Consider the following 144,179-nt stretch of genomic DNA (forward strand, 5'->3'; position numbering starts at 1 on the left):
AGAAATTGAAGAACTAATGGAATGTATACCTAAGTTTAAAATGCAGAATGTTTAGTGAGATTGCAATAGGACATTTTTCTGGAGGCCACACTTGTACTCAAATGTAGACAAGGCCAAGTCTCATTCTTCAGAGGTATTTTGAAAGTGAATCTCAGAAAACAGAAGGGGAAGGGAGCAAAATGAAGCAGAAATAAATTGTAACTCTAAATGTCTATACGATGGCTGGTTCACACTACTGATTAGTTATAATGGAATAGACCACTAATTTGCATAATAGTTCTGCTAGCAAAAGATGTTCACCCTTGTTGTTTTGTCAGTGTAGCTCAGTCCTACTCAATACAAGAACTTTAGATGCTTGTTAGGTCAGACTCACAACAAATAGTGAAAGTTCCAACCCAGATTTTTCAAGCAAAGTGATATTCCATTGTTAGCAGAAAGTAAATTAGCAACTACTATAAATAGAGTTTGTAATAGCTGAAATTGCTACACATTGAGAATCAGAACTGACTCCTTGGTTGTATTCATCATTCTGGTTAGGATATAGATTTACCATTAGATTTTTGAAATCTTAATGGAAGCTCAAATTTGTATAACTGATTAACAAGAATAAGTGGCATTTTGAGTTACAGTGATTAGATGGTAATTTGTCTTTCTATGCCATTTTTAATTACTTTAAGCTAATTTCCTCCTTCTTAAATTTGACAAAGGAGAAAATAACTCAGGTAAAGTGCAATCTTATAACTCTTACGCTAACCAAATAACTTGCTGATAAGAGCAGTCTAGTTTTAAGATAAATTGCTGGTGTGACTAGTCTCTGATCAATTGACTTCTTGACAGAATCCAAGAAAGCAAGCTATTTCTCAAACTTCCATAGTATTTTCTGGAACTTTCATTTTATGAATGTTTTATAAATTTTGTGTGATTGCTGAAATCAATGTCAGTTTTCTTTTCTTTTGTCCCTTTCTTCTTTTTACTGCTTATCAATCTTGACAATTCCCATTTATGGTGTAATCCCTTTAATTAACCAGGAAACTTTTGAGTATGTCATTTAAAATCAGAGCTCTGTCCCTTTTAGATGAATCCAATGAACATGGAGTGAGTAGCTAATGTGTGATAACCACAATGCTAGTGCTTGATGATACAAATATAAGACAGTGAGATAAGAAGTAAGGCAATTCCACAAGCAGTAATGAAATCTAAACGCAGAGTACAGATGAATCATAAAGGGGGATGATTTTGATTCATTCTGATTGTTAATCAGGGAGACCTTCAGAAAAGAGATGGCTTTTATGTGTGGGTGAAGAACAAACTTGATTCAGACAATGAAAGTATAAATATCCTCCAGCTGAAAAGTAGCAGTACATTGTTTTCACAGAGCACATTAAATCTTTCACATTTCAAAACATCACCAGAAATAGGTATCCTGAGATTTTTTTACTTTGTAACATATTTTTTGCAATTCTTACTCTTAGTAATTGACAATAATTCATAATGTGTTATAATTTACTTGATTATTTCTCTAAATTTAAGAGTTTAGAATATTTTCATCTTTGAAAAGCTATTATGTATAACCTTCTTGAAGTTCTACTTACAATTATCTTACTTTGGAAAGTGAGAAAGAAAACAGGTGTTTGTGCAAGGGAAATCGCTTATAGAATGTTGTGTACTATCACCACACATTGGAAAATAGGTAATATACAGATTATGTGTTTTTAGAAAACATACAGCAACATAGTGTTAATTTCTATGCACCACATAGTTTTATAGCTCAGTAAGGCTATCTATAACGAGTCTAAATATATTTGTTTTTCTACAACTAATTTACTTTTGCTTTGTATATATTCTGTTTTAAGATGATCAGGAAGGCTATAACTTTGGATATCAAAAGAGGATTAGCTGTTAGGTTTAAAACTAAATTGATCTTTATTTTAAGTTACTATTTCACCCGATAGAAAAAATTTAAGTTTGGTCAAGTCTTGCTAGTAATCAGTAAATTTGGTTTTGTTTTTAGTCACTTCATTGTTACTCCATCAGGTTGATAATTTTTTATCCTCACTTATTACTATAATTCTCAATATTAGAGAAATTTAGGGGATGGGGAGAGGAAGCTACACAGCATTAAGATACCAAGAGAAGAAAAGGACACAGGCAAGTATCCACTGAAATTCAGTGTCCCGACTACTCTTTAGTCATTATCATCTGTTCATGTAGTGCCTGCTGAAGTGTCTGTGTGTATATCTGCTGTGCTCTTGGGCTGTCTATTTGCTTGTAGGAGACCCTTTAAGGCTGTGACTCTCTATCCCCAGTTACTTCCTCATCTCTCTCAGAGACCTAGAGGAAGAAAGAGTCTTCCCCAGTGACATGGAGAATAGTGAAGTTGCCTCAGGCACACAGGCACCTGAAGTCCCAGACAATGATCTCAACTGTGCCTGCTTTATGGTGGTACCTAAAACTCATGCTGTGACCTCCCACAGTCCCAGATTTGTTGTCATTATTATTTTTAGGGATGATTAAATAAGTCTCCTCTATTATTGGATCACCACACATCTTATGGGTGTCCCATCACTCTCCCCCTTACCACTAACTCAAGCCTGGCTCAAGACCCTGTCTTAGAGACTTCCTCCAATGCATCTCTCTGGCTCCTTTGTCATATAACCCAGAGAGACTGTCATTTTAAGGAAATTGCTTCTGGAGTGAGAAATAACAGCTCAACAATCATCCCCCACATTTTTCTGTCCTTATAATTTGGCCCTTAGTTTTTGCATTGTTTTGTTTCCTAACACTAAGAATTTCACATTTTTTTCTGGGTCTTTCCTCTTGGAGGATCTTTAAGTCTCAGGTTCAAATCCTGAATGGCAAGTCAATTCCTTCCTGCTTTTCCCCACTAAACACAACTACAAACCTGACAATTGAAAGAGAAATCTGGAAGGTGACGAAAGGAGCACGGGACACAATCACACGTTCTCTTTCTTACAGCTGCCATCCAGCAGAAGAAGACAACTCAGAACTAAAGTTTCTGACCCCCAACTTAGATACAAGGATGGTCTCGTTAAGCTCATTCCTCACCCATATTAACTGAGTCCTGCAAACAGCACAAGCAAACCAACAGTAGCTCAAGGGATAAATCTATTAGGATTCTTGCTAAAAATTTGTGGCCAGGAGATATGCCTTCCTTCCCTGTTGGGCCTAAAATTCCATTTCTGTACCTGGAAATGCTTAGTAGCCTGGTGACACTGGACAAAGATTAATGATGTAAGTAGCGGGCAGGACAGGCAAGCCTCTCATTACAGGGCTCAGGCTCCCCTTATTCACTGGGAGACATGGAGAAAACTGGGGTCACTGGCCATGGGATTCTACCACCAGTCTCTGGGCTATGAAGTGTTTTATATTCCTATGAACCTTAGACTTCCTTCTTCAAACCTGGAGGTACCAGGAAAAACTTCTCCAGTGACACCAAATCAACCAAGCCAATCAAACTTACATTCCAAAGGCAGTGTGACTGTATTGTTATTGGACTCACAGCCACAAAAATAAGCTAGGACCTCTGTGATAAATATAAATAGAGCTACTGCTTGCTAAAATAAAAGACTTAACTAGGTCTGAGAATCTCCTAAAGCAATGGAAAAATATCTAGCAAACAATAGGAAATCACTTGCTACACTAAAAGCCTAAATGTAGAGAATTAGGAATAAAGAAAGTGTGTATGTATGATTAAGATTTAGCCCTGCCTCAGTCCAACCTGTTGTTTGCTGGTCACCTCAATTCCACTGTTACTGACAGCTATTACACAATCTATAGATAATCCTTTCTTACTAGTAATTGCTCTTTTACTGGTAAGAGGTCAAGGTTTTTTTTTTTAATAAATATTGTCTAAGTATAAACATAGACCCTTCCCATCTTCCATAGCACAGCTAAAACCAAGTTGTCACACACAACAAAATGTAACAATGATTATGTTAGTTTTCTAAGGCTGCCATAACAAATTACTACAAACTCGGTGACTTAAAACAACAGACATTCACTTCTACAATCGTTTCAGAAGCCAGAGTTCAAAATCAAAGTACCAGCAAGGCTACACATTCCTTCTAAAGGCTCTAATGGAGAATCCTTCCAGCTTCTGACATTTCATGCACCACTCAAATCCCTACCTCCAAAGACTGTTGCTGCATTTTATTCTCTATGTGTCTCTGCATTCTTTTTATCTGTAATAAGGACTTTGTCACTGGATTTAGGGTCACTTGAATGCAGCATACTCTCATCTCATCCCTACCTTGATCACAATTACAAAGACCTTATTTTGAAATAAGGTTAAATTCTGAGGCTTTGCTGGATGAACATGAAGTTTTGTAAGACACTATTCAACCCACTGTATTTGCTGTTTATAGAAGAGAATTACAATGCATAGAAGACAAACTAAAAATGGAAAACAAATATCATATAGTTCAGAACCCAACTGTGTGCATTGCTGTACAATAGCACAGAATCCTTTTCCTCCAAAATATATATAGGCTCAATGAAGATATGGATTTAATTTATTGATTATTGTCAAGAGCAACAAATGTATGGAAGAGATGTAATAGGGCATAAATGGGATCACTAGGCATCACATTTATTCATATATTCATAGTGAGAATGTGTTCTGTTTAGATAATTGGTATTTGTGATTTATGTTGTTTCCTTTCATATTTATATGCTCCTGTTTCCTTTCATATTTATATGCTCCTGTAGGGAAAAGATCATGCATCATTCATCTTTGTCTTGTACAAAATTTTTCACTCTTTAAGCTCTTTAAGTGCTCAAAAGTATGACTTTGAATTTGTATTAGCAAGCCTAGAATATACTAAAACACATGTAATACAGTTCTATCCATGCCAAAGATAAAAGCTAGAAATCTGAATGGTTTCATCTGCAAGTAGAGAAGTTCTACTTCAGCTTAATAATTTATGATTTTGTTAATATTCTAAAATTATCATTACTAATAGCAGAGAGATAGAATAAGCTTTGAAACTGATAGAAAGACTCCATGGTTTCATGGAAGGGTTGTATTCTTTCTTCTTTCAACTGTTATCTACATGGCAACTGTGACTTGAGTCTGAGTCCCCCTTGTGGTTGGCAGGTAACTGCTAAGAACACTTTATAAAGGCCTCTGAGAAACTGCTCTTAGTCTTTCTTACAGGAGTGGGAACTTGTTTCTAAAGAAATAAATTATTTGGCCAGACATAGTGGAGTACACCTATAAGCCTAGGTACTGGAGAGGTTGAGACTGGAGAATAACAAATTTGAGGCCAGTCTGGCTAAATAGGAAGACTCTCTTTCAAGAACAGGGAGGAAGATGAGGAGGAGCAGGAGATACACAAGGAAGAGGAGGAGGAGAAAAAATGAATTTGAGAGGAATATTAACTAACTATTTAAGTCAAAAGTATTTATTTTGTGCCAATATGTGTAAGGTGTTGTTCTGAGTGCTGAGGGTGGACTGATGAAATCAAATAAGTAAAAACTCTTGTCCTTGTGAATATTACATGTAGCCAATGCTCTAGTTTGATCAAATTTATAGTTTATAAAAAATTGTTAATGATGCTATTTAAAAAATTTTGCTATAAAATAAGTTCTATGGAAAATTCAGGCAATTTTAAGAAAATGTTTTAACTGATGTCAAAATTATTGGGCCTTTTTGGACAACTTTTGTTTTGTAAAACTTCATATTAACTGACCTAAAATTATACTTATTCCTTCTTTTTGGCATATTTAAATAAATGATACAATAAGTTTCTGAGCCTTTATAGCTCAGTAACAAATTTTCTTCTGAATAATAATGATATAACCAAGCATGTAATCATTCTACCCGTAATGATTAACTTGACAAGGAAATGAAGCTTACTCTCCAATGCTTCATCACCTGATTAACCTAAGTCCATAAGTCCTCCATCAAACTAAATTAAGCCAAAAAAAATTTAACAAACATGTTTTCAGGTAACAAATAAGAAGGAGTAGTGTGCTTTTTTTGTTGTTTTGTTTGTTCTCATAGCAATATCTGTTAACCTATACACCTGTATGATTCTATGTGAGCACCTCACTTTTCTCTTTAGTGAAGAAATTATTGAAAAGTATTATTAAACTAATTATGGCTGCTCTAATTTTTCATGGTGTGATGTAGAATAGTTAGAATTGATGTTGGGGTCAGTTTCCGATTTGTGGCTCCACAATTTTCTACTTATGTGATTTTAGGAAAGACACTTGAGTTTCCAGAAGTTTAATTTCTTCATTTAGAAAGTAGGAATTGGTTGGAATTAAGAGTAGATATGATTAATACACAGAGAAAGCAAAAAGCTGAGTACATAGGAGGCATTGATTCAATAGTGTCTTAGTGTAATTAAAATTTTAATAGAATGAATGCAGAGAGCCCAGTAATGAAACATCAGTGCATACAAAAATTAGTAGTGATAATTTGCTATTCTTTTTTTTTTAAAGAACATCTTCTAAATACGTAAATTCAAAATAAGGCACTGTCTTTGCTAACCCATTTGTAAGAGGACAGTGTAGTGGTAGAGTAGAAAAGCCAGTAGAATAGAAATGGAGACAACTCTAGTCTTAGGAAGTCAGTTTTCTATTTGTATGGCATGGGGGCAGGTCGGGTAGATCTTGAATGTGACCGCTTACATTTCTCCTATTTTCCTGCTTAGGTTTACCTCATGCAACCTTTCCCTTGGTTTACCTTTTCACAGGTTCACTAACTAGTCTCCCATCTCTTCCTGGAAAGAGTTAGCCTCTTTTACAACCAAAACCTTCCTAGAGTTCTGCTTAGCACTTTCTCTTCCACTTTACCCAGATTACTCCCGAGCATCCTATAGTTTTAGTTTTAATGTTCTTTCTTCAGAGAAGCTTCTTACCTTCCATTCTAAATTAAACTGAACTGTTATAACCCATGATCACATCCTTTTTTTTTAATTCATAGCATTTGTCAGAGCTAATAGTACATTTAATCTTCATCTCTTCTACTAGATTTAAGTCTCAGGAAGGTAAATCCATGTCCATGGTTCTATTATCACTATATCCTTGGTGCTCCTCTTGTCCAGCATTTGGAAAATTCTCAGTAAGAACTGATAAATAAATTACACTCCCAGTACCTGGATTTCCTCCTCTGCAAATAGTAGATAATGATCACTGGAATATTGCAATCAATATGAGTTAATGTATATTTTACAAATAACCTAGTATAGGATGTTAAGTAAAACCAGTTTCTGTTACTAAAAAACTAGTGTGTCTCAATGTGTAAAGTCAGTGAGCACATTTTATAAATGTATTTTTTACATAATTATAAGAGCACATAAAATTATACTTGACAATGTGCAATACAAAATCTTTGGATGTGAAGTGGGCCTATCAAAATATACAAATTTCCTATGGGACTGTTATCAGTCTTCCAAGTATGGTCCTGACTGATTATGCTGCAGTTGGACAAGTGATTTACAATGACGAGGGGATACGAGTTGAACTGTGAGGGGTAGACTTAGGTGTGGTATCATTTAAGTCTATCTGCATCCAGGAAACAGATGGCACTCTAATTCAACAATGCAAACTCATCGGCTGCATATGAAAGAAATGAATTCAGGAGATTATAAAGTCAGACCATTTACTTTTGAGGGGAAATTACTGGCATGGTTTTCAGCAATTTGGCTTGTTATTCCCAACATCTGTTGCCTTTGCTGTTATAGCACTTAACTCCTGATGACAAATTGACCAGGTTTAGAGTTAGTGCATTATAACTAATAAACACGTTCTTAAATAAAATCAGGTAACCCCAAAAGCAGGGCATCTTAGTATGTAGTTCCCTGGTAGTAGTCTCTCCATGTTTCTCTGATCTTACATAATTTTTCTGCTCTTCAAGGATTCCAAATCTTATCAATCCCTTCAAAAAAAGACTTTAATGGTAATATCTGTTTATAAAAGTAGCTTTGAAATAAGTTATAATTATATTACACTTTGAATAAGTGTAATACAATTGTAAGAATGTCTGATGCATGTTTTCTGGTTTATGATTATCTATCTCAGTCATATCTGTAATGGAACTGAAAAAACTACATTGAAAAGAATACAAAATGATTTGGTTCTGCCTTCTGCTTAGCCCATCTGCTGTTATTTTTTTTCCCTACTGGCAAAATGTTAGACAATATTTCAACTTAGCATCTCATAGGCAGTTATACGACAGAAAAGATACACTACATCAATGTCCCATTTATTTATTTATTTTTACTCTGTATTCTCCTTTTTTTCCCCTCAGTTAACATCAAGGCTAAGTAGACCATCATGCTTTATTTGATAGAGATTCTTTATCTCTAAGTAAAAAATATTTTACATGTCTAGCTATCCTCTATGTAGTAGACAAATTGGAGTTCTGCTCTATGGACAAAGAAACTGATATATGGTACAATAAAAAGCTTGTGTTTGATTTTAGGTAGAATAGTGGGTTTAGGGATCAGACTAGAGTAAGTGCCAACCACCAAATTAAGTTTTTTAAATAATTAAGTTCTATCTGATAAATGATGCATGTTCATAGTATACTAATAAGGGTAAACCTAGATATTGAAAGTAAAACATACATTTTGGTAAAATTTAAAAACATGCATTCTATCATGCATTTTTTTATTTGATCATTCATTAAATCTTTTTATTTAACCTGAACGACTTCAGACCTGACCAGCTTTGGGTAAATAAGAGGTTTCAAGGACTTCAACACTCAGTTTCCCCTGACTCATCTCTAATCTGCCTGACTGTAGAACCTCAGCTTGCTTAATACTTTCAGAGAATACACAATAATTTCTGGGAATCTGTATGAAGGAGTTTATATAAGCTCTGCATAAATTCCTTATATTCTTCTGTTATGATATTTTGCTAAAAATCTGATGCCCAAAGTCATTTGACAGAGAATTTCTACACTTGCCACAAGTAAGAATTTCCATAAGAATGAGACTTTGCTGGCTGACAAATTCTCCCCTGACACTTGGCCAGAGATCCTCCATGGCTCACCACTTCAAACCCTGTCATCCCACAGACTGTAGGGGGATGATTACTTGCACCTACCTCAGTGAAATTTGGCTACGAAAATCTTTTGAATTAGCATTTCTTTCCTTAAGTCCCTAAGATTCCTCGTAATGATGAATCCTTTTAGTTTCTTCCATTTGTTGCTTTATATAGGATTGAGTTTCCAAACTGAATCAGAACAGGCATATCTTGTTTCATACTTCCTTGTTTTATCTCTCTAGATACCAGCAGTGCACAACTATGAATTAGGCCTACATTAAATGCCAAGTCAGACATTTTTTCAAAATATGAGACTCAGCTTCTGCCTTTAATGAGCTCTTAGTTTAAGAAACTGTACACACACATGATAAAAATAATAAAGTAATAATAAAATCCTTTGAGAAATTGTACCCAATGATAAAAAACATCAAGTAATAGGAAAAGCCATAGATTCAATAATAAAGAGAACTAGGGGTGGCTGTGGACATTCACGTAAATGGCTAATTTGTTATGGCAAAACATTTGATATCTTGGTGGGTACATGAAAAGGTTGGCTTGAATCTCAAGGTAGAGGAAGAAATTAAGGGTATCCAGAAACACAATGAATAAAATCAATTATTTGGGGGCATCTTTGGGAACCAGTAAATAAGTTGTGTTGCTAAGATGTTAAGTATATGAAATGGCTTTGAAAGAAGAGGTAGTTTGGGGTAAGATTGTGAAGAGATTTTGATTGCTAAACTGAGGTATTTGGACTTTATCCTGTCAGTTTATAAGTAGCCAAAAGAGACCTTAAATAAGGAGATCATTACTTTCAGGTTGTGGATGTACTAAGAATTCTTAAGTGAGCAAACTGAAACTTAAAGGCATTTCTTATACCTGACTTAAAAGAGAAAGAAGGAAAGAAAGAACAAACGAAAGAAAGAAAAACAAAACTGAACTTCAGTCAATCACAGTCAAGCATCTGATTGGTTATTCAACCTTCCATAGGATCATGCCAAAATAGAGAGAATGCCTAGCTACAGTCAATCAGATAACTTCTTTGCTTTGTTTCTATGTTCAATCTATAAACTGTGGGAGTGGAGCCCATAATCTCTTTGTGGTTGCTACCTCTCCATTCATGAATTGTTCTTTGCTCAAATAAACTCTATCAAACGTGCTTTTGCAAAATGTATTAGAGCAGGGAGAAACTCATCTTCAATGAAGATGAGTTTGAATGCCCTTGAAATAGTTCAGACAATAGGTAGTATGGGCCTAAATTAAAGATGGAAAAGGGCTTGAGAGGAGGAAACCTTGAGATTAGAGTTTGAATGAGAGAAGGAATGAGAGAGAGGAGTCTCTGTGGTTTTAACATTTACAGCATAGGATATTATGTGAAATATACTCTACCGAAGGATAGGGTTTACTCAGTTTTAAAAACTTTACATAAACAATTTTAGATCTGTTTGGTAGAGAGAATAATTGTGTTTGGAATATGATAATATCCTAATCCACAGAACCTAGGCATATGTTACCTTATATGGTAAAAGTGTCAAAAATGGCCAGCTGAAGGTCCTTTTCTGTACTCAGATGATAACCATGAACTGGCAAGGAGCATGTCCCTTAGTGTTGGAAGTCCTAAGCTTTTGAGTACCAGAGGCTTATTGCCTGGGCTTAAAAACCAAGAGGTTTATAACTCTGGGCCCTGATAAAGAGAGGCTTGTGGCTCCATGCTTCACTTGTCTAGGCTTTTAGCTCTGAGTGCTCAGGACAGAGGAAGCTCTGGGTTCAAAACCAGAGGATATGACTTTAGGCCCTGAGAAAGAGAGGTGTGCTACTCCAAACTCTTAGAGCCAGGGAGTTAGAGATCTAGGAACTCAGGCAAGAGGCTTTTGCCCTGGGCTTTCTGTGTCAATAGCTAGTGTGCATGAGTTCCTGAGTTTCAGATGTAAGAACTCTCAGCTTTTAGTCCTTGGTGATTTTCAGGAACTCTGAAAGCTTGCAGCTCTCACTGTTGGTTCACTTTCTGTAGACTCAGCTTCTGTAGTCTCAGCTCTTTGCAGTTTCTGTTTCTGACTGCTCTGTGGAAACCTGTAGCGGCCTGTTTGTTGGTGCTAGGAGGGTGTAGGGTTAAAGCCCTAAATTCTCTTATGTTCTCTGTACAACCATCTCATCCTACTTTACCTGTGATAAAGACTTCAAGTAGCCAATAATAGACACTTAGGAAAAGCCTTTATCGGGATCTAATGTGGCAACATGAAGGGAGGGGAGTAGTACACATGAGAGAAAAGTTTCCTAGACTGACCCACTAAGACAGAAATATCCTACTTATATAATTAAAAAAGGGGTATGACACACTTTTGCTCAGATTTTTATTCCATCAATTATAGCTTTACTTGTAGGTGTCTCCCAGTTCTACCAATCACAAGTCTCACATTCCACCAGTCACAGGACTTCTGCTGAGTCACTATGGAGGTGGCTCCCTCCTGTCCTGGGTGATGAGAGCTACAGGGTGAGCAGAGTCATCTAGAGTTTACTGTCTTGCTGGTAGTGGAGTCTTCCAAAACCAGCCCAAGTTGCCTGGAGCAGTTGTGACTGGGACAAGGCCTCCTGAAGGAAGAAGACATTTGGCTTCTTGGTGCACAGCAGTGACCAAGAAGGCACCTCAACCTTAGCATACCCATATTAAAGACCAATTTCACCTAACAACCCTGCCAGTCCACATGGTTTCCTATCACTCTTTTTCCTACCCCAGAGTGTCATTTCTAATTTGAGGATGAGACCCATATTCTCTCTAGATATATGAGTGGGAGGAAAAGTGGTGGATGAAATAAGTTTCTGTTGAAAGGCTCTGGGTATAGTTGCTGTTTGAAACAAATGACAACTAATTGAAATAGCATTAGAATTCAAAGCCTACATATTTATGTTTCAATTAACCTGTGGATGGGCGAAAATTAATTGGATATGCCATTTAAATTTTGCTGTTTACTATCTTTTCCTATTCTAGATCCCACCACTGACTTGAAAATGTAAATAAATGTCTGATGAAGTTTGCATGGAATAGAAGGACTTCATTTCGTCTCTTCACTTCAAGTTAATGATACACTGGCAACATGTATCCTAAAGAATCTGAACCTGTTGATGTGGACATAGAGGAAAACTGCTCCCACTACCATTTATGGAGTATTTGGTATGTGCTGGGCACTCTGTGAGATATTTTACATATATCCTTATTTGAAAATTATGTCAACTTCACCATGTTGGGGTTAATGTCTCCATTTTATAGATTATTAACTGATATTCTGAGGCTTAATGAGACATATATTACCAAGAGGCACACAGCTAGCAAGTGACAGGATTGAGATTAGAGTTAAGTTCATTTAATTTTAAAGTCAATGCTCATTTTTCCATCCCATACTTTCCCCTATAGGAAAGTATTTTACAAACTATAACTCAGGAATTCTTTTACAAGCTGTCATGTGGAATATAGTACAAAAATAAGAATCTCAGGCAAGATTTATGAATGTATACAGAATTTTTTTATGGATTAGCTGTGTAACTTTGGACAAGTTATTTTTTTTTAATTCTCATTGAGAGATTTATTATCATTGGTGGCATCACAGAGGTAATGGTGAGGGGGAAGTACCAATTGACAAAAATGCAGGTGTTTCAAGTTTGTGTTCCAGGTTGTGATTAATTAGCTGTGTGGTTTGGGGGAAACCATTTAACCTGTCTAGCCCTTATTTTTGTTTTGTTTATCTGTAAAATGAGACAATATGGAAGCTTACTTCTTTAAAGTCAGAAATTGTATTATACTAATGTAATACTAAGGGCTTCAATTTCAGTAATAGTGATTCTATCCAAGCAGCTAGCTGGAGCAATTCTTACAGTTCACTAACACAGACACAATCTTTTCTGAACAATGAAATACTAGCTTGAGCTTGAGCTTCAGCCAGATATATTTGTAGCACATCCTTTAGTTTCAAATAGAAATTTATTGCTCAACCATCTGTTACAATTAAGAGAAGGTTCGAAAATGTCTTCAATGTGTTTGACTAATCATGTTTTAGGGCCCTGTGGGTAGTTTACAAATTACACGCTTTCCCTTCTTCTTGGCATCACTAAAAATTTGGCTCTATTTCTAAAATGTTTCTCTCTCTCACTTTCTGTCTCACACCACACACACACACACACACACACACACACACACACACACACACACATTATTATTGTTATTTTTTGTTCTCTTCTTCCAAAGAAACTTACTCAGGGTCTTACATGGAATACACTAAGCAAATATGCTTGAAGACAGACAATGAGGTGTCTCTGGTGAGTGAGTGGTTTGGACTCGAATGAGTGCTTGAGTGTTGCAACCTAAGTATTTGTAACTTGCATTCAGTAGAGAATGACTGAGTTGGTATCAGCCATAAGGAGATAAGCCATTAAGATTCAGCTACTGAATGTGGTCCCTGGTTCCTTTCCTAATAATGATATAACAAGATGTTGTTTGTGCTTTTACAAATGACCCACCCATGTGTTGAATATGTAGTAAGAAAGTTTTGCAAGGGGATGCTCTGAAAATGTCCCACCTCATTCTCTCTTTCTGTATCTCATTTCTCCTATTTTTCTTCTGTATTTCATCCTATACTTGACTTAAGAAGGTAAGAGGGAGGCTTTTGTAACGTAATTTTTTTCTGCAAAAATTCCATTTCCTTTTAAGTCCAAGAGCCTTTCATTTGTGTTTGGCTAGTTCACATGAAGAAAAATATTTAAGTAAGCTAGTTTCTGTAGCATTCTTTTTTAAAGTGCTCAGCAATATCTAGTCTCTCTCTCTGTTTGAAGTACTTCTTGTTTTGAAGGTAAATTTTTTGGACGTATTTTCTTGAAAGTAATTTTATTTTGAGAGTACTTTTAAAAGTCAGTCTCCATATTGAGAACTTTTCTCTACTCAGCCACAGGATTTCTGCATGGAGAGGAAATTTATCTGCTCTTTGCCCAGGTTTTTGCAGTTTTTCCAACATTTAAGAGTAACCTGGCATTCACTTAATAAAGCTAACATTTTTGTAGCATCAACCAGAGTGTAATTTATTTTCTCTTTACTTTTCTGTGAAGAAAGTAGTGTGTGGGGTCCATGTTAGGACAATTTTTTTTTATATTTAAAGAAGAAAACTGTTTCATGAAGCCAACCATTCATGGGGCACCATTAGGATAGGTGCCAATCCAGTTTCTCCATGACACAGTTTTTTTTTTAGTAGAGGCCCATATTTTGACTTCTATTGCTTTCAGCAATTGATTTCAGCAGTAATTTTTTTTCTTGAGTTTCTCCATCATTTAAAAATCTTATAAATGTGATAGCATAATATTGGTGAAATCTGTTTACTAATCAGCCTGGAAAACAAGCTGTTACTTTTCAATTCATTACACAGAAAGTATTCAGTATTATGTGACATGTCGTGAATATGTTAACGTTTTCTTTCAAGAGTTGAAAATTTCAATTTTTGCCTGGTGCAACTTATTTTATTCACTATATACATATTAACACTTTAGCTTCTCATCAATGGTGTAACATTTTTCTTCAAGGCAATATATTTTGTTATGAAGTACCTCAATTTTGAGACTTTTGATGGTATGTGACTATCTTGACAAAATCTTCACTCTGTTTTGAATTCCAATGGCTATTTAAAATGATGAGCAATCTTCTTTGTCAAGTGGGTATGATTTGTAATTAACTGTATTTTCAAGATATCTGGAGGCATTGCAACATTTTAACTTTCTGACACAAACAAGGGCCATGGCAACTGGGATTGTTATTACATGTGAAGCCATTTACAAAGCTTTCTTTGTAAATACAGTTTTTATTTTTTTTCTCAATGTTCTAGGGAAGTAACCCAGAAGATTGCAATTCTTTATCACTAACTGTATAAGTATTCTTCACAGATCTAATTCTATACTCTTTATCTTTCATGGTACATCCTATCTTTAAAAATTGCCATCAGACTTGCTTGTAAAATATAGACATTAATAAAATATAAAACAAAGGGATAAAATAAATAAATGAGAATATTGCAAAGAAAAAAATGCAATCATAATGCAATTTACTTTTAACCCACAAAATCTGTATTTTGTAATAGTTATAACTTCAAAGTAATATTACAGAAACTGAATTATGACATAGAAATTCCTTTTTTTTCTGGGGGGTAGTGAGTTCTGGGCTTTGAACTCAAGGCCTTGTACTTGTTCAGCAGGCATACCACTTAAGCCATACCCCAGCCATTTTTGCTTTAGTTATTTTTCAAATAGGGTCTTGCATTTTTGCTCATGGAGGCTTGAACTAGCATAACTGGGGTGACAGACATGCACCACCATGACCAGCTTATTGGTTGAGGTGGGAGTCTCTCTAACTTTTTTCTCTGACTGGCCTTGAACTGTGATTTTCCCTGACTGCACCTGTTGGGTAGCTGGTATTATAGATATGAGTTACTGCATCCAGTCTAGGAATTCATTTTTATGAAAACTCTGTGATTTTTCTATACAATCATGGAAATTGTTCTTCCCTAGGAAGTCATTTAGAGGTATATATGACCAAGAATATAGAAAGGCCATATTAAAAGGTTATACTATGTAAGACCAGACAAGTCATTAAAAACTTAATGAGAAACTTTGGGAAGCACCGTTTACCAAGTACTTCAGGAAGGCACTGTAAAGATGGAGGCATCATCACTAAAAAATGTGGTAGGAGCTCTCCTCTACAGGTGGCCGTGCTGATGGTAGGGGAGGTGATGATGATATTAGCTTCTTAATAATAATTAAGATGACACAACAGACATAGAAATTATTGTGATGATTTACAAGTTCAGAGGGGCACTAACAAGACTTGGAGGTGATTAACAAAATACGATAGTTTTAATGGTAGTAAAGATTAACAGCCAGCTATAGTGTTATTTAGTGTATACATCAGAAGAAGGCAAGAATACATGCACAAGAGACTGGATGAGTCATCTTAATTGGAAGTGATGATCTTTTGCCCAGACTCTCAACTTGGGACAGTTTTCATATTCAGGAACCTTTGGCTAAAGAGATGATAAGACCAATGGTTGGAAGAAGTATGCAGTATCATGAAAGGTGAGAGTTTTAATGGTTTCCCCATCTTTTCTCATAAGTACTTGTAGCTATTTACTTGCCTATGTTTCATGGATCACAAAATGTCCATTTTTAAGGTTATTAGATACAAGGTTTGCATTTACATTGATAATTGGAGTCCCAAAGATGGTCCCTGTTAGAGTGGAGGTCTCTGGGGAAAGGTAATGAATGGAATTCTGGTCAAAGTTGGGTTTACAGTAGGACAATGGCTTCTGTGAGTCCACCTAGTGGTCACCTCCCAGGTCCTTCAATTTATAGATGGAATTGACACATTTGAAGGTTGATGTAAACCTCACCATAGATTCTGTGGAAGCAGTTATTTTTGTGGAAGCCTATAAAACAGTTCCCTCTCCCACTGAAATATAGACAATTAAAAATGGTTTGGCATGACATTGGTCCTACTCATAAGGATCTTATCCTTGCAAAGACTTCTGGAGTCTGCAAATTCATTCAAATAGCAGTCTTTATTTTAGCTGCTGTGGCGTACGTGGCATATGCTGGGGTAGACTATGAACATAATATATGACCAACAATATGGCACATGTCTTATTTCCTACTACAACCAGTTTGTGTTCATGTGGGATGGACAAGAAAATGCTGTTATAGTTTTCTTCCATAACTATATTTGCTCTCCTGCTCTCCGTCATACTTAGGAGAGTTCTAGATTGTCTGAACATGTGATAAAATATCACATTGATCTACTACGTTGATGACATCATGTTGAGCCAGCAGGATTAGCAATAAATGGCTGGTATGCTAGAGACCTTCAACACTTAGGTGCTCTGTATAAAGGGAGATAAAAGCTGCAAAGATTCAGGGATGTGCTACTGTAATATTTTTAAGAGTCCAGTGGTTCAGGTTGTGTGAGAACATATCCTCCAAAGTTGAAAGACACATTTCTGCCTCTTGTATTCCCTAATACTAAAAATGAAGTGCAATGCAAAACAGGCCTCTTTGAATTCTAGAGGCAACACGTGAGGAATAATACTTCAGATCACGTCTTAGCCCATTTCAGGTGCTATGAAAATACCATAAGGTGGCATAAACAAGAGAATTCATTTCTCACTTTTTTGAATATTGAGAAGTACAATATCATGCTACTGGCAGGCTTGATAGCTGGTGAGGGCCTGTTTTGTGGCTCAAAATGGCTTTTTCTCTGCGTTTTTACAAGGTAGAAAGACACCTAGATCTCTGTGGTCTCTTTGATAAGGACACTGATCCTCTTTATAAGGGCATCACTTCCCTAAAAGTCCCATATCCTAATATCACTAACTCAGTGGTTAAAATGTCAACATATGAGTTTTTGGGGAGATGCAAACATTAATGCTATAGCAGTCTATATATGAAGTGTCACAGACAACTTCTATCTCTGAATGGGACTGAATCAGAAAAGGACTCTGTTGTAGGTCTATGTTGTGGTATAAGGAACCCTATCACTTGGTCCAGAAGAACCTATGGTAATAGAAATATCAGTAGTATGAATAGAGTTTTTGGTAAGACTAAGTGAGAGAATCATAAGCCAGGACTTTGAGAGTCTGAAATAAGAACATGGACTTTTCAGTACAGAATCATATACATTTTAAGAAATAACTAGTATGTTATCAGTCCTGTAGAAATCAAACATTTGCATCAAATGTCTGTGCTTCCATAACTTTCTTTTCTGAGATGGATTCTTTCAGAAATAGCAGACCAATAGAGTCAGATAGGCCTAGTAGCAGTCCATCATAAGATTGAAATGATATATATGTGTTTAATGCCAAGCAGTAGGCTGTGTTGTGAGCAGTTAGTCCAAGAACTTAGGTTTCCCAAGTCAGTTGCATCAGTGACCCTTCCTCAGCTTATACCTATGACCTTACAGAAGGAGGAGGAGAAATTCAAGCTTGGTTAACAGATAGATCAGCTTGATTCATGAGTATAAACCCCAAATGGGCAGTAGTGGCTTCAATACAATCATATTCAAGGGAGGCCTTGAAATATAGTTTAACATTCCAGGCTAAAGGATTTGACTGCTACTTCAATGGGCAGTCAAGTGGTTCATTTGATCATTCACTTTCCATAGAAGGAAAAATCCCTATAGAATTCAGATTATCTGCTTGAGTGCCTTGAAAAACTCCCCTTCCTGATTATGTTTGTGAATGGACAAACACAGCAACTCTTAGTTTAGAAAGATTTAGTTACTTCAGAAATGTGTCTTTATGTCACGACATCAATTAAGCCACTGAGATAAGCAGAGAATGGATATTTAGACTGGATGATGGATGAGGGAACCCAACTGCTTGTACTTTGTTCCAATAATCTCCTTCTTCTAGTTTCTCCCCAGGGAGAGAGGACAACTAGAACCTAAAGGGTCTGCAGCCCAAATATTTATGGAAAAATGGATTCATTCTGCAGCCTGAGGTGTGAGGTATGCTGCTCAGCAGTCACTTCAAGAAAAATAATTCTTGGGCTGGCACAGTGGCTGATGTTATAGTGTACCTACATAGCAAGCATGAGGACCTAAGTTCAATCCCCCGTACCACTTAAAAAAATAAAATGAAAAAACCTGACTCTACTGCAGTGTTTAAACCAAGGCCATGTTCTTTCTGGGGAATCCCAAAAGAATAACTATGGCAGGATACTAGGGTCTGACAATTTATGCCCAGAGACTCCTTTATGGGCTATCTTTGTGATAAAGTTCTATTTGACTACCTGATTCTTTCTCCAAACTGCTTAAATTCTTTTCTGTCTGATTCTTCTTTCATACCTTATCCTTTTACAAGTGTCAGATCAGCATTTCAGGCTAAAGGATTTCCTTGTTTGTTTCTGATCTTTCTTATCTTCTTACCCCCTAGTCAATCGCTCTCACATCTGATTTTCCCATTCTTTGAAGGATTAAACTAACACAGCATCAAAGAAAGTTAATGAAGGTGTTCTGGCATTGTACTAGCTTTTCATTACTGTGACAAAATACTTAAGAAAATCAACTTAAAGGAGGACAGATTTATTTTGGTTCACAATTTCAATGGTTTCGGTCCATGGTTAGTTAACTCCATTACTATGAGCCTGTGGCAAGGCAGACCATTATGGTGGTGGGAGCATGTGGCAGAGGAGGTTTCTTGTCTCATGACAGCCAGGATGCAAAGAGACAGAGAAAAAGGGTGGTGAGACAAGATATACACTTCAAAGTCACACCCCTCAGTGACCTACTTCCTTCAACAAGGCCCTACCTCTTAATATCCCTTTCAGTCATGAATACATCAAAGGATCAATCCATTGATGAAGTTAGCAACCTCATAATCCAATTATGTTTCAATAGTGCCCCTAGTTAGGGACCAAGTCTTCAACACACAAGGGTTTGGGGAGATGCTTCACATCAAACCATTTGGCGGCCTAAAGACCGATGTCATAGCCTGTCATATTCTCCTTGATGCAATACTATACTTATCAACATCATTGGCCTCTCCTATCATGACAAAAACTAGAATATTCTCACCTAAGTGAACACAATCCTGCACAGTGCAGTTTAGGGTTAAAAGACAACTAATGAAGTCATAAACAATGCCACTGAGTGATTTGCCACCACTGTAAATGCTGGCACTCCACAGAGCAGAAAGTTTAAAAAAATAAGGTTTAATTTCTTTTCTTTGTTCACAATCTCTTGAGAAACACTTAGTGACATTTTGTGGAATCTTGTTTCCAGAGAACCCTGCTTGAGAAACTCTGTTTCCTTATCTTCTCCTTCATGTTCTTCCTCATTCTTCCTATGACTCTATTCTCTTGTAAAGTTGCCTCTTTTCCTTCCCCTCTTCTGTCTTTCAGGCCTAACAATAAATAGTTTCTGAGAGGGGATAAAAAGTGAATCGTGTCTGAATCTTTATTTCTGTTTTAGTGTGGGCTGGAGGAGAGAAAATGACACTCAGTGTTCTTGTAAGAAAGAAGAAGATAAAAAAGGACACTCACATGAGCTTAACACTATGGGATATGACTCAATCACAGGTCATTTTACTAATGAACTTTAAAGGCTTAGCAACATCAATGTGTTCCTAAATTAAAACATTGAATTTTAAAGTAATCTTATAACCTTAGCAATCTCCCATCAATGCCACCTCCCTCCCTACATTCACATGACTCATTGTTTTTATATTTTCTTTCACTGTCTTGTATTTTTTCCTGACATCTAGGTGCTATTTTATCCTACAGAAAAAAGACCATGACTATTTATTTGATTGATTTCTTCACAGTCCCTGGTTATAAGTTCAATTGCTGATTTAATATAAACCATGACTCTAATTTGTAGTTTTCCATTTTCTACCAATTTTTTTATTTTTAAACACTTTTTCTTGAAATAACTTACAAGCATCACTATCAGTGGGTTGAAAGAAAGCAAACAAGCACCCTTGCAAGTAGATGGGTGCATATTTGATCACAAGGCTAGATTCTACTGGGTAGGTTAGAAGCCTGACACTTCACAATTGTTTTTAACAAGTCTATGTGTTGCTCAAGTATTTCAAAGTTCTTTTATGTCAAAATGATGACCACAATGATGATCTTACCATCAAAGGCTTGAGGTGGAAAGAATTAAGGAATATTTCCCATTATTTTTACATCTGTTGATCTAGTATATCAGGATTAAAGATGTTTCATAAAACATATTTCCCATGAAATGTAATGATCCCTTTCAAGTGACAGTTAAAATGTTTTACTCATGTTTGGTGAAAATATATCAAAACAACTTTACACATTTCATTGACTTCCCAAACTGTTCACACTTGAATTTCTCAACTTTTATAAGATGACTTAGGGGTTTTTGTCAACTGTGAAAAAATCTTATCATCATTTACTCAAGTTCCTATAACCAAGTACAGGGATGATCTCAGCATATATATGAACAAATACCATCAGATCCTACTTTTACCTCTCTTCTGAGGTCAAATACTAAGGTTGGCAAAAGTGGAAAACTTTCTTCTCCTTGAACCTTGAACTTGTTAGAACTTACTTTTTTCTCAGGATGATATTCCCTAGAGAACTCTCCCTCTCTAGGAAAATAAGATTTTTCTCTTCTGAGATTTTCCTAATGAAATCTCAGTTCTTCTTGCAAATCATTTTAGACCCAACCTTTTATTCTTATTGGTAGGCAGGACTTTATATCTTACCTTGAAACAACTAAGTTATAATGGAATTTTTGACACATATAAATAAAAGCACATATAAATAAAGCAACTTAAGAGGTTATTTGTTTTGCTTATATTCTTTTTGACCTATGCTATATGTACTAAATATAAGTGGAGTTTTCAAAATAGAGGTGTAACTGAGTTCTTTGGGCAGATTGGAGCAGGATATCCCAGGTGGGCTCAAGAGTGGCCACAGGGAAAGACACATGGATTTTGAGGACATTGCAGATATATTTCTGACATATTTAGTCTTTCTTTCACCCCAGTTTGGAATCCTTTATGTATGGGCATTTGAAACATGCTCTGTTGCAAATTGTTTAGTTGGAAATAACATAGTTTTACATTCAGAAGGCCTGGCTTTAGTGCTTCTACTGCTCATTAGTTTTATGACCATTGCTAATTATTTTATCAGTTTCTTATAGAAAATAGAACATTAATGCTTACCAATTGAGTTTTGTTAAATAATGTATGTGAAATTTTGAATATTGTAAATTGTTGTACAATGTAGGAATTTGTAGGACAGGAATAAGTAAGAAACACACATTATCGCTTTTTCTTTGTGTAAAATTGTGATACTGGAGACTGGACTCAGAGCCTCACACTTGCTAGGCAAGTGCTCTACCACTTGAGCCACTCCCCCAAGTTCTTTTGCTGTTTTATTTTTTCAGCTAGGGTCTTGTGATTTTTTTTCCCCAGGCTGATCTCAGAACATGATCCTCCTATCTCAACCTCCTGAGTAGCTGTGACCAAGGCATACATCAACTTGCCATGACCAACTGGGTTTTAAGATAGGGTCTAACTTTTGACCAGGCTAATCTTAAATTCTGATCCTCTTTTCTCTTCTTCCTGAGCTAGTTTGGATTGAAAGCATATGCCACCATGCTTGGCTCTGTCTTTCAAGATCCTTCTTAAGGGATAAGAAATTGATAAACTGGTTAAAACCTAAGATCTTCACTGGGACTTATTTTCCTGAAGGGTGGAGTTACTATACATAACATATAGGACTGCACATTTCACCCCTCTCTTTTAGTCCTTAGGTCTATTTGGAAGATGCATCTGACAGGGCCTACTTCTCAGGTTGTTTGTTGATTTTTTTGTCTGGATGATCTGTCTGTGAGGAGTGGATTAAAGCCTATGAGAACTGGACAAAGCAAGGCCAGATGCAGTTAATTGCTTTTACCTGTAGGCTGAGATAGGCACAGCCCTAGGCCATGAAACAGGGAAAGGCAGAACAGCTGCATCTCCTAAATTGTGTTCAGGGGGCACAGGTTTCTCCTGTTACAATGTCACACCCCTTACTGTGGCTCCACCCTGTTTGCTGCTGTAAAAGACCCCTGAAAGAGGAAGAGGGGATTTTGCTTTTGGAGCTTTACTTTGGGCTTTTTGGTGTGGGAAGCTTTTGGAAGGGAAAAGAATTATTGAAGGGAAAAATTGCTGAAGGGAAAAGAATTGTTGAAGGGAAGTGCTAAAGGAAAAAGGGAAAAAGTACTAAAGGGAAAATGCTAAAGAAGGGTTGATAGAAAGTCTTCACTGAGAACTTTAACAGGCTTCAGAAAGTAAAGCTGAGAAAGAACTTCATACATAGGCCTTAGGAAAGCTAAAGCTAAAAGCCAAAGAGAACTTGGGAGAGTGCACAGTGCAAGTCTAAGGACCAAGACGTTAAGAGTTATGCATATGCAGGTTGTAGGGACTGCTGTTTGCAAGTTTGTAGCACCAGGGCTTTAAGAGAGCAAAAGAGAGATGAGACAGTGCAAGCCTGGGGGCAAAAGACTTTAAGAGCAATTAAGCTAAAAGATAAGCTGAGAGCAAACATGGGACAGTGCATGAGCCTAAGGAAAGAGGTTTTAAAAAACTTCAAGGAGCAAGGCCTTAAATAATCAAGATAGAGAAGAGAAGCAATGAGGGTTATGAGTCTCCAGCCCAGTGTACAACACACCTGACCCCAAATTTCTGTCTCTCTATCCTATATCTTCTCTAAAATCTCTAGTCGCCCCCAGTTAAACCCAGTTGGTGCAGTAATAACCAAGGAGCAAGAGAGAAAACCTCACTCCAGAAAGGGAGGGAGCACGGGAAACAGCGTCCCCTTCATCTGTCTATTGGTAAAAGTGGAGTATTGAAGTCTCCATTATCATTGTGCTGAAATCTATTGTGCTTTTAAATTCAGCAGTGTTTCTAATGATATTTGGTGCATATATGTTAAGAATTGTTATTTCCTCTTGATGAATTGTTCCCTTTATTAATATGAAGTGACCTCCATTGTCTCAAATCTGCTTTGCCAGATACAAGTATAGCTACTCCAGCCTGTTTTTGTGAACTGTTTGCTTGGATGACTTTTTTCTACCCTTTTACTCTAAGCCAATTTTTTTTTTTTTTGTCAGTGAGATGCATTTCTTGGAAGCAATAAATGGTCAGGTCTTGCAGTTTAATGCAATTTACGATACTATGTCTTTTGATTGGGGAATTGAGGCCATTATCATTCAGTGTTAATACTGAGAGGTATGTAGTATTTCCAGTCATCTTGTTTTTTTTTCTGGTGTTTATTTTCCCCCTATTCCTTGTTTACTAATCTACTTGGTTAGTAGGGTTTATTCTTTGTTGTGTTTTCATGGCTGAGTTAAACTTCATGTGTGGATAGGATTCCTTTAAGTATTTTCTGCAGTGCTGATTTTGTGGTCATGAATTCCTTTAGTTTTTGTTTATCATGAAAGGTTTTCATTTCTCCTTCAATTAGGAAGGATAGTTTTGCTGGATAGACTAATGTAAGTTGATACCTGTTTTCTTTTAAGACCTGAAATATATCTTTCTATGACCTCCTTGTGTTTAGAGTTTGTGTTGAGAAATCTGGCTTTTATATGTATTTGGAGATCTAAATATGACCTCTATCAAAGGCTTTTGGAGTTTAGGCCCTCAACTAGCCAGTCTCTTAGCATCCCCTGTTAAGTTATAGCTTTCCCTTCTCTCCAGCCCCCCACTACTTACAGTCTGTTTCTGTGTTCAGGATGCAGGCTTTTGTCAGATGTCTTCTCTGATGGCAGCTTCTGTAGTGGGATTAGAAACACAGCAAGGCAGCTTCTGGTTTCTCTACCACCTTAGAGACTTTGCATTGGACCCAGTGCTAAGGCCACTGCCATCACTGCCACCACCTCTATTCTCTGTGTCTCCGTGGCTTTTCTGCCTCACGTCACACTCTGAGTAGCTTCTTTGTTCTGGGACCTATGCTGTGCTCTGCAGATTTTCTGTCCACTGCTACTTCTACTCCATGCCCCAGAGGCTTTTCTGCTGCATGTTGCTCACTGGGCAACTTGGCGACTCCTGGTGGGGACTGAATACTCCAGCTTCTCTTCCACTCACTCACTGTGTACTTTTAACAATGAATGAATCTCTGTTATTGTGATTACTAAATGGGTAGTGTTCATTAGCATTATCTGCAGCACTATACTAACAAATCCCTCTTGGAAAAGCTGTGTGATCAAGGGTTTTAGATCTAGACTGGAGTTCTGGAATGCAGGCATAGGGAAGGGTATGATTGGCTATGTCATCTGGAGGTCAAAGATGCCTGAAATATAGCCTTCATGGGTGAAGTTTGGGTTAAGTCAAGTGGACTATAAAGCCAAAGACAGGCCAGGCAAAGAGTTATGTTTATGTTCTCTTGGATCACTGTTTTGGAAGAAGCCATGCGCATGTCATAAGAATACTCAAAAATGTTCCATGGAGAGGTCCATGTGACGAGGAACATGGGTGTTCTGCCAATACTCACATGAGTGAGCCAACTTGGACTCAGATCCTCTAGCTCCAAACAAACCTTCAAATGACTGTAGGCCTAAACCATATCTCCACTGTAATCTCACAAGAACCCTGAGCCAGAACCAATCAGCTGAGCCATGACTGTACTCCTAAATGACAGAAAATGAGAAATAATTAATATGTTATTTTGTGCTGCTATATTAGGTTTCAGGATAATTTTCTGTATAACAGTAGATATCTATTTCACTTTATCATTTTCCATAGCTCTTAGTTACATCATACTAAATAATTTATTTTGATTACTATATATTGTATCAAGCATACTTCAAGTGTCCATTTCTAGAACATAAATACATGGAGGGGAATTCTCTTTGTTTTTCCTACTTATATATCTTTGACATCTACAATTACTATAGGTACCTAATAAGCATTTACTTAATAAACAAAATACCAAGTAGGTCCAAATAGTAATTTTAAATAGGCAATTGGATAAACAAATTCATAATTTCTGAAGAAAGCCATTTGCATTGGACAGTCTTAAGTGCACTTAGGATGCTCTTGGAAATGAATGAAGCCACCTAACTTATATAGAGAAAATTAAAGGTATCTCAAGTCAGACTTCTGCAATGCTCCAACATTTAGCAAGAAAGAAAAGACAAAGAAAATTGGGAAAGAGCAGTAAGTAGTGGAGAGAAGAAAGAAATCAGTGATTAGAAAGTAACAGCAAAGAATAACAATTTAAAAAACTATAGAAAACCTGTTACTTGTCACACTAGCCAGTTTAAGAACTTTGAATAATTTAACTGTGGTAGATTATATGACCTACAGTTCACAGGTGGAAGCCTCCTTAGAGGCTATGTAAATGCCTTAGGCACCATTGTGAATAAGTTGATTCTAGTTCAGAGAGCATTATGTCTTTCCAGTAGATCATCTGAGAGTTAGTGTTTATTGTCCATCTCATCTGAAGATGTGAAGTTAGTGTTTTCTTTTGAAAAATCAATCTCAAATATTTTTTCAGTTAATGATATAACCACACATGGAAAAGTATCAAGGCATCTTAAAGTCACCATTTTCAAGCAAAATATTAAGTGTTACACCTCAAGCAATATCAGGTTAGGGGCTGGGGATATGGTTCAAGTGGTACAGCACCTGTCTAGCAAGTGTAAGTCTCTGAATTCAATCCCCAGTACTACAAAAAAAATTAGATTGCTCTAGAAGGACACTTTTGAAGATAGTAACTGCTTGACTTTCTCATTTTCCTTGGCATAGTCTGTGACTGTACGTAAATAGTAGAATATACCTGAGTAAACATCATAAATTATATTTGATGAAAGAGAAAGCTGTAATGATTATGTCATGCTAAAAGTGTAATCAAGCTTGATGCTCCTGGATGTCTATCAATTGAAAGTATTAATTATTTAATTGAATGATTCAATTCTGAGAAACTTACACCAGAGCTCATTCCAATATTATCCTGAAGATTTCAATTCATTTGCTCTAATAGAAGAAAACCAAACCACTATTTAACATAATAAATACTTCTAAGGTGTCCATAAAAGTGAAATAGGATTTTTGTCTAAAATGCTATGATGTTTTCAACTTAGCAATCTGCAACTGAGTATACTTCAAGTACCTAGGCATAAGTGATTTTCAAGTGGGCAACTGAATGGCTAAATACATTAGAAGTACTTCTGCAGTGTTTGCAAAAATTGTATGACTATCTCTACAGCCAGTCTTGAACCCACCTGGATATCCTCATCCAGTACCCAAGGAACTCCATGTATATGAAGTAAATATATAAGTTAGGAAAAAGTGAGTCTTTGCTTAAAATTACATATACATATATAATTGTACATTCTCAAATTCTATTTCTGATCTAAATGATTTTGCAAGAGCCTTTTGTCTGGTTCCCAGTCAAATTCTCCTCAAATTTATTAAAGCATTGCTGCCAAAATTTGTCTTCAAAAACCCAAATGCACAGTATCTACTCAAAACCATCCAACAGTTCCTCTATGCCTACAGGATAGAATTCAAGTTCCTAATGTGGTATAAACCCTTCATTATGCATCTCCTGCCTTGCATTCCTGCTGCATCTCTCATTACTCCCTGTGTTTCGCTGTATGCTCCAACAATTTCAAACTACTAACAATTTTCTATTCATGCAGCACTATGCATCTCCTCATGCTGCCCCCTGCCCCAGAACAACTTCTAATGATCTTCTCCTAGAGATCTGTTGCTTATCTTTTAAGACTCAACTTAGACATCACACTACGCTGGAATCTTTCCTGTGGTTTCCAGACCTCCTTGCAGCAAAAACAGATTGCATATCTTTACCACTGTATTTTAGTAATGTTGTAGTTATTTGTTTAGGCATATATCATGTACCAGAAGCTGATTTCCTGGAGCACAAGAGAAATCAACTTTCTTCCCCCCTTCCATGCCTACTATTAGAAGTTCGAGATGTGGTTTTGGTGCTGAAATGCTAACATTCATTTTTTCTCCCTTCAGGTATTCTCTGATGGAAAGACTAAATGTAAAAATAACAATAGCAGAGTCAGTAATAAAGACTATGTTTGTAAACACTGTATAATTTTTTATTCTTTTACATGCAGGAATTTTTTGTGAGTTGTGAGTATGTGAAAGGGGTAGGTGTTGAAAAATGCATGGACCTTTCTTCCTTGATCCATTCCTCTGTATCTGAAATGGCCATCACTATGGGTGAGGATGGACCCATTTTACCTACTTAGATAGGCCTACTTCAGGCACCATTGTTATCTGACTCTGTCTGTTGCTTTGGTACTTTTTAAAGGAGACAATTTCATTGTCCTGATACTTCCTTCCATATGGAAGGACATCAATTAGTGTGTCAATTCTACATGTATTAAACTATACTTCATTATCTTCCTCTTTGGTAGTTAGGGGAGTAGTGAGGAAAATGACATTCCTTACTGATAAAATTTGGAGAAGAACTGGGCCATTCAATAACATAAGAAACAGAAGCAAAGCTAATTCAAGGATGTGTGCATAGGAAAAATAATGGAGGAGTGGAGGATAATAACATAGAAGACATGGGAAAATGCTACAAAACAAGAAGCTGGAAAGTCAACTTCTAATAAACATCTTCTTCCTGATATACCTTTACCATATGAAACAAAATAAGATGAGTCCAAGATGTTTTTAATTTCAGTGAACCAAAAAGCATATTGTAACTATTATATAAGTATCGGCAGGATAAAGAAAACATGCATAGCACAATGAAAACTAAAATAACCCAGTAAAATAGTTATTGTTTATAATAAAATGCTATTAAGAGTAGTATTTGTAAGTGCTCTATGAATTGGTTGCTAATATTTGTAGTTATTAAGAACACTGATAGTGCCAAGAACCAAAGTGAAAAACAGAGGAGGATCATGAAACCACAAAGAAAAAGCTAGTATCCATTTGTTCCCATGTAACTTTTTGCTCTGTTTCATCCTCTTTCTAAGTTACTTACCTCTTTTTCTTGTCTTCTTAGCTACTGAAGAAATTTGTGGTCTGCAGGGACAATAAAGACTATTTCCTTATAGTTGTATGTATAATATTACTCTACAGACATTTGTAGTAAAAATAAATATAGAAAAGTCTTTGTATATCTGTAAAACAGAGAAGCACGTGAGGCTTAGTGATGGATCTAAGCTTTCATTAGAGATCAACATTACATTCCAAATCAAATCGAAGAGAACTGTAACTAGTGTGGAGCTCAGGATGTCACTAGAAAAAGATGACTTAGCTGTCTTTCACAAGGCTTCACAAGGCACCATTTGTCTTGGTGAAGTTGTCAAGGTCCAGGGTATGATCATCAATTTTGCAATCTCAGAAACCTAGATTTTTTTTTTTAGTACAAGGAGAATCACAGTAACTAACTTTACCAAATGATATATGTAATCATTGTGCTTTAATTTAAAAAGTAGAGTGAAACTTTTACATAAATTCGCATTCTTGTATTTGCATTTCTAGAATGTAGTCTTTAAGTAAGCAGACAAGTCAAAAGTGAGGAATTCTTGGTAAGCGCAGAAACAAAACAAATTCACCATTTTCTCTCATTTCCACTTTTTGAGTGAACTTTACATCCATGCTTATACAGATCCACTCTTCCCTCTTAGCCTATTTTCAGAATGAAGCCCGAGTGTTTTTTTCTTTTCCTACTGGAGCTTGAACTCAGAGCTTCATGCTTGCTAGGCAAGTCCTGTTCTGCTTGCTCAATGCCTCCAGCCCTTTTTGCTCTGGTTATTTTGGAGATAGGTGGTTGTTTTTTGCCCAGGCCAGCCTGGACCATGCTCCTCTTGTTTTATGCTTCTTACCATAGCTGAGATGATAGGTGCACACCACTGCCACGCACCACTGTGGCCAGCCATTGGTTGAGATGGAGTCTTGCAAACATTTGCCTGTTCTGGCCTTGAACCATGGTCCTTCTCATCTCAGCCTCCCAACTAGCTAGGATTATGGCGTGAGCCACTAATGCCCAGATAGAGTGATCTTTTTTTTTTTTTCTTTTAATGAAAAACTGTTGGTCTGCCTCTATGCAAAATTCTTCAATTACCTGCTTTTGGAGGCAGAAAACCTAAACCCTTTATACTGTCCAAAAGGCTCTGTATATGCCAGGAATGGTGTCAACCTCCTGTAATCAGGAGGTTGAGGCAGGAGGATCATGAGTTCAAGTCAGGTTGGACTACATAGTGATATTGTCTCAAAAAATCTTTGTATTACCCAGAGAGAATTTTTTTATTATTGTTGTACTGAGTGGGGGTACACAGAGAATATTTAATCTGAGATGCTTAAGTTTTACATCAATACTTTCAGGTCTAAGAAGACTATTATTGAAAGTCCTGTCAGAAATATATTTTTATTGTGGCTCTGAAGCTGTCTAGCTGACATTACCCTTTTCTTCATAGAAAAGATTGTTTATGTAATTTCTTTTTATTTAATGCAGTTTTTAAAGCAGAACCCCTTACTTGAAAAATCACTTAGCACCAAAATAGACATGATGACTATCTATTACTGACAAATTACAACAGCTGACCCTTAATGACAAGGATTTAGGAAGAGTCAGAGGAACTACATATACTTATTCATTTAGTGTTTATTAAACTCTTTCCAAGTAGCAAGCATTGTTTTAGATGTGAAGTAAAGAACAGCAAGAAGAGGAACAGATTTCCTATTTTTCTTCACAGAGTTTAATTTTAGGTGGAGGTGAAGCGGAAAATAAGAAAAAATATCACACAGACTCAAGCTGCACAAAGTTACAAAAAAGTGAGGGGACACAAAATGATAGTATGGTGAGGAATGGGAGAGAAACCTTACACACTATGACTGTACAAATACAATCCGAAAGGAAGTTGTATGCTAAGCACTGGAAAATTCTCTGTACTTTAGTGTAGGACTTAATAATTTATGTGTAAAAGCATTACAGAATGTGGTGGCTCCATTTATCTAAACACTGATAGATTTAGGGTGGGATATCTGATTCTGTGCTGCCTGATAAGTCTCCAGTGGATTCTATGTATTGAAGAGACTTGCAAAGGACATCTCCCTGGTGCAGCTAAGTATGCATATTTTAAGGCATGTTTACATTCTTGAGAACTCTAAAGATTGTTTGAGTATGGTTCATAGGTGCCAACTACTTGCTATTTAATACTTTAGAGGATCTTAACTATTTTCTTAGCAAATAGTTTTGCTAGTTTCAGCCAACTGCTTCACCAGATAAACTCTGAGGATTGCTAAAAGACTTCAGGGGTACTTGTGAAGGTGTAGTTAACTGGAAGACATTTCTTTTATGAAGGATACATTAAAACCTGTCCCTAATCTACTAAGAAATGCCAAGTTACCTTGGGTGATGGAATAAAACATGAGAAGAGATCATTTCAGTTTAGTCTTTTTTGAAACTTGATTTGGGAAGGGTAAGGTGAGCCAGAACCCTGTGTGGTGATTACTTCATGGGGAAGTGAAGTATGACAGTGTATACTGACCATAAAAAACATTGTTGAACAGCTCCATTCTCCAGTCTTGCTTTTCAGGAAATCTATCCACAATGACTTCATTTTATCTTCTAAAGCAATTAGAAAGAGAAACCACCAAGACAAATTCTCATCATTTGAATGAAGGGAGTAAAAAAGAGGATTGCCTTTGGAAATTTGGATGGTAACAAGATTTAACTCAGTAGTTAAATTGGAAAAAAAGATAATAATAGGATCTTAAAAGAAAATTCAGAGAATTATAAATATCAAACAATGGCAGTGTTTAGGTGTCTTATTTCCATTTATTTAGATGGAGTCATTTTAAAGGTTTTTGGACAGAGAATTAGCTCTAGGGCCAAAAGTCCAAGTTTACATTTTTTCTTTCAATTTTCTACCTCTATATCCTTAATGTATATGTATGTGTACATATACATGTGTAATTTGCATAGATATATCCTTAGCTAATGGATATTGGATATATTGAAATTTACTCTGTGCTATCTTATGTTCATAGCGATAAACTAATGGAGATACTGGCAGTATTCATATTTTGCAGACTAAGAAACTAATTTATAGATGTTATATATCTTCCCTCAGAGTGTGTGCTAGCAAATGACAGAGCCAGTATTTGAAATTTGGTCTGTCTGAGATCAAACCCTGAGTTTCTAACCCTATGCAATACAGACTTAATGGGTCAAAATGAGAGTAAATGGAATTATTCATGGAACAATGCCACACATATCTCAACACTCAATATAAATATAGCAGTTACAAATATTAATAAGAATATTCAATTGTGCAAGAAAAATAATGTTTATTTTTTTTTTATTTAAATAACTGCAATTCAAATTCTCATGCTGCCTTGCCAGCCAGAAATTCAGCCTCATTCATTATTTGGTCTCAACCCTTCTGAAATTTCATTAAAGTGTCTTAGTTCTATGTTACGCCAAAGAATTGAAGCAAGCGCTTTGGTTTTGAGGACTTGGTGTATCCTAGTTACTGCTGAGAAGCCCCGTGTTCCTCCCAGACTTTTGCTTCAACTCCAGCAGTTCTTACATGCTTGAGGCATAGAAGTCTTTGATTTGGAAGGATTCTACTGCCCTTATCCATACATTTCACTTTTAAAAATACCTTTAAGTACAAAGCATCATCCTAAATATCAAGGAAAAATCATTAACAAGACAAATCTGCTCTCTGCTTTGAGTCTAGCCAATATTGGTATTCCGAGTGACCATGTCCTCTGGAATCTTACTGTCCCTTCCAGGGATGCTGCAGAATGGCACATATACTCCAGCCAGAGTCAGTTTACTGTGAGGCTTAAGAAACCCATCACCTTCAGGACTTCTCTCTGAACTCTAAGATGGGTCTCAAGAGTATGTGTACAAGGTGTTCTATGTTTTGTTTGTTTTTTATAAAGGTAAGATATTTTAACCAGCGATCAGGAGTAGTAGCTCTATTACTATAATATTAAAGGCCAAGGGTTGTCTTTATAAGTTAAGGTTTTTAAAAACATTTTTTATCATAACCCCAAGGAAGAAGAAAACGAATCCTATTTTGCCAAAATGTTTTGAAACCTTTTAATATTTAGGAAAGTGAATGGTGGTTTTAATTTAGAGAAAAACTTATTTGCGTTTAATGCTAAACTTCTTTAAGATTTACTGAGAGTATTTTAATATTAGAAAAAACTTTTGGTTCATTAAATGTTTTAAGAGGTTCTAAACTTTAATCAGTGAGAACTCACTCAAGCTTGTAACTGCAAAAGCAGGCTATTTTTAAGTACTGTGACAACTTTAAAATTTTATAATTTTAAAGCTCTTCACACAATTTCTCATGAGTGCTTCTGAAGTTTTGCATTCCTCTAATGAGATAATGCTTATAAATAGAAGTCTGTAAACTCTATAGGATATAAACAATCTGATATAAATGAGTTTTATAAGTCTAATTTTGGTTTGTACTTAGTATTTTAAAGATTGTTTTGAAAAGTAATATAAAGCTAATGATTGTTAAAAGCTTTATGGTTCAGTGTTCTCTTCTGTTTTCTACTTAGTAATCATTCTTACATTAGTATCTCCAACAAAGAAATGATTAAAAATTACAATATCACGCTAGTATCCTTTATATGTGATGGGATATTACACAATTGACAAGGAAATGCTGAATGGTCCTATGGTAAAAAACGAAAAAGTACAGAAACAGAGGCAATAAATAAGTCGGCAATACATAAGTAAACCAGTGAAAAGTTGAATCTCATCAGTAACAATACCACCAAAAGCAAATTTACTAATCCGTAAAAACAAAACAAAACTTCAAGCTGGCAAATCATTTTAAAAATCCTCACGTTGATGAGAGTAAAATACAAATTCTGCTACTGAATTTGAAAATTGGTGTAGCTTTTGTGGAAAAAGGAGAAGCAAAATGTATAGAAACTTCAAAAACATTTCCAGTATCTGATTCATTTATAACACTTCTGAAGGGCATGCTTCTTTGGAAAATGTACTCATGGAGTTTAAGCATATTGTTTTTTGTGTGACCTTCACTATAATTTGGTGGTATAAACACATTATTTCCATATTTCAGACAAAAAAGTAAAAGTCCAGATAGTTTGAATGACTTACAAAGCCCACAATTAGTTAAACACCTGGATCACGTCTTTTAGCTCTCAACTTCACAACTACTGGTTATGCTGAAAACTTGTGATTCAATGGTTTTTTTAATGTTATGCTCTAGATCTACAAGGACTGTGATAACAGCTAATGTTTACTGAGTACTTGCAATGCACAAAATTTTTCATATGTGGACTATGTGATCTTATGTGAACAGTTATGTGAACAGTCCTTTTATTTGTTTTTTCAACAAGAGTGCTAAGTAATTCTCCAAATGTCAGCTGAGTTAACAAATTAGTCTGAACAATCTCACTCCAGAGTCCTATTTCTTCACCATTACATTGAATTCTGTCCCTAAGATAAGCTCATTCATAGATACTACCCTCAAGAAGCTTGCAGTATAGTTGAAAAGAGAGAGTTATTATGGTTCATAAAACACTGTGGGCACACAGAGACTACCATAACTGTGATTGGTCCTCCCAGTGCTGATGGTAGTGGGTGGGAGGGTCCTTATCACCATTTGTAAGACCAAGTTATATTTGCATTTGTAATTTCAGCTAATTACATCCACTTTCTGAGAAGACTCTGGAACAAGCTGCATATATCTTTATTTGTTGATTGGTGGAAAATTCTATATGTGTTTTAGATCATAAATATTCATAGAAAAATTGTGGAATGAAATACATTAAATGTTAACAAGGCCTTTCTCCACCCTCATCAGCAAAAAGATTGTTTACTTTTCTTTCCTAAATATCTCTACAGTTGTTTTGCTTTAATAACCAAATGCAATTCATAACAGATTATTTTAATTTATATAATGATTTGAATATCAGTATGAAACACTTAATTAGCAACCTCCTGGAGGTTAGCACATAGTCCAGCAATATTTTGTATAGATGTTTAGGGGCAAAGGACAAACCTCGACGTGTGTACTTCTAGTGATTCTCCAAATTCAAGCTGAAATTCCAGCCTCTTGCATTGGTCCGTGTAGATGATCTCATGCTATTCTTTTCTGGGAGGACTTAATTAAAATTTAAGATTATAGTGACAAGATTGGCACCAGATACAGTACAGTCTTTAAGATATCTAATTGTTATGTAAATACAAAATGTATTTAACAAGGTAGGACAGCCTGCAAAGGAATCTCACTATTAAAAAATCATCAAAGAAATAACGCTATCCAGAGTGTTCCTGCCTATGATCCTAGTTACAGGATAGCCACTGCTCCTGTGTTGTTGGATGCCCTCTTGAAAATAAAGTTTTGGTAAATTTTAGGCTTTAATACAAAGAGCAAACATCAACAGAATCCTTCCTCATACTAAGTGCTTAAGGGCATTACTCATTTGAGTCTCCAAACAGGTTTTTGTTGTCATTATCACAAATGTAGGACATGTAACTTGATGAGGGTCAGACGCTTGTGAATTGTAAATCCAAGAATTAAACCCAAATATTTACTAGATGACCTGTTATGCTGTAGAAATAAAATATTAATCACTTAGAATTTGATAATCACTTACTTCTCCCATGTCTTCTGCTTCTGTTACTAGCCACCTAGTCTATAACAACTTGCCCAATGCTGTACATATTTTGAATTTGCTAATTAACATATTTTATAGTTATTGTTTAAATATTATGAGATAATTGGGTAGAATTAAACACACCCAGCAGTGCTGGAAAAGGAGAATTAGGATTCTCTGGTCTAAATAAAACACATGAACCAGCAGGTAATACATTCCTTTATACCTCCTTTTTAATATAATGTTATGAATAGCTCCATACGATTTTGCAGTTTTTTTTCAAATATACCACTCCAGATGTGGCTACTATAATTTTAAAGAAAATTGTCTTGCTCTATTACCTGTATAGAGTATCTCCCTATGCTAAGAGTAGGATTAGTTGACAAAAAAATTCACAAAAAAAGTGAATTGTCTAATTCTAAAATAGTTCATTAAATATTAATTTAAGTATGCAACTAATGAACAAGAGCTTTTATTCCATCTTTGGGAGTAAAGAGCTGCATAACAGTAGGAGAATCATCCTATGGAGCCATGGGTATCCTTCCTGGAAATGTACAAGATAAACTTTAAGAAATCACTGGTAGAAATTTTAAAAAGTAGAATTCAGTAAGAAAACAAGGCAACAGGGAATAGTGGAAATATTGGAGAATTTGTAGGTCAATGGTCAGATTGAAGTTTTATATTTGTCAGATATAAGCTATGATACTTGGAGAACTTAAATAGAAGTTGTTTTTCTCATCTATAAAACAAGAGCTAATAAAACCTAATGTCATTGGGTTATTATCAAGGTAAAGGAGCTTATGCAGAATGCTTGCACATGCACAGAACACAGTAAACACCAAATACCTGAGATCTGTGAAATATACTTTTATATTATTCATTTGGGTATAATATTTTACAGGATAATCATGAGAATTAGGTAAGTTTGATAGAATTCACAATCCATACAAATCAGACTCTTGAATGGATCACTTTGGTCTTGATTAACCTATTTTAACCCTTTGTAGAAGTATTAATTCATTTATAAAAAGTTGCAGAATGTACACATCACCACATGACATTCTACCTATCCACTCAAATGTAATGCCCATGTTTTTTGTAATGGACATGCTTTATTTTTATATTCTGACAAAACAATAGTAAATGTTATTTTGAAAAGGAGGAAAGACATAAAATATAAGATGAAATTAAACGAAACAAAACAAAACAAAACAAAAACAAAAACAAAATGAAAAGGAGGAAAAAAGTCTAAGTTCTAAGAAAATTTGGCCACAAGGGGGAAGTAGAAGAACTTGCTAAGGAAATCCAGTGGTGGTTGTCTTTGTTTAATTTCTCTCCATTTCTCCCACCTCAATTCCTCAGTTCTGTTTGGTGTCTTGTACTTGTCTTACAGGCTTCCTGATTCTAAAAACACCCTCATAGGCCCTATACTTGCAGATTTTATTGAAGTTAACCAGCATTGATATTAGACTGATGTCTGCAGGATGAGGTAAGTGCTGTGCTGACAATACTGCCTTCCATTTCAGACCTGTCCTTATGGATTATTAAGCAGCAATTTCTCACTGCTGCATAGTCCTAGTGCCCTTAATCACAGAGAAGGAATTATCTGTGGTCATAGTAAGAAGGCTGAGACTGAGAGCTGGAACATCTACCAGGTAAAGCGGCCCTTTGAGGTCTCTCAGGGACTTACTCATCTAGGCTGCTTGCTCTAAGCTTATAGGATTCTTCTGGAATCAACCTGCCACCCACCACCATCTCATTTCCCAATAGCTAGAGGGTCTTTTAGACTGCATCCTCTTTGTCTGCATTTGCTTAAATTTCAGCTTTAGGCTACAATGTTAATTGTTTCCAAGGCTGCTTATTATTTTATTTAACAAATATGTATTTTGGGCTATGCATATCAAGCCTGCTTCTAGCCACTGGTAATGACATCAAAAGAGGCAAGTACCCTGGTCCTAAGGAACTTCTAGTATAATAGGGCATTTTCTGTTGGCAATATTTTGAGCTGTATGGACATCTTGATGCTCTAAAAGCTTTTGATTCCCTTTTCCTATAGAATTAAGTCCACTGTCACAAAATGTAAGGAGTAAGGTCCATAGGAAGACAGATGGCACCCTCAAGAGTATGTCCAGAAAAGTGTGTATGGGAAGGGTAAAGGGAAATTCACAAGTGACAGCAATGCCTTAGCCTCTCTCCCAGAGTCTCCTGAGAGCTGCAGCTGTAAGAGAGTCACCCCATAGGAGATGAACACTTTGATAGTAAATGGCTGAGTCTGCAAAGTAGGAAGCCAATAAAACAAATGTCTTAGCTTCTCATTTGGCCTTCTTATCTTCATTTGTTACACTCACTGGCAGAACCCAAAAGGAAGCCAGAGGGAGAGGGAATATGGTATATGTATTTCCCTCTGTTACCAGGGTCATACAGAAAGATTTTCCAAATGTAATAATGGCTAAGCTTATTTGTGGAAAATGACAAAAGAAAAAAAAAGTAGTGTTAGAATGTTCCCAATAGAAATGAAAAATATAAGGAAAGGCTGCAGAAGGCTCATCTTGGCAATGTGGAGTTAAAGGGGAAGGGATCAGAGGTGAGAGGAGAGGTAAGAAAGGCAGAGCACAAAGGCTTAGAAGTCATATTGGAGAGCAGGCCTTTTGGGTAGTTTGGAGACACCGAACACACTCTGTTTCTGCAAAAATTCTGTCAGACATTTGAAAGTACTGTCTTAAGAAAGAAGCTGTTGGAGGAAAACCCAAAAATTTTCTAAAAGGCTCATAATTCTGAAGTTCTTTGATATATGTTTACTTCCTGTATGGTTTCACAAAATGTCCACCAGGACTAAACAACTGCAATTAAAAGTTGTCCAAATGCTCCTTTGTTTCTCTTTGGCAGAGTTAACCTCTAGCTTGGCATTATACAACCCTAACCCCTGGGACACAGAGTCACATGGCTCTGCCTCCGTCAGCAGGTGTCCCAGGAGTGCCATAAGGAGGCAGGCTCTCTGGTTCCTGTACTTTTCCCTTCATTGCCCCCTAGACTCACAGCTGAATCAGACTGTCCACATTTAATTTCAGGAATTAATCTAAATTAGTTTTTGTGACATAAGCATTCCTTATGATCTCTCTGAATCTTACTTTTCTTATCTATGAAATCTTGAGAATTAAAATTTTAGTGTTAAAATTTATAGGGTATTTGAGGAAGAAATGACATAATTACTTTTTTTTAAAAAAGGTTTTATAATTCATAAGCTACTATGGTGCCCAGGACTGTCATGTTGTTCCCTAACAGTAGGATTAAAAGAATCATTCTGTGCTGAAGTTCATAGTGTGTGGAAGAGGTTTGTGTGTGTGTGTGTGTGTGTGTGTGTGTGTGTGTGTGTGCATGTGGGGGTGGGGAGCAAGTAATACAATTCAAGGTGCTAGTTAAGTGGCAGAGGTGAAGCCCTGGGGGCAGACACTGAGCAAAGCTAGTTGTTGCAGGCACAATGATTCTGCCTCTGGACAAATGTGACTCCTTATGCTTTAGTGTTTTGTGGTTAGGGACCTGGGACGTGGGATAGTTAGTCCCTGTGTGTCCTGGTTTTCCATGTTGTAAGAGAGTAAAACCCTTATGACTTGTTTCTCTGACAGATACCAGTCCAACATCTTGAAGCCCAGGTTTCTATTTCTGTAGAGGGAAGGTGAGGAAAGTCACATCCTCTCATGATACTTTGAAGAGGTTTGAGCACAAGGGTGTCACTGACATCATTGGTTTCTATTTAGCTGCCTAAACTGAGAGAGCTGACAACTAGGTACAGTGACAGGATTTTGTCCTGAGGTCTTGTTCCTGTTCTCAATGACAGTCTGGGATGCCCATGTTTCAGGATAATTTCTGATTCTTTATCCCCATCGTAGAAAAGGGATTAGTATATTGGTAAAGGATTGGGATTGTGTTTGGAAGGAGGTATGGCAAAGACAGAGAAATGGGTATGCTCAAAGTGAGAAAATTGGGGCCCTAGTAATCCACAGGATTGGGAAGCCATGGAGAAATAAGTTGGATGAGCAGGCTGGAAGGAAGGAGGTCCCATATAGCTCTCATATGCTCCCTGAAAACTGGTGAGCAGAAATAGGCCTATGTCTGAATCTGGATCCTGTGTGGGTGAACAAGTGACTTAACTTTGTTGACACACATTTTTTCTGACCTGTTGAATACAAGAATATTTCAATTTTAGCTACCTCAAAAGTTTTATAAATCTCATCATTTTATTGTATTATGATATAATAATCACATATACCACTCTATATATACTTTAGATGTATGCTTGCTGGTATAAATATTTGAAAGATTATTTATTAATTGAAATGTGTTATGTAATTATAATATAAAACTTATTTTGGTCTTTTTTAAAAAAGGTTTGTATTTAGTCAAAACTTGTATTATTAGTTTCAGATAAGGTAGCCTAATTTTTTCCTCTTCATTTTATGATTTTAATTATTGCACAGAACTGGTCTGTTCATAGTATCTTGTGTAAGTCTTCAATTTTTTTCTTAGTTCCATGTGAAACAATTGGTTTGTCTTAAATTTGTCTATGGTAATAGAATAGAAGTCTCCATTTCCTTACTGATTGTTGGCTGTGATTCACTTTTAGCTTCTATAGGCCACCACATTCTTTGTCATGTGACTCCCTCCAACTTTAAGTCAGCAATCATGCTTCAAATCCTTCTTCTGCTTTGAATATCTATGAATTCTCTTCTGCTATCAGCTGGAGAAAGTTTTTTGGTTTTGAGGGCTATATTAAATGTGGTCTACCTGGTTAATCTAGGACAATCTCCCTATCTGAATTATATGGTCCCTACTGTACCATATAATGTAGCACGTTAGACAGATAGACAGTTTTCATTCTGATTAATTCCAATAGTTGTGCTACATCTGGCAGTGCATAAATTTGAAATTGTATCTTACAGATATTCCAGATCCATGTTTTGCTTCATAAATATTCACTGTCTTTACCCCTTAAGAGCAAGGCATTTATCTGTTTGCTGGTGATATAAAGACAGATCAGACATTGTTTCTAGACACAAAGAGCCCATAATCTTATAGAGGAGATACTGATAATTAAGAGGAGAATTGTGGTGTAGAATAACATCAGAGATGAGAGCTCAGGGGAATTTTGGAGAATGATATTTCATCTTCATAAATGTATATTTTTGACAGCAGAACCCTAACAATTTGACTAAATTTGAAGTCTTTAAGAACTCTATATCTTCTTGTTAGAGAAAGAAATGTCTAATATATTTAAGTTACCACATATATTGAAATATAAAGATTCTTAACATTTGACATTTTGTTTCAGGCATTCTACTGCAAACATTTTCCTGAGCCATAAATTGCTCTCTGTTTATTCTTTACATCTGTGAAGTTTCTTCCCTCCTACTATTAATGTCTATGTTATTTCAGTTTTTGAGTTATTTTAAAATAACAATAACAATTCATTTTTAAATATGATTTCATAGAAAGTAAGATTGTATTAACTACTAGAACAAAACTGAGTCCCTGTAACTTCTTGTAATGTGTCTTATAATAACTAATTTGCATATCAAACATTATCTCTTATATGTATCATTAAGTAAGTCATGCTTTGAGATATTTCCTTTATTAACTATTTCCTTATTTCATTTGTTGATTCAACAAAATTTATTGAAATTGCCACTCTGTGTGAGACCTTCTGCCAGGACCTTATATATATTTATGATATATGTGCATATATATTTAATATATGTACACATAAAATTACAATTCATTCTCTCTCTCTCTCTCCCAGTGATGTCTGTAGTACTTCCATATATGTGTAGAATTTCTTTATATATACACATATATATGTAAACTACTTAAAGATATATATAGATATACATACATATATTCTGCAATTTGCATTTTAGTGATATAAACAGACACATTAGCTAACAGTGACAATTATAGATTTATACTCTTGTTCTGGTATTCACTAGTCATGGATATTTGACAACCCTATAATATCAACTATTTTTTAGGATTCTTTTCCATATCAGGAGAAATATTCTTGCTTTGCTAGACTGGAAAGGAATTCAATGGTTTGTTTAGGGAAAAAAGTAGTAAGGAAAAATTCAGAACTTCAGAGATAGACAATAGGCAAATGAATTTGTCACAACTACATCAATGTGTCATAACACGATATCACATATAAGCAAAGAAGAATTTCTTCTGTTTTAGGAAAGGAAAATATTTTTTAAAGGAGTTTGTCTATAGTAAAGCTAGTTTACAGCTTTTCTTTTCTCAGCTGGGGCACTGAAAGTTAGGCTCCCACTAGTCTTTAGTAGAAATATTGCAGTAGAATTATGGTCTTCCGTGATCCTGATCTGTTTTGTTTGGTCTCCCTTTTTCTTCTGTTAAAAACATAAATATTGTCTTGAAACAGAACCTTTCCAAATCCTAATGCACCATCTTCTAGTTAAAATTTCATAGTGTAGCTTTACAACTGAGAAGGAGTGACATGTACCAAATGGCCAAAAAGTCACCAGGGTCTGCGTGGACCTTCCAAGTCCACTGACACATCACCTTAGAGAGGAAATAGGATTATGCTGAAAATGAAAGAAACTAATAGAAATGCCAGGTTTCTACAGTTCAATACAGGTGTCCACTCAACTCCAAAGAAACACTTCAGTGCTGAGGGAGGTCCTTTTACTTTCTTTAAACTTCTAGACATCATGTAAGTGAAAAATAACAAAACCCCACATCACTTAATATCTTTTGATATACACATCACTATGTTTATTATCCCCTTCAGAATTATACTAAGACTGTCTCCACTTGGGTGCAGCTTACCTTTATCCTTGTCTCAACTATCTATGTTGCTTACTTCTATCATAGCACTCTTTTTTTTTTTTAAAGTGGATTCTAGGGGAACCAGATGTTTGAAAAACAAACAAAAAAATTTATGTTTAAAATTACAGTCTAGATGTGTTGGTTTATTCCTGTAATCATAGCTACTTGGGAGGCTGAGATCAGAAGGATGGTGATTCAAGGTCAGCTTGGGTAAAAAGTTCTCAAGACAAATAAAAGATGGGTGTAGTATATCCCTGTCATTTCAGCTGTGGCAGGAAGTATATATAGGAGAGTCATGGTCCAGACCAGCCCAGTTATAAAGGGAGTCACTATCTAAAAAGTAACCAACACAAAAAGTGGTAGGGATGTGGCTTAAGTGGTACAGTGCCTGCTTAGCAAGCACAAGGCACTGAGTTCTAACCCCAGTACCACCAAAAAAAAAAAAAAAATTAAACCATTTGGAATACTAGGTTTTTGTGTATATATTTTATATATTTAAAGTTTAAGGTTCTTTTAAAACTTACTTTTAAGTGATACGTAAAAGTATAACAAGCCAGCTGTGGTGGGTGGCCCATGCTTATAATTCCAGCTACTAGGGAGGCAGAAATAGGGATAGTAGCTGTTTAAGGCAAGCCCAGGCAAAAAGTTAGTGAGACATCATCTCAGCAAATAATCTAGGCAGGCATGTGTGGTGACCCTGACCAGAAAACACAAAATCCTATTTGAAAAAATAAAGAGAGCAAAAAAAGGGCTGTGAGCTTGGCTGGCTCAAGTGGTAGAATGCCTACCTAAGAATGAGACCTTGAGTATGAACCCCAGAACCGAACAAAGCTATAACAGTTATACATAGCAATGGGATACTAGGAATGCTTGGATACATGTGTGAACTGTGTAATATTTAAATCAGATTAAACATTCAAATACTTATCATTTCTTTGTGGTAAAAACATTCAAAATCCTTTTTTCTAGCTTTTTGAAATGCAAAGTACATTACCTTTATTTGTAGGTACCCTACTGTGTAATAGAACACCAGAACTTCTTGTTCTTTTCTAACTCTATCTCATTACTCAGTGTTCTGGTGTTCCTGTGGGGGTGCTTTGGGATGAGAATAACATTTAAATCAATACACTGAATGAGCATAATTGCCCTTCAGAATGTGGGTGGGCCTTGTCTGATTGGTTGAAAGCCTGAATATAACAAAAAGTCTGATGCTTCCCAGAGCAGCGAAAATTTTTCCTTCTGAATTATCTTTAAACTGGAATTATCAGGTTTTTTTTCTGCCTTTGAACTAAAGCTGAAATATCAAGTCTTCTTGGGTTTTGAACCTGCCAGCCTTTGAACTGAAATTATAACTTCAACCCTCCTGGTTGTTAGGCTTTTAGTATTAGACTGAAACTAAACCATCAGCAATCTTCGGTCTCCAGCTTTCTGGCTCATACTGTACATCTTGAGACTTGCTGGGATCCATAATTGTGTGAGTCTATTCCTGATAATAAGTCATATATGCATATGTCTATATGTATATTTGTATATGTATATGCATATATATGTGTGTGTATAATCTTTTTTTCTGGAGAACTTTATCTAATGTACTTAGTGTTCCAGACTAATAACATAGCCAAATCATTACTTTCAACCAAGAGTAAAAAAAATTGGTTTATTCTAGTCTTTTAAATCATTCTTATCAACATAATATATTAAAATGTATTAGTTAGTGAGTTCTCTAAGGGAACTGTGTACTACCTTCTTTTTTTTTTTTTTTTTGATTCAAGCAGATTTGGCCATAACTGTAGCACAGCATTTTTCTAAATGTTCTTCTAATATGAGATTCTCTTCCCAGATGATGGTTTTGAAGCTGATCTGGAAGGCAGTATCAAACAATTTTTCATTTGCTTGTTTGAGTGTGCTTTTTTGTATTGTTTTGTTTCTAGTCAAGACATTTCTCTTTTTAGCTCCAAAACTTCTGATGATTTTCCTTCAAAATTTACATGATTGGCTTTTTTAATGTTGCTGGAAAAGAGACTGTCATGCAGTAATTGTTCCATTTCTTTTTTTCACACAACACAATTTCATATTGAAATTTAGGTGGATTTGCATCTCCCTAATAATAAAGCCCATACTTTAAATAAACATCTAAGTACATCCTGTATTGATGACTGTTGCTTAACACTGAGTCACTAATTGTAGCTGAGAAGTGCAATCATCTTTGCTTTCAAGATTTTATGTGCAAAGCCTTAGGCACTAGACAAAAGTGCCAAGTTTCCTGATCTCTTGCTACAAATAAAATGTTTCTACTGTCTCAGTTTCTGTGATAAATACATGAGATTGGCTGCCTGAGAAAAGCATGGTTCTGCTGGCTTTGTTTGCACAGGTATGTGATGAAATCTTTTAGGAATACAAAACACAAAACGTGTTTTATTCCAAATAGTAAGTAAAATGCTCGCTTCTAGAAAATATACCTTACATATCCTGTGCTTTCACTTGAGCCCAGCATACCATCCCCCAGGTGCTGCCCACACCCTGCTTAGAAGTCTGGCTTATTTCCCTGCCCCATCTGGTCCTCCCCACAGCAATTAAAGTGGTTTTTATCTTAAATGTAACTCTTATAAATGTCATGCCATTGCCTAAAGTACTTGAATGGGTTTTGATGTCTCTGTTTACTAGCAGAATATAAACCAAAACCCCAGAGCCCAGTTTGCAAAGCTTATGAGGTTCTGTCACACATTGGGTCCCTGTCCACCTCTTCAGTCTCAGCAGTTACCATTTATTTCCTCATTTTATTCTACAGTTTTCTCAGATCTCTGAACCTCTCACATTTTTTTCCTTTGCATCATTGCCTGTGCTGCTTCATCTGGCCAAATCACTGCTCTGGGACTTCTCATTCCTCTCCCTTCTTGGATAATTCCTTTTGACTCCCCTATTTATCAAGTTCAGGTCAGTTTCTTACCTTCTCTTTTCCTCAGATATAAATTATATTTCCTCTAAACACTGTTTTTTTCTTTCTGTGATCTGAAAGCAGAAGTTCTTTCTTTCTCTCTTTTCCCCTCCCTCTCTCTCTCTCTTTTCTGCTTTACTTTTAGTCCTTAATTTAGTTCCTCGCATATATGAATGGGATTCAGTACAGAACGGAATTAATGAATGCCGACTGTAATAGATAACCACTAGTCAAAAGTCAAACAAAAGCAATGGGGAAGGTATCACGATACCTGACTTCAAACCACATTACAGAGCCACAGTAATAAGAGCAGCATGGTACTGCCACGTGAAGACCAAAGGAATAGAACAGAAAATTCAAAAATAAGCCCAAGAATCTACAGCCATCTCATTCTTGACAAAGATTCCCAAACTATACATTGAACAAAAACACAGGCACTTTAACAAGTGGTTCTGGGAAGACTGAATATCTACATGTAGAAGACTAGGAGACTGAAACCAGATCCCTATCTCTCATCCTGTACAAAAACCAACTCAAAATGAGTCAAACACCTTAACATAAGACCTGAAACTTTGAAACTACTAGAAGAAAACAGAGGTATAGATATAGGTATAGGCAATGATTTTCTGAATTGGAAGGATTCCAATAGCTCAGGAAATAAGAGCAAGAATTGACAAATGAGATTTTATCAAATTAAAAAGCGGCACAACAAAACAAACAATCAAAAGTAGAGAGACAACCTACAGATGGGAGGAAATGTTTGCCAGATATTCTTTCAAAGGTGATTTATTTCTAGAATATATGAAGAAGACAAAAAATTCAAATAATAAAAGAGCAAATAATCAAGATAATAAATGGTACCTTGGGCTGAATGGACACTTTAAATTAAGAAATACAAATGGTCAATAAAAACATGAATTATTGTCCAATATCCTTTGCCATCAGAGAAATGCAAAACAAAACTATACTGAGTTTCTATGTCACCCCAGTCAGAATGGCTATCATTAAGAAAATAAAAGGAGAAGGTAAAAGAGGATTTGTTATATTTTGTTATATGATAGAAGTAATTCACACATACATATGAAAATAGAATAATGAAAACCATTAAAATTGTTCAAAAAAGGGGGAGAGAGGATAACAAATAGTAATAGAGGGGATCAATTTGATCGATGCAAATTGATCATTTATATGCATACATGGAAATGGTACAATTAAGCCCCTTTGCACAATCACTATATGCTAACAAAGAGAGAGAGAAAGAGAGAGGAAGAAAACAAAAAACAACAAATGTTGGTGAGGGTTGGGGGGGTACAGAAGAAGAAATCCTTATTCACTGTTGTAGAAATGTCATTTTTTTTCCTAGCCACTATGGCAATTAATATGGAGGTTCCTCAAAAAACTGAAAATACATAGAACTTCTGTATGACCCAGCCATACCACTTCTGGTATATACCCCCTAAATCAAAGTCTACTTATGATATAGGTACCTGCATATTGCACTAGTCACAATAGTCAATGTAGGGAATCAGCCTCAGTGTCCATCAATGAATGAATGGTTAAAGAAAATGTGGTATACATACAGAAAGGAGTTTTACTTGGACATAAAGAATTAAATTATGTTGTTTTCAGGAAAATTATAGAACTGGAAATCAACATATTAAGTGAAATAAAGTAGTTCCACAAAGACAAATATCAAGTTTTCTGTAATATGTGGAATGTAGGGAAAAGTTTTAAAAGAAGACAAGAAAGTAAAACATGGCCTGTTATGGATGTGCATAGGGAAAGAGGGTAAGAAAGAGTAATTGCAGTGGTAATTATGATCAAAGTACATTATATGCATGCATGGAAATATCACAATGAAATCCCTTCTTTGTACAATTATTACATGCTAATTTTAAAAAGTCAATCAAGAGTCAACTTTCTAAGAGGGGTATCATACCTTACAAAAAGCTTTATGTAATACACTCCATTTTATACTTTGCCTTACTTCCTTCTCTGCCAAACCCAGGTAGGACCAAATGATATTTATCTCATTAGAACTTCACAGGAGGACTCTGATAGAAGTTCATTGGTCAGGAGTTATTAATCTTTTCTGATACACATGTACTCTCCCCAGAAGCCTTTTATCATACTTATCACACTGTGTTGTAATCATCCTTCTCCACAATTGTCTGCAAGCATTTTAAGGGCAGTGAGCTTGTCTGATTTCCAGTGACATCCCTTAGTTTAGCATATAGTACATATAATGAATTAAAATCTATTGTGTGTTTTGGGAGCCTAGATGTCAAAAATAAGGAATATTTCAAGTCTGCAACTGCTGAATTTATGTGAAGATATAAAACACTAGAAATTTGATTCCTGACTTAGAATTTGATCAGAGTCAGAATTTTTGATTTTTTCTAATTATTTAATAGTAATCTGACTCTGCCTGTTTAAAAAGATATAGCAGACCATCAATTACTATTTCAGTGATTCCATTAATTTATTTTATAGAACTGACATGACAGAGAAACTTACATCTCACTTTCTGTAAAGGTGATGGTCCCTGAGAAGGTGATATTGTAAGAAGACAGACAGTTTATTTTCTGAGTTTGGATTTTGGAAGTATCTATTATGAGAGATAACTTTATTCTTTTATTCCTTTTTTAAACTTTTTATTGATGTAAAACAAACAAAAATAAATCATACAAATTATAAATGTATAACAATGAATTTTTGTGAAGTAAGTACATCTTTGTCTCTGCTGTGTAGGTCAAGAAACAGAAGAATATTACCAACATCCTAAATATAACCACTAGGCCCCTCTCAGTGCCCTTCTTTCTTTCATTTTAGCTGCCATACCTCTTTCAAATCCTTTGGTATTATATAAGGGATAAGGAAGAAAGTACCACCATCTCTGGAAAAAAGTTCTTTAAATCTAACAGAAGAGTTACTTTTTTTAAACCGGCACAAGACAATGCATTAAGAGGTTAACAATATAAACATAATTATGGAAGACTTTTATGGAAATTCAAAAGAGAGAAACTTCATACCTGTAAGCTCAGGTGGAGCAAACAGAAGTCTTCACAGAGCAAGTGACAGTGAAAGAGTGTTTTAAAAATATTTTCCTGGGTTTGAAAAGGGAGAAAAGTAGGGCATTCCAACCAGAAGGAAAAGCAGTAACAATATGATATTGAGAGGAAAGAGTCTGGCTGTATGAGAAAAGGCTGGTAATCTAGTGTAGTGTGATTAGGGCAACAGATTTCATACCCACTTGTATGTTAGAATCAAGAGTAGCTTATTTATAGGAAACACATAGGTCTACAGATTCATGCATTCCAGGAATGAGGCCAAGATATATGTTACTTAAGAAGATTTATTGTTAATTTTGATCTGCAAACAAAATTACAGACAACTGAACTAGAGGACAGAGTACCTTAAATAATGTGAAGTAGTATGTATATGGTAGGACAGGGTAGACTGTGGAAGATTTTGAATGCCAAACTACTTATTTTTGGCTGTACTCTATAGTTTAGTGTTTTCTAGACTTGCATGATCCTAGGGAACTAGGTAGAAAGTCAACTTCCTTGATCTCCTCCAGACTTACAAAATAAGAAATAAAGAGGATAAAGATTAACCTTCCTTCTTTTTTTCTCTCTCTCATTTCTACCTCCCTCCCTCCGTTTGTCCCCTCCTTTCTTTCCTTCCTTTCCTTTTCCCCTACTTCTTGATCCCTATTTCTCTGACTCTGTCTTAGCCTCTCCTTTCTTTTCAAAGAATCCAGATCATTTTCATGATTAGTTTCTTTTGGAAATAGTTTTTAGTCATTTTAATAGTCATTTAAACTATTTAGAGCCACGTCTGATATATAGGTCATCTAGATAGAAATTAACTGGTCGAGAAAAGGGTATTTAAATGAGGGAGTAGAGATGAATGAATGCTTATTCTGGAATTTGGGGGCTTACTCTTAAGCATAGGCTTTGGTTCACCTTTTGATCTTTATGAAAGACAGCATTCAACACATGATTGATACTCAGGAATGTGTTAAATGAGTAGATGAAAATAGGCTCAACACCATTAGACTGTAGAACATGTTCATAGGTAAGATGAGGAGGACACGGTAAAAAATTGGGAGCACAACTTTAAGATTTCTAGCATTAATGGCTGGTGGGTAGGGAAGCCCTTCATTGAGACAGATTCAATTGTAACTTCTTAGGTTCAAACTTGAGGAAAAGACTATTTATTTAAAAAATTGATACTAGCAAATGACTTTGCTTGAACATCACAGAACCTCATATATTTCATCTCCACATTTTGTATTTCTATCCATGCAGTACAGTACTGCCAATACAAATCTCAAATTCAAATAAGTGATTCACACCTGCATCAAGAAATGAGCCATGCATTGCAGGTCCAAGTCTTAGAGTGGCAAAGCCAATTTTTACTCTGGTCAAATCCCCTCTTCTGCTTTATTCTCCCTCCTTATGCAGAGCAACTATTTTTCCCTTCAAAACAACTTTAACATATGAAAAAGAGAGAGAGAACATGACTGGCTGAATGAAATTGTGGCTGTCTGATTTTGTTATACTATCTGCTAAAAAATCTTGAATGACTGGTGTAACTTGGTACTAGAGTTTGAAACAGAAGGGTAAAACTCAAATGGGATCTTATCTTCAAAGAACCAAAGACATAAAAGAGAAATAAAAGTGGAATTTCATAGCAGTTCAGTTTGAGAACCTTTACAGCCACTCAATTTGAGAACTCTACATAACAATTACCTATATATTAACAGATCATAGGTAAGTCCTGATTTTTCACCTCAGTGAACATTTTTCTGGCAATAAAACAAGTAATACTTTCTTTCCTTATTATGGTAGAACTGCCACTGGGCTTCATTTAATAAGAATTAACTGTGAATAAATTACAGCATCAAATTATGCACCATGGCATGACTTGGTGTGAAAAATCTAGGCAGCTGCAAGACTCCTTGAAGTTAATTCAAGCTGAGCTCAGTAGAAAAACCCTTAATTACTTCCCGGAAACTGTGAGCCTATTTCATGCTCTTAGTGCCATCGGGTTCACAGTTGATGTGAATTATCAGCAAATGCGCCTGAAAGGCAGGGCGGGAATGGACCACAGAAATGGAGGTCAACATCTTTATTCTTAGATTTGCTGCTGGCTTTTATTAGTAAGCATGTCTCTACAAATTGACTTGAGAAATCACAGCTGGATTTAGAAGATTCTACATTTTATGTTGGAAGGAAATATAGAGTCATCAAATTCTACCTCCCACTGAGAACAAACGTCCATTCTTTGTCATTTCTGACAGATGGTCAGCATCTACTTATAATAGCTCTACAATGAGGGGTGGGGCTCATTCCCTCCCAAACCAGCTTATTCTTCCCACCCAACAAAATTTTTGAAACTGTAGTAAAAAATCTAACTAATTTTAATAGCCCATCTAGATTAATTATGTGAATTGGAGCAGAGCATCCCAAACTTCCCTGATTAGTTTCACGTAGTGTTAGTGAGAAATCTCCAGATTACCTGTTTTCTTCCCCTGGAAAAATCTAAACCAGAAAGCCTGATGTCGGGCCTGGGTCTTGCACTTTATCTCATATTGTGGGTAATTCCTGCTTTCAGATATCTTTGTGAAACACTAACTACTCTCAGACAAAATGTTCATAAAGGAATTATCTGGTGATCTCACGAAAATGCAGATTCTCATTTAATGGGTTTGAAATGGGACCTGACCTGAGAGTCTTCATTTCTAATGAACTCCCAGGTGATAACAGTGCTGCTGATCTATGGACTATATTTTGGGTTGTAAGATTCTTGAATAAGATCAAGGTCTCTTTTTTTTTTTAAATGATCCTTAAAGTATCCTTGATGATAACAATCTCTCAGTTTTTATTTCTGTATAACTCCAAGCAGAATTCCCTTTGTTACTTTAGTAATTTATCATACAGAATGCACATGGCCTATTTCCATGCCCTTCATCATCTTGGTAAACTTCTCCCGAACTTATCTTGATTTACTATTTTGTCTCATAAAAATATAATGTATACAATCTACCATAACTATCCTAATGTGCTTTGAAATTTATATTCAACTCTTCTAATAACTTAATCCAATTTTGACCAATTATTAGATTATAAAGAATTTGTGATCTGCTAACTAATGTAAACATTACTGGCTTAAGCTATAGTCCAGCATCATCTTCTGGAAGCCAGTTTAATTTTATTTTGGTAGATATGCAGTAAATGGTATACCTTATCCTTGTTAAAGTTTTCATTTCATTCTAGTTTTGTTTTGAGGAAAAAAAATTAATTTTGATATGTCACTTAGAATACTAGTTACTCCTTCCAGCTTTATTTCATCCTTTCTAGGTCTTCAATCCTATCTTTTATGGAAAGGTGAAAATAAAATACAGAACTTTCTGTCACATTAACAGAAATGACTACCATAAAATAACAAATTTCTAATGTCTATTTTTCCAGTGTGGTCCTTACCTGAGACTCTACCTAAAATTATTATCATCTAGCCATGGTTTTTAATAGAGCCTCTGTTGGCATTTCTTTGTTGGGTGGAACTGTCTTGCATGCTAAAATTTATTTGGTATCTCTGGATACTATTCTTTAACACAAACAGCATGCTACTTATATTTTTTCAAATACCCTTGGAGTACAGTACCTTTCCTGGTAGAAAGCTGATATTGCCTAAATTTTACTGTCTTTATAGAGTACATCACAGGTAGCTTTATTCAATGTTTTTAATGAAAAGCACTGTCTTTGTGTTAAACTAAGGTCACTGCTTGATTAAGGACTAAGGCCACTTCTTTCACATTTCTTAACTATTGGGCCTGAGGGTTCATACTCTTTGTGCCAATATTATTTTGCTGATTTCTCAGGGATATATTAATGAGGAAGATAAACCTGCAAGCCAGTAAATAATTTCATTTTTTGCTTCAAGAAGTTTCTGCAAATAATTTATCAGAGTGAATGATTTGGATAACTTGGCTTGCTTATCAGAGCAATAGTTTAGTATCAAGATCTTTGACTTGCTGGCAAAATAATCCTTAGTGATATGTCATAAACTTCTCCAAATCTCACCTAGTTCCTCATTTTGAAGAGCCTGCCTTTAACCTCTTTATCCCAAACTCCAAAGCCTCAAGCTTTCCTTAACTTTTCCCTTTTGAGACCCTGTTGAGACCTCAAGGTGGGGATTGCCCTTGCTTCAGTAAGTTTAATGAACTCAGTGTTTTGGGGGAGTGGTTATAAGATTTCCCTGGTGGTCTTTATAAAGAAGTTGACACTGTTTATTCATAAAGGCTTAAAAATATTCCCAATGGAAAACTTTTCATATTTTGATCTCTGAATCCTTTGAAGATACTTGCTAAGAACTTATGTATTGACAGGTACTTTTGCAGTTACTCGGGAGGAGAAAAAGATAAATGGAAAGAGAGGGAAAAAAAAAGGTATTGATGAAGATGATAGAAAAATTGTCCAAGAAAATGAGGAAACATATGAAGGAGAAAGCAGGAAAGACAAAAGGAGATAAGAAGGAAGCAATATGGCAAATATAAAATAAAGAGAAATGAGTAAAAAGAGAAAATGCGTGTGATCCTTTATTTTCTATGATTCTTTTAATCATCTGTAGTGACTCCTTGTTGATTTCAGTCAGCATGATTTTAGCTTTACACATAGATAAGAAGAAGGACTGCTTTGGGAATAATCAGATGCAAGGGATGAGTACCAGGATATAGCTAGTAACCACTATTTTATTCAGCAGCGTGTATATTTTTCATGAACATGACTCTTTCCTCCCAAACCTCTGTTGAGCAACAGTTCTTCTGTAACTTTCCCTATAAAGGAAAGATCTTAAAAATATTGACAATTGTTTTAAAATAGTATTTCTCAAAAGTCTTAAACTCTGTAAGTGTAACCTGCCCAACTATGCACAACTTTAATGTTTCTGTTTAGGCAGATGAGAGGTGTCTGATCCAGAATGCTTTGTTAAGAAGTTTAAAAGATACTTGCAGACAATTTTGAAAATAAAGTTTGTTGGAGGAAGAGTTTAGTCTTTTCTATAAAGCTCTGTAATGTAGTGCCATATCTACTTCTGGGGTCTTTTGGTTTTCTGGACACTTGCTAGTGAAGCAATCCTAAATGATATGTCATAAACTTTTTCAAATCTCACTTAGTCCCCATCTCAATTCATTGGTTCAGAATGTGTCCTTTCATTCTTCCCAAAGCATTGTACTGTAGAGTACACTACTCTCTCTTACAGAATCCATGATGAATTTTGGTACCATCAATGGAGAAAACATTGTTATTCTCATTTAAAAATTTTTGTCATATATGGAGCATATGATAGAAATGAGGAACATAATCTCAGGAGAAAGACAGTTTATTAACCCAAGCAAACTGTCTAATAATTTCATAATAAACAGAAACCACAAATTAACTTTCCCTCATGGTAGGAGTTCTATACTAAACAAGCCTTTATAAAAGAACCAAGTGTCTTAATCTACAGGCCTGGGGAGAATTACTGATTCTAGGAGGTCTTTGAAGGATGAAAAGCCAATAGTTAGATGAATGTGAATTGAAACCAGTTTATATGGGTTTCAGCATGCAGCCAGGATGGAAGGTATAATCACAAGGTGTGTAAGGAATGAATGGTGAAGTTAGTCCATGTTATAAGCCATAGAGATATTGGCCAAACTCAAATTTATCTATTTCCAAAATACTATGTTCTATATGGGACAATGGAATATTTTTTGTGTGGCATGATGAATTTGAGAGCAACAGGGGGGACACTGGTTGAAGAGTGTGACTAATGACCAGAAGCTGAGGCCAGAAACCAAGTATTCTTAGCCTATCCGAGGGAGGTTAGTATGCAGCCAGCCCAGCAGAGCTACTGCACAGCATTAGTATAGGTCAAAAAGTTGCAGCAGGATGCTCTTACAGGCACCAGGAGTTTTGAGCACCTCTAGAAACTCATTCATCAGTTATGACAGGCATGAACTAGTTCCAATTTACTTGCTAAGAAGAGAACTATTAATACATTTTTGGCTAATTCTCATATTGGTTGGGATTTAGCCTGCAGGTGTACATAGATCATTCCTTGAATTGGATGAGATAGGTCATAAGAAATATGAAAAGGAGTGTGGGATTTGGGATAGAGGTGACAGAGCAACAGAGTGGCCTTATTCTTCCAGGGCATTCTGTGAAAAGTCTCTCCTCATGGTTTATAATTCTGAGTCTTAAGGAATCTAATATCAATAATCAAATATTCTCTGTAATGGTTGCTACATTTTTCTAAACCAAGCTATGATCAGAGCATACTTTTATTATGTCACATTAGATTATCCCCAAAACTATATGAACAAGGTATTATCAGTTTTCATACATTAAAAAAATAACTAAGTACACAGAGATAAACACCTTCCCTTTGTCTGGCTCCAAGTTCTGTGCTCCTCCTCTGCATATCTTATTTTAGAGATTTTTAAAATATCTCTCAGTATCACACAAAATATCTGCATAAGCTGACTTCAAAAATAAAATTTGGCAACACTGAATACTTCAATGGTAATTAGGCAAGTTAAACTCAAACAAGGATCCTATGTTCTTACATATTGATACCTTAAGGAAAGATCATTTCTGAAACTACTTCCATAAATGTAGCTGATGACAGTATACATCATTGCACAACACAATAGTGTCATTCCATGTAGATCATAAATAAGTTATATGTGGTATTTATACACAGTGGAATTTTACTCAGCCGTGAAGAAGAATGAAATCTTATCATTCTTAAGTAAATGGATGGAACTAGAGAACATTATCTTAAGCAAAGTTAGCCAGGCTCAGAGCACCAAAAATTGTATGTTCTCCCTCATATTGCGGACTTTAGATCTAAAACAAATGCAGTAATTTTATTAGACTTGGGTCATGTGCTAAGGGTAGAACACATGCAGGAGGAATAGGGAAAGGTAGGAAACACAAAACATGAAAGTGTTTAATGTCCCCACTGCAAAGGAGCTAATACAGTTACCTTATTTTTTTATTCATTTATTCATATATGCATACATTGTTTGGTCCATTTCTCCCTCCTGCCCCCTACCCCCGCCTCCCCTCTACCCCCCTTGCTTCCAGGCAGAACCTGTTCTGCCCTTTTCTCTAATTTTGTTCAAGAGAAGACATAAGCAATAATAAGAAAGACAAAGCATTTTTGCTAGTTGAGATAAGGATAGCTATACAGAGAGATTCCTAGCATTGCTTCCATGCACAAGTGTATTACTACCCAAATTGATTCATCTCTACCTGACATCTGCACTACTGCCCGGTCACCTTCCCAAACTGACCTCTGTCATTTTAAGGTTACTGTCTTAGCTCCTCTGCAGTGGGGACATAAAACACTTTCATGTTTTGGGTTTTCTACCTATCCCCATTCCTCCTGTATGTGCTCTCCCCTTAGCATGTGACCCAAGTCCAACAACATTGCTGCATTTGCCCTAAATCTAAAGTCCACATATGAGGAAGAACATAGGATTTTTGATCATCTGAGCCTGGCTAACCTCGCTCAGAATGATGTTCTCCAGTTCCATCCATTTACTTGCAAATGATAAGATTTCATTCTTATTTCTGAGTAAAACTTCTTATTTCTTCTTCATTCTGAGTAAAACTTCATTGTGTATAAATACCACATCTTAATCCATTCATCAGTAGTGGGGCATCTTAGCTGTTTTCATAACTTGGCTATTGTGAATAGTGCTGCAATAAATATGGGTGTGCAGGTGCCTCTGGAGTAACCTGTGTCACATTCCTTTGGATATATCCCCAGGAGTGGGATTGCTGAATCATATGGCAGATCTATGTTTAGATTTTTAAGAGGCCTCCATATTGTTTTCCAGAGTGCTTGCACTAGCTTGCATTCCCAACAGCAGTGTAGGAGGGTTCCTTTTTTGCACTGTTGTTGGTGGTGTTTTTTATGATAGCTATTATAACAGGGGTGAGGTGGAATCTTAGTGTAGTTTTGATTTGCATTTTTTTTTTTTTTTGGCCAGAGATGGTGAGCATTTTTGCATGTGTTTTTTGGCCATTTGAATTTCTTTTTTTGAGAAGGTTCTGTTTAGTTCAATTGCCCATTTCTTTATTGGTTCATTGATTTTGGGAGTTTAGTTTTTTTTTTTTTTTTTCATTTTTCTTTTATTATTCATATGTGCATACAAGGCTTGGTTTATTTCTCCCCCCTGCCCCCACCCCCTCCCTTACCACCCACTCCACCCCCTCCCGCTCCCCCCCTCAATACCCAGCAGAAACTATTTTGCCCTTATCTCTAATTTTGTTGTAGAGAGAGTATAAGCAATAATAGGAAGGAACAAGGGGTTTTGCTGGTTGAGATAAAGATAGCTATACAGGGCATTGACTCACATTGATTTCCTGTGCGTGGGTGTTACCTTCTAGGTTAATTCTTTTTGATCTAACCTTTTCTCTAGTACCTGGTCCCCTTTTCCTATTGGCCTCAGTTGCTTTAAGGTATCTGCTTTAGTTTCTCTGCATTAAGGGCAACAAATGCTAGCTAGTTTTTTAGGTGTCTTACCTATCCTCACCCCTCCCTTGTGTGCTCTCGCTTTTATCATGTGCTCATAGTCCAATCCCATTGTTGTGTTTGCCCTTGATCTAATGTCCACATATGAGGGAGAACATACGATTTTTGGTTTTTTGAGCCAGGCTAACCTCACTCAGAATGATGTTCTCCAATTCCATCCATTTACCAGCGAATGATAACATTTTGTTCTTCTTCATGGCTGCATAAAATTCCATTGTGTATAGATACCACATTTTCTTAATCCATTCGTCAGTGGTGGGGCATCTTGGCTGTTTCCATAACTTGGCTATTGTGAATAGTGCTGCAATAAACATGGATGTGCAGGTGCCTCTGGAGTAACAGTCTTTTGGGTATATCCCCAAGAGTGGTATTGCTGGATCAAATGGTAGATCGATGTCCAGCTTTTTAAGTAGCCTCCAAATTTTTTTCCAGAGTGGTTGTACTAGTCTACATTCCCACCAACAGTGTAAGAGGGTTCCTTTTTCCCCGCATCCTCGCCAACACCTGTTGTTGGTGGTGTTGCTGATGATGGCTGTTCTGACAGGGGTGAGGTGGAATCTTAGTGTGGTTTTAATTTGCATTTCCTTTATTGCTAGAGATGGTGAGCATTTTTTCATGTGTTTTCTGGCCATTTGAATTTCTTCTTTTGAGAAAGTTCTGTTTAGTTCACATGCCCATTTCTTTATTGGTTCATTAGTTTTGGGAGAATTTAGTTTTTTAAGTTCCCTGTATATTCTGGTTATCAGTCCTTTGTCTGATGTATAATTGGCAAATATTTTCTCCCACTCTGTGGGTGTTCTCTTCAGTTTAGAGACCATTTCTTTTGATGAACAGAAGCTTTTTAGTTTTATGAGGTCCCATTTATCTATGCTATCTCTTAGTTGCTGTGCTGCTGGGGTTTCATTGAGAAAGTTCTTACCTATACCTACTAACTCCAGAGTATTTCCTACTCTTTCTTGTATCAACTTAAGAGTTTGTGGTCTGATATTAAGATCCTTGATCCATTTTGAGTTAATCTTGGTATAGGGTGATATACATGGATCTAGTTTGGGAGTTTAGTTTTTTAAGTTTCCTGTATATTCTGGTTATCGGTTCCTTGAATGAGGTATAGCTGGCAAATATTTTCTTCCAGTCTGTGGGTGGTCTCTTCACTTTAGAGACCATTTCTTTTGTTGTGCAGAAGCTTTTTAATTTTATGATGTCCCACTTGTCAATCCTTTCTCTTAGTTGCTGATCTACTGTGGTTCTATTGAGGAAGTCCTTGCCTATACCTATTACTTCCAGAGTATTCCCTACTCTTTCCTGTACTAATTTTAGAGTTTTGGGTCTGATATTAAGATCCTTGATCCATTTTGAGTTGGTACTAGTATAGGGTGATAGACATAGATCTAGTTTCAGTTTTTTGCAGGTGGATAACCACTTTTCCTAGCAACATTTGTTGAAGAGGTTGCTTTTTCTTCATCGTATATTTTTGGCACCTTTGTCAAAAGTAAGGTGAGCGTAGCTGTGTGGGTTCATATCTGGGTCCTCTATTCTCTTCCACAGGTCTTCATATCTGTTTTTGTGCCAGTACCATGCTATTTTTATTGGTATTGCTTTGTAATATAGTTTGAAGTTAGGTATTGTGATACCTCCAGCACTGCTCTTTCTGCTGAGTATTGCCTTGGCTATTTGAGGTCTCGTGTGTTTCCAAATGAACTTTAGGGTAGATTTTTTTAATCTCTGTGATGAATATCATTGGGATTTTGATGGGAATTATATTAAACATGTAGATTGCTTTTGGTAGTTTGGCCATTTTTACTATGTTGATTCTGCCAATCCATAAGCACGGGAGATCTCTCTACCTTCTATAGTCTTTCTCAGTCTCTTTCTTCTCGGGTTTGTAGTTTGCCTTGAAGAGGTCATTCACATCCTTTGTTAAGTTACTCCTAGGTATTTGATTTTTTTGGAGGCTATTGTAAATGGAATTGTTTCCATATATTCTTTCTCAATTTGTTCATTATTGTTGTATAGAAAAGCTGATGAGTTTTGTAAGTTGATTTTGTATCCTGCTACCTTGTTTATGGTGTCTAGGAGTTTTGAGGTAGAATTTTTTGGGTCTTTAAGATATAGGGTCATGTTGTCTGCAAATAGGGATATTTTGACAGTTTCTTTACCTATTTGTATTCCTTATTCCTTTTATTTCTTCTTCTTGCCTAATTGCTCTGGCTAGGAATTCCAGTACTATGTTGAATAGGAATGGAGATAGTGGGCACCCTTGTCTTGTTTCTGTTTTAGGGGAAATGGTTTCAGTTTTTCTCCATTAAGTATGATGTTGGCTATAGGTTTGTCATATGTAGCCATTACAATGTTGAGGTACATTCCTTCTGTTCCTAGTTTTCTTAGAGCTTTTATCATGAAGTAGTGTTGGATCTTGTCAAAGGCTTTTTCTGCATCTATTGAGATGATCAAGTGGTTTTTGTCTTTGCTTCTATTAATGTGCTGTATTACATTTATAGATTTGCATGTGTTGAACCACCCCTGCATCCCTGGGATGAAGCTGACTTGGTCGTGGTGAATGATATTTTTATGTGCTGTTGGATTCAGTTTGCCATTATTTTATTAAGGATTTTTGCATCTATGTTCATTAAGAAGATTGGCCTATAGTTTTCCTTTTTGGCAGTATCTTTGTCTGGTTTTTGGATGAGAGTAATATTGGCTTCATAAAATGAGTTAGGCAGTGTTCCTCTCCTTTCTATTTTGTGGAATAGTTTAAGGAGGGTTGGTATTAGTTCTTCTTTAAAGGTTTGATAGAATTCAGCAGAGAATCCATAAGGTCCCGGTCTTTTCTTTTTTGGGAGACTCTATTGCTGCTTCAATTTCATTTTGTGTCATAGATCTAGTTAGGTGATTAATATCCTCTTGGTTCAATTTTTGATGGTCCTAAGTATCTAGATATTAGTCTATTTCTTCAAGATTTTCAAATTTATTAGAATATAGGTTCTCAAAGTAGTCTCAGATGATTTCCTAGATTTCTGTGGTATTTGTTGTTATCTCCCTTTTGCATTTCTGATATTTTTGATTTAAGTTTTTTTCTGTCCTCATTTTATTCAGGTTTGCTGGGGGTCTGTCAATCTTGTTTTTCAAAGAAGCAGCTTTCATTGATTCTTTGTATGGTTTTTTGTTTCTGTTTCATTAAGTTTGGCCCTTATTTTTTATTATTTCTCCCCTTCTGGTTGTTTTGGATTTTCTTGATCTTGTTTTTTTAGGCGTTTGAGACCTAGCATTAGGTCATTGATTTGAGATTTTTCTGTCCTTTTAATATATGCACTCATGGCTATAAACTTTTTTCTTAGGACTGCCTTTGCTGCGTCCCTTGGGTTCTGGTAACCTGTGTTTTCATTTACATCAACTTCCAGGAATCTCTTAATTTCCTTTTTTATTTCATCAGTGACCCATTGATCATTGAGCAAAGTGTTGTTCAGCTTCCAGTTGTTTGCATGCTTTCTACTGGTGATTTTGTTGTGGAGTTCTAGTTTTAATGCATTATGACCATATAGAATGTATGGTATTATTTCTGTTTTCTTATATTTATGAGACTTGCTATGTGCCCTAAGACATGATCAATTTTGGAGAAGGTTCCATGAGCTGCTGAGAAGAATGTATATTGTGCATAATTTGGATGAAATATTCTGTAGACATCAGCTAGGTCCATTTAATCTATGGTGTGATTTAATTCTAGAATTTCTTTATTGATTTTTTTGTTTAGATGACCTATTGGTGATAGGGAGGTATTAAAGTCTCTCACTGCCACTGTGTTGGAGTCTATATATATTTTTAGGTCCCTCAGAGTATGTTTGATGAAATTGGATGCCCTGACCTTGGGTGCATATTAGGTTGATAATTGTTATTTCCTTTTGGTGCATTTCCCCTTTTATTAGTATGGAGTGTCCTTCTTTATCTCATTTGACCAATGTAAGTTTGAAGTCTACTTTGTCTGAGATAAGTATTGCTACTCTGACCTGTTTTCAGGGGTCATTGGCTTGGTAAATCTTCTTCTAGCCTTTTATCCTAAGCCAGTGCTTGTTTCTGTCAATGAGATGGGTCTCCTGTAAACAACAGATTGTTGGATCTTCCTTCTTAATCCAGTTTAGCAAATTGTGTCTTTTGTTGGGGGAGTTAAGTCCATTAACATTCAGTGTTAGTATTGATAGGTATGTGGTGATTCCTGTCATTTAGGTTTTCTTGTTGTTTAAGGGTTTGATTGTGTGCAACTGAATGAAGGTTACTCTCTGATTCCTTGTCTTGTTTTCTCCTGTGATTCAGTATTGCCTGTATTCTCATGGTTTTGTTTACTTTCATTTTCTGTGTGCAGAATTCCTTGAAGAATGTTTTGTAGTGGTGGCTTTTGGTCACATATTGTGGTAATTTCTGCTTATCATGAAAGACTTTATTGCTCCATCTATTTTGAATGATAGTTTTGTTGGGTAGAGTATCCTAGGGTTGAAGTTATTTTCATTCAGTGCCTGGAATACCTCACTCCATGCCCTTCTTGCTTTTAAGGCTTCCACTGTGAAATCTGCTGTGATTTTGGTGGGTTTACCTTTGTATGTTGTTTTTTCTCTCTTACAGGCTTCAATATTCTTTCTCTGTTCTCTGTGTTTGTTGTTTTAATGATAATATGTCATGGGAAAGTTGTATTTTGGTAAAGTTTGTTTGGTGTCCTGGAGGCTTCCTATACATGAGTGGGCATAGCTCTCTCTAGATTTGGGACATTTTCTGTTATTTTTTGTTGAATATATTTTGAATTCCTTTTGCTTGCACCTCTTCTCCTTCTTCAATGCCCATGCTTCTCAGGTTTGGTCTTTTGATGGAGTCAGTGAGTTTTCCATATTTCTTTCACTGATCTTGAGTTGTTTTACTAATAGCTCTTCAGTTTGTCCTTTAATTTCCTTTTTATCATCAAGTTCTGAGATTCTGTCTTCTGCTTGTTTTAGTCTGCTTGAGTGTCCTTCCATTGTGCTTTGTATTTCTGTTTCATTCCTTTTTCTGAGGTTTTCCATATTATGGGTTGCTTCCTCTTTAATATTGTAAATTTTTGTTGTTAAATAATTTATCTTTCTATTTATAGTGTTCTCTGTTTCACTTTGGTGTTTATTTAGGGCTCCTATGAGTTCATTTATTTGTTTCTCTGTCTTCTTGTATTATTTATTTTTGGTGTTTTGGAATTTTTTGAGTGCCTTTTTAACGTTTTGGTTGACCATGTCTAATGACTTCTCCATGAAATTCTTAGTGATTAACTGCAGGATTTCTTTTTTGAGGTTGTTCTTGTGGGCATTGTTGGGTTCCTTGGCATCATTTATCTTTGTTTTGTTGGAGTCCGGAACTGGGTATCCATTTTCTTCATTTTTCTCTGAATCCTGTATTATATTATTTTTGGGGAGAGAATCATTTCCATCTCTTTTTTGTCTTCTCATCGCTCCACTTGGTACCGTGCAAGTATGTTCTTGACAGTCTCTTGGTGGTTTCAGTTACCTGTTTTCTTTCCCTTGGTAAAATTTTGTTTTGTGGGTGTATTGGACTTTAGCTTAGTGTATGTATGCTATTTCTGTCCCTTGTCTGGGTGTAATTTGACTAGTATTAACTAACTCACAATCGTAAAACTAACAAAACAAACCAAACAAACAAACAAACAAAACCAAAGAAATCAACAGGGAGAGATGAACAAACAAACAGAAACAAACAAACACACAAAAATACTCCAAGGTCAGGAACAATAGAATTTCAGTCTTAGTTCTGGTGTTACTCCTTCAGCATCCAATCCTGGTGTTGGTGTTTAAGCAGAAGCTCTGTCTTAGTCTCGCCAGGTGGTTGGGAGTCTCACCAGTTTTTCTTCTGTCTTTCAGTGGCAGCTCCTCCTTCAGTGAGATGTGGCTTGTCCTTAGGTTCTGGAGATCAGCTCTGTAGCCCACCAGCTGTCCTGCTTTGGAGTTAGGTTTTCCCTGTGTTGGTTTACTGGGAACTTGTTTCTTTGCCTTGACCCCTTTCTCTTTGGCAAAGGCAAAGTCAGTGATCCTTTACCCTGCCCCCTGCTGTCAGTGTGTTATGATGATTTGCTGATTGCTTTTCAATTTTGCAGTGTTGTTTGACTTTGGATGTTGCTCACTGGCTCAGGATATGAGCTTTGTGGACTGCTACTTGCTCTATTTAAGGCAGCAGCTTATCACCTGTCAGCTGTCAGCCCTTCTGCCTTTCCAGCCATTTGTTTACTGAAAGTTCATGTGGAGATCTCTTGCTCCTCCCCCCCTTCTCTGGTGTACTTACAGTACACCTCCCCTGCTGTGTGTTAGTTTTTAGTTCCTTGATTATTGTGCTGTTTTTTTTTTTTTGCAGGATGGGGAATCAGTCTGCCCAGGGGGCTATGGTGGCTTATCCCAGGGGTGGCTGGGGGAATACCATGTGACACTTAGTGCTCACCTGTTGGTCTGCCAAATGTCTCCCAACCAGGTTTGGAGCCAGCATCTGGCAGCACAGGAGCCCTCCTGTTTTCTCAGTGTATGGAGAAGGTTTGTATGGGCTAGGGGTTCAGGGTATTGAAATTTTGATTCTTTTGGTACTTTATTTCTGCCAAATGTGGCTCCAGCATCTCAGCAAATTTTTGATTTGCAGAGCTCATGCTGTCTGTTTCTGCACCTTAGTCACCAGCTTGGATCCTCTAATGCAGTAACCTTAAAACAAGAGGTCAATGTGGGAAGGTGATTGAGAAGTAGTGAAGAGATCTGGTAGAGATGAATCAATTCAGGTTGTAATACACTTGTTCATGGAAGCAATGCTAGGAATCTCTCTGTATAGCTATCCTTATCTCAACTAGCAAAAATGCTATGTCTTTCTTATAATTGCTTGTCTACTCTTCAAAAATATTGGAGAAAAGGGCAAAACAGGTTCTGCCTGGAAGCAAGAGGGTGGGAATGAAACGGAGGGGGCAGGGGGAAGAAATGGGCCAAACAATATATGCACATATGAATAAATGAATAAAAAAAAAGAAAGTGAAAAGAGGGCAGGTGCTACTTAGAAGGTGGCTATCAGGAGAATAGTAGTTCCAGGCCAGCCCAGGCAAAAAAGTTTGCAAGATTCCATCTGAAATAAAAAAAGTTATATGAAGCAATCTGTACATTTACCTGTTAGCTCTGTCTTCTTAGATGAAAGAGTGGCAGCAGTTTTGTTCTCTTAAATCATTATAGCTGTTTGTGCTGTTGTGTTTTCTATAACTCTAACAATACGTCTTTATCCAGCACTAACACTTAATAGACTATAGTAGCAATATCTCTTCTGTGTTCTGTTTAGTGTCGAAACATTAAAATTTTATGAATGACTGCAAATGGATAACAAGTGCCATGGCAGGCCCCAGTTGCTTTTGTTCAACAGTTTGCTTTGCAGCAGTTTTCTGAGCTCTGCAAATACATCTTCCATCTGGCAGATGGCTATGTTTTCAGATTTTTCTTTGTATAATGGAAGTCCTTAGCCAGTGCCATTTCATATACCTTATTATTCAGGTTAAATGAATAGCCTATCCAAACTTCTTTTGAAGGATTCCTAGTGATAAGTATTACTGATAATGAGTGAGTTGGAATACCACTCACTCATTAACATACTCTATGAAACATTCTTAAATGAGAAGGATATGTTTAGTTAGAAAATTATCTTTGTTTTTCTTCTCTTTGGTGATGGACTGGTATCTTCTGTTTTTCCTGATCTTGCAGTTTAGGCTTCACCTGTGAGCCTGCATCTCCAAACTCAAATGTAACCTGAGATCAAATTGGCAAAAGCATTCATGTCTCCTTTACCATTTATCCAGACCTGGACTTTATTTACTTCTTGTAAACTCAGTATATAGTATATTTCATCTACTAATGAAATATCAGTCCATTTGTGCTATTGAACTACACTATCTCCCTCCCTGGGTCATACACCAAGTGGACTTACTTCATAGATGTGCTTCTGCTTTAGATTTCCCATTTACATAAAATTCAGTCTATTTGTTTATGATATTTGCACTTTCCTATCTCATTCTAGATGACTTCACTATAATAAAAAGCAACCCATGTGCATATCTATTGTATTTGATTGAAATAGCTCTTCTGATAGGCAGTTCTCTAAAAAGAGTTGGTTTAGTTTACTAAGAATAGCATATATACTGATGTGTTTAGTCCTTGGCCCTTGATCCAGTTCTATCTTGAATTAATAAACTTATCTTTTCTTGAATGAAGAAACTATCTAGCTACCCTAGATCTGTTTCCACATTTGTAAACTGAGAAATGCTAGCTAGCCTTTACAGTTTCCTTGGAAGAGGCAGAGAAGTTTAGATACTCAGTTATTGCTTGGCAAAAAATGAAAGAGTGGCTTCCATCTAAGAATAGTAAGTATCCTTGCTTAACTTCTGCACTCAGATTCACAAAGGAAATATATCATACAATGAAAGGAAAAGGAAATATTGCCTAGTCAAATTAGTTCAATTTAGTGACATGACGCCCAAATTGTCATAAATTTTTTATTAGATGAGTCCTAAAATGTCCTTCCATTCTAAGTAAATCAATAATTCACTTGCTTTTTTTTCAGGAAAATATATAAAGTCAGCCAAAAAAATCAATTGATATAGTCTATGAATTTAACAGAGACTTTATTGGTTCATCACAATAGTATTAAGTAAGATAGGTTTTACAAAATGCAAGGCACTGTTCTCAGTGCTTATATTCCCGTGTAATGACTCATTATGCTTCTTTATAGTAAGCATATGCAGTAGATAATCTTATTTTTCTTATTTTATGTATAAGAGGAAGAAGAGAGCAAGAAGTTAAATAGGTTGAGAATAACACCAAACCCACTGATTGTATCATAAATATGGTAACAACATACCTAATGAAAAACCCATTGGTGGCACTTGCTAGAAGAGGAGACTTTATTATAGAATGCTTTTCAGGCCATTTTTTTCCCAGTGGGATTGAAGCACAAAATCAGGGGCTCACACTTTCTAGGCAGGTGTTCCACCACTTGAGGCATTCCATCAGCCCCACAGAATGCTTTTTAGTAGGATATACCTGTGGCTTACGGAAAACAAATGTGAGGAAGAGATCCATGGAATCTGACACCAATGCCACATAAACATCTGAGTAAAAAATTGGTCTTTGTAAGTGATATGAGCATACACTATTCTTAGAGATAAATCTGAGAAGAAAGGAGATGGAGAACTATATTGGTGGTCTCAAACCTCTTCCTACAATTACTTGCATACTTGAGAATGTCATATAGGTTTTGAGCAGAATCTTTGGGTCTGATTTAACGATGTCATTCTTTGTCTAATATCAGATATTTCTTAGACTTTTATACCTGAAGTCTATTGGGAGACAATTATCCAGGACTCACATTTATGTACATCTTATAAGCTAAGTCACTTATTGCCTTTGTTCCACATATTTTTTCACAGACTTGATAGCAAACAATCTTGCAAGATAGAGATACTGTCTTCCTCTTGAGTAATGGGGAGGAATTTTATTGCCTAGTATAAAATAATTAAATTCAGTTTCCTTTCTTATATTACAGTTCATTGCATATGCACATGTCTCCTAACTCTCTTCTTCATTCTGGAAATTAGGGCTTAAAGAGCTGGCACAAAATTGATGATACTGTGGCTACAGAAGTTTCATATCATCTAATCTCCATGAAACTATTGTAGGTTAATAGTTTAACTTGCAAGGAAGGTACAATCTCAGACACTACAGATATTGAAGGAATCAAATTTCCCTTCAGAAAGGTGACATCAATTTACAATATTATCAACAGTGGGTAGGAGTGTCTACATACTCACTTTTGATAATATTAACTATTATTATAAAACTAGTCAACACTGTTAGTTTCATTAATCTATGGCCATCTCTTTGAACATGTACTTTTCTAAAATTACTAAATATCACATAATGCTATAATTGCCTTTATTTACTCTCAAAACAGACTCTCAGCTTCCATATATGGGGACACTTCTATTGTATTCTTTCTTTCTTAGGTCTTAATTTAGTGCTCAGTAGCTGTTAGGTAATCAATTAATCAGTGAATTTAACAATAATATGGGATGATCTGGTCTCCAGATTAACTCTTCCTTTTTCATTTGATTTTCTTGAAGATTTAACTATTTCCTAAAAATGTGCTTGTTTTGAGAGTCTTTTCCTATTTCTAATCTGCTCTCCTTTTCACTAATCTTTCTTTTCTTTGGCTATCCATTTAAGTAATTCTTTGTTGCTAACTTTACAAAAGGAAAAATGGGTCACTTATAAGTCCTTTCACCCTGATAGCCCTGAAAACAATCTTGTTTTCTAGTCAAAAAATTTTAAAGCCTTTAATTCAATATACTCTTCTTTTTATCTAGCATGTCTCTTCCATTATCTTTGATGCTTTTTGTTTATTCTATTGAACCAATTTACTTTCCTAGTCTTTGTATGAAAAAATGTTATTTGCTTCAGTGATTTGTATCCCAAAAGATAGTTGAAAGCTTTTCTTCCTGTAGGGCAATGTTAACAATGATTTCTGAAGTTTGCATTCACATATACCAGATCATATTGTGTCTTTAAATCCTATTTTAAAAAATAAATATTATAAACATATTGACTTTTTTTTTAAAGACTCATTTTCAGTTCTTCGGGGTGTTTTTTTTTTTTCTTTTATTCATATGTGCATACAATGTTTGGGTTATTTCTCCCCCCTTCCCCCCATCCCCCTCATTTCCCCCCCACCTCCCCTTTCCCCCCCTACCCCCTTCGCTACCAGGCAGAAACTATTTTGCCCTTATCTCTGATTTTGTTGAAGAGAGAGTATAAGCAATAATAGGAAGGACCAAGGGTTTTTGCTAGTTGAGATAAGGATAGCTATACAGGGAGTTGACTTGCATTGCTTTCCTGTACATGTGTGTTACCTTCTAAATTAATTCTTCTCGAACTAACCGTTTCTCTAGTTCCTGGTTCCCTTCTCCTATTGGCCTCTGTCACTTTAAAGTATCTGCTTTAGTTTCTCTGCATTGAAGGCAACAAATGCTATCTAGTTTTTGGGTGTCTACCTATCCTCATACCTCCCTTGTGTGCTCTTGCTTATATTGACTTATTTAAAACTATATGTAAATACACATATCTATATAAATATTTATGTATATTCACATATATCTTTGTAATTATAACTTTCAAGACAAAAATTTGTCCATAAAAATTAGATCTTAAGAAATGAAATTATTTATGTCTTGTCATAAGTTATCCTAAGGGTATCATTTGAAATGTAGCAAAAGAAAAATAAAGATTTTTTGTTCAGAGATCACCATTACAATATTACTTCTAATAATTATGATTTTCAGAAATATTGAATACTAGCATAACAATAATTTACTATTAATTTTTAGAGAACACTTATTTAATATTGAAAATACCTACATGATAATATTTAGTGAAAAAGCATATGTTTCATAGAAATCACTTTGAAATTCTATTAGTGGGAAGATGAAACTACTTTGAATTTAAAAATTTTAACAATGTAGTTCTTGAAACTTAAATTCCATTTCTACAAAATGGGAATAGTAGAGGTAGTCTGGTAAAAGAGTTTTTCTAAGATTTAGTGATAGTAACACCTAGCATTGACAAAACACCAATATGTGCTTGTTTAAGAGAGGCTCAACTTACTTTTGCTGAAAAGCACCAACTTCTTACTGGGGCACATTAATTAACAAATAGTGGAGAAAATCATGTCATCTCTCTTGCACTTCCTTGCAGCATTCACAGGTGGGTGATTCAGTCAGGGACAGGGAAAGATCTTGTGGACAGAGGGTGAGTAAAGCATGGGTAAATTGTAATGGAAAGTATATCCTATGCCACCTGGGGGAGGAGAGAGCAGGTATCTTAAAAAGGGAAATCCTGAAGTACATCAGTGGACTACTGATTTTGGGGTCTCCTCTTTGAAGGAGTTCTCCCACTTTTACTTCACTTTTCTGTTTCCCCACTAAAAATCCTTTCACTTTCAGTTCCCCAATAAGCTCTGCTAAATTCTTTCACTTCTCCTGCTTCTTAATTCATCTGGAAAAAAAAAAAAAAAAACCTCATACTCCTAGATGGTAACAAAATGATCAGTAACCTCAGAGGATTAAGATAAACAGATAAATGAAGTTAGGAAACTAATCTGAGACCTAGATAAGTAAGTCAGTAATATGAAAGAGAAATTCAGCAAGAAAATAGAAATTATGAAAATAATCAAGTAGAAATGTTAGAAATCAAGTGTGTAATAAATCAAATAAAAACTACCGGGGTATTATCAACAGACAAGGTCAAGCAGAAGAAAGAATTCAAAGACAGGAAAATATTGAGAGGATATTGCCCACAGACAATCACACACACACAAAAAAATGAATATCTGTGGTTACAACATACAAGAATTCTGGCACATGATCAAAAGACCAAACCTAAGAATTCATGGTGTGGATGAAGGAGCTGAAATATAAACTAAAAAAATAAGAAACCCATTTAATGAAATCATAGCATATAATTCCCCCAATTTATGTAAAAACATAGACACTCATGTATACAAGCTATTTTAAACTTCAAACAGACATGACGAAAAAAAGACAACCACATGTCATATTATAATTAAAATGCTCAAACTAGAGAACAAAGAAAGGATGCTGAAGCTGTGAGAGAAACATACCAGCTTTCATACAAAGGTAAACACGTAAGAATCACTGCTTTCCTCTCAGTTCATACCCTAAAAGCCAGGAAAGCATGGAGCAATACATTGCAAACTCTAAGGCAGAATAACTGCTATACAAGAATACTATATCTAGAAAAGCTATCCTTTAGTTTTGATGGGGAAATAAAAACTTTTCAGGATAAAGATGAGCTAAAATGTTCATGTCCATCAAGCTTGCATTACAGAAGATACTTGAGGGAATATTTCACACAGAAGAGGAAGGAAAAATAATCATAAACATGACAGGTCAAGAAAGAATAAAACTTAAAAGGGGAAGTGATGAACCCATGAGAGCTAGGAAAGCATCAAACATGATCAACTGTAAATCAGAAAAACCTAAAGCTGAATAATCCCAAAAGTAAGGAAAAATAAACATGAGACTCAACCTGGAATAAAAGCAACGGAAACACAGGAATCAGTAAATATCTCTGGATCATAAATGGATTTAACACTCCAAATGAATGATTCAGATTGTCTGATTGGGTTAAAAAATATGACCCAACAATCTGTTGTCTATAAGAAACATACCTCACAACCCAAAAAACATACAAACTAAAAGTGACTGGCAAGAAAAAGATATACCAATCATGTGGAAATCCAAAGCAAGCAGGAGTAGCTGTTCTCACATCGTACAAAGCGTATTTTAAGTAAAAATCATTCAGAAGAGATAAAGAAGGTACACCCAAAATAATAAAGTAAGCACTTCTAAGTATTAAGGAACAGATATGTCCAGATAAAATAATAGTGAGAAATCTCAATACCCCACTTTCATCAAGAGGCAGAATATTTAAACAAATATTTAATATTTAAACAAAGATATCCTAGAACTAAATAATACCATGAAAAAAATGGACTTAACAGACATTTATAGAGTATTTAATCCTACAACAGAAGATTACACATTTTTCTCAGCTAACTTTCTCCAAGATAGATCACATCCTAGGTCATAAAGCTAATTTCAACAAATGCTAAAAAATTAGAATAATTGTTTGTATCCTAACAGTCCAAAATGGAATAAAATTATAAATCAATAGCAAGGAAAACTACAGAATCCATTCAAACTCACAGAGATTGAACTGTACACTTTTAAATGATCAATGGGCCACTGAAGAAATAGAAAATAAATTAAGAAACTCCAAGATTCAAATGAAAATGTGAACACAACTTACCAGAACCTGTAGGGCACAGCAAAGGCAGTCTTAAAAGGTGAGTTTGTAGCCATGAGCGCCCACATCAGAAAATTTGAGAGATCTAAAATAAACAACCTCTTGATGTACCTCAAACTCTTTCTTTAGCCAAATTAACCAAAAGAATAAAGAAGATCCAAATTAATAAAATCACAGATGAAAAAGGGGATATTATAACTGATACAAGTGAATTCAGAAAATCATATGGGAATATTTTGAAAATGTGTACTCTAGCAAACTGGGAAATTAAGAATAAGTTGATAAATTTCTTGCACATATGACCTATCAAAAGTGAAGCAAGAGGATACAAACAACCAAAATAGATCTATGATAAGTAATGAGATTGGGACAGTAATAAAGAATTTCTCAAAAAAAGAAAAGTAGGTCTGGATGGATTCATTACTATGTTCTACCAGACCTTTAAAGAAGGTCAAACTATTCCATAAAATACAAAGAGAAGGAATACTATCAAATTTGTTCTGTGATGCCAGTATTATTACCCTCTTACCAAAATCAGGTAAAGATCTATCAAAAAAGAAAGTTATAGGCCAATATACCTGATGAACACAGATGCAAAAATTCCCAATAAAATACTTTCTAACAGAATCTAAAAGCGCAGTAAAAAGATCATATGGGATGATCCTGTGTGTTTCATCCAAGAGATGCATGGCTTCTACAACATACACAAATCAATAAATGTAACAGGGCACATAATCAGAATAAAGAGCAAAAACCACACCATAATCTCAATAGATACAGAAAAGGCCTTCAGCATAACTCAGCATGGTAAAAGCTCTCTGAAGAAACTTGGAATAGAAGGAGCACACCTCAACATTGTAAAGGCCATACATGACAAACCTATAGTCAGCATCATACTAAAAGGGGAAAAACTGAAACTATTTCCTCTAAAGTCAGGAATGAGATGAGGTTTTTCACTCTCCCCACTTACTCAATGCAATTCCTAGGCAAAGCAGTAAGAAAGCAAAGAAATTAAAGAGATTCAAATAGGGAAGGATGGACTCAAATTATCCTTTTTTTGCAAATGATATGATCTCTAAAATCTCTACCAGAAACTCTTAGATTTCATAAATAAATTCAGCAAAATAACAAGATTCAAAATCAATTCACAAAAATCATTTGCATTCTATACTCCAATAATGAAACAGTCTGAGAAAAAAAATCAGGAAAACAATACTATTCATGTTAGGATAAAAAAAATTAAAATACCTAGGAATAAATTTAACAAAGGAAGTGAAAAGTCTGTATAATGAAAACTATTAGTCACTGAATACAAAAAGGGAAGACATTAGAAGATGGAAGGACATTCTGTGCTCATACATCAGCAGAATTGATATTGTGAGAATGGCTATACTACCAAAAACAATCTATATATTCAATACAATCCCCATGAAAATTCCAATGGCATTCTTTACAGAGAGAAAAATCAATCCTAAAGTTCATGTGAAAGCACAAAAAACTTTGAATAGCTAAAGCAACCCTGAGCAAAAAGAGCAATGCAGGAGGTGTTGTGATTTCAAACTATACTACAGAGCCATAACAATAAAAACAGCATACTACTGGCACAAAAACAGATATGAAGACCAATGGACCAGGAGACTCAGACAAAAACCCATGCAGCTACAGCCATTTGATTTTCGACAAAGGAGTGCAAAATATGCATTGGAGATAGTCTCTTCAACAAATAGTGCTGGGAAAAATCAGATATCCACCTCTAGATGGTTGGAATTGGATCTCAATGTTTCACCTTGAACTAGGATCAGTTCAAAGTGGAGCAAAGATTTTAATGTAAGGTCTGAAACTGTGAAACTACTACAGGAAAGAATAGGGAAAACACAATAGCCAAGCTTTAGAAATGGCCCAGATGGCCTACAATTGATGAATGAGTTGAGAAAATACAATATATACAAAATGGAGTATTACTCAGTCATAAAGAAGAATGAAATTATGTTGTTTGCAGGCAAATGAGTAGAACTTGAGATCATCATATTAAGCAAAGTAAGCCAAACTCAGGATACTTTCTCCTTCATATGTGGAAGCTAGACCTAAAAGATAAATATATACATAATACATATATGCTCTTATATATATATACATACATAAAGTTCCACATGTTTAGAATATCTTTTTCCAATCTTTCACTCCAGTGAACTTCTCTTAATAAAGTGATGTAACAGTAGAGTTTTGTTTTGGAATCCCACTGCTCCTACAGATGGGTGTGGTGGGGATGGGGTGGGGTGTGTGTGGGGTAAACTCATGTTGAATTGCTGAGAAATCTGAGTAGGCAGGGCTGTGGTCTGCAAGTGGGGTTGCACTCCATGGATGGCAGCAGCTCAGAAAGCATGAGTGACACACTTCTCACCTAAGATTGATGCTCTTAGTTGGGTCCCTTCGGTTGTGTAGAGTGCACAGCTCTCACTCTGCTCTCATGTAAATCACTGTCTCTGAAGGATCTCAGTCTCTCCCAGTTTGCTGTGATCACACTGAGTCTCAGTTGTTCTCTGACTCACCAAGACCCTGAGTGGATTTGAAGCTTGTGGGCAGTATGGAGTTTTCCAGCTGTGGTAATGTAAGCTTGCCCCTGGGCCTGATGCCTTACCTTCTGTTCCTATCTTTAGTTCCCCTCCGTCACCTGAGGGGTGTTGGGTCAGGTTTGGGACTTTATACTATTTTTCTCTGATGCATGTGATTCTTCTTACTTTTCTGATGTCCTGTCGTCTCTTTGTGGGCCTTGAAGCTCTTCCTGCCTTTCTCTCTTCTGAATATAGTCTGTCCTTAGTTATCTGACTTTTCTCATTTATGGAGTCAAAACAGTGGGTGCTTCAAATCTGCCATTTTACCTCTCCAAATGAAAGTATATCAAGCTTTAAGCCAAAAGTATCCAAGACCTATTCCAGTTTCATTGTTGGTAAGCACTCAACCATGGCCACCATCTTAGCATGTCATGTGTAAAACTGGGAAAAATTTAAAAACCAGTCTTTACAAATCATTTACTAACATGGAATCCCAAAAGTATTTCTTAGTAATTATAACTTTCATGGCATTTTTGAGTATGAGTGCTTACTGATTACTGAACCCATATATGTATATTTAGATAATATAGATCTATCTATCTATCTGGTATTCAGATATTAAACGATTTATGAAAGCTCACCAAGCTAAATTGGAGTTGGTATTATAATCACATCTATTAACTGAGAGATTAGGAGAACCCAATACTCCCTACTTATTTTTGGCTGGCAGTTGAGCATTGGTTAGTTAAAGTTCACTGAAGAACAAGGTGAATCTCATGTTAGGTCTTTCCTGCAAATACTCTTTAATTTTTTTTACTTTTTCCTTTAAACAACTGAAGCTGTCCAAAGTGAATGTTTCCTTTGCATGGTTGACAGCTGTCAGCCCCTTCTCCATATCCTCAGGAGCAGCAACCACCTAGGAGTGGAAATGTGTGACTACCACAGGTTGTGCAGGGACAAAGTCTGAATGGGACCTACTGTTGTTGCCTCCATGGTCCCCAAGTCAGGCTGGGCTGTAAGCAACACTGTTGCTGCTCTTGAAGATTATTGGAGAAGGTGGCAACTGCTGCTTTTGCTGAAACTAGACAACTGTCAATTAACCAGCAGCTTCTTTGATTCCTACTGCTGTCGTCATGAGCATTGGCTGCTTTAAATGACTGATGGCCACTTAAGGAGACTCCACTCCTGCTTCTTCCAGTTGTGGAATCTGCTGCAACTATCATGCTACGGGCAACTTTGCTTCAGTCACAGCAACTCCAGACACAAGCTCTGGGAGGGGTTACTTCAGCTGTGACAGCTTCAGATTATCAACATATGACTATCCATAGCACTGCAGACATTCTGCAGGTGTCTTCAGTCACTTGAGGGAGGAGTATCTCCCTTGGCCATGACACCTGGAGCAGACTGATGTGACTGAGCAGTTTGTGGTTTGTAGCAGTGGGCTGTGCAGTGTGACAGGCTATAAATCAGCCCTCCTCTGACTTTCCTCAGACAAGTCCTAGAGTCTTCTCTCCTGTGCACTGCCCATCCCTTTATCATGGGTGCTGCAGCTTAGGCCCCAGTAAAGTCTCATCCAAGTAGTTTTATTGCCTTCTGTGGACTGGTAGAGGAGGCTGAACATAACTGGTAATGAAAAGAACAGACAACTCTTAAGGCTGCTAACCCCAGGCATACCCAGCAGCTAGAAGGCAACTGGAGAGTATCAGAGAGCAGCTGGAGGAAGAGATTGCAAATAGCTGAAACTATGAAGGACTGTGGAAGTGTTGAGATGGCAAGAGATTGCAGAGAGCTGAAGGCAAGGGACTAGGGAGGGCTGAGAGTGTCAAAGATAAGAGGCTGCAAGATCGTAGAAGGTGAAAAGCTATGAAAACAGAAGGATGTGGAGGAGCTGTAGAGAGTGCCTGGCTCCTGCTGCTGAAACAGCTCTAGAGTGTAGTCATGAGTTGAGCAGCCACCAGAGGTGCTGAGAGAGCTGTTAACAGTAGATGCTGGGTGCTGGGTTGCAGGCATTCAAAGCACAGGGTTGTAACACTTAGTTGCTAAGGGCCAGGGCTACTCCAAGCTCTGAGTCGCTGACACTGTGGGAGTTGCACTTTGCCTGTGTGTTATTTCTGTCCAAGCAGAGGGAAGGAAAAGTCAGCCGACTGGTAACATAGCTGTTTTCTGTAGGCAATCAGTGTCAGGTAGTCAAAGACAATATATTGAGTGGTTAATCCACAGTATAGTATTTTAGCAAAGGCACATGCTTCCATCTGTCTCAAAAAGTTTTAAAGTAAAGGAATGTATGCTGGGCGCCAGTGGCTCACACCTGTAATCCTAGCGATTTGGGAAGCAGGTATCAGGAGGAGTTGGATTTGAAGCCATCCCAGGCAAATAGTTCAGAAGACCCAATCTTGAAAATGCCCAGCACAAAAAAGGGCTGGCAGAGTGGCTCAAGTGGTAGAGTACCCACGTAGAAAGTGTGAGACCCTGTGTTCAAACCCCAGTGCTGCCAAAAATAAATGAATGAACAAATAAATGCAAAATTTACAAAGAACTTTTAAAGTTAAATAGAACAATAAAAGATAAAAGTAAAAAGATCAATGTTTGTGGGTTTTTTTAAAATATAAAATTGTCCTCTGTATCTTTCTCATTTGGCTATTTCTGAGTCATATCCCTTATAATAAGCCAGTAAAGATTTTAAAAATTAATCAATAATTATCAGGGCTTAGGAGAGAGTGTGAGAGGGATGAACAGGCAGATGAAACAGGGTTTGGAGGACCAAGGAATTATTCTGTATAATGATGAAAACATGTCACTCACTACAGTTATCCAAAGTTGTAGAAAGGACAAAATCAGGAGTGATTCCTAATATAAACTATGTACTTGGGGTGATAGTGACATGTCACTGTAACAAATGTGCCGCTCTGATGATGTTGGTGGTAGCGGAGGCTATGTGAGAATTCTCTGCACTTAATGCTCAATTTTGCTGTGATTCTAAAGCAGCTCTAAAATAGTCCATTTAAAAATATTTAAATTTCTTCAGCTTCTCTGTGCTATGAGTTTTCACCTTTGATATATTACTGGTGTTTTTATCTTTATTGTCATGTTTAACATTTTTACTATAGTAAAATGCAAAGAAAAAATGAAAAGCAATTATCTATGACTCTTTCAATAGTAACATAGCAGGTGTTTTCATTTCTGCTTATTACTTTCATATTGTTTTTATAAATCATTTATTTTGCACAGTTTATGTAAAGTATAAATTACAACCTATGAGTTTTTCCACTTGAAATTGCATTCCAAGTAGCTGTCACCACTTAGTCTCACAATCCTCATTTTTTACAGCTGTGTAATATCCCATCGTGTTAATGCAGCATAAGTTAGGAAGCCCAGCCCTATTGTTGAATGTGGAATTCCATTACAGATAGTACTGCACTGAATACTTTTGGGGAACATGTATTCTTGCTTTTTTGGAATTATTTCTCTAGGAGAAATTTCCAAAAAATGACTGTAGCAAGGGAATGAAAAAACTCTTTGCTTTTGCCATATAATGTCCCAGTCTTTTCAGAAGTATTACATTACTCAGCACTGATATAAACAGGGCAAAAATGTGTTCATTTAACTATAACTTTTTCTTTGGTTTGATGGCTCTAATGACAATTTATTACTCACTATGGAACTTTGTTGTGGTATTGGGGATTGAACCCAGGGCTTTGCATATGCAAGCAAGTGCACTACCAATTGATCCATGCCCCCAGTCCTTTTGTTTTTTTGTACTTTGTTTCTGAGTTAGGGTATCACTAATTTAGTGCTGTTGTACTAGACCCTTGATCCTTCTGTCAACACCTCCTGAGTAGCTGGGATTATAGGCATGAACTATCATGCCCAGTTTAACATGGCAATTTTTAAACTTATTCAATCATCATATTAAGAATTTGGCTTTGAGACCAACTGGTTAGTAACTGACCAATACCATGCATGCAAAAGTATATAGTTTTGAATGCTTTAAATAGTCTTATTTCTGAAAGTAGTTTTACTGTGAAACTGTACAACTGTTAAAATAATTGATCTGTTTAGCATAACTTTCCATAAATATTGCAAACTTTAGAACAATTTCTGTTTATTAAGCTAAATTACCAATTAAGAAGTGTGAATTAACATTACTAAGTATGACAAAGAAGGGCAGTAGCAGCCCTTCAAATTTTCTGAATTGCAGATTTCACTTTTTCACTGTTACAATGTAGACAAGTCTTCAAGAATACAGGTTGAATAGGCTGGCTCTGCAAGGCAGCATAGATTTAGTATTTAAAGTTCAGTCAAATACCAAAAGGCCCAGAGGTTTTCTTCTGCACTAAAATAGCAAATCCTATTATTTTGAAAACCAGAAGAGAATGGAATACCTCATCATTTTATCCACACAATTTCTTGATGTTTTCACAAGCACAGCAATGGGTAACATTGCTTTTTACCGTGGTTTTACAGATTAGTTGAATCTACAGCAAATTTTTGATTATGCTTGACAACATTAAGTTGATAAAATTCTGTTGATCAAAACTAATATATTTCTACCAATTTGAGTGATGCCAAATGTATCCATGCTCCAAATAAACACTTATCAACATGGTCTGGCTCAAATTCATATCCTTTCTAACAAGGATATGAATTTCATAATAAATTAAGTTAGAGATTCTTTTAGCTTTCCAAGATTAAGTTGTTGGTTGCCTTAAGGGAATAGCAATTTGTATGTCATTTTAGAAAGTTTTGTTTTGAGTAAGCAGTATTAAGCTTCTGTCTAAATGTTGTTCTGAGGTTGGAACGTGAAACTGACTTGTGGCACACATACATGGGAAAATTCAACTGTTTTGTTTTTCTCAGCTTTACCAAAGTCGACAGTGAATATCTATAGGAAAGAATAAATACCTGAAATTGATTTTCCCAGAGAAATCAGCCCTTTGCATTGATAATCAATCTTTATGAATACAAAAACCTTGCTAAAATAAATCATCAGTTGGATAGACTGTTCTATTCCAAGTAATAAATGTATTTTATAACCTATATGTGACATATTTTATAAGCTATATGTGATGACTTAAAGAAAAAATAGTCAATTTTAATCTCAATTTCATGTACCAAATCACATAAATGCACACAGAATTACCCAGTATTAAAGTTTGGAAACAGTACTTTGGAGGCAATTTTATGCCAAAAATAAGTGATACCTTTTAAAAAGAGAGTTCCTTTACTCCCTTGATTATGTTAGCAATATAACATGTTAATTTTGCAAAATGCTTGAGAAAAATTGTTTAAAATGCTCATTAGGTGTTTATCACTAACTTATGGCTAAAAAAAAATCATGTTTTTTTCCCATTCTCACATCACTGAAGCACTATGGTAGTTTATTTTTTAATGGAAGCACAGAATGGAATGTTTTGGTTACACCCGCTCTCTCTCTCTCTGTCTCATCTCTCACATGCATGCACACTTAAAATGTTTAAATAAGAGTTGTAGTTATTTTGTGATATAAAATTTAGGTGTCTAGCATAAAAATTATACTTTTATAAATAGTCCTTAATGTCAGTATAGAAAGAAACTATCACATTCTTGAATTTGCTTAAGTTTGGATTCACTGTAAGTGCAGTGAGTTAGTGATTTCAGTGACTCAGAGTTTCTGTCTCTAGCATGGGGATTTATTTTTCAGGAGACGTACACACCATGCTCATGACTTTGCTGAGCTTGCTGTTAGCCCTCCCTGCATTTTGCTATGCGGGTAGCTTTTGCAGCTGTAGAAGCGTTTGGATACCATGAGACATGTAGAATACAGATCGGTACTCAACAGATAAGATGTAAGGCTAGAAATGCAAAGATTTGAGGATGAAATTTGGTATTCAGGGCACATCCTAGAAATTTGTCTCTAGCTCAATGTGCAAAGTGAACCCCTATTAACACTATAATTAATGGTTTCAGTAAGATGAAAAAAACATACCTTGCTTAGGATACATTTATTTTTTGGAAGAAAAACCATAGAAAAATTTCTCTTCTGGGTCCTCGTGAAAAAAATTCTATATAATTGGATGGAAGTATTCTCAGTATGACTGATCAGCACATGCTGTGACAGAAATAGTAGACTATTTTACAAAGTTCCTTCCATGTAAACTGACATCATAAGTTAGTAAGTTTAAATTAGAAATAAGGGCAAAATAGTTTCTGCTGGGTATTGAGGGGGGGGAGCGGGAGGGGGTGGAGTGGGTGGTAAGGGAGGGGGTGGGGGCAGGGGGGAGAAATGAACCAAGCCTTGTATGCACATATGAATAATAAAAGAAAAATGAAAAAAAAATAAAAAAAAAGAAGACTGAGCCATATCACCTTACTACAAAAAAAAAAAATAAGTTAGTAAGTTTAGCAGGGTGCTGAGAAGAGGTGCACATTCCAAATTTGCACGGGTAGAAATGGAAGAAATGGAGTGGGCTTTTGCAAAAGGAAGGATCTCAGTTGAGACTTAATAAAAAGCACATTTAGTTGCTATATTATATGATTTGTAAAAATTCTCAAGTTATCCATTACAATTACTCTTCCCATTTGATAAAATTTATAGTAGAGAGACGTCACTTTTTCATACCATCTAATTAATTGGTAAGAGATTCAATATTCAGACGGGTCTAGTGGAATTCAAAGTACAAATTCTTTACATTGTACCCATACATTAGGTAGATAAAGAGTCAGATACAATTATTCAGAGGCAGAATTTTAAAAATATTTTACTATTTAAACATAACTATTATTTGAATCCTCAAGGCTAAGATGTTAGTGATCATGCGATGTTTCACTATGCAAAGCTCTCAGTTATAAAGTATTACAAATATTAAGTCTAAAATTATTTATTTTCAGTTATAGCAAAAACTTGCAGAGTTTATATCTCTATCAGTTATATGTTCCTATAAATAATGTATTCAAATGATCAATTCTGGTCAGGAGAAAGATATTGTACCAAAGCTAATTATTATCTCCCTTACAGATGTTAATAACATTGCAGCCGAATGACATTAAAGATGAAGATCTTATAGCTTTAGGGTTTCAGAGGTGATGTAGGATATATTAGGATATTATTGCTTTTTAAAGTTTGGTATATAAAAAAAGCAAAGAATGTTCTGACATTTGAAAGCAACTAGGTCCTTATCCATTATTAACTCACATAAGAAAAACAGCTGTGATGGCAAAGGCTAGATACCTACACACAGGCTATAAATACAGATAAATAATTCATTTTTCTATTAATTTTGAATTTATAGCCTGACTGGTTGAACTCCATTTTTCCTTTTCTCTGAAGGGCAAAATACTTCATCACCAATAGTAAAGACATAAAGTACTCAGTAAGAGAAATAAAATTTACTGTCCACATATTTATCTTATTTGAGTAATCCCTTTTTTTGTAGATCCCATACCATGGCTTACCAGAAAGTACTCAAAAATCATGCCTTTTCTTGTGTGCTTTTTATTGTTTTTGGGTACTGAGCATGCCAGTCAAACAATCACTGTTCTTCATCCCCAGGCCCAAATCAAGCTTTTTCTAGAGATAACCTTAAGTACAGTTATTTTCCATTACATTAGGCAACTTGTGATTTGAAAACTGCCCAAAGATCCATACTTGGTGCCACCAAATATTGTCCTCCTTAACAAGTTTCCAACTCCCTAATTAAGCATATTGTCTGCTGAAATTTTCTTAGTGCGATTCAAATATATTTTTCTATAACTCACAGTTTATCAATCGAAGACTACAAAACTAAAGGTCAAAACTTGGTACGTAATTCAAGAATATCCTTTACCATATCTTCTAAGATATCTAAATTTGAGGCTCTGAAAGAGACCCATTCTGAAGAAAAGATTACTCACATAACAAATATTTATCAAAATGCTGCTTTAAACCAGAATGAAGATGCCAAACAATCTGGTGCTATCCTGTTGCTCATTGAGGGTAGGCATGTACCAATAATGGAAATGAATACATCTAAACACACTCAGCTTGCCTGAGGTGGAATATATATCATCTATGAAGAACCGTCTCACACCAAAAGAATGAACAACCAAAAACAAAACCAAAAAACCCAAAAGCATAAATTGATGTAATTTTGGGTTATTTTCCCATGGGGATTATCCCTGCCCCAAATTAGCATACATTTTTGCTATAGCTTAGTGTTCAGAGCACAACTGTGGCAGAGCCATGATAGAAGTGGCAAGGTTTAACCATGGCATGTAGCTGAAGACAAAAATCTTTGGCACATGTTTCTGACCATGCAGAAGAGAGGAGAGTATTCTCCCAAACCACATAGTTTATAAATGAAACAATGCAGAAAACTGCTGTTTGGGTGTGCTAAATCTTCTCCTCTATGCTTCAGAGTACAATGAGCTATCATGAAAACAAATGCTTCTTAAAACACTGAATATGTCTGTTTCTCCCAGTTAACTGTTGTTTTCTGGACAGTTGATGCTTTCAGAAGCTACAATCCTAATTATGGATAACTTTATTTATTGTGAGGTAAATAATAGATTATAAAGAGTAATTAAAGCCCTTTTTGAAAAAATTATTAACATAATGTGATAATCACATCTAATGGATTCATTTCAACATGTCCTTCTAACAAGAATTATTGCTGGGCAATTTTCAAGAACTTTCTTCCTATCCGCAGAAAGTGTGAATGAACTTCAAGAACCTCATGCAGTTGAAGTATAATAAATGATATACTTACATAATAATTTATTGTCTGTGTGGAGGTCTGTTTGTGTTTAGCTTATTAAAAAGGGAAAAACTGAACCTTTTGGAAAGGGTTTATTAAAACTAATTTCATTAAAAATTTTTTTCTCACCACCTGTGACTCTGTAGGAAAATAAAAGGAACAAATGGAAGAAACCACTCTACACACAAAAGAAGTCCATTTCTATTGAAATGGGTGTTGTTTTTACCAGAAGAATGCAGAAAGCTAGCAATCCACTGGAAAAGTAGAGCTGCCACTTTAACATAGCATCAGGTTGTCCATCCCTGAGGCTATTAACCTCAATTATTACAAACTCTACAAACAATGATGAAATTTGATAGAGTTGATATTTATAATCATTTTAGAAGTGCTTTTAATCTATTTTTAAAACCCCACTGAATATTTAATAGACAAAATAGGAAATTCACAAAAACTAGCAATTCATCTAAAAAGAAAGACAAATAGGAACACTGGGGAACACATTAGGAAAATGATCAACCTCAGGCATAGACAATCCAACAAACAACACAATAGGAATGAGATATAATGCTTCTATTAAACTGGTGAATTGGTAAAAAGTATACCAATTGTGGGAAAGAGAACACTTCCATACACATTCATTTACAGCTTCTGAGACTCTAAATTAGAGCAATCTTATATATGCTATTAATTCATAAACCATAATACAGGTGCTCCTTGACTAATGATGGGATTAAGTACCAGTATCAATAAATTTACGGTAAACTGAGTATGTTGTAAATTGAAAATGTATTTAATATGTCTAATGAAAATCATAGCTTAACAACATGGTAGATTATCAGTTGCTAATCCTTGTGTTTATGGGATGATTGGGAGCTGTGGCTTGGCTTACTGCCACCTCCTAGTATTCTGAGAGAGTATTATACCATATATTACTAGCCTGGGAAAAGACAAAATTCAAATTATGGCTTCTATTAAACACATATTGCTTTATGTCATCCTGATCTGCAAAAACTGTAAATTGAATCATTCAAAGTCTAAGACCATATATATGTATTTAAGATTTAGGATCTTAAAAAATTGACTAAGTAATTTCATTTTAAAAATTATTTTCCTCTCAGATGAGTGAGCAAGATGGTTACTGAGGAAATGCCTTTGATAATCATCTCCCCACAGTTCTTTCAAGCTGAACAGCCATTCATCATACTCCAAACTTACTTCACAAGAGCTAAGGAAATCAGGTGAGAGACCTTAGTGCTTGCTTTCAGTATTATAAAACAAAAATACATACTGAGGCGAGCAGGAGGTAAGAGAGAGAGAGAGAGAGAGAGAGAGAGAGAGAGAGAGAGAGAGAGAGAGAGAGAGAATTAAGTCCAGTTTTTCCACTTTAAACTCAGTACCAGGCCGCCATGGTTTAACTCAGTGTTGAACAAATACCTATAATCCCTACCATGTGATAAATACCCAAGGACTGTGTGGCTGAGACAGCTTTAGTACAGGTGGTTGACTGCAACTACCACCTCTTAGACTTAGGCTGCAGAGCGGGGAGCATTACTCTACCCTTTGGGTAGCAGGGCATGGAAGCTATTTGTTGTGGAACCTGGTGCCTGGCCTATTGCTGTGAAACCTAGTACCAAGTAGAACTGAAGGCTCCATATACAGGCCAAAGCTCAGATATAGTGAACCATGGAACCTTTGTGCAAGTAGAGAAGACTGGAGTTTTGTCCCTCATTAGTTTTACTCTTAGAAGGGGCCTGGGAAACCTGCTTTCCTCCTGAAATTGTGCAGGACCCTGAGGCTGTGAGACTAAGTGCACCCTACTAAAGTACATCTTACTGTCAGTGTTCATGGCCAATGCTTACAAACAAGCTCAAGAACTGCCTTGATGTTCAACAGGGACATGTGCCTCAGTGGAATGGAACCATGTTTCAACTGGTTTCTCCTTCAGCTGGCTGTAGTGTGCACCTTGGTGTATCACTGAGACTATGAAGTCCTTGTGGCACAAATTAGCATGGCATCAAACTCAGTGGCCAAGGGACTGCCTTCACCAATAGTACCCCGATACTGGGCAGTGTAGTGTGGGGAAAGACCCCATTCATTAGGGGAAGGACAGGGTAGTCAATGTTAAGACTTTGCCTGGAACTTAGTGCTGGACTGGTGAAACCTAACACTGATTAGATGTTCATGGCCCTCATCTCCTGGCCTGCCTACAGACAGAGCCTCTGGAATAGATCTGGTGCCAAGGGAAGACAAACAGTGCCAGTTGATATGAATTCTATTCCAGTCAGCAGTTAGAGCAATCAGAGGCCACAATCCACCTCAGCAATAGGCAGCCTATATCTGTTCTTATTTTTGCAATAATGTTAAGTAGCTATCATTTCAAAACAGCTTGTTATAACCCAAAGATGTTTTTTCTAAGCTTCCTGGTAACCACAAAGCCAAAATCTCTAATGGATAAACCAAAATAATAAGGAAGTAATCAAAATATATGGCTAAAGTAAATCAATTACACACAAAGGAAAACTATAAGAAAAGGAGAAAGAAATGAGTGGCAACAGAACTAGAAAATAAGTTATAAAATGGCTGCAGAAATACTTTATAGATAATTACCTCATTTGTGAATGAATTAAATTCTTTTAAAAGATATGCAGAGACTTATTGGATTAAAAAACAGAAACAAACAAGAAAACCCAATCCAACCCAACCAAACCAAAACAACAACAACACAATAATAACAAAAAACAATATCGGTACAACTATTTGCTGCTTATAAGAAACTCATCATTCCTCTGAGGACATACATAGACTGAAAATGAAGGGGTGAAATAAGATAGTCTAAGCAAATATAACCCAAAAGAAAACAGGAGTAGCCAATTTATAACAGGTAAAATCATCTTTAATTTAAAAGTGGCAAAAAGAGTCAAGGGAGGTCATTAGATAATGATATAAAAGGATCAATTTAACTTGAGGAAATAATTCTAAATCTATATACACCTACACTACCAAAGTGATCAACAGATTCAATGCAATATCTATCAAACTGCTCATAACATTCATCACAGAACTAGAACAAAATGTTTCTAAATTTTATACAGGACCACAAGAAGCCCTGAATAGCAAAGACATATGAGCAAAAACAACAAAGCAGGAGGCATTACATTATCTGTTTTCATAATATACTATGAAGCTGTAGTAATCAAAGCAGCATGGTACTGACAGAAACACACATGTACAGACTAACAGAACAAATTAGAGAGCCTAGAAATAACTCACATTATCTGTTGCCATAGTGAGTTTTGACAAAGATGCTAAGAAGATGCACTAGAGAAAGGACAGTCATTTCAATAAGTGGTTCTGGGATAATGGGATATCAAGATGTAGAAGAATGAAACTGACTCCTATCTCTCACCAGTTACAAAATTAAACACAAAATGAATTAAAGACTTAAATGTAAGATCTGAAATTTTGAAAATACTAGAATAAAACGTAAGGGAAAACCTTCAGGACATTGGAGTGGGTAAGGATTTTTTTCCAATAGCTGAGAAAACAAAACCAAAATACAAGAATGGAACTAGATGAAACTAAAAAGCTTCTTCTCAGCAAAGCAAACAATCAACAGGGTGCAGAGACAACCTACAGAGTGAGAGAAAATATTTGCGTTTGACAAGGGATTGATAGATAACATGGCCAGAACTAGGGAGCATGTTGAGTGAAACAAGCCAGGTACAGAAAGAAAAACAAAACAAAACAAAAAAATCACTGCTGATCTCTCTCACGTGTGGGATCTAAAAATGTTGATCTCATAGAAGTTGAGGCTCCAATGGTGGTTGCCAGAGTCTGGATGAGTAGGTGGGGAAGGATGAAAAAAGGTTAATCAGTTGATACTAAGTTATAGTAGATAGGAAGGAGAGGATCTGTTGTGATTTGGCACAGAAGAATGAGTATAGAGAGCAATATTGTACTGTACATTCTTAAAAGCTGAAAGGAAGGGTTTTGAAAGTTTTCACCATAAATGATAAATGTTTGAGGAGAAAGATATGGGTAACCTGTTTTCAGCATTATGCAATGTGTGTAAGTATCAAAACGTTGTATGATATCCCATTAATAAGTACATTTTAATGTTTTCATGTATTGATTAAAAGTGAAAAATATATTCCTCTCAATATTATAATTCGTGATTATAACATTGGAAAACATAAAATAGTGTTAAAAAAGGTCAATTAGACAAAAATTAATGTAGATTTTATGTTTACTATATAATTATGATTTAAAATTTTTTGATAGAAAATATTTACTTAACATTAAATAAGTAGCAGGTTACAAAATTATAAATGCAATAACTTAATTCTTTTAAAATATAGATACAAGAGTCAGAAAGGGGATTGGAAATCTAAAAGTTAGTTAGCACAAAATTGAACCTTTGGGATGAGATGGATCAAATAAATCTGCAACTTTATGTCCTTTCACTAAGGACTGTGGAGTTTGGTGTGGCACAGAGCGACTGTATACATATCTGCATGAAAGTCTTGTAGGTTCTTCAGGAGCTTATCCTTTCTTCTGCCATAGGAGCATCTTAAATTTAATGAGATATGTATAATTTTACTGGCATGGTGTGTTCTTTGGTCAAATAACAAGTGGGAAAATCTATGTCCCACTTGATTATAAATTTCTGAAGATAGGATTCCAAAAGTAAAGGAACAGAAATAGTGGCAAATGTTTTAAGTTCCAAAAGAAGAGGAGTCTCACTGGGTGGAGCCCTTATTTGAAGATGAAAAGAGGACTGGATTTAACAAAGAGAAAGTGCTTCTATTCTTTACTCTGTCCTTTTGGCAGATCAAGATTTGTGGGCTTGGCAACTTACAAAATTTTGAGTCCCCTTTTTTGGTAAAAGAATGAAAAGTTAGACAAGAAATTGATATTTATTTTGAATGAAAAATAAATACCTCTTTTACCTTTTTTGGTAAAAGAATGAAAAGTTAGACAAGAAATTGATATTTATTTTGAATGAAAAAAGACATCACTATGATTGACAAATTTTCAAGGGCTGAAAAATAATAAATCCATCACAAAATTTGAAAACCATAAATGGTTTTATTTAGCTGCCTCTACAATTTTATGCCTTTTTCTTAGTATTTTTGTCTACATCTTCTTTGATCTCAATTATTTTAACAAATTATTTTCTCTAGGGAAATGAGACAGATGATAAATATTAATAATGTTTGCTCAAAACATTATTGATAAAATTCAGAAAAGTTTTGGCTTCAAAACTCATCATTGGTAATGTAAAGTTGTCAAAGTTTGGATAACCTCTATTGAGTTTTTTTCAAGTACAAACTGGTATGAATTGTGCCTTATAAACATGGGAAGTCTAATAAATTGAATTTTGAATTATTCCCAATCATGAAGGAAAATGTGTTCATAATTGGATAAGCTGAATTCACAAAGTTATTCACAATTAGAGAGAACTTAGGTTTTGATAAGAACCTGAGCCTCTGTTTGTAATTTTGCATACATAGATTGTAAAATTTTCTATTTTAATCCATTTTCCCTCCCTCACTGTTAGATACTTGTTGAGGTGAGTAACTTAGGCTATATTCATATTGCAATGTTGTTCTGGTCCTGGATCTTCAAGATACAACACGAATCGGTTGGCACAATGGAAATTAGGCGTATTCCTAAAAGCTATTTCTATACCAGACAGCTAGCAATACCTTATCTCTAAGGAGATATGGCTCTGAATTATACATACATACCACCAAATCCAGTTAAATGTGGGGTTTTTTTTTTGCAATTTAATTTCCTATTAGTCAGACTCCAAAGTTGTTCTGTTTATTTCAGAGGCAGAAAGGTTGTCATGAAAATGGCACTTGAAAGAGAATGCTTGCCTCTATCTAAAAAAATCGTATTCTCTCAAATTTATAAAAATAAGTCTTGTGAAGCTAGCGTGAGGGATCCCATAAATGGTGTTGGAGTGGGACCCTTCAATGAGGGGATCAGACTAAACTTCACTAGTTTTTGGTAAATAAACTCTGTGTTCTATAATCACATTTGAGATAAAGGCAAGTTAAGAAAGCTCAATGCCATGTCCTTCAGATGAATAGTGCAGCAAGGACAAAGATATGTCTGTATATTTTAAATGTGAATCCCAAATTACTGTAAAGGGTGTCAGATAGTAAAGAGCCAATTAGTATGATGGCACTGATAATGAATACTCTCAATGAAATACACAGAATGGAGATCTACATGTCTTTTCTCAAAAATACAGTTATGTAAGATCATTAAATATTTCTTAAATCAATTTAGTTCATTTTCATTTCATTCATTTTCAAAAACATAAACCCTTTCAAGAAATGATTTATAATGTTATTAAATAATGGAGGTATCAGCTTAAGTTTTATATGACCACCTTTCTGACTACTTTTATAAGGAAGTTTAATCAATGCTTTCAAATTCCTTAGGAGAAAGTAATTTTTGAAATGATTTCACTTAATTGTTTAATAATAAAATGACTTAAATGCTTCTCAATGATACTGTCTTTTCTGTAGTTCCATTGTACTGATGTGTAACTCACTACTAAATGTATTTCTAATTCCAGGGTTACTGTGTTTTTATGGAGTTAAATTTTTGTCTAGAAGGACTGGTTAAAAAGTGAATCAGTGAATTAGGGGTAAAGGAGGAAATTGTAACATTCCTTAGTCATACTATTCTGGTTTTAACCACATTTTACTTGATATCAGATAAAATCCACATTAATTTTAACCACCTGGAAAGAAGACTTCATTTCTTTTCTTATTTTCTTTATTGCCTTTTATTATGCTCCTACTATGTGCTGATTACTCTGGTTATCAAAACTGAACAGAACCCTGCTAGGTCCTTGTGAGCAGGACCACGTTTTATTCACTGTTATATTTCTTTTGCCAAGCACAGTGTCTGAGGATGAGATACTCATACATGTGTTATTGGCATCCTGCAGCTGATTCATAGGAGAAGCTGGTTTCAGTTTTAACTTTGAGAGACTGTTTAGTAAAATATCTTAATGGGAAATAGAGACAGTGAGCTAGAGCCAGGAGGGAGTGAAAGAGCTACAGAGAGTATAGTGTTCTGTGTAAAATGTGAACAAAAAAATTGGGGATAAAGGGTGCTTAATCTAGGGAGGAGTAATAATAAAATCAAGCAAGAGAGGACAACCAACAATGAAACAGGAGGCTGACTCCAACCAAAAGAGATGATGAGTGGAATTAGCATTGAGGTGGTAGGAATGACACAAGGATGCTGAAGATTTATGTATATGAAACATGCATGTGTTGATATTTGAAGGAAGGGAATATAACATTTGCCTTCCCCAATCGTTTAAGAGAGACTACACAGTGATTTGTTAACTATGTATTTTGGTGTAAAAGCAGTGTCAACTAGTGTGTACAGGCTAAGCATTCCTTATTTTATTGTATTTTTTGTTATGTTTTGTTTTTTTCTAAAGTTCATCCATGGGCTGGGATGTAGCCCGGTGGTACAGCGCTTGCCTAGAATGCATGAGGCCCTGGGTTCGATTCCAGCACCATAAAAGAAAAGACAAAAAAAAAAGTTCATCCATCCATGTTTTTATTTATTTTTAAAATGTTTCTATTAGTGTATGATTGTATATGATATACAAGAGGTTTCATTGTCACATTTCCATATACACATATAATGTGCCCCAGTATGGGTCAGATCCTACAATAATCTCCCTTTTTTTCCACTACCCTTCTTGAAATGAAATTGACAGGTTTCAATGTTCCATATTCATATATGTATAGAAAGTACTTCAACCATATTTACTCTCCTTTGTGCTCATTTATCCACCCACTCACTGCTGCTATTACCCTCCTCTTAACATGACCTTTTACATTCTGTGCTTCATTATTTTAGTGTTTGTTTGCTTATTGTTCAGTGGGATTTTTGCCTTGGTATTTTACCTATAAATACATTGAGCTTTAGTCAGTTGAATCTCCTCTATTGCTCTTCCTTATCCTTTTCCCTCCATCCCGCATTGTCCCAAAGTTTTCAGTGTTCTTCATTGTGTCTTATTCCTACACAGATGTGATGTATTTCAATATTATTCATTCCCTATCATTCTTTTCTTCCTCCCATAGTCTCCTCTAACAGTTTCACTTTTGCACTTTTAGAAACATTCTCTCTCTCTCTCTCTCCCTCCCCCTCTTTTTCCTTCTCCCTCTCCCACTCTCTCTCTCTCTCTCCCTCATTTCTCTGCTTGTATTTGTATCAATCTTCCACATACAATAGAAAACAGAGTATAACTTTATTTTAAATGTTTGGGACCAGAGGTGTTTTGGATATCAGAATTTTTTCAGATTTTGGAATATTTGTATATACATAGTAAAATATCCTGTGAATGAAATTCAAGTCTAAATACAGAATTCATTTATAGTTTATATGCCCCTTATGCATATAGCTTGAAATTAATTTTCTATCGTATTTTTAGTGTGGCTGCATTTTGACTGTGACCCAACACATGAGGTTAGGTGCAAAATTTTCCATTTGTGGCATCATTTTGGTGCTCAAAAAGTTTCAGATTTTGGATCATTTGGATTTTTTTGTTGTTGTTGGTACTGAGGCTTGAACATAGGATATCACACTTGCTAGGCTTTCTAAGATTGCTAGGCTTTCTAGGCTTGCTAAACAGGTGCTCTATGACTTGAGCCACTCCATCAGTCTTGTTTTCAAGATAGGGTCTGGAAAACTATTTGCCTCTGGCTGGCTTCAAATTGCAATCTTTCTGATCTCTACCTCCTGAGTAACTGGCATGAACCACTGGGGGCTGCCATCATTTGGATTTTTTGATTAGGGAGGGATCCTCAACTTGCAGTGCTGTAAATGTGAGGCATGCATTAGAGAAAAAGGAGAACTCAAGGAGAGTGATAAATGAGAACAGGAGGTACTAACAAGACAGAGGATCCCATCCCTTATTCCCAAAATCCTTGTTGGGAACCAATTTTAATTTATCTAGGACATCTTGATTCCACAAACTGGAGGCTATGAGGCTATTTCATGTATTGAAGGAGGAGTTAGAAATGTTTGGAATTAAGTGAACTAAGGGTATTGTCTCTATCTTGAAAAAGTTTACAGGTTAGTGATTGAGAGATGCACACAGAGCGTTCAATAAATTCTACAATAAAAGTGTTTTCAACCTGCAGTGTGAATTCAATGGGAACACAGAAAGTGTATTACAATTCGCCTATTGGGGAAGAATGTTAGGGAGACTAAAACAAGAGTGGGAGTCTGGAAGGATTATCCAGGATTTCTTAGGAGGGACAATGAGAAAAGGCATTCTAGCAAAAACGAAGAGTGCAAACTTATGGAATTATGAGAGAACAGACTGAAAGTGACAAAATCTGGAAATGGAGACAGGGAGACAGCTTGAAAAGTGATGAGGCAGGAATTTGATCTTATCACAAGGAAATTCCACTATAGCATGTTTTTACCCATGGAAGTGACATATACTTCAATACATGTCTGTTTTGTTTTACTAGCATGTTTCTAAGACTTCCCTTGGGGGAGAGCAATCAGAATCTGAGATGGTACCAATTAAGAAGATGAAGACTTTAGAGAAATGACTTACTGTAATTGTCTGCACTCAGTGGAAAGGTGATGTTTCTGTTATTTCTGCTTCTTGATTCTTTTCTTGAAAAGGCTATGGATATATCTTTTGTAATATGTTTTGCAATTTGACCCAATTTGCACATTTCTTTTCCAGGCTTGCCTGTTTTATATCAATATTTTTTTCACAAAAAGACACAATGACAGATTATTTTCACTTGTCCATCCATCCACTCTTACAGGAAAATCCATATTCCACTTTCTGCTCTCACAAATGAAATAAAGACACCATGAGAATGGCATGACTGAAGAATGTTACAGGAAATCTATAATGTGGATAAAACCTCTAGGTTTAGCAGAAAGCAGCCAATCGAGAGTTTTAATTTTTTTTCTGTAGCAAAAGTTATTACAAAACTTGGATAAACTTCAAATAATGTGAGTGAAACAATGAAGGAAGTTTTATTAAATTTTGTCTAGGTAGCCAGGTTTATGATATCCTTTTTGTTGTTGTTCTAGGTGGTTCTGAGACACACCGAAGGAATGTACACATTCTTAACATTTTTTAAACTTTAAAGCCACAAATTTTATATGTCAGTTCAAAATCAAATTCTTAATAACTCATCTCTACTATCAACTCTTCTGTAAAGCTCTTCCTGATTGTATTCTATTCCATGTTCCTCTGAATGGCTGATTAGGAACAGCATATATGGGCAAGACAGAAACTCCAGGAATTTTGATGAGAAGCTGAAAAAGCTTTGGGACATAAATGATCCTAAGGCAAGAGAAAATGAAAGCACAGAAATTGGGACTGAGTCATTGGGCCAGTTTGGATAAGGGAAAAGAGAGTATGTGATTCTGAATATATCACAGCTTGCATGTATTCATAATTGACAACTAATGTGAGGAGGTATAAAAACACTCAAGTGAGAACATTTAAGGAGAATGTAGCTAGAAAGTAAGAGCCCTGTGTTTAACAGAATTGATACTAAAACTCTAATCATAAAAATATAAACAGGAGAAAAAGCCCATAGTCACAGATATTAGTGTGCACATCAGCAACAAGTGGCCCACGGCAAATAACAGGAGGCAGTGACATCTCCTTCTAATGAATGCACAGGAACACTTTGAATTAGCTTAGGAAGAAAAGGAATTTATAGGAAAGATACCAAGCCATCTCAATGCAGGTTTAAGTAACTGTAAGGAAGTCAGAATTGAAATTGCACTGGGTGCCAACTTTTACCAGGGAAGTTACTGTACTCAGGGGACTTTCTAGGTCTCTCCTGTCATTGAGTTTATCTACTCTGACTTCATTCTGTCATGCAAAAATCATGAGTTTCCCACATGATAGACAATATGGCTGTTGGAAACTCCAAGGTCTTATCACTTATTTCTGTAGAAAAATCTCAACCTTGCCTAATCTAGTGTAAAGTCACAAAAGTCAAGTAGAAGCCTAGTTTGAACTACATGCCCAGCACCAAGTGAATCATGTATATGGGGATTGGGAGGTAGAGATGCTTTAAAAAATATATAACCTTTTAGAATTCATGTTGAGTGCTTAAAAAGCTAGACATCGATCTACCATTTGATCCAGCAATACCACGCTTGGGGATATACCCAAAAGACTGTGACACAGGTTACTCCAGAGGCACCTGCACACCCATGTTTATTGCGGCACTATTCACAATAGCCAAGTTATGGAAACAGCCAAGATGCCCCACCACTGACGAATGGATTAAGAAAATGTGGTATCTATACACATGGAATTTTATGCAGCCATGAAGAAGAATGAAATGGTATCATTCGCTGGTAAATGGATGGAATTGGAGAACATCATTCTGAGTGAGGTTAGCCTGGCCCAAAAGACCAAAAATCGTATGTTCTCCCTCATATGTGGACATTAGATCAAGGGCAAACACAACAAGGGGATTGGACTATGAGCACATGATAAAAGCGAGAGCACACAAGGAAGGGGTGAGGATAGGTAAGACACCTAAAAAACTAGCTAGCATTTGTTGCCCTTAACGCAGAGAAACTAAAGCAGATACCTTAAAAGCAACTGAGGCCAATAGGAAAAGGGGAACAGGTACTAGAGAAAAGGTTAGATCAAAAAGAATTAACCTAGAAGGTAACACCCACGCACAGGAAATCAATATGAGTCAACTCCCTGTATAGCTATCCTTATCTCAACCAGCAAAAACCCTTGTTCCTTCCTATTATTGCTTATACTCTCCCTACAACAAAATTAGAAATAAGGGCAAAATAGTTTCTGCTGGGTATTGAGGAGGGGGAGAGGGAGGGGGCGGAGTGGGTGGTAAGGGAGGGGGTGGGGGCAGGGGGAAGAAATGAACCAAGCCTTGTATGTACATATGAATAATAAAAGAAAAAGGAAAAAATATATATATAACCTTTTAGAATTCATGTTGAGTGCTAGGATACGACCATTTAAATTTTTTTTTATTTATGCAGAAGAAAGGAAGTGTTTCCAAGGGAAGAAAACAGGATCAATGGGAAGATATAACAAAGGAGATCGATTAAAGCAAGCACATGACAAACTGTGCCATTCTTAGCATCAGCGCAGATTTTCTTAACCTCTGTCTTTGATTGCCTTAACACAAACATGTAGGACTTATTTTGACACTGGCATCAGTGGGTGCCAGCAGACATCAATAGTAAGACTCCAATCATTATTGACAGGGAGTAGCACCATAGCGAGCTATAGAAAAGAGAAAGAAAATAGTACATGCTATTGGAGTAAACAAGAAGATTACTAGGGACTGACTAAAGCACAGTGGAAGTATCTGAGTTTTGATTACATTCCTATACAGCAGATGGTGATGAATCCAAGTAGATTTGAAAAGACGTCCCTATTTGTGCTTTTGGTTGCTACAGAATAGGAAATATGAAGCTATGTTGCTATCTCCTCTATAAGATGTGGACCTAGTGCTGAGCGTGGATGGTAAATAAGAGGAATATAGTGCCGAATCGTGTTATGGGGTGCATCTGCCTAAAAATTGTGTATGTCTTACGTATTTATCTTCCGTACATGTCCTTTTTTTATTTTTTTGGTGGTACTCAGGTTTGAACTCGGGACATCATGCTTGCAAAGTGGGTGTCCTATTGCTTGACCCACGCCTCTAGTCCATTTTGCTTTTGTTATTTTGGAGATGGGGTCTAATGAAGTATTTGCCCTGAATGGCCTCTAATTGTGATTCTTCCAATCTCAGTCTTCCAAGTAGCTAGGACACAGTCATAAGCCACTGCTGCTCAGCTTCTGTATGTATCTTTTACAAGTTTAGTTACCCAGTTATACAGTGAAGTCATGAATTGAGTCCATTCAAAACAGGTGTGCATAGTAATAAAGGAATAGTAAGCAGAGGAATTGATTGAATGATTATGGGTGTTAAAAGCATCACAACATTCTCTTGCACAAATCCAGTACCAATGATTCTTGAGAGAGAAGGCATGATATAGAAGAGAAAAAAAGTAGAATCAACACTTACAATCAAAGAAGTTTGTGTCCTTGAGTCCAATTCACAATGACCACTTTGGAAGCTGGGCCACTGGACTGGGCAGTTCCTCGGGAAGGAATGTGTCTGGGCAAGGCAGAGAATCAAGTAGCCAAAAGGCAACAAGAGTATTAGACAATACTTAACCGTGGGTTAGAAGGTAGAACCTGTGTAGGACTTTGCTTTATGAATTAAAGCTACAAAAGGAAAGAAGAAGACAGGTTTGAACTAGAGGGCAAATAGGATCTCAGTGATTAAACCTAAATTTCTTTGTCAGTGAAGCAATTTCAGAACAAAGTTTTGGCTGGCACAATGGATTCTGACTCTCAGTGGGCATTAGATCTAAGCTGCATTAGATCAGATAGGGAAAGCATGGTAAGAGCTTAAGTGTACCATTCTCCTTCTTGCATATGTTAGGATTCTCCTAGAGATATAAAACTGAAAGGAGTCTATCTATATTCAGGTATGGGCACCAGTATATTGAGTTATAGTAGCCTAGCACAACTGCGGAAAAAAGGAAAACAAGATTGACAGATAACTTTTTTTTTCTCAGACGAAGTCTTGGTATGTAACCCAGGCTAGCCTCAAACTCATGATCCATGCCTGTCCTGCCAGATAACCTTTTGAGTGGAAAGAAATCTGTCATTGAATGCTGTGCTTTCAAATATTTAATTGCTAAGTGGAATGAATGAAAAACATTGCACAGTATATGTATGATGTCATCAGATCTCAGAGGTTGCACATTATCCAATTCTACAAGGATAGATGAACATGCCATTTGAAGAAATGAGTTTTGATGTATGACTTTTTTACACAGTGTGGTTCTACAGATAACTCTTTCTTTTCCTTTCCCCTTGGAGTAACAGGTTGCTGGTTTGAGCATTGCAGTGTTGTCCTGGAAAAATGCAACCAGAAGTGCTCAAAAATATGTGGTGCCCTTTGTGTGCAGCTCCCATTGATGTGGTGCAAGAGTTGTATTCAATCACTCTGCCAGAACAATGACAGCTGGGAGAAGGAGACCAGAAAGCTATTCATCAAGGTCTGAAACAGCTAGCACTTTACTTGTCTGGAGTTATTTACGAGTGGTTGATGATGACACAGTTGAGTGAGGCAAAGCTTATGAGGCTTCTTGACTGCTTTGGTGAGAAGGTCACTTTGAAAGAGAAAATTATAAGGTCTTAAGAACATCCAAATCTAGCCTCTTGCTAATACGGTAACACAGCACTAAAAATAGGAAAAAGTAAATTTTGGAAGATATGTGGGCTATGTTATAATAAAAATTTGGTTTCTGTATCAAAGGTTTCAAGCAGAAAAATGGGGCCACTATAATACGTAAATCATTGCAACACTGTGAGAACTAACAGAAGCACATCTTAAACTCTCTTTCCAAATAGATTTAAATTTTTGAGTAAAGAAAAATGTATCTCAGTCATCATCTGTAAATATGGATAATTGGCAATGTCTCTTATGCATATGTAGCTTTCCATTGCCATAACAAATACCTGAGATAATCAACTTATAAAGAGAAAAGGATTATTTTGATCTACAGTTTTGGAAGTTTTAATCTATAATTGGTTGAACATGTTGGTTTTGTGCCTATGGTAAGGCAGGACATCATGACTGGTATGTGACAAGGTAAAATTTCTCACCACAGGAAGCAAAAGTGAGCCAGGAAGGGATCAGGGTTCCACAATCTCCTTCAAAGTCATGCCTTCAAGTATCCAAAGACCTTCTACTAGTCCCCGCCTCTCAAAGGTGCTGCCTCCCTCAAAACACCACCCTGGAGACTAAACATTTAACACTTAGGCATTTGGGGGACAGTTAAGTTCCAAACTATAGCACTTATTGTTGATTTTGGTGGGGCGTTGTACTTGCAAGCAGGTGCTCTACCACATGAGCTACACGTTCAGCCTTTTCACTGCAGTTATTTTGGAGATAAGGTCTCACTTTTTGCCTAGGCTATCCTGGACTGGTAATCCTTCTATTTTAAGCTTCTAGCAATAGCTGGGACGACAGGCACACTTCATCATGCTCAGCTTTATTTCGTTGAGTTGACCTGGGCTTACCTGGAACCACAGTCCTCCTGCTGTCAGTCTGCTGTGTACTTTGGGGTTACAGATGTATGCCACTGCCCAGCTATTGGTTGAGGTGGGGTCTTGCAAACATTTTGTTGAGTTAGCCTCCAACTGCTATCCTCTTGATCTCAGCCTTCCATGAAATTAGGATTACAGATGTGAGCTACCAGTGCCCAGCTACAGCACTTAAAAATTTTTTTCTGTTAAGTGTATGGTTCTGTGTTCATATCAACTTTATTTTCCCACCAAAATTTGACCATTTCTTCCACATCTCTTAAAGAATGTGGAAGGCAGGACAAATTGGCTGTCTACAAAGAAAAGATTTCTGTAATAAAGATTTCTAGAAGAATAATTGCTAGAAAAACCAACTTTCAGATAGTTTACCATTGAATAGGTAGCTTTAAGAAGCTTACACCTGGTGATAGTCTTTTTCTTCTTTTTGTTCCTGTTTTTTTTTTTTTTATAGTGGTATCGGTGTTTGAACTCAGGTCCTCATGCTTGCTAGGCAGGTACTATACCATGTCAGCCATGCCTCCAGCCCTTTTTTGCTTTAGTTATTTTTTGTATAGGATCTCATATTTTTGCCTAGGGCTGACCTCAGATTGTGATCCTCCTATTTGTGGTTCTTGAGTGGCTGGGATTAAAGACCTGTGCCACCACACTTGGCTCCATGGTGGCTGTCTTGAAAATTACTAAAATGTTATTTTTGGAAACTTGAGTTTAAATCCAAATTATTTTAAATTTTCTCTCTTTTTAAAAAATTATGTGAAATGTACGACCCAAACTTCTAAGAGATTTAATTTTTTAAAAAATCAATTATGACATTCAAATTTGGTTTCAACTACTAAAAATAAAATATTGTGTACTTCTTTTAGCTGATAGCCATCTGCCTCAGAAACATTCAAATGTCAGCTCATCAGAATTTAAAAGGACTTCCTAAGCAGAAGTTCACTGAAATTTAAGAAACTTTAATGGAACTTCTGTTGTAGAATGGTGCTGTCTTGGCTTTAGGCTAATCCTCAAAACACACCTACAAATCCATCTTTCCAAACGTCTGCTACAGAGATGGAGCTGGGTTGGTTTTACAATTTTTATGGCAAAGGTTAAAATAAGTAATTTCTACAACAGCTGTCGACATACAGTCTGTCTTTGGAGGCTGTTTCCCCTAGAGAATTTTATTTCTTCAACTGTCATAATTAGAATTTCATCTCCAGTGACTACTCAAGGAAATCTGGCAGCAGGAGACAGCATGGGTCACATTTTAATTACAAATGCATCCTTCCTGTCTGAAGGACCAGAAGCTTGCTGCTAGTCCTGTCACAGCAATCCCTATGCACTGTGAATAATTAAGTACACTTTTCACTGGATAGCAGTCGTTTCCTTAAACTCAGAAAGATTTATCAGAGCACTAACAGACTTGTCTGTCCCACTGAAAACCAATGAGGGCAAAGAAGTAGATTTCCAGGCAATTAGAGCAGTGAGTTGTGTTTGTGTAATTTCATTATCTGTGACAGATTTGCATCAACAGGAGCCAGTTTCATGCATTCATCTATTTTCTTTCTTTTGTTAAACATACATTCATATATACTTTAGTGCTGAGAGATGAATCTACAGTTGGGGAAACAAAGTTGACTAGGACTGTCTTTTCCATAAGAGAGACGTACCTGATTTTAGATATAAATTATCATTAAATTAATAATATAGAGGAGTTAAATGCATGGTGCTTTAGGGTCACCAAGAAAGAGACAGGAAAGACATGACAGGGGGAGGTGGAATCTCTGCTGAGCTGTAAAGGATAATAAGCAGGAAGGGATCTGATGGATTGACAAAGAAGGTGTGAGAATTCCTGGTAAAGGGAACTGCATCTGTAGAACAAGGATTGGAGGTTCTGTAGTTGTTATATTGAAGATAAAATGAACAATGTTTTTGAACAAATAGCAGAAAATGGAAAATAGTATAGATACATATATATATAAACATTATATATATATAATACATGTTTATGAAAGCAGTGAAGGCAGAAATGTAAATGGGGAGAAGTTTTTTTTTTTTTTGTCTTTTCTTTTTTGGTGCTGGGATCGAACCCAGGGCCTCACGCATGCTAGGCAAGCACTGTACCACCGAGCTACAAAATGGTATAGGGGAGACATTTGTCTTTACATAAATTATGACATGACATTGATCTCCTCTGACCTCAAGACAGCTAGGCAGGATTTTTGAGTAGTTTTGTCTTTTTATCCCAAATTGCCTGAAAAAAATCTATGTTTTTCTTTTCTCCACTCATGAATTTAAAAAGATTAATTCAGGCTGGGTATAGTTTTACACTCCTGCTGTAATTCCAGTTTCTCAGGAGGAGAAGGGAGGAAGATCAAAGTTTGAGGCCAGCCCAGGCAAGTTAGTGTCAGACCCTATCTGAAAAACAAACTAAAAGCAAAAGGGTTCAAGTGGTTGAGCACTTGCCTAGCTAGCTGGAGGCCCTGAGTTCAATTCTCCTTCCAAAATGATATATATTTATATATATCAATCTCTCTTTGTATTATATAAATTAACCCACACAATGAACTATTACTTAGCGATAAAAAGAAATGGCTATTGAGACATGCAAGAAAAGGGATGAATTCCAAATATAGTTTACTAAGTGAAAGCAGCCAGAAAGAAAACACAATATAATGTATATTCCATTTATGTCACATTCCAGAAAACGCAAAGCTATAATTACAGAAAACAAATTGATATTTGCCAGGATCCAGGGTTTGGGCAGAGGATATTTGGATAAAATGGAAAATGAAGGAAGTTTGGGGAAGATAGAAATGTTCTATATCATGATTGTGGTGGTGGTTGCAACACTGTACAAACAGTTCTTAAAATATCAAATTAGGCCTTAAAAACTGGGAAATTTTATTGTTTGTAAGTTTTAGTTCAATTAAGTTGACGATAAAGTGAGGCTAGAATTAGATAACTTCAAATTTGCTAAAGAAACAATACTTTTCCATAAAACACCTGTTCTCCTAAAGCATCTAGAGACAGATAATCATATTAGCAGCTACTGAGAAGAAAAAGAAATTGAGGTAAGGCAGTATGGTTAAATATATATTTTTTGGATTTTAAAGATGTTTAAATTTAAATTGTAAGTACAATTATTAAAGTAATAACTTTACTAAACTATTCCTTATCTTCCATCCCTGTCTTTAAAAGCTTTACATATACTAATTCATTTAGTTCTCCTAACAGTTCTGTAAGTCTCATTGTTATTTTCATTTGTCAGATTAGGAAACTGAGGTACATTAACTTGTCCAGGCTCACAAACCTAGTAAGTGGAAGAACTGAGATCGGATAGCTTGATTCAAAGACTTAACTGCAATGGCATTCTATTTGAAATTTAAAATTTTTTCAGAATTTTAATAATATGAGGAATTTAATATTCGAACTTCGAGTGTCTTGATTTTGTTAGAATTTATTGCTGGTGTATATTAATATTATCATTTTATATCATTGTAGAGCCCCTGATAACCTATATAAGACAATGTGGCTGGATATAATTAGAATAAGGAATGTATTTTCAGCTCCAAATACAGTGTGGCATTGGAGTTAATTAACTAACTACACTGTTATTATCCATTTCCATGCCTTCTGGTGGACAAAATTGATACTGATCATCAGGGCACAAAGAACATACACAAGATATTCATTGATCTTGGAAGAGTGTCTCCATGAAATTGGAAATTAGATAATCTTATCCTTGCTAAGGAGAATAGCCATGGTCATGTATGATTATAGGTTTAGTGAATAAACCCAATGAACTAGATGGATAAAAATCTCTCCAGAGCATTGGAGAGATGTACTTATGTGTACTAAATATTGTCATACACAGGAACTGCCATTTAAAAGCCTTTCTGGAATAAGTTCTTAGATGCTTGAGTAACATCATTGGTCTACATTCCTGAAGTAAGTAAAGGTAATCTATTAAAACATTTGTAAGTACTAGATATCTGTCTTCCGAGTTTCTTTACTTTGTATCAGTACAAGAAAGAAATCCTAAGGAATAAACAACAACAACAACAACAACAACAAAAACAAAAAAGAAAGAAATCCTAAGTAGTTGTATCTGTCCTGAAAAAACCAAATGTTTCCTCAGAGTGTCAAAGTCTAGACTGGTAGAGAGTAAACAGAGCATTAGGAAGACAATCTGGTCATATGGTTTTGTCATAATCTGTAGACTTTATCAGTAATAAAACTCCTATTTTGATACTCACATGTCTTGCTTGTGGGTCTGCTTTTCTACTGACTCAGAACTTAGATGGCAAAGAGAAGGGTGCCACAGTGGACTTAAATAAGAACAACAATGCTGATTCCATTTTTTAAAAAATTATAATTCACTATGAAGTTGGAAGGCGGGGGTAATAAACGGATCAGGAGAATATGAGGAAGAAGACAGCAAAACTGAAGTCTATGTGTGAGTATGGCCCTTTCTTCATCAACAAATACCAACAATGCTGAGACCATCTGTCAGCAAATTTTTCATAATTTTTATGTTAGTCTTATTAAAGCCCGGTGCCCAAAGACCACCAAAAACATATTTGTAATTAAACAAATTTAGTTTTAACTTACTGTGGTGAGGAATTCTGTACCCTCCTGGAAAAATAATCTCAGTGATATGGAAGAAGTTTGATCTCCTTATTGGGTTTGAGTAAACACTAAAAGATTCGATTGCATGGTCAGAAAATGGGGGCTATTTGGTGACTGAATTGGATTAACAGTTTTAATTTAGAAGATGAGAGAATTAAAGCAAGGCTGTCATTTGTAAGGACTGATCACTCATTAGATTTAAGAGAGGAATGTGATTGCACAGAGTCCTTGTTTTTGTTATTTTTTGAATTTGTAAGTCTCATTTACAGCTCCTAAGAAGAGTAGGATAGTTTTATGACATAATTAAAGGGATCTCAGAGCTTGGAAGTGATTTTGCAAAAGTTCTCTAATAATTATGACTCTAATAATCATAAAATGCATATTTTAAAAATATTTTGGGGGAATAAAATTTATGGAATACAATATGCTAATTATATACATGTATACAGTGTATAATGATAAAATCAGAGTAACTAATTTTCTATGTTCTTAAACATTTAAAAATTTTTTAATACATAATAAATAGTACATATTTGTGAGGTGTGGTGTCACATTTCAACACATGTATATGATGTGTATTGATCATATCAGAGTATTTAACACTTCTCTTTATCACTACTTTGTATGTAAAAGGACCTTCAAACTCTTCTCTTCTAGTTTATTCATAAGATATATAATAGATTATTATGAATTATCATCACAATAAACAATTATGAATTATAGTCTAATGCTCAGAAGAACATTAGAACTTATTACTTCTACCTAATTGTGTCTGGGTACCCTTTATACAATCTCCCACCTTCCCTCCTTCCCCAGTTTCCAGATTCTAGTAATGAATATTATATATTCAATTGACTTTTATTAACATCCCTATGTGAAAGAGAACATGTGGTATTTGCTTTTCTGTGTCTGACTTATTTCACTTGACATAATATCCTCAAATTCAGTCTATTTTGCTGCAAATGATAGAATATCATTATTTTACTGTGGCCATTGAGGGGCATGTAGGTTGATTCCATCTCTTAGCTATTATGACTAGTGCAGCAACACACAATGGTGTGCAAGCATTTTTACTGATAGCATTTCCATTGAGTATATACCCAAAAGGATTGCTGAATCATAAGGTAGATGATTATACTAATTATAATTATACTAATACATATTCTCACCAAAGTTCTACTTTTCCCATATCCTCACCAGCATTTGTCAGTGTTGCTTTTTGATAATAACCATCTAATGAGATGTCATCTCATTGTGATTTTTAACTTGCATTTCCCTGATGAGTGATGAACACGTTTTTTTTATAAATTTGTTGCCATTTGATTTTCTTCTTTTGTGAAGTGTTTGTTTAAATCATTTACCTATTTTTAGTTAGATTATTTGCTCTTTTGTTTTGGTGAGTTTTAAAAATCTTTATGTGTTTTAGGTATTAAATATTCATCATCTTGTCATATAGTTTGAATTTTTTTCCTATTCTGTAGGTAGTTTCTTCACTTTGTTAAGTGTTCTCCTTACTGTTAAGATTTTCAGTTAAATATAATCCCATTTGTCTATTTTTACTCATTTCCTGTGATTTTTGGGTCTTATCAAAATTTTTGCCTATTACAATTTGTGTATGTGAGAAATATTGGCTAAATTTCAATCTTCTGTGTCTGAATATCCAGTTTCCCCAGCACTATTTACTGAAGAAGCTATCCTTTCTTTAATGTATTTTTGTCTTTTATTTGAGAATCAGTTGGCTGAAAATGAATGGGGTTATTTCAGGTCACTCTGTTTTGTTCTATTGTCCTCTGTGTCTAGTTTTATGCCAATACTATGCTATTTTGATTGTTATAGCTTTGAGATACAGTTGGATGACAAATGATGTGATACTGAGAGCTATGTTTTATTTATTTAAGATTTCTTTGTCTATTTGGGAGTCTTTTGTGCTTCCATATAAATTTTAGGATTCTTTGAAGAATGTTTTATGTGCTGATGAAAAGAATGTGGATTCAACGGATGTTGGATGGAATATTCTGTAAATGTATGCTATAGGTCCTTTGGATCTATAATATAGGTTAACTCCATGTTTGTTGATTGCTTTTTGAGTGATCATCCATTGATGAAAGTGCTGAAGTCTCCCATTATTATTGGGGCTAGTCTGTTACTTTAGATCTAATAATTTGTGTCTTTTTTAAGGTATAATATTTGCTTTGTGAAGCAGAGTTCTTTAGCATTAAATCCATGTACATTTACGATTATTATATCTTCTTGCTGAATTCTTTTAATCATCATATATTTTGTTGGTCTTCTTTCCATCATTATGACAAAGTACCTGAGATAGTGCTGATATAAGGTTTGAGTCTATCCTATTTTTCTTTTGTGTGTCTGTTCTTCCAGTGGATTTTACATTTCCATGTGTTTTCATGATGGCAGTTATCTTTCTTTTGTTTCTGGGGGTAGGATTCCCTTAATCATCTTTTGTAAAGCTGATTTGGTGATGATGAATTTCCTTAGTGTTTTGTTTGTCTTAAAGTATTTATTTTGCCTTCACTTCTAAAGGATACCTTTACTATGTATAGTATTTGCTATGGTTTAGAAATTAAGTATGTCCCCCAAAAGCTTCATGTATTTACCCCCACCCCAAAAGCCTTGTTTCCCAGCAGTGACACTATTAATAGGTGATTAGATCATGAAGGCACTAACTTCATCAATAAGTTAATACATTCATGACTTCATATTAAATGGATTATTAGGAGTTGGGGCCTGGTTGGAATAAGTAGGTCACTGGAGGTATAACTTTAAAGGATATATCTCATCCCAGGACCTTTCCTCTTCCTCTCTTTCTGTCTCTCTCTCTGTCTCTCTCTCTGTGTGTGTGTCTCTCTCTCTCCCTCTTCAGTTACTTATAAAGCGCTAATACTTGTTCATTTGATAGTGTCCTAAAGTTCTCAGAAACTACCTTTATTCCTTCTTTTTTTCTTTTATAACTTTTGCCTGACTGAAATATTTTAAAAAGACATCTATTCAACTATTATTTCATCTGTTTGATATAGTATATTGTTAGAGCTTTTACCTATAATTTAATTTGACTTATTAAGCTGTTCATTTCCAAGATTCTTTTGGTTCTTCTTCAAGATCTCATTGCTGAAATTCTCATTCATATTATGCATCTACTCCCTAATTTCATTCAACCATCTGCTTTTATTCTGTTGAATCTTAGTGAGAATCCTAATAATCACTCATTTAAATCATTAATGAAATATTTCATTAATATTAATTTCTTTGTGGTCTGTTGCTAGAGAGTTATTGTTTTCTTTTGGAGACATCATATCATCTTGTTTTTTTCATTTTTCTTATGACCCTACATTAAGATTTGCACATTTAGATGATCAGTATCTCTACCAGTTTTTATAAGGTGATTTCATAGTAAATAACTTTCTCTTGATGATGTATTTTAGGACTTGTTTTGGTATGCAATCTTGGCTTTTTTCTTTCAGCTAGGTATCATTGTGCAGAATCTTTGTCACTTTTTTGGCTATTCTTAATGAATTTGGTTACATTTGGTGATGTAGTGGGGTCAGAGAGACCCACAGTCTTGGGATTTAAATACTGGTGGTACCATGAAGGCAGGGTAGACAAAACAGTGGGTTTAGGGTGCCCACAGTGTGGCCACTCAGACAATAGGAGTGGGCGCCAGGAGCTTTGTCTATGTTTTCTTGGGCACTGATGGGCTGAGTTCTGCTGCTGTCAAGGTCCTCTGGCCTTGGAAGGTCCAGTAAAGGGGGCTCGGGTTCTGCAGTACTTTTCCTTAATTATTGTGCTGACATGGGCCCATATGTAGCTACTCATGGCAGGAATTGTGGTGAACTATGGCATCTGTTCTTCAGCACCATTCTCAGTCCTGGCAGTGGTGTGAACCCCCACACAGCTGGTGATGTTGCATGTGCCAGAGAACAAATACCCTTCTCTCTCAGTTCTTAAGAATAACATCTCCCATCCACCTCTGTGCTGAAATATCTGTCTTCTGTAGTGCAGGGTAGTATATGGGCATCGTTGCTGGGGTCATAATTACCCGGTTTGGTCAACTTGTAAGACTGCAGCCCTCTGTGAAAATGTGGTGGAATGTCTTTAGGTTCCAAGAGATGGGTATATGCAGAACTTTATGAATGTTGTGTGATAAAAATTTGTTCAACATCTCGCTTCTCAACAAGGCACCAAGCTACATCTGTTTAAATTCTGGGGAGGTTGTTGAGAAGACAATGTGAATTCCTTCCCTAACACAAAGTTACTGTGTGAACTCCAAATTGCTCTGTTTTGTGGGCTGTAGGCATCACTGTGAAGCTTTCCAGTAGTTAGGATTGCCAAAGGTCACACTGATGGAGTTTCCTGGGATCACAGTTGTTAGGGAACCTTGGTCCTTTTCTATGCTGCTGTCCAAGGTCTCCAGTCTTACAAGGCTCCAATCTTCCCCTCGCTTAGTCACAGAATTCTGTCATAGTCACTCACCTCAAAATGAAACTATTCACTTGCTGCTTTGTGTTTCTTTGCTGAGATGGAGGTGAGTACAGGGCACCTCTATTTAATATCTTGGAATATCTTGTTTTAGTCTTGTTTCATCAGGGTCACAGATTAATCTTTTCTGTTGATATTCTGAAAAATTGTTTATGTTCATCAAGAAACATAATCTAGCTTTTGGCTTCCAGGCTAGCTAACAGTTGTCATGTTTCAGAAATTGATGTTATTTCCACTTCCCCCTCCTTTTCTCAATTTTTTACATCTATCAACTCATCTCTTCACAGTGAAGCATGTTGAAAGTTTGTGTTCAGGGGAGAAAGAAAAGCAATCTGTTATCATCTTGTAAGTTGCAACTAAATTTAGAGCAGAAATACTGAAAGAGAAAAAATATTACCCTTAAGGACATTACTTGTATGTAAAAATGAAAGTGTGTTGTCTGTTTGTGCATGTGACTATAATTTATTGGCAGTACAAATCCATTTATACAAATGTTCATCACTGCATTATGGTTATAGTTACTAATGAGGCTGAGTTATTAAGGTAAGGAAATTAGTTACCAAATCAATATATTTCAGAGATAGTTTGGTTTATGTTAACATGGCTTTAATTATGCTTTTAAAGACATAAAAACAATTCAAGAAGAGGGTTGTATGAAAGATATTAGTAGATTGAAGTATTCTAATTTACTTCTTCATATATGGACTATTAATAGTTAAGGAAAACATTGTATTTCATGTATAATATGATGAAGCCTCAAATGAAAATTGCATCAAGTTTATTTTTAGTAATAGATTGGTAAAACCATAGAGTGCTTTTTTCACATAACATGAATTTAATGCAAAATTTTCAGTACTTCACAAATTATCTTTTAAAATAATTAAATTTCTTTAAAAATACAAACTTCTAAATGTTTTTCTGGTTTTGGCTTTTTATGCATTTTTTAAAAGTAAGTCATGTTATTTACTTTTCTCAAATGGTTATACGGTAATAGTTATAGTTGTGAACTGCTTCTTGAAAGTACGTTTTGGTCATTTTCAGGCTTTCTTGTGCATTAATTTATCTATACATGAAAATCCATTTTTCCATGAATAAATGTGCTATATAGTAGCCAATGCTAAAGAAACTGCTCAATTTTCACTGCATCTGTTTGGAACAAGTATTTTCTTTTATGTATTTTTACTTGGAAAGTCTAATGACCCTCTTGGTACAATTCTATCCTTATTTCCCCTTTTATCTCATATGGAGAAGTGATTCATGGAGACTACTAAGGAAGAATTGGTAAAAATGTGGAGAAAAGGAAGGTGATGAAAAGTGAAGGCTGAAAGTAGACTCTTTTTCTTGTTTTTGTCCATGAGCAAATATGACTAGGAAATAATTGATGAAATGTGGAGGATAAAGCCTCTGAACAGTTTTTTCTATTTTACATGGCCAAATTTGGTGCATTACTATTAAATGAACCATAGACTTCACTGGGATCTCACCAGATAGTTCATTAATATCAACTTTATGTTCCAGGATTGTATCCAGTATACCATGTCATATGTACTTCTAGTCTTCTATGATCTGTAATAGTTTCTCAGTCTCTTTGTTTTCATGACACCTTTGTCACCTTCAGGATTAGTAGTGTAAAGCTGAATGTTTTATGATCTATATTTGTCTACTATTTTTCTCATGATTAGGTTTAGGTGTTGAATGTATGGAAAAGTATTGAGGACATAAAGTATCCTTTTTTAGCACATAGTGTTGGGAAGTACGTAGTATCTACATGACATCACTATTGATATTAACCTTGATCACATGGTAAGGCAATGTTTGATAAGTTTCTCTATTGTAAAGTTGCTAATTTCCTCTTGTGCCTATTCTGTTCTGTGGATGAGAGTCACTAACTCTGTTAAGAATAACCTTTAGTGTAAGGAGGGATTAACTCCCCTCCTGGAGGTATCTATCTATCTGTCTATCTATCCATCATCTATAATTTTGAGTTATCCCGTGAGAAGACTAGTCCCTCTTTTTCATTCTGTCATAAGTTTATATGCGTATGGACTTATAGATTTTCTTGATATTTCAGTTTGCAATCCTATATTACATTATTACATTATTTATTTTAATGAAACTTAAATTGTTTCATTTTTAGCCTTTGGGAATTTTTTCCATTTTTGAATCCCATGTCTCTTTGACATGCCTCTATCCTTTTGTTTTTTGGGGGCACTCTTGGTACTCTGTGATGATCTACACTCATATTTTTTCTGGTCCAGTCTTAGACTCAGTAATTTCTTTAAACAAACATAGTTCCTTTCATTGGTAGATGGTATTTAGAAACCAAGATAAGGGCAATGGCTTTACTTTTTACTACGTGTGTGTTATCATTTCTAAGCCTTTTCAGTGTACAGAGTTAGATAATTAATGTTATTAATTTTATTTGTTAAAAATAAGAATTATTTATTTTTATAATTTAATTTTATTTATTTGTTTTAAAATATAATACATTCATATAGTTTAAAATTCAAATCTCTTTTCTCAACCCATGCATACAATTTTCTTTAGAAATACCAATACTATGAATATCCTTTATTTTCTCCCAGTGATTTTCTATGCATAAATAGCCAAACCGTAACAGTATTCAAAAGTTGCTTTTGCTGACAGACTTCTTACTTGGGCCCACAAATGAACTGAAAGTAGAAGATTGGCACTCCATTTTGTATCTGTATACTTTTCACTGAGCCATTCTCTCTTGCAGTCACTTTACAGCAACAAGGTCTCACCTGGCCATATCTGAGACAATAAGTGCCAGACCACTTATTATCACCTAGGAGCACAGGAACATGACTGGGACTGGGACTGCTTAGTTAATTATGCTTACATCTCCCATTGACCCCAGTTCTTCCTCTTATTTAAACCTACAACAAATGTCTATATGAAAAAGATGGGTTGAAATGCTGTGTTTGCTCTTCCTCTGGCTGTGGTAGTGCATAATTATCTTCCCTTCTCTGCCCTCTAGTATTGCTGGTCTTTTTTATTTGGCATGTTGGGCCAAGGGACTGGATTTGACCTATGAAACCTTGGATACATAGACATATTCTCTCCTTAACCTATGTGTGAAAGTTAGCATGCTACAGTAGTCTCCCCAATCCATGGTTTTGCTTTCTGTGATTTAAGTTACCCATGGTGGACAGCCATGGTCTGAAAATGTTAAATGGAAACGATTTTTAAGTTTCGAATTCTGCAGTGTTCTGAGCAGAATGATAAAATGTTGTGTCATCTTGCTACATTCTATCTGGGGCACAAATTATCTCTTCGTTTAGCATATCCACACTGTCCTGATACACTACTTGCCCATTAGTCACTTAGTACTTGTCTAGGTTATGTGATCTAATGCCATGGCATTACCATGTATATGTTGAAGTAATCCTTATTTTACTTAATAATGATTGCCAAACATAAAATTAGTGATGTTTGTAATTTGGTTATGACAAAGAGAAGCTGAGAAGGTTTCCTTTAAATGAAACAGTGAAGCACAAGTCACATGCAACAGTAGGTGCAGGGGTCCTTAGGCACCACATGGTGAAGAGAGGTGCACACAGAGTAGGTTGGGATGTCTCTCCATTCAGCCACTTGGGCCAGGCACAGAGATATGATAATGAATCGTCATGTTTCCACCATTAAACCATGAAGAATCCTAAACCAGAATGTCATTCACAGCTTAGAGAGCTGGATCAGCTCAGGCAAGGTAGATGTAGATTGCCACCAGGTCCAAGTGTTGTACCATAACATCTTCTCCAACTTCACAGTTGTCAACATGGAAAAGCCGCTGTGATTCTTATGTAAATTTTCACGTAATGGATGCTACATTTTTTGCTTATTCTTCTGACCAGTCATTTCTTGAAATTAGTGAGTACTAGGGTTGCCAGGTGGCAGAGGACCTATTGCAAGGATATGAGGGGAAGACCCTGCCCAATGGCAAACCAGAAATCAGTCAACATCTGAGACTAGGTCTTTGGACACCTTGTTTTGTTCTTTGGAACAAAACACCTTGTTTGGTACCAATGTATCAGCCAATGGTGAGCACCTGAACTGGGTGTGCGGCATCTTTGCTGATGACCGCCAGTGTGTCATGGTGGGCTTCCCCAGAAGATCCTCACCTTCCTTTCTATGAGATGTACTGAAACAGTAAGTCAGAGACCTCCAATCTATGGTTCCCCTCTAGGGGATTATTCCCTCTATATCATCAACCTCCATACTGACTATTTACATGTGATACACATGTTTACCAACATATGTTTTCAATTATTTTTGGGGAATCCTTCTTTTTGCATACTCTCACTATAGTGTGTTTCCAGACTTTTTATTTTTGCAATCTGAAAGGTAAGAAATTATATCTTAGTGTGGTTTCAATTTGCATTTGTATTAATATGAATAAAATAAACATTTTATCACATTTTTAAACTACATTTTTATTTTTGTTTCTTTGATGTCCACTGTCTTAATTGGTTCTTTGTATCTTGTTGATGTGAAGTGACTTTTTATATGAGGAATTATTCCTGGTACTAATGAAATTTGTACATATTTCTCACAGTTTGTAATTAAAGTTTTTGATATTTTAATGTTGGATTTTTCTAGAGAGTATTCTTATACAGCATATTGAATTTTTATGTAATGGAATTTAAGGCCTGTGAATTTTATGTAATATTTAGAATTGCCTTGACAAATAACTTACATAAAGAAAACTTACATTCTAACAATAAAAAGGCAACCCAATTAAAAGCTAGGCAAAGATTCAATAGTAATCTCCAATAAGAGATGAAATGACCAATTATAATATGATAAAATGGTGAACATCATTATTCATTAGGAAAATGGAAGTCAAAACCATAATGAAATATCATTTTACACCAACTAAAATAACTAAAGTTAAAAAATGGAAAAGTACAATATAACAAGTGTTGATGAAAATATGGCTAAATTGAAACTGCGGTATTGACTACTTTGCAAAACAGTTTGATAATTTCTCAAAATGTTGTATTTAAACTTACCATGACTGAACATTCCATCCTTCACTATCTGCCCAAGATAATTGCAAATGTATGCTCACACAAAAACTTGTGCACAAATCTTCATAGAAGCAATTATTTATAATTGTTTGAATGTGGAAACAGTCCAAATGCCTACTGATGAATGTATAAACAAATCCATGGAGACAGAAATAGATTAGTGATTAGGGCCAAATGTTGGGGGAAGGGAGGTATGGAGAGTTACTGCTAATGGGTGTGGTTTCTTCTTTTGGTCATGAAGTTTTACTCCTATATTTTCAACTGAGTTTAATAGTTTTAGTTCTTGAAAGCTTCAACTTGAACTGTCCATTGCATCTCCTCCTCTCTTTGTTGTATTCAACACCGCAGCAAGAAGTAACTATCTTGATTTTCTTATATTGATTTGTTTTTCTGGAGAACTGTGACTGTTACATTAATGTTTTAGAGTAAATGTAAGCATTCTCAGTTATTTAAAAATTATTTATACTTAAGTTACTTAAGAGCAATTGACTTTCTTCATTCTGGTAATTGTTTCCTTTTATGTGCAAAAGATTTTTTTTTTTTTTTTGTGGTACTGGGGTTTGAACTTGGCTGTTAGTCAGGAACTCTACCACTTGAGCCACAAACCTAGACCATGCAAGTGATTTTCTTAAGTGAGCTTTAATAGTCCTACAATGATTGTTACCATACATCGAGGTTGTCAAAAACAAGCCCATTGTCCTCAATCACTCCATAAGAAGGCATTCATTTATAAAATCTACTGTGATTTACAGTTTTCCTCAGTTTTATTTGTCCAGAAAACCCAGACTTATAGTGAAAGAGATTGAGAGAATTTAGAAGAAAGCATACTCTAAAACAACATCATCTCATTGTACAGTTCTGTATAAACCCAGCCTAGGGGCTTTAAGGAAAATGTGCTAATTAATTTTATGTCTTAAATTGACTGGTCTACAGGATATCCAGACTTCTGATCATACATTATTCCAGGAATGTCTGTGAGGGTATTTTTGGATGAAATTAACATTTGAAACTGAGGAAAGAAGATTGTGTTTACTAATATGAAAGACCTGAGTAGAACAAAAAGGCTGAGAATTAGGGAACTTCAGCTACCTGACCATTGACCTGGAACACTGGCTTTCTCTTGCCCTTAAACTAGAATTTACACTATTGCTTTTCTGGTTCTTGGACCTTCAAACTTTGGCTAGAACTTGTATCACCAAGATGGAGACTCTCTTGGGTCTCCATCTTGCCTACTGCAGTTCTTGATACTTTTCAGCCTCTATAGTTATTTGAGCTAATTCCCAATTCCTTATAATAATAAGACTCTCTCTCTGTGTCTACTTTTCTCTCTCAGGGTCATTTATTATTTCCTCTTTTCAATAAGAATCTTCAGAGATGGCTAAATCATAACTTATAAGTTTTGCTAACTTATAAGTTAGCAAAAAGAGCAAATTACTCATATATTTTACTTAGAATAGTGTAAAGGAATTATATTTAGGTGGCTAAGTGATCTCTCCATCTAAATAGATCTATCTATCTATCTATATATATATCTAACATCATCTATGCACTTTTCTGTCTCTCATCCACCTATATATACTATTCCTCTTCAGAGATGATTAATTCTTTTCTATCACAAATGTCTGGATTATGTGCCAGAAAATTTTAAATATGGTAAAAATCACCAATGTCTGCTTTACTGTAAATGATAGGTAACAAATAAACATGAGAAAGTAGATAACAAGAAAATAGTAGTTTGCCATTATTTTATTAAAGATTTTTGCATTGATGTTCATTAAAGAGATTGGCCTATAATTCTCCTTTTTGGAGGTGTCTTTGTCTGGTTTTGGGATGAGTGTAATACTGGCTTAATCAAAAAAAAATCAAATACCTAGGAGTAAATTTAACAAAGGATGTGAATGACCTCTATAAGGAGAACTACAAACACCTGAAGAAAGAGATTGAGGAATACTACAGAAAGTACAAAGATCTCCCACGCTCATGGATTGGTTGAATCAACATAGTAAAAATGGCTATACTACCAAAAGCAATCTGCATGTTTAATTCAATTCCCATCAAAATCCCAATGACATTCATTACAGAGATTGAAAAATCTACCCTAAATTTCATTTGGAAACACAAGAGACTGTGAATAACCAAGGCATTATTCAGCAAAAATAACAATGCTGGAGGTATCACAATACCCAACTTCAAACTATATTACAAAGCAATAACGATAAAAACAGCATGGTACTGGCACAAAAGCAGACATGAAGACCAGTGGAACAGAATAGAGGACCCGAATATGAATCCACACAGTTACACCCACCTTATTTTTGACAAAGGTGTCAAAAACATATGATGAAGAAGAGACAGCCTCATCAAGAAATGTTGCTGGGAAAAGTAGTTATCCATCTGCAAAAAACTGAAACTAGTTACATGGTAATCACCCTGTACTAGTATCAACTCAAAATTGATCAAGGACCTTAATATCAGACCTAAAACTCTAAAGTTAGTACAGGAAAGAGAAGGGAATACTCTGGAAGCAATAGGTACAGGCAAGGACTTCCTCAATAGAACCCCAGCAGCTCAGCAACTAAGGGAAAGTATGGACAAACAGGACTTCATAAAATTAAAAAGCTTCTGCACAACAAAAGAAATGGTCTCTAAAGTGAAGAGACCACCCACAGAGTGGGAGAAAATATTTGCCAGCTATACATCAGAGAAAGGACTGATAATCAGAATATACAGGGAATGTAAAAAACTAAACTCTCCCAAAATCAATGAACCAATAAAGAAATGGGCAATTGAACTAAACAGACCTTTCTCAAAAGAAGAAATTCAAATGGCCAAAAAATAAATGCAAAAATGCTCACCATCTCTGTCCATAAAGGAAATGCAAATCAAAACCACACTAAGATTCCACCTAATCCCTGTTAGCATAGCTATAATCAAAAACACCACCAACAACAGGTGTGGTGAGGATGTGGGGAAAAATGAACCCTCATACACTGCTGATGGGAATGCAAGCTAGTGCAACCACTCTGGAAAAAAATATGGAGGTTTCTTAAAAATCTAAACATAGACCTGCCATATATCCAGCAATCCCACTCCTGGGGATATACCCAAAGGAATGCGACACAGGTTACTCCAGAGGCACCTGCACACCCATGTTTATTGTAGAGCTATTCACAATAGCCAAGGTATGGAAACAGCCAAGATGCCCCACTACTGATGAATGAATTAAGAAAAGGTGGTACCTATGCACAATGCAATTTTACTCAGCCATGAAGAATGAAATCTTATCATTCTCAAATAAATAGATGGAACTGGAGAACATCATTCTGAGCAAGGTTAGCCAGGCTCAGAAGACCAAAAAAATCATATATTCTCCCTCATATGCGGACATTAGATCTAAGGCAAATACAGCAAGTGATTGGACTTGGGTCCCAAGCTAAGGGGAGAGCACATACGGGAGGTATGGGGATATGTAGTGTTAGGGTCCGAGTATCCTATTCCTCCGAGAGACACAGAGTCACGCGTGAATGCAATCAACAAAGCAGAATTTATCGAGCTGGCAAGCCAGGGTCAAGCTCCCACACAGACACACAGGTCCGATTGGGCAGACAAGACCCCGAGCCTCTTTAGGGAAGATCTTATATAGGCACCTACCGGCCGTTACAGCAAAAGCCCACACAGTACATAGCCAATGAGTTTGTAACACCACATACATTCCCAGCCTATCCATTTAAGAGTACATTACTTCTTAGCCTATAGATTCAAGGGTCAGTATTTGCGCACACGGTTACATTTAGCAAGCAGGCAGGGCACATCTTGCACATACTTCTAGTCATCTTTCGCAATCTGCTCACATTCCTCACATTCCTCACATTCCACTTGCCCCCATCCTGTTTATCTTATCCTGCACAGGGCATCCTGTGCTGGCTTTACTGGTTTCTGCTATGGGGATCTGCTGGGGTAAAGGGCACATCCTTTCAGTAGGAACCCCAAAACATGAAAGCATTTGGTGCCCCCACTGCAGAGGAGCTAATACAGAAACCTTAAATTGACAAAGGGAAGATGATCAGGAACTAGTGAAAAGGTCAGGTAGAGATGAATCAATTTGGGTTGTTAACACATTTGTGCATGGAAGCAATGCTAGGAATCTCTGTGTAGCTATCCTTATCTCAACTAGCAAAAATGCTTTGTCTTTCTTTTTATTGCTTATGCATTCTCTTCAACAAAATTGGAGAAAAGGGCAGAACAGGTTCTGCCTGGAAAGGAGGGGTGGGGGTGAGAGGGAGGGGATGGAGAGCAGGGGGGAGAAATGGCCCAAACAATGTATGCACATATGAATAAATGAATAAAAATGGTAGTAACCAATCAGGATGATATGATTCACTCACTAGAAAGCATTATTTTATTGGCCTTTTTATTTTTGTGGTACTAGTTTGGTAAATGTCCAGTATAGATATACCAACAGTGATATCAATGTACTTTAAGGCGATGGTGGCCAACTTCATTCTTTGACTGAACCACAAAGTGAACTTTGGAATATCACACTGGTAAGTAACATACAGAAAAGTCTTCAAATTTAAACTTACATTATTTATTCAATAATGTAAGTGTTTATCTAAATTTATTTATTTTATTTCAAGGTTTTGTCATTAGTAATTTTATGTAAGAATTGGTAAGAATACTGAAAACTTTTTTTTTAGTGGGACTGGGGTTTAAACTCAGGGTTTCGTGCTGCAAAGCAGGCACTCTACTGCTTGAGCCACAACTCCAGTTCAAGGTAAATGATTTTTTGTTAGAATTAGCAGATGATGCAGAAGAGTTTTATTCTTATTCAAGCCAATTATAAGTATTTCTTCCCCCCACTTACCCACCACTTAAGCTTACAGTAGCTCTCTGATGATTATGTAGCAGAGAGAGTAGTGACTGTGTGAAACTTTAAATAAATAAACCATTATTTCAATATTTATTTCTCTGGTTCCTGGTGTAGCTTCGGATGAAAGGATTTGTTACTGTTAAGGTCACCTAATCTCTGAAGAGCTGCTCTGCTGTGGGTAGGTTTTTTATATCAAAGGGTACAATGTCAGTACACAGTCAATTTTCCATAGTTCCAAGGCCCAATAAATACCCTTTGCTCAAAGTACAGGTAATATGTTCTGTCCTCCTAGGATGCCAGGATGCCTCTTGGGATTCCTGCAGAATGTGCTTAGAGGGAACCAGAAGACACCTTTTACCTGCAGCTCTCTTTCCAAGACAGAATGAGCATCAAAGTCTAGATCTGTTTCTTTATGTCTTTTCTTTGTGGTCTTTTTAATGGTAATGAAGGTTTTTTCTGTTTGTTTGTTTTTGGTCTCCTGTGCACAATAAGTTCCCTCAAATCTGGCCATTTGTGTGCCTGATCATCTAAATGAAGTAAATTATCAGCCATGCTGAAAAAATAATCAAAACAGAAGGTATTTTCTTATAAAGACTAGTGAACTATGACTTTAGGACTTTAGCAGCACAGAAGATTGAACAGCTGTTTTTATTTTTATAAGGATAAATTTTCCCAGATAACTCAAAACACCCTTTAACCCTCAATTGTGTAACATGACTGCAATAATATTTCTAGTATCTGAATTTATTATAGTGACTGGATTTACTATTAAAAACAACAATTGCAATTGCATTATGGAATGCTATCCATAGTGTTGTCATTTTAAATGCTGTATATAAACTCTTTAGCAAGGCAACCTATTTCTTGGAATTGAAAAGAATAAACTGTAAGTGATAATGTTTGAGGTTAATAGCCTGCAGTATAAGTGACTGTGTGAACAGGTAGAGGGTCTGAAATCTACCATTACCTCTAATTTGAGTGATGAAGACCAGGACATAGAGTAGAGCTACAGTCATTTGGGATATCAAAAGGATTCCTGAGGTAGGATGACAGATCCACTAACACCTTTTTGGTGATATTTTTATTAGTGTATATTAATTGTACATAATAAGGGGTTTCATTGTGACATTTCTATATATGCATCAATGTACTTCGGTCATATTCACCCCTGTATTATTCCCTTTTATCCCTCTTCCTCTTTTCTCTTGTAGTTCCTTTTTGTTTTTATGACTTTGCTTCCCCCCCTCCCATCTAGTTTCTACAAATGAGAGAAAACATGCATTACCTGTTTTTGTGGGACTGGCTTATTTCACTTAACATGATGAAATCCGGTTCACTTCATTTTCAAGCAAACAATATAATTTCATTCTTCTTAAGGGTCAAGTGTATAGGTTGTACATATATACCGCATTTTCTTTAACCATTATTTATATATACCACATGTCCTTTAACCGTTTATCTATTGATGGGTACCTAGGTTGATTCCATAATTTGGTTACTTTGAACAGTGGTACAATAAGTATGGGTATACTATAGTAAGCTGATTTGATTATTTTGTGTGTAAGCCTAGAAATGGTATGGATGGATTTTATGGAAGTACTATTCTTCATTTTTTTGATGACTCTCTATACTGATTTCCATAATGGTTCTACTGATTTCCAGTCCCATCAGCAAATGAATAAGAGTTCCTTCCCCCTTTCCAGCATTTGTTATTATTCTGACCAAGATGAGATAGAATCTCAATGTAGTTTTGATTTGCATTTGCCTGATGGTTAATGATGTTGAACTTTTTTTTCATGTATTTAATGACCATTTGTACTTCTTCATTTATATGTATTCCAAATTATACATCTGACTGGTACTATTCACTTGTGCAGAAAGATACAGTGGTTCAATGGGAAAAGTAAATTGAAATGAATTATGTTTTTTGATTGATACAGTCTTTCTTTATAAGTGTGAATATAATTCTCTACTCAGGTTTCAACAGAATGAAATTTGACCCAGAAAATCCTGATACTTTTAGTTGCCTATTTGTATATACCATAATGTCATGAATTTATTACATAGAACATTTAGTTTAGTCATCACATTGATTACTGTTTACTACAAAATGCAATCAATCACCTTTAGAGATTTAAAATTCCATTTTATGAATTTACTGAAGAATATACTGAACATTTCAATTAGGTAGGAAGTTACTAGTTACTAGTTACTAGTAACTAGTTACTAGTAGGAAGTTAGAGGCTGAGACATAGCATTACATTATTCTTTTCTTGACTGTTGTTAGAGGTCAGATGTTATTGTCATGAAAAAAGAAAACTGTCATTCTGAGCAAAGGAGAAATTAATGCTTGGTAGATTTTTTTCATGGATTATAAGTTATTTCTTTATTCTAAAGGTTAAACATTACCTAAATGCTTATGTTTTTAAAACATCAAAAGTAATTAAGCATGCTAAATAAATAAAAATAAAATATTCATATATAAAGTCTATTTTAACATATTCTTTTCCATTGGTTTGTTTATCTATTCTAATGCCAGTACTATACTGTTTTAGATTTCTGCAGCCTTATGCACAGTATAGAAATACATGGGTTTTTTTGAGTTCCTGCATACATTTTTTAATGAGCTTGTCAAATTCCTCAAAAAATTAGAAATTTTGATAGAGAGGGATTCACCCTATTTTTCATTTTGTAGGAATTTTTAATTTAACAATGCTACATCTTTCATTTCATGATCACGGAACATCTTTACATTCATTTTGTAAAGTTTTTCCAGAATTTTTGTAGTTTCAATGAATAGATTCTGTGCATCTTTTGTAAGAATTGTCATGTAACTCATGACTGGGATGCTGGTGTACATGTTGAATTTTAAATTTTCAATTTCTATTTGTTCCAAGTGTAGAAATACATTTAATTTGTATAGATTACTATTATACTGCTTGACATTTTTATGTTGACTTTTAATAAACTTTTATTGTATATTTCTTAGGATTGATTTTATAAATATTCATACCATCTTCTAAAAATTTTACATCTTCTTTTCTGGTTTTTAAGACTTTGATTTGTTTAAAGAAACAATTTTAAGCCTCGAGAATAAGGCCATTCTGGATAATTTTCTATTTCCTTCTTCTATAATATTATTTTTTTGAAAGTCAATTTCTTTTCAAATTACCAAAAAAAAGATATTAAGTATTAGTTAAGGACCCCTACCAAAACTCCTTGCATGAAGTTTAGATAGACATTTAAAATTTAGTATGATAAGAAAAAATAACAGAAGTTTGGTGTTATATTTACAAGTATAATTAAGCATCAGTTAGAAACTCAGTTTGGGTCAAAATACTATGAATCCTCTAATAAACTCCGTCATCATAGAAGAAAGTAACACCATTTTCTTTCGTCTGTAGTGTAAAATAACCTGAACTTCTTTAATATGGATTAGCTAAGCCTGTAAGGTAGCTTCAGGCATGAACCTCTACTACTATCACATCTAAAATCTAATTTGTACTTTCAGAGAAAATAAAGCATCCCAGCATGATAATGGGAGACTAGCAAACATTCATCGCCACCCAGTGTCAGATGCAGTTATCAAAAGTGTGAGTATTCTCCTGACACTGTCAATGTGTCTTACCAAACACCAGATAAAATTGGCAGACTTAGGTACCACATTCAGCCTCTGGTCCAGTGCTAGAGTGAGTCTTTTTATATTATACAAAGAACAAAGTTACACTTTCCATTTCACACATGAATTCTTGCTTGTTTATTACAATATGAAAATCTCTGTCTGCGGTTATATTTATTCATTTATTTTATCATTGAAGAAAATTCCAGTTCAAAAAAATTTCTTGTGAATTCTTGGGAGCTGGTACATCTAGAGTGAGAAACAAGCCCTCTTCAAGAGAAAAATGGGGGAAAATAGATTACTGTAGTTACAGTTCTCTGACCACATACTCTGCCAATTTCAGGGTACCAAATGCAGTGGAGAGGCGGGTTAATTAAATTATAACACCTCATGGCCTGTGGGAAAGTGCATGAAGCTCTGCAGAGTGAAGTAATTATGTAAAGCAGCCAAGAATAAAAAGCCCAGATTCTAAGGCTTAGCACATATTTTTACTGTGTGGTTGAGTAATTTCTTGTAGGTCATGTAGGCAAAGTGTTAGTACAGATTAATCTTAAACTTCTTTTCAGACTTCCTCTTTGATTCATGAATTCCTTAGAAGTATGATGTTAATTTTTCAGTATTTGGAGATTTTCTTGTTTTCTTTTGCTGATTGATTTCTAATTTGTTTGTATTATGGTCAGACAACATACTCTGTGTAATTTAAATAATTTTAAGTTTATAAAAAGTTTTATGATCCAGGATATATCTTATATTTGGCAAATGTTCCATGAGTGCCTGAAGAGGAAAATGTGCATTGTCTTTGAACACTTGTGGATATATATTCAAGGGAAATGAAATCAGTATCCTGAGATATCTGCATCCCTATGTTCATCATGGCATTATTCACAATAGCTGAGATATGGAATCATTGTGACTTTTCATAGACAGATGATTGAGATAGAAAATGTGGCCCATATGTACAGTGAGATACTATTTAGTCACACAAAGAAAGAAATCATGTTATTTGCAACAATGTTGATGGACCTGGAGGACCTTATACTAAATGAAGTAAGCCTGATACAGAATGACAAATATAGTACTAATGTAGGAGTTCACTTAAGTAGAATCATAAAATACTGCACTTGAACAAAGCAGAGAGTAGAATAGTGTTTATGAGGCACTGGGAATGAAAGAAGTGGGGAGATGTTGGTCAAAAGTTTTCAATTATAATATGAATAAGTTCTAGGTACCTAATGTTCATCATGGTGACTACAGTTAATAATTCTGTACTGACTACTTGAAATTCGAGAAAAATCAATATCTGAAAAGCATAAATAACTTTAGAATAAGAGGAAATTAACTGCTGAGGTTCTATGACCAAACTCTCAATTGAGTTAAAATAGTCAATGATAAAATTATAAATATGATAAAAGAAAACATTTTCCTTTTATAAAATTGCTGATCCTCCAGTAGGGTTGATTGTGTGAGATATGTAGAACTGCAAGGGATATGAGTGGCTAAATAGTATTTGGGGATCTTATGAAAAATAACAATAAAGGTAGGGAAAAGTGAAGGAAGCAAAAGAATCATGGAGAGGAAATCAGAGGAGGAGAAGAGAAAGAAAGCTTTTAAAGCCATCCATTCAACAATGATTTTGACCCTTCACTGGCATAATTTATTATCCATATTTTCCCTAAAATTCAGTTACTTGTTATTTCCCATTATAGCTTGGATTTTTGCCTAGCCCATTAATCTTAGCTCTGTAAGTGAAACCTATTGATTCTATTAACCTTCTACATTGGCTACATTTTGCAAAATGGTGCTTCAAAATTTTCTTTTCTCAGGAGAACTGGTGACATATGAAAATTATCCCAGGGGATTTAGATTAGAAGTTTATTTCATAGTGACATTTAGCCATTCTGACAAGTGCTTAATTATTATATATTCCTCAATAAAGGTTGTCTCTGACAATATGTATAAATCAAATAAATGAAAACACTATAAGGTATTAGTTTTTTATTCTGGGTGACATCTGTTGCATTCATTAATTATTTAGTACATTTGTAGATGATGATGAACACAACACGGTATTTCTGGGATTGTTTTCTCCCAAAGGATGTACTAGGCAGATGTTTATCTCTAATAAAATTAAATCTAATGCCTCTACATTGACCTACAGTTAAAGTAGCATAAATATCTCAAGCTAGTTTATGTATAAACATGCATGAATATACTGCTGTTCATTGTGACATAAGGAAAGACCATTATAGTCATTAGAAGTCACATATTTAAGTCCCAACTCCATCAGTGCTAAGCTCTTTGATGTACTACAAATTATTTATCCTATCTGGATCTTAGTTTCTTCATCTATAATGTCAAAGTCATAAGCTAAAGTCTAAAAGTCTTTCTAGTACGAGAATTATGATATTTTGGTTTTTGCCAAATTCTTATTAGAACTCAAACTAATAGGTAGAGATTATTCTTCTTCTTTTCATTAATAACATAACTTGCCTAACTCTATCTGCTCTTTATAATGTATTCTGGCAATGTAGATGACTCAATTGCATTGTTTGTGAGATTATATTGGGGACACTTGAAATACATGACATGAATAGCTGGGTATAGAAGGAAAAGTGAAGAAGATGGGTGATAGGAAAAAAAATCTATTTAATTCTTCTAATTAAGATTTGCTGACATACCCATAATGTGATAAGCACTGTGCTGGTGGCTATGTTAACTAGGGAGGATACAAAGATAGACAAGACAGTCTCCATCCTCAAAAAAGCCCATGGCTTAGAGGTAGAACAAATAGTTAAAACAAGGATTATAATGCAAGTTGATATGAGCAACATTTTACTTTGATGAGCACTTAGAATATGCCAGATCTTTGTTGTGAGTTTGATAAGTATTATCTCATTATCAAAACAGACCCATAAAATTGGCACTATTTTTATTATATCCTTTTTCTCAGATGAAAAAAACAAGACAAAGAGGTTAATAAAACTGTCCTTTCCTCATGGATCTTACTGTCTCATTGCCTCTGCATCTTTACCAGTTGTAGCTAATACTTCTTTGCTTCTATTTCTATTTCACATTTCAGAAAGATAGATTATAACTGGATAATTTTAGCATCATCACCTTTTGGAAAGTTTTGTTTTAGATCAGTCTCAGTTGCTTTTGAACTTTCTTCAAGGTATAGATTGGTGACTTTTAAGCCTTCTTCCTGGTGAACCATGTATGCCAAAGAAGCAAGGTAATGTGCTATAAAAATGCCTTCAGAGGCAAAATTCCAAGAAAGGTGGTTGTGTGAGTTAGATTGCATGATGACTTATTTAGTTCAAAGGAGAAGGAGGGGTTTGCAATTAATGGACTATATCCAATGTGGGGTATGCTTGGACCTTGATTACAATTAAATGCTATGTAGTACTATTTTAAGTGGAAATTTAAAAAACTAGTAACTTAATGATTTAATGAGTTTAAGTGAAGATATTTATCAATGGAATTAGATGCAATGAAGATTATTGCAGAAAAAATTTTAGTATAAATTGAATGAATCCATTTGATTCAATTTGTGATGAACAATAGTTTCTTTTAGAAATGCTCACATAGTTATGTTTGCATATTTTTGTTCACATTTCTAACAATTATTCCCAGGCAAAACTGTGATATCCAGGATAGAGCTATATGTTTAATTTTGTTATTTTTGGAATCATGGCCCCAAGTTCCATATTAAAGTGTAAAATGCAATCTATATGAGAACCTAGACCTTGGGACTACAGCACTGCTACAGTCTTCTGAAACCCACTCTCAGAGGGAAGATTCCCAGGGGTTATTCAGTATTTTATGTCTTTTTTCATGTTGATGACTGAGGAATCATAAGAGATAATGTTTCAGAGAGCAGGTTTTTGCAGAGTATTACTATTATTTCTTTTACAATTAGGTGTGTCATTTTCCTCACTGCTGATATCCAATTGAGACTTCGCAAACATTCAAAAGTACTTTTGGAGGTAGGAGTGGAGGAGCTTTTCAGTATTAGAGAACCAAATGCATATATCATTTACATGGAAATTTCTAAGATGTGATATATATATATATATATATACACATATATATGTATATATACACTTATACACATTATACATATACATATATACACATAAGATATACATATCTTCTTGGATTTTGTTCCTTTGTGTTACTTTCATCAAGAAAACTTTTACCAGTTGCCAAAGTATTTTAAAACCATATGTGTTGGTCAGTTTTTCATCAATGTGACAAATTACTTGTGAAAATCTACTTAAGGGAAGATTTTTTTTTTTTAGCTCAAGATTTCAGTCCATGGTTGATTGGCTTTTTTTCTTTTATGCCCATGGCAAGGCAGAATCATCATGGTGGAATGGCATAGCACAGGAAAGCTGCTCAATTCGTGATAGCCAGGAAGCAGAGAGGGAGACAGACAGGATGGCACCAGGGAAAATATATACCTTTCAGTGACTTCCTTCCATCACCAAGGTCCCAACTCCTAATACCTCATTCAAAAACTCACTATAAAATCACCAATGGATTAATACATTGATGAGTTTATCATACTCATAATGCACTCATTTCTCAATAGCACCACCAACTTGGGAGCAAGCCTTCAACACAGAAGCCTTTGGGGACAATTATATTCAAACCATAGCATTCTATCCCTGGCCGTCAAAGGCTCATGTTCTTTTTATAATGCAAAATGCAATACTCATTTCCAAAAGTCACTAAAGTCTCAATATTACCATCATTCCTCAGAAGTCCAAGTTTAAATTTGCTGAGATTCATGGTAAACATTTAGCTGTGAACTCCTATAAAACTCAAAAAGCAAGTTATACATTTCCAAGATCTAATGGCATAGGGTAAACATTCCCATCTTGGTCCCACCTCTTAATAGGACATTAATCTTGAACTCATCAATGTATTAATAATCCATTGGTGAGGTTAGCATCCAATCACTTCTCAATAGCACCACCAGCTGGGAATCAAGACTTCAACATGTGAATCTTTGTGGCCATTTTATATATAAACTGTAACACCATATTTAGACAAATTTATTTGTTCTTCAAATCATTCTCATTCAATTTGTAGCCATATCATCAAGTTTGCTTATTTCTTTCCTTCTGGTCATAAAAATAATTTATAAAAATTCAGAACACTAAATGAATATGAGCTCTGTTAATGTGAAGAGCAAGGTATTGGTCTTTCCTTAAACATGTTTTCCTGCAGGAAGTTTTACAATGCAATCATGATTGTAATACACAACAAAGGGTTATAAGACCTATAAGAAGTAGGAACAACAAAAATTATGAAGCTCTTTGTCTTTCATTCTTAACACATATTTCTCTACATATACCATAGTCTCTCTGTATCTGTGGGAGATGCATTCCAAGATGTTCCAAAGATGTCTGAAATTATGGATACACTGAACTGTACATCGCTTATATTGTTCATATACCACACGCCTATGGTAAACATTGTAAATAGGGCACAGAAAGAGTTTAGCAACAATAAATAAATAAATAAAGAAATTATAGCAACATGCTTTTGTAAAAGTAATTTAAGTAATTGCATATTTTGGGACTTTATTATTTAATATTTTTGGACCATGGTTGACTATAGGTAACTGAAATTGTGAAAAGATAAACTACAATAATGAGACACATCTGTGGCTGGAGATCAGTAGGGCATACTTCATGATCTATAATTTTCCTGAAAAATACTAATTTCATGGAGTACTACAACATAGTTGAATGAAAACAATGACTTACAGGGTAGAAAACAATTCCCATTCATTCCTGTGTCAGTAAGAGAAAACTGACATTTTTCTCTTCCAGCTCAATTGCTCTTCTTGGATCACTTTTCCTAATGTTCTACATACACATTGCTTATTTCCTTTGCATGTAAGATTTATTTAGTTCAGTGTTTGTGACATGTAGATGCTTAAATTTTGGGGGCCATGGTGATTTGGAACATTTCATTAATTTTTAAAGAACATTATTAGCATAAATTAATTGTAAAAAAGTGGTTTCATGGTGATATTTACAGGATGTGTATAATGTATTTTAGTCAGGTTCATCCCATCTGTATTACTCTTTCTTAAATGCTTTCCCTTTCCCCCCCTCCTTATTTTTTTACAGTTTTGGTGGGAGTCATTGTGCTATTTTCTTGTGGTACTGGGGCTTGAACTCAGGGCCTACAGCCCTTTTCTGTGATGGGTTTTTTTGAGATAGAGTCTCACAAACTATTTGCTTGGGCTGTCTTCAAACCATGATCCTCTGATCTCTGCCTCCTGAGTAGCCAGGATTACAGGCATGAGCCACTGGAACCTGGCTCATTGTACTGTTTTCATATAGAAGTCTGAGAAGTGCCATCATTGGGGTGCTGTTGATCATGGCATGCCAGAATAGGAGACATACTGCCTCTTTTCAGTCTCCTAGGAAATGAAAGTGAGGAAAGTGAGATTCAAGAGAAGGTGATAAATGTGGGCTTAATGGGGGAACTGTTTGGCTCAATTTGAGTCACTCTTAGTGGATTGATTGAAAACTAAATATAAGTACGATACAACACAATCTATACATTTAGTATATTGTAAGAACTTTTGTAAATACCACAATGCACCCCCAGCACACCAATGAAAAAAAGAAGAAAAAAATCAAAGTGGCAAGGTTTATAAAGTTGTTTCTACTGCAAATGATTATATTATGATAAACTAAGAATAGTAACTATTGTATACACTACATACTTCTGGTGTGGGGTTTCTATAAGATTATGTTTTGAACAGAATGTTTGTATACATCTCAAATTTACATTTTGAAGCTATGACCATCCCAATGTGATAATATTAATAGGAATGCGACTCAGGTTATTCCAGAGGCACCTGCACACCCATGTTTATTGCGGCACTATTCACAATAGCCAAGTTATGGAAACAGCCAAGATGCCCCACTATTGATGAATGGATTAAGAAAATGTGGTACTTATATACGATGGAGTTTTATGCAGCCATGAAGAAGAATGAAATTTTGTCATTTACAAGTAAATGGATGGAACTGGGGAACATCATCTTAAATGAAGTTAGGCAGGCTCAGAAGGCCAAAAATTGCATGTTCTCCCTCATATGTGGATTATATCCCTAAAACAAATGCAGTGATACTATTGGACATGGGTCACACACTAAGGGAAGAATGCACATGGAAGGAATAGGAAAGGGAAGGAAACCTAAAACTTGAATATGGTTGATGTGTTCACTGTAGGTGAGCTAATATAGTAATCTTATGGTAGAGACCACTAGGGGAAGGTGATGGGAAAGTAGTGAAGAGGTCTGGTAAGGATGAACCAATTCATGTTGTAATACACATGTGCATGGATCCAACACTAGGAATCTCTCTGTATAGCTGTCCTTATCTCAACTAGCAAAAACACTGTGTCTTTCTTACTATCTCTTATGTTTTCTCTTCAACAAAATTAGAGAGCAAGAGGGCAGAACAGGTTTTGCCTGGAAGCAAGGTCGGGGGGAGAGGGAGGGAGGGAGAGGGATGGTGGGTGGGGGAAGAGGTGACCTCAACAATGTATACACATATGAATAAATGTAAAAAAAATAAAAACAGGCAGTGCTCTGGAAAAAAAAATAGGTGGACCTCTTGGGGTGATTAGGTTTAAATGATGTTATGAGAGTTGCATCCCATGCTGGGATTAGTGCCTTTAGAAGAAGACAGATACTAGAGCTTCCTCTCCCTGCTATGGAAACCTACATTGAGAAGGCATCTGTGTGCAGGCCAGAAAGAAGGCCTTAACAAAGAACTGAATTTGTTGGTGCTTCATCCTGAACATTGCAGTCTTCACAATGGTGAGAAGTAAGTGTCTGTTTTTTAAGCCACCCAGTCTATGGTATTTTGTTATAGCAACTTGAGTTGACTGGGACAACTGTATGGACAAAAATAAAAAGAAAGTAACATTGACAATTTGGAGGCCCTATTCAGAACATTGTAATACTATTTACTTCACTATTTAGTCTTATTTTTCTCTCCAATAAAATAAATATATTTGTCCTGTCTCTTTCCACATTTGTTAGTAGAATAATAATTTTCCTGGAATACTTTTACATTCTATGTAATTAAAATAAACTTTTCATGTGATTGTCTGTGGGGAATCTGTTCTGATTTAAAGAAGTAAAGCTTATATTTTGTTTGCACGTCAACTCCTTGTTAAATACATCCATTGCAAGGAAAGACCACAATATACTAACTATGAAGCTATTATTTGAAGATCCAACTTTTTAACATTTCAATATCCTTAAATTATCAGAAAGATTAAATTTCACTATATATGAAGAAACAACTATGTATTGGTTGGTTTTCTGATAAATTAGTCGTAGACTCATAAAAAAGTTTTCTGAAAATGGCTTTATGTTGTTCACCTAAAGTAAAAATCAACACTTCAATTCAAATATTTACCAGCAATTTGTCTTTTTCATGGGAACCATACAAAAGCTTCTATAAACCGCCTGAGACCACCATAAGAAAAGAACTAAGGTAGAATGCAGAAAATTAGAGGAGCTAAATCAAATGGGGTTATTATATATATATATGGAAATATTGAAAGGAAACTCCCTGTGTAGCTACCTCTATCTCAAACAGGCAAAAATTTCATGTTCTTCTTTTTAGCTTTTCCCTTTTTTCTTCTACAAAATCAGAGAAGAAGAAGATGGAACAGGTCCTGTGTGTGTGCAGGGATTGGTACCAGTGGGAGGAGGGAAGTGGTGGGAAAGAGGATAGGAGGGTGACTATGGTACAAAAAATGTGTACACATGTATGTAAATGTAAAAATGATACCTGTTGAAACTAATCCAGGAATCAGGAGAGGGGAGGATAAAAGTGAGCAAGGGGGTGAATGAGTATGATACATTTGATACATTGCAAGAACCTTTGTAAATGGTACAATGTACTCCCATCCAGCACATGGGTCACACACTAAAGGGAGAATGCACACAAGAGGAATAGAGAAAGGGAAGGAAACATAAAACTTGAATGTGGTTGGTGTGCTCACTGTATAGGAGTGAATATAGTAATCTTAAACTGGCAGAGGCCACTATGGGAAGGGTACTGGGAAGTAGTAAAGAAGTTTGGTAGAGATGAATCCATGCAATGTGGGTTGCAATTCACAAGTGCATGGAGGCAACTCTAGGAAGAAAAACGCTATGTTTTTCTTATTATCTCCTATGTTTTCTCTTTGACAAAATCAGGGGTGGGGTGCAAGAGGTATGTGAAACAATGTATACACATGTAAGTAAATGTAAAAATGATAAACTAAAAGAAAGAAAAAAATTCAGAGTGGTTTAAGGTATTTGACATTCACTACTTAATGTGTCAAATGGATAATCTAATTTCAAGTTGGCCTTGTGCACAATGTTGGGGGATGTCAAACTATAAGGTATGTGTCCATCTAAAGAAATTAATCACTCCACAGGTCCTCATATGATTGCTGACAATCATGAAGAAATGCTGTCTCAGGATTGCCAGATCTGATTCTTTAGAGAAGTTCAAAATTTGTACTTAAGGGAAAAATCATTCTTTGTGAACCTCTTCAATCTTATTTTATTGTTACTTCATTTTAAAATTATATACATCTATGGGGTATAGTGTGATAATTTGATACATGTATATAATGTTTAATGATCAAATTAGAGTAATTAGCATTTTCACATCTTTAATTAGTTCTTTTTATGGGGGAACTTTGAATTGCTGTTTTCTAAAACTTTATAAAATATATAATAAATCATTGTAAAATATCATCACTCTATTGTACTATGATGTACAATAACACTAGAATTTATTTCTCCTGTTCAAATATATTTTGGTACGTATTATCTGACTTTCATCTATCACCCCTCCTCCTTTCTCTTCCTCACCTCTAGGGACCACTATTCTGCTCTGTACTTCTAAGAGATCGTAAAGTTTTAGCTTCGGCATATGAGTGAAAATATGCAGTAATTGTCTTTCTGTGCCAGGCTTAGTTCATTTAACATAGTGTGCACTAGTTCAATCAAAGTTTCTGTAACTGACAGGATTGTATTCTTTTGAAATGGCCAAATGAAATTCCATTATGCAAAACTTACTTGGGCAAATGCATCATGGTTTTTTGCTGGTGGTCAAAGAAGGCTACCTATTTGATAAATTTAGTTTAATGACATGAGACGTGACATCCAGGTCGGTCTATCTCACAACTGAAGTCAATCTGAGACTTGCTTGGGATATTAGCACAGAAATTTGGAAAAAGAATAGATGGACATTATCAAAGTTTCTCTCTATGATCCTCTGTAGAGCGGATTATGAAAAGCCTATGAGAATTGGACGTAAGGAATGCGACATGCAGCTTAATTGCTATCAAGTTTAGCTGGCTATTGGATGTACTTTGGATAAGATGTACTTTGGATAATTGTTTTTTGATTGCAATGACTTCATATTTTATTCCATAGAATGACTACTTCCGTGTTCTTGCAGGGCTAAGTGGCAGGACTTCATTCATCAATCACAAGGGTAAATACTTTGCATCCACCCAGTATTAATTGAGTGAAAAACAAGAACTTTATAACTTTATGCACCAAGATTCCACCTTTTAACCTAATCCTTAATTAAGGCAATTAGTGAGGATAAAATTTGTTCTTCAAAATGTATTGCTTAAAATTCATATGAGTTTGCAGTCTAATATTAACCATACATATGCAACAGACCAGGACTTTGTGTGGTCTTGACGGAAGATAGTCCTTTTCTATATATGTGCAGCTGGAGAAAAAAAAATAAAAACAGAACTCTTTGATCGTGATTTGAGATTTTTTCTAATCAAATTATTCTTAAACATAATAATGTGTGTAAGAGGACAACATAATTTTGTTTTGTTTTTTGAAAGCCTTGTAGCTAAGAGACATGTTGAGAGGCAATATTCTCACCCATACGCGTTGTGGTATTTACTCCTTTTGCATCTCCTAGCCTCAGTTTTGAAAGTAACTTAAATATATTCATTCTCTGCTAAACTATGCTCAGATGGCTTCAAATCCTATTATCCCACAGTTTTCCATCCTGGGTACTCACCTGCTGATTTTTAATTAGAGTAGAGAGCTCCCTGTCTAAAGTCCATAACTTTCTTTCATATGCTCTCATTCCTCAACATTATAATATGTAATGTTCCTGTTATCTTCTCTAAAGATTTGGTTTATATTTACATAGGGAAAATAGAACTTATGATCTGCTATTTAATATTTCAGTGTGCAATAACTCTTCTATATCTCTAAAGGGTGACTATCTTCTCCAAATTCCATAGTGTACTGAACTTTATCTGCTATAACTAATTGTGTGCATATCTTAGATGGTAAAAAAATGTACTCTATAGATTCCTGAATTTTCCCATTGAGTGTTGTCAAATATTAAATAATTTTTATTAAGTTCATTTTTACTTTATTCAAAATTATTTCATATACTTACTGTAGTGTAGTGGAAAAATACATGAGATTTTTTTTTACCTCTAAGTGGTTTATTATCTATTGGGCAAGGTATTTATTTCTATGAGAAACTATAATTAAGACAAAAATGCCCTAATAGAATTATAACCAAAAGGCTATAAGACATAAATTTATTAATTCTGATCTGGGGACTGGAAAAAATCCAATAGTTTACTGTGGAAGAAATGTTCATATTAACCTGACAAAATTATTATTCAAATATTCTTTTTCCTAAATGAACAGTGGAAATCTGTCTTGAGAAACATAAGAAAGTTGAGACCATTCAATGTGGAAAATGCCCTCCACCAATGTTACCATTAATAGTAATGGATAATTCAAAATACAATTATTTTATATTGTCTCATTACTATTAACGAGACAAAATGAAAGAAAATGCCAGGTAGTCCTCCTGGAAATATAGAAATGGTGAAAATGAGAAATGTGAGCTGAACTTCTAATTTGTAAGTCTGAATATGATAAAATAGAGTACAGCCACTGCAATTCATAGGAAAAGTTAGGTCTTAGATTCCCTTTTGCTGTTTATTTCTTGTGTTATTCAAGCTATACCTTCCCTAGTTTACTGTTAAGATCTTCCTGTCAGTTAATTAGATAGTTTTAAGACTGCAGAACATGAAGATATTAAAAATAATATTTTCTTGCTTTATTTTATTCTTATTATTTGTGCTTTTAAGTGGCTGTCTTAAGACCAACACAGCCACAAGAATTTTAATAGTTAAAATGTGAAAACATCTTCGTGATAGATTTGGATTGAGCAGTATCTATATCTTGGTGACCAATTTTTTTTTCTCTCTTACTTAGTTTTGTTACCAAGATTAGTAGGAGGAAATATATAGTTTAACATTGAACTACATACTATTGTGGTCATCAGGCATTTTAAGTTTGAAGTTTAACTATGTTCTTTCAGTTGTTTGTATTGGAGGAGATTCTTTATCTTCTAACATAAAGACTGGGTCACTTAGAATAATCGTTTCCACCAGAACTTCTGGAAAAATACACGTTCTGAAAATTTGATAGTCTCCTTAAATGCTTGTATAAACTCCTGATAAGAAATAATGGAAAAATAATAATTAAAAGTGGACATGGGGCCATGGATATAACTTAGTAATAGAGTGCTTATGTAGTATGTATGAGGTCCTGGGTGTGATCCCCAGAACCACATAAAAAACCCCACATATACAGCTAAGATTCATGTTTACTTTTTACTGACAGTGTTATGTGATTTTTCCTCTCCTTTCTACTTTTGTCTCCAGAACAGTCACCTCTTTTCCTTTTCCTTTCTCTCACATTAGACCTAGGACAAATTCTTCTCCTTTTCATTTTTTTCTTATGTCAGACCCATGACAGAAATCTACAATCCAAAAAACAAAAACAAAAACAAAACCCTTGCCAGTCTCATTTAGCAGTGTCAGAGCACTGTGCACTATGTTATCTTTATTGTCCCTGGATTCAGGACTGCTACCGTCTATAGGAAAACTTTATATCGCTTTAGTAGTTAAGGGGTAAAAGCATCAAATCAAAAGAAAGGAGCATGGTGTTTATTCCTTAGGGGATTCAAAAGAGCAACATATAGTCACGAAAATATACCAAGTCTATTTGGAAGTAGTAAATTAGTTTACAACAATAATTTTTTTTCAATCACCATTTTTCAATGTAGATACCGCATCACTTAGTACCTTTTTTTTTTTTTTTTTTTTTTTTTTTGCGGTACTAATGTTTGAATTCAGGGCCTCACACTTGCTAGGCAGGTTATCAACTGCTTAAGTCATGCCCTCAGTCCAGGACTATTTAAAACAGAAAATCTTCTAAAACTAGCTCTAGTCACAAAGTAGAATTTATTACTGATTACTTGTTATTTTACAGAACCCAAACAGAGAGATGACATCCCAAAGAGTCACATGCTGATACTTTCTTAATCTCAAGACATTAGAACCCCATTTTCCTACATATGATGTCATTTACCTTACATAGAGCTCACAAAAAATGATACAATTAGAATTTGCCTTGTTTCTTGCTGTTATAGACAGCTTAATATCATCATGTGTGCTCATAAAAACCTCACATAGTAGATTAGATGATTATCTAAGAATAAAATTTTCCCATCTACATTAAGACCAAGTAAATGAATTATTAAGTAGAAAAATGTATCTTCAGTAAATATATTCACCTGCTCAATGTACAGTTCCAAATTTCATTGCATGGTGCCTGTCTCTTTATATTTATTCTTTTAAAAATCCATTTTTCCCTGAGGAAACAAATTGTTTCAAATTTGTTGATAACAAGCATACAGTTCTTTACCCTTTGTTTTATATGCCTCCCCTAATTACCTTTCTTAACTTTTTCTGAGTTTGTATCATTATTAATCTTAGAAAAGGCTTTAAATTTTTTAATCAGCTCAGATGTGTATTAAAAAAGGCACATATAAAGAAATTAATATTTCTTTGGATGAATCTCGGTTGCTTTTGACATATTCAAATGAAATTTAATCATGGTTTTAGGGTAAAATTTAACTTTTCTAGGAGTAAAATATTTTGTAGCTCCTTTAGCTGTCTTGGCAAACCTGAAGAAAGAAAATACTCATACAATGAGAAATTTCAAAAATGTTGAAAGTTTCCTTCAAATATTCAGTCCTGGTTTTTTTTTTTTGAGGATAGGGAATTTTCTAACAGACATTACATTCTTAAGTCATATAATGCATGTGAAGAAATTGTGTTGTGTTGGATCTTGAGCCTCTCCTTCCCTCCATGTTCCAGTTAGCTGAGCATATGGCAAAGCAATAGGACCTTGGGCTGGGGGATTTTTGATAAGTGAATTCTACATTCCTTTGAGAATATTTAGGAGTTTCCATACTCTGTGATATTCACAATGAGTAATTCACATTTTAGGTGAAGAAATTTGTCAGTAGAATCAGTTGTAAAAAATAATTTAGCATGACATTTCAACCTTTGGCCAGGAAACAAATGATGAGTGAGAAGTACAGAAATATCCACACAAAATATTTATGAAGAAATGTTGTCTAAGTTAACCAGTGCACATAAAAAAGAAAGGAACATATTTAAAAATCAAAGCAATGTATATGTCAACATCTGTATGGAACCCCTTTAATCAACTAAACTTTCCCCAAATTTATCCACTATAGTTCTTTTCTTTTTTTTTTTTTTCATTTTTCTTTTATTATTCATATGTGCATACAAGGCTTGGTTTATTTCTCCCCCCTGCCCCCACCCCCTCCCTTACCACCCACTCCACCCCCTTCCGCTCCCCCCCTCAATACCCAGCAGAAACTATTTTGCCCTTATCTCTAATTTTGTTGTAGAGAGAGTATAAGCAATAATAGGAAGGAACAAGGGGTTTTGCTGGTTGAGATAAGGATAGCTATACAGGGCATTGACTCACATTGATTTCCTGTGCGTGGGTGGTACCTTCTAGGTTAATTCTTTTTAATCTAACCTTTTCTCTAGTTCCTGGTCCCCCTTTCCTATTGGCCTCAGTTGCTTTAAGGTATCTGCTTTAGTTTCTCTGCATTAAGGGCAACAAATGCTAGCTAGTTTTTTAGGTGTCTTAACTATCCTCACCCCTCCCTTGTGTGCTCTCGCTTTTATCATGTGCTCATAGTCCAATCCCCTTGTTGTGTTTGCCCTTGCAAAGCAATAATAATAAAAACAGCATGGTACTGGCACAAAAACAGACATGAAGACCACTATAGTTCTTTTCTGATGAAATAAAATTTTTACCAGGTAAGTAAAGGTTAGAAATTTATACTTATCATTCAAATATATTTATAAAAGAATTCAGGTCATATACTCTAGCCCTGCACCTGTCTCCAGAATCTGAGCTGCCTTTAATCATTTCAAATAATTTATTTCCTATCTTTACAAATCCAGTGGGAACTAGAGGCCACTTATGGATTTAACTGATGACTTAACATTTTAATGTGGTCACAGAATGTACTTAAAATTTTTTTCATCTATTTGTTCAGCACTTCAGTTTTGGTTGGATCCAATTGACTGGGCAGCAAAAATCTGCAAGCTATGTCTTAGAATCCAAGACAGAATCCAGCAGTTTATGCTGTGACATTAGAACATTTGCTTTTACCACTTCTTTTCTTTACTTCTTTAAGACAAATCATTTTTCCTTTAATGGCTGGAAACTCTCATAAGGTAATCATAGAGGTTAAATGCTTTAAAAAATCACTACTCCCATCCACCCATGCCCTGCCAGCTCCAGTGTGCTTGCTTTCACGTGTATTTCTGGAGTTGGAAGAATTTAGTTTACTCTGAAGACTTCTCTCATAGCAGAGTTTCTCTCAAAACTGTTACTGAACCTGGTCATTTTCTGATTCATTAGTGGGTTTTTTTTGCACCACTGGGGTTCAAACTTAGGGGCTCATGCTTGCTAAGCAGGTACTCTTGACCCACTAAATTTTAAAGTTCTTATTTCTCCTCACCTTTTCACCAAGTGAAGCCTGTATGTAACTTTGCAAAAGATGGCAGTTCAAGTCTCATGACTTCCTTTAGATCATTTTAATTAAATATGATTCAAAGTGTTCTATAGGTGTCTTCATGTGTTGGCCTACTTAGATACTACACTTTTATAAAAAGAAAATATCAAAACATATATATAGGGATTAATGACTGCCTTTCCCCAGAGACATGGTTCTTCTATGAAGACTTTGCTTTAGTAGTTAAAGGATATTTTCGTGACTATATGGTGGTTTCACAATGTACTTTTACTTTGTATTTCCCTGATGATTATTGATGTTAATTATTTTCTCATACATGATAATCTATCTATGATGGTACTTCCTTTATAATGAAGTGAGTTTTGTTATTTTAATATTGGTTTATTTATCTCTCTTACTGATTTATAGCTATTACATATTCTGCATTGATTCTTTTTTGATTATATATGTTGCAAATAACTTCACCATACTATGGTTTTCCTTCTCACTTTATTAATATCATCTTTTAATAAACAGAAATTATGTCTATGATGACTATTATACTAATCTGGTTAGTGAGATTTCTGTAATGTTTAAGAAATATTTCATTTTTTTATTAATTTATTCACATGTGCATACATTGTTTGGGCCATTTATCCCCCCTTGTCCTGCTCCCTCTCTCTCCTCCTCCCCCTCTCTCCCATCCAGGCAGAACCTTTTCTGCCCTTAACTCTAAATTTGTTGAAGAGAAAACATAAGCATTAATAAGAAAGACAAAGTGTTTTTGCTAGTTGAGATAAGGATAGCTGTAGAGAGATTTCTAGTATTGCTTCCATGTACAAATGTGTTACAACCCAAGTTGATTAATCTCTAACTGACCATTTCTCTAGGTCCTGATCTCCTTCTCATATTAACCTCTGTTGCTTTAAGGTTCCTGTATTAGCTCCTCTGCAGTGGGGACATCAAATACTTTCATGTTTTAGGTTTTTTACCTATTGCAATATCTCCTGTATGTGCTCTCACCTTATCATGTGACTCAAGTCCAACCATATTGCTGTATTTGCCCTAGATCTAAAGTCTGCATATGAGGGAGAACATACGATTTTTGGTCTTCTGAGCCTGCTTAACCTCGCTCAGAATGATGTTCTTCAGCTCCATCCATTTACTTGCAAATGATAAGATTTCATTCTTCTTCATGGCTGCATAAAATTCCATTGTGTATAAACACCATATTATCTTGATCCATTCATCAGTAGTGGGGCATCTTGGCTGTTTCCATAACTTGGCTATTGTGAATAGTGCTGCAATAAACATGGGTGTGCAGGTGCCTCTGGAGTAACCTGTGTTGCAGTCTTTTGGGTATATCCCCAGGAGTGGTATTGCTGGATCATATGGCAGATCTATTTTTAGATTTTTAAGAGGCCTCTAAATTTTTTTCCAGAGTGGTTGCACCAGCTTGCATTCCCACCTCAGTGTACCAGGGTTCAAATTCCTCACATCCTCACCAACACATGTTGTTGGTGCTGTTTTTGATGATGGCAATTCTAGCGGGGGTGAAGTGGAATCTTATGTGGTCTTCAGTTGCATTTCCTTCATAGCTAGAGATGGTAAGCACTTTTCCATGTCCTTTTTTGCCATTTGATTTTCTTCTTTTGAGAAAGTTCTCTGCCCATTTTTTGATTGATTCATTGATTTTGGGAGAGTTTAGTTTTTAATTCCCTGTATATTCTGGTTATTAGTCCCTTTTCTGAAATATAGCTGGCAAATATTTTCTCCCACTGTGTGGGTGGTCTCTTCAGTTTAGAGACCATTTCTTTTGTTGTGAAGAAGCTTTTTAGTTTTATGAAGTCCCATTTGTCCATCTTGTCTCTAAGTTGCTGAGCTGCTGGGGTTCTGTTGAGGAAGTTCTTACCTATACTTACTACTTCCAAAGTGTTTCCTGCTCTTCCCTGTACTAACTTCATTTTTTCAGGTCTGATATTAAGGTCCTTGATCAATTTTGAGTTGATACTAGTATAGGGTGATACTAGTACAGTATCTAGTTTCAGTTTTTTGCAGGCGGATAACCACTTTTCCCAACAACATTTGTTGATGAGGCTGTCTTTTCTTCATTGTATATTTTTGGTGACTTTGTCAAAAATAAGGTGGGCATACTTATGCGGCTTCATATCCAGGTCCTCTATTCTGTGCCATGGTCTTGATGTCTGTTTTTGTGCCAGTACCATGCTGTTTTTATTGCTATTGCTTTGTAATATAGTTTGAAGTCAGGTATTGTGATACCTCCAGCATTGCTCTTTTTGCTGAGTATTGCCTTGGCTATTCGTGGTGTCTTGTGTTTCCAAATGAACTTTAGGGAGATTTTTCAATCTCTGTGATGAATGTTATTGGTATTTTGATGGGAATTGCATTAAACATATAGATTGCTTTTGGTAGTATAGCCATTTTTACTATGCTGATTCTACTGGTCCATGAGCACTGGAGATCTTTCCATCTTCTGTAGTCTTCCTGGATCTCTTTCTTCAGGGGTTTGTAGTTCTCCTTGTAGAGGTCATTCACATCTTTTGTTAAGTTTGGTCCTAAATATTTGATTTTTTGAGGCTATTCTAAATGGAATTGTTTTCCTTTATTCTTCTCAGTTTGTTCATTATTAGTGTATAGAAAAGCTAATGATTTTTATAAGTTGATTTTGTATCCTGCCACCTTGCTGTAGCTATTTATGGTGTCTAGGGGTTTTTGGGTAGAGGTTTTTGAGTCTTTAAGGTATAGGATCATATCATCTGCAAATAGGGATATTTTGACAGCTTCTTTACCTATATGTATTCCTTTTATTTTTTCTTCTTGCCTAATTGCTCTGGCTAGGAATTCCAGTACTATGTTGAGTAGGAATGGGGATAATGGTCATCCTTGTCTCATCCTGCTTTAGGGGAATGGTTTCAGTTTTTCACCATTAAGTGTGATGTTGGCTGTAGGTTTGTAATATATAGCCTTTACAATGTTGAGGTACTTTCCTTCTATTCCTAGTTTTCTTAGAGCTTTTATCATGAAGTAGTGTTGGATCTTGTCAAAGGCTTTTTCTGCATCTATTGAGATGATCAAGTGGTTTTTGTCTTTGCTTCCATTAATGTGCTGTATTACATTTATAGATTTGTGTATGTTGAACCACCCCTGCATCCCTGGGATGAAGCAAACTTTCTGATGTGTTGTTGGATTTGGTGTACCATTTTTCTTTTAGGATTTTTGCATCAATGTTCATTTAGTATATTGGCCCATAGTTATCCTTTTTGGAGGTGTCTTTGCCTGGTTTTGGGATAAGTGTAATACTGGCTTCATAAAATGAGTTAAGCAGTATTCCTTCCCTGTCTATTTCATGGAACAGTTTAAGGAGGGTTGGTATTATTTCTTCTTTCAAGGTCTGATAGAAATGAGCAGAGAATCCATCAGGTCCCAGACTTCTCTTCTTTGGGAAACTATTTCTGCTTCAATTTCATTTTGTGTTATAGATCTATTGAGGTGATCAATGTCCTTTTGGTTCAATTTTGGATGGTCATAAGTATCTAGAAATCTGTCCATTTCTTCAAGATTTTCAAATTTATTAGAATATAGGTTCTCAAAGTAGTCTCTGATGATTTTCTGGATTTCCGGGGTATTTATTGTTATCTCCCCTTTTGCATTTCTGATTTTATTGATTTGGGTTTTTTCTCTCCTCATTTTAGTCAGGTTTGCTAGGGGTCTGTCAATCTTATTTATTTTTTCAAAGAACCAACTTTTTGTTTCATTGATTCTTTGTATTTTTTTTGTTTCTATTTCATTGATTTCAGCTGTTATTTTTATTATTTCTCTCCTTCTGCTTGTTTTAAGATTTGCCTGTTCTTGTTTTTCTAGGAGTTTGAGATGAAGCATTAGGTCACTGATTTGAGATCTTTCTGTCCTTTTAACATATGGACTCATGGTTATAAACTTTCCTCTTTGGACTGCCTTTGCTGTGTCCCATAGCTCCAGTAGGTCGTGTTTTCATTTTCATTAACTTCCAGGAAACTTTTAATTTCCTCTTTTATTTCATCAATGACCCATTGATCATTGAGCAATGTGTTGTTCAGCTTCCAACTGTTTGGATGTTTTTTACTGTTGCTTTTGTTGTTGAGTTCTAGCTTTAATGCATTGTGATCAGATAGAATGCATGGGATTATTTCTATTTTCTTATATTTGCTGTGGCTTGCTTTGTGCCCTAAGATATGATCCATTTTGGAGAAGGTCCCATGGGCTGCTGAGAAGAATGTATATTGTGCAGAAGTTGGATGAAATATTTTGTAAGCTACCAGCTATGGCCATTTGATCTATGGTGTGATTTAGATATAGAATTTCTTTATTGATTTTTGTTTGGATGACCTTTCTATTGGTGATAGGGGGGTATATTTTTGGTTCCTTCAGGGTTTGTTTGATGAAATTGGGTGCGTTGACGTTGGGTGCATATAGGTTGATAACTGTTATTTCCTTTTGGTGTATTTCCCCTTTTATTAGTATGGAGTGTCTTTCTTTATCTCGTTTGATCAATGTAGGTTTGAAGTCTACTTTGTCAGAGATAAGTATTGCTACTCCTGCTTGTTTTTAGGAGCCACTGCCTCGGTAAATCTTCTTTAAGCCTTTTACCCTAAGCCAGTGCTTTTTTCTGTCGATGAGATTCATCTCCTGTTGGTCTGCATCTCCCAAGCAGGTTTGGAGCTGGTGTCTGGCGGTGCGGGAGCCCTCCTGTTTTCTCAGTATAACGTGCTGTGGAGAAGCTTTTTACTGGCTGGGAGTTCAGGGTGTTGAGTTTTGTTTTTTCTTGGTCGTTTTTTTCTGCCAAGTGTGTTTCCAGCATCTCAGCAAAATTTTTGATTTATGGAGCTCACGCTGTCTGCTTCCTCCCTCTAGTTGCCATCCTGGATTCTCCCAGAAATATTTATTTATTAGAAAAATATTCTTCTATTTGATTTTTCTATAAGCTTTTCTCATTTTACATAGTATATAAAACCGTCCTCCTTTGTTCTTCGGAATTGTGGTCATGAATGTTAGCTTGATATATTTTCTCATGTATTTTAGAATTAACTCATCATTTGTATAAAAAAGCTAAGGAATCTTCAATCATGAATTCATTGAGTTTATAGATAATTCTGGTGGGAATCTTTACAATATTTAGTCTTTCAATTTCAGGACATATATATGCTCATTTCTTTTTTCAAATATATTTTATATTTTCAGTGTAGATGAAAGGGCATAGAAGAACTTAGGCTTATTCCTGAGGAATTGAGGCTTTTGAGGTTTGATTCATGCTGTTATACAAGGCACTTTGAAAAATTCTATTTTAATTGCTACTCTCTCATGAAAATTATAATTGATTTGTGTATATTTTAGCAAGTAAGCTTGTTGAACTCACTTATTAAACTCAATTTTAGTAGTTTATATGTAGGTTTAATTTTTCAGATGACAGGTCATACCATCTGAAAATGACTGTCTTATTCTTCCATTTCAGTCATCATTCCATTGGTTTATTTTCCTTGCCTTTTGCTCTTGTTTGGAGTTCCAGAACAATGTTGAGCAGAACTGGACTTCGTAGGCATCCCTAACTTGTTCCCAGACTCATGGAGAAATTTTTTTTCAATATTTCAACACTAAGAATGGAGTTGTAGGGTCTCATTTTTAAAATACTATGTATTCCTAGTTTGTTGAGATATGTTTAATTTTATCAATAACTTTTCAGCATCTATATTGTACTCTGTACACTCTTTACTTGTGGTATTTTAAATACTAATGAAGTGTTTTATTTCTGAAACAAGTCCAAGCTATTCATGATATACTCTACTTTTTATAGACTATTGTATTCATTTTTTTCCATATTAATGGAAATGTATGGCTGGTAATTTGGCATTCTTGGAATGCAGTTTTTCCTAATTGTTATAAAATATTTCATACAATTAAATGATGTAGAACATGTTTTATTATTTTTTATTTTCTGTAAGATTTTGTTTAAAATTAATTTATTTTCTTCTCACAAATTGATAGAATTTACTGTGGAAATCATGTGGTCCTTTCTTTTCAAATTGTTCTTATATCTGAATTGATTAATGTTTTTACTAATGAATTATATTTATTTTACTTAAATTTTGACATGTAATGACAGGTTTTTCATACTTTGTTCTTAATTTTTGCTTTATTTAAGAGATGTGGTTGTTCTTATTTGCTTCTGATGTTATTTGTCCCTGTCTCTTTTTTTCTTCATTAATCAGTATTAGCACTTTCAATGAAAGTATCTATAGATTTCTCTACTTTATTCATTGATTTTCCCCCACAATTTCTGCTCTTTATGACTTTCACCCTTCTACTTTAATTTACTGTTCATTTTCTAACTCCTTCTTAGACTTGAATATTTGACTTTTAGATTTTATTGTTCCATTATGTATGAATTGAAGGGTAAGGATATGCTTCATCTAAGCACAATGTTAGTTCTCTCCGTGAGTTATCTGCATTATTTCCACTGTCATGCATTTCAAACATTTTTCAATTTCTATTATAATCTCATTTTTCTATATGTATTAATTGTGTATATATAAATAAATTTAATGTTAATATTTGCCCATTCTTAGTTTTGTGGTTATATATTCTTTAAGTACTCACTTTGTAATTATTCTATGAATTACAAAATACAGCTTTGATTTGTCATAGTTTAATATATTTTAATATCTCTACTTTTTTGGGATAAGGAAAGGACCTCAAAATATTTTAACCCGATTTGTCTCTCTCTAGGCATATGATAATTTTATATTTCATCATATATCATTAAATATCTTGATCACAAAAATGTATACTAACATGTTTTATTGCTTTTGAATATTCAGTATTTATGTATATTTACCCTCATTTTAACCTTATTGTTGCTTCATGTTCTTTCTTGCATTTCCAAACTTCCCTCTGGGAGCATTGTTCTACTGGCTTTAGATTATATACTTTATCTTTTCTTTCATACAAATCTGCTTATGAAAAATAAATTTGTTCCTCTTTGCCTGAGAAAAATCTCTTGTTTTGCTTTTGTTTTAAAGGGTATATTACTAAATTGGCAATTATTTTTTCCTGACATCTTAAAGATGTCATTCTAATGATTTGTGATTTCTATAGCCACTCTGGCTGCTTTTTACATTTTCTCTTTTATTTCATAGTGCTCTTTGAAATTGTGGTTTTATGTAGCTAATCAGTTTGGAAAGTGTTTGGTAATTATAGCTTTAAATTCTGATTCTCTCTCATTTGTTCCTCTTTCACTTTTTTTGGCCTTCAATTCCACAGTCCCATGAGAGTGATTTATTTCTAAAATGTATTCGTTTGATATCTAAATCCTGAAATTCAATTTCTGTCAACTTAGCTTGTCAAAACTGTGTTCATATTTATGTAGCAATACAGTATCCTATACCTGAACAGGTAGCCATATCTCAGGGAAAAGCAGTCCCAATTGAGGATTGAATATGTTAGTTTTCTTGTTCTTGGTCTCTAAATGTCAGTGGCTTACTACACTTCTCCATTTTCAAATAGGTGATTTTTCTTTCCTTTTTCTTACATTTTTTTTCTGGTGGTTATCAAAGAGAGCATTGGACTAGATGATTTATTTGTCCAAATGAGAAGCAAAATTTTCTCTTTTCATTTGACACATGAAATATGCTTATCTTGAATGCTAATAATAATGATTTTTAGTCTATACTTATATGTGTGTAACCACTCTCAGTAGCACATTTAGAATGCTTTCAACACTTCATTTTATATCCTGGTATCTCTCCCCAGACTATATCCTCCTTTGTTACTTTTTATAGTCATTGGTTAATTTTGTCTGTTTTGACTAAATATAAATGTAGTTATGCTGAAGGCATACTTATGTAATGGGCTTTTAGTAAGGTCTATTCATGTTTTTATATAAACTTTTGTATGTCACTTTCTTTTTTATATCTGTGTAGTATTTCAGTATATGAATACACAGCAATTTATCCATTCTCCCCTTTATGGGCATCCAGTGTTAAGTACTTTGAATAAAAGCTACTACGAATAACCCTTGTATATGTCATTTAGTGGCCACATGGACTTAATTTGTTTAACAACAGTGAACCTGCTGGTTCATAGAGAAGGCAAATGTTCAACTTTAGTAGAAATTTCAATCTTTTTGACATTTTTAAATCAATTTTACATTCCTGTTAGCAATGCATGATATTTCTTTCTGTGATGTATTCTATTTTTCATTTTTACAAAACATTTAAAAATTTTGTAATCTTTCATTTCCTTAGATGATATACCTTGTTCTTAATCTTACAAAGCTAGGAGAATGGAATTTGTATAATATTCTTGCTGCTCAGTTTAATTCCCTCCCTTAAGTGTCACTTAAAAAAAAACGTCTGCTTTAACCATTCTCCCATATTTCCAGAGGGTTTTGAATTTTTCAAAGTGGATTGGTTTGGTTTTCTTGGTTTGCAACTCCAGCATGCAAGCTAGAACAAAGGGAGAAACACACCACTTAAATATATGGCTATTCCAAGGAGTTGGGGGCGGAGATGTTAGACACAATTTTTTTATGCCTTTTACATAACTACAAACAGATTCACTCATTAAGTCAGGAGACAGTGAAAGATTTCAATGTCATTTTCTGTCATTGATTTGTCTTTATTTTCTCTTCCCAATTCCATGTAACTGATCATTA

The 144,179-nt window shown here is 35.4% G+C and overlaps 1 long non-coding RNA gene across 1 annotated transcript; it reads left to right on the forward strand.

The window, feature by feature from the left end:
• The first annotated feature begins 36,490 nt into the window (after positions 1-36,490).
• Positions 36,491-92,201, forward strand: LOC141415633 (uncharacterized). The gene is made up of 3 exons (XR_012440623.1): positions 36,491-36,630; positions 82,797-82,916; positions 91,203-92,201. It is a non-coding gene; the product is annotated as an uncharacterized lncRNA (long non-coding RNA).
• Positions 92,202-144,179: the final 51,978 nt, after the last annotated feature.

The sequence above is a fragment of the Castor canadensis genome, chromosome 13 (assembly GCF_047511655.1).
Source record: "Castor canadensis chromosome 13, mCasCan1.hap1v2, whole genome shotgun sequence".
NCBI lineage: Eukaryota > Metazoa > Chordata > Mammalia > Rodentia > Castoridae > Castor > Castor canadensis.